This window comes from Lepidochelys kempii, chromosome 1, assembly GCF_965140285.1.
Source record: "Lepidochelys kempii isolate rLepKem1 chromosome 1, rLepKem1.hap1, whole genome shotgun sequence".
NCBI lineage: Eukaryota > Metazoa > Chordata > Testudines > Cheloniidae > Lepidochelys > Lepidochelys kempii.
The window spans coordinates 216,793,435-216,906,686 of record NC_136380.1 but is presented as its reverse complement, the minus strand read 5'-3'; the positions used below and the strand labels follow the sequence as shown (position 1 = coordinate 216,906,686).

The following is a 113,252-nucleotide window of genomic DNA, read 5'->3' as shown; positions in this document are numbered from 1 at the left end:
TTGCAGAAAGCAAGCAGGCTCCTGTAGGAGACCCTGAGGTGGCAGCGGGGAAAGTTCTCCAGGTCGGTCAGTCTGGGAGTGACCTGCCAAGGCAGAGAAGGGGCCAGGCTCCAGGAAAAGCCTTGGGACTCAGCGCTCCGGTAAGAACCGAGACAGACCTTGTTTAAGGAGAGTGTGAAGCCCAGGAGGGCGCAGGAGACTGTCTCTGCCTGTGTTGTACTTGGACTCCCAGTGCGGAAAAGCCCAGAGAGTCAGTGTTCCCATGAGAATGAGCAGAACTGTCAGCTGAGCACGGGAGGCGTGGAAGCTCTTTAGTTTACGTTAACTTGAGACTATCTCCCCAGGTGCTGTTGATTTTGGATATTGAGTACTCTGAATGGGGCTGAAGATGGAGAATAATCCAGCCAGAGGGCTGAGCAACATGAAGCCTTGGGAGAGGCAGAAAACCCAGGTGAGGAGAAACTAAGGCAGAGGTACCGTCAGAGCCATCTCAAGCAATGACAAGGTGCTCAGGAAGCAGTGAACATGGTACAGGGACAGTGGGAACAAGCAAACCTAAATAGTAGAGCTTGGAGAGAAGTTGTTTTCCTGGCCTGCAGTTTTTCAAAATATGAAATTTTTATCCCATCCCAAACTGCGACTGTGGACAGGTGCTGCCCCAGGGCACTCCCACATGGTCTGGGGTGGCCCTTCGGTCTGGGGTGGCCCTTCAGTTTCCAGCTGGGATTCCCAAAAATAATGCACTCGCAGGAAAAAGTCTTTGAGCAATAGTTCTCCTCTCTTGGGGTCTAATTTATTCAACCTAGTTAGGCTCCTCAAAGTGAGTCCGTGGATTCAGGGTTTCCACAGTCTGCCTTCTGCATCTGTAGGGTTCAGTTCCTGGCCTCCCTGGCCAGCAAGTTCACACCCTATAGATCAGGGTTTCACAGCGCTCCATCTAGGGGCTCTGTGCTAGCTGAGTTCTTCCTCTTTCTGAGCTCCCAGCAGTTCCTCCTTGGCCGAGCTTGAGGCTTCCTTTTGATTCACCTGTCCAGTCATCTGACCACGCCCTTAATCCTTCCCAGGTGGGTCTAATAACCCCAAACACGTGTCTGGGGCAGCTGGGAAAGAAAGGAGCCTTGCCCTGCCCATTCTACAAGCCTTGTCCCGGACCCTAAGGAATAATAACCTGGGTTTCACCTATACCTTTGGCCTCCCAGACACTAACTATTCCTGGGTCCATCTTCCTCTGACTCAATGTCTGTCTGGTTACTTTAGACACCTGAGAAGGTGTAACTGGCTTCTCACACTTCCTCTTCTGGCCTTAAAGAGCCAATACTCCAGTACGTATCTCCCCTCCCAGAACTATTCCATACCTAAAGTAGGCTCCATCATGATCATCTTTTGATCAAATTCTCCATCCAAGCGGCCATTTCTTTGGCTGCATCAGAAGGTCTAGTAAATCTTTGTCAGTTACCTTGGTCTTGCATGGATGGCAAGTGCAGGGTACATCTGTCTGTTCCAGTGCATACAGCTGTTCACTGACCACCCAACTGCAGAGTTTTCCAGGGCCTGCTCTGGCTGCAGGACGTGGGACCCTGGCGAACAGTGCAGCCCCAGAGCTGAAGTTTGTACGTGTAGAGCGGATGCTACAGTGGGCTGTGTGCTGGTACCGGAGGTGGATCGTGAACTCAATGGCCACCAGGTCTATCAGCTGCTCCAACGTAACTGGTCCTGTTCCTTATTCCTCTGGTCATGCTTGAGGAATTGGGGCCAGCATTCTCTCCTCCCACTGTGCATCCCATTCCTCCTTCACCTTCTAGTACCCCAGGGATCATCAGTCTCCCAGTGCACAGTGATAAACATTTCCTCTCTGACCCTCTCCCTTTTCCCCTGCTGTCCCAAAGAACCTGAGGGGGAGGGTTGGTCCAGCTGAGGTGGAAGTGCCGGCCAAGAAATGAATGAGCATATGATTTTTCTGTCCATGGAGGGGGCAGAAATCCCTCATTTTATGTTTTGCATCAAGCCAATGGCATAGGTTGGTCCTTTTATCACCTTGGTATTCTCTGATTCCACCTTTATTCACTGGCCTGCTGAGAAGCCCCCGCTAACCATGTTCCCAACCCCCAGACCCACTATGGTAGGAATTGCAGATTAAATTCATCCAAAAAAAGAAAATGGTCAATGATGCAACCCCATGCTCTAGGTGTCTCTAAACCTGTGAATGCCAAAAGTTGACACTAGACGACAGGGGATGGATCACTCGATAAATTGCTGTGTTGTGTGTCATTCCCTTTGAAGAATCTGGCATTGGCCACTGTTGGAAGACAGGATACTGGGCTAGATGGACCACTGGTCTGACTGCGTATGGCCGTTCTTTTGTTCTCTGTCTCCGAGTCTAGCAAACAACCTTAATGACAACCTAACCAGCTGAGTATGTGGTAACGAGAAGACTCCAACTCAGCTATTTGTTTGCAGTCTCTGGCTGAAGGGCCTTCGGGTGTGAGGGTTGAGTATCAATTAAAATATTTATAAAATAGGGAAGATGTGTCCTGACCAGTGGAACTGGAGTTGGAGGGCCCGTGTTCCCTGGGGAGACTGTTACTGACATGACACCAGGGGAATAAGGAACACGGGGAATAAGGCTGGAAGCAACCCAGCCACATGGACAGAGCAGTGCACAGGGTTTAATGAAGTGTCATTTGTTCAATGTGACCAGCATTCAGCTTCACACTCTGCGAATGAAACAATGTGGGAATCCTATGAGGGCCTGGTACCAGTATTGGTTTTAACATGATTTCAGACTGGGGAAGCCTTGCAGGCTGTTCATCTGCTCAAGGTCCCAGAGCGGAAGAGGGGGCTACGTTTCCAGGCCAGTGAAGGGATTCCATCTGTCTATGGCAAGGAGATATTTTGGCTTCGGCTGCATGAACAGAGTATCAATGAATAGGGAGGTTTAGTAAGCGAGAGGGGCAGCTGTTGCAATTTTGCCTTGCCTGGGAACCTGACCAGCCAGACATGGGGGAAAATTAGGGCAACCGTTACCAGGATGCTGGACTAGGATGCAGAGGCTTCCTAACAACAGAGCAGATTCTCCCTCCTTCTCTCTTCCCATGCAGCCAGGACATTATGACACAAATGCACAGAACCAGAAGTTTAAGCACTGAGGTCCAAAAAGGGCTATATCACTTAATTTGACCCTGGGCTTCATAATTCCTGTGTCTGGGGTGATGCTTTCATGCCAGTAAAGGTATAAATCTATAGAACTACATTGGAGTGACTGTGTTACCAGGGAGAGCATGCTCGGTCTGTACCCCTTTAACAGGGAAGAACTGCAAGGGAAGTTAGACAGAGTCACTAGTTGTATGTTGTCAAGGTTCCTTCCCCACTCTGAACTCTAGGGTACAGATGTGGGGACCTGCATGAAAACCTCCTAAGTTTACTTTTACCAGCTTAGGTTAAAACTTCCCCAAGGTACAAATTAATTTTACCCTTTGCCCTTGGATTTCCACTGCTACCACCAAACTTTATCTGGGTTTACTGGGAAACGCAGTTTGGACACATCTTTCCCCCAAAAATCCTCCCAACCCTTGCACCCCATTTCCTGGGGAAGGTTTGGTAAAAATCCTCACCAATTTGCATAGGTGACCACAGACCCAAACCCTTGGCTCTTAGAACAATGAAAAAGCATTCAGTTTTCTTACAAGAAGACTTTTAATAGAAGTAAAGGAATCACCTCTGTAAAATCAGGATGGTAGATACCTTACAGGGTATTTAGATTCAAAACATAGAGAATCCCTCTAGACAAAACCTTAAGTTACAAAAAAGACACACAGGCAGGAATAGTCATTCTATTCAGCACAGTTCTTTTCTCAGCCATTTAAAGAAATCATAATCTAAGACATACCTAGCTAGATTACTTACTAAAAGTTCTAAGACTCCATTCCTGTTCTGTCCCCAGCAAAAGCATCATAGAGACAGACACAGACCCTTTGTTTTTCTCCCTCCTCCCAGCTTTTGAAAGTACCTTGTCTCCTTATTGGTCATTTTGGTCAGGTGCCAGCGAGGTTACCTTTAGCTTCTTAACCCATTACAGGTGAGAGGATTTTTCCTCTGGCCAGGAGGGATTTTAAAGGTGTTTACCCTTCCCTTTATATTTATGACATATGTTTACATTTTTTTCCTCCACTTGGAATCCATCTTGGGTCAGACCTGGGGAAGAAGGGGAGGAAACGTCTGCCAGGGTAATTTTGTGGCTTCCACCTTCAGCCAAAGCTAATCCCATCCTGTTGCTTTCAATATCCCACAAAACAATACTTTTATTGCTCACCACTCTACAACCAAAATGCTGAACAAGACACAAGTGCTCAGGTTTCAGATGTACGTGGTGTTCGATTAGGTTTGTGCACCCTGGTTTAGTAGTAAGGACGTCCATGTAACAGTTAACCAATTCTCTGGCCTTCTCCTAGTGGGCCAGGAGCAGGATTTTTTCTGATGGGTATCTCTGTGCACTACTCAGTCTCTGACCCCTGGGCAAATTTTGCCTCCAAAGTCAGGACATGGGCAAGACACACCTCCTGGGCGCTTCAGGGCTTCATGATAGATCTGTGACACTGGTCACTTGCCCACCAATCTAACCCCATAGTCCACTCCCTGACTTGTTGGAGGATCTCAAAAGGCTCTTCCTTCATTGCCAGCTGTTTGCATTCAGTAGAGAGTAGCAGCAGGAGAACCATTTACGCCAGCTGGTAGACCCAGAGGCAGGTGTTTCTATTGTATTTTTGTCCCTGGGAGTGCTGTGCCACTCTCAGCTTCTCCTTAGCAAAGCCCCCTACCAAATCCAGTCTCTCTCTCAAGTTGAGGACACACTGGATTACAGTCTGGCTCAGTGGTGTAGTTAGGAGTGGAAATTTGGGTGGGCCCTGACGTACGGGTGGATGGGCAATGACAGACTGTGCGAGCCCAGCTTCTCTCCTGACATCACCCTCTCTGCCTAGCTCTGGTGCCCCCAGACACAGGGCTTCACCTGCCGAGCTGTGCGCACGCATGGGGTGGCTCAGAAAATGGCAAGGTAGAGCAGCCGGAAAGGAGCTTTCTGAAGGGCGGGTGCATAGCTCCGTCCTGGATTTCAAGAGTCCGAGTGATGCTGTGGCAGCATTGCACCCCTGCTCAGATTTGGGTGGGCTTGGATGCCAAGTGGGTGGGCTGCAGCCCGCCCGTGTCTATGCCCCTGTTCTGGCTAGAAGTGTCTTGTTCCTGCCAAGGCTGCTGTAAAAGACCCAGTACCCTCGAGGGTTGTCTTATGTACAGCAATTCCAAAGGCGAAAAGCTGGCGGAAGATTGTGGGTTTGTGAGCAACAAATACAGGGGCATTTTGTCACAATTTGGGATTCTCAAGTTACACATTTTTGCAACATCTCCAACATGAATGGATGGTTAAGCTGCTCTATCAGGCCATCTGTCTGTGTGTAGCAGAGGTTTTAAGCAACTGAAATTTCAGGAAAACTCAGACCTTGTGTGTTAACTGGGATGTGAAGGCTTTGCCTTGACCTGTCAGGAGCATTGCTGGAAATCCTATTCTAGCAAATACTTGCATTAATTGGGTAGCTATTGTCTGTGACGTTGCTGAGCACAGAGCTACTGCTCCAGGGTACCAATTGCCGTAATCAGCAATCACCAGAATAAACCAACAGTGGCTTGAGTTGGGTCCAGTGACCCCATGCGGTCTACCCCAATTCTGTGAAAAGGTCTGCTCACCAATGGAAGAGGACTGAGGAGGCCCCGTGGGCTGGCTGGGGGTCACCACTTGGCATTCTGGAAAGGAAGCACAATGATCTTTGATGTCACCATAAACCCCTTGCAAAAACAACTGGGCCTGTATCTTTTTTGGGGTCTTCTCCGCTCCCACATGACCAGACTACAGTACATCTTGGGACAGTTTTAACACCTGGTTCTGATAAAATTTAGGGATCAGGAGTTGTGTTTGGTCAGCCCCATTTTTTTTCTCCCACATCACCCTCACAAAGAGATCCACTTTGAGTTCAAAATGGGAGTACTGGACATAATTGTCAGGATCAACCAGCACCGCATTTGCCCTAGTCAGCCAGCCATGTAGCCGGCTGAAGACTAGATCCTCCCTTTGATTTTGGATGTAGTTGAACCCCTCCTCCAAGACGAGTGGGTTGTCCCTAGGAGGAGGCTGTTCCTGTGGCTTCTCCATAGGGAGCTCCAAACTATACTGCACCGCAACCCTATGGGTTTGTCACTATTCCCAGCAGGACTTTGGTTTGGAACTGGACAGCTCGGGGCTGGAAAAGGGGAACATTTCTTTTAGCTTAATTGCACCTTGAGTCCTCAGGTTGAGTGCCAACCCTGCCTTCCCAGCCACCCTCACACGACTGGTTACAGGTCTCCAGCCCTGCACCAATACTGTCAGGTAGGCTAGGTGTTGGGCCGTGACCACCAATATTTTGCTCTCCTGCCCCTAGGATAGGGCCAAATGTCCCCATGAATACATCTTACATGCACAGATCTAGAGATCTGTAGAGCTATTAACTGCTCTTGGAGGAACATCTGCCCCAATCTGTGTCAGACAAGCCCAGCACCTCATTCCCTTCCCTGTAACAGGGACTACATAAGCCTTCAGCCCAAGCAGTTCGCCACACATTTCTGAGGAACAGAAATAGCCACAGACACACTGTCTATAAGGGCAATCTTAGTGCCCAGGGCCATCTTGACCCAAAATGGAACAATCTAGGGACCCCCCCACCCCCATCTTCTCAGCCGGGTCTCCTTCAGTGGTCGGCCCTCATTTGTTACAGCTGGCCCATTGTAAGGGCTTGGCCTGTGTTTCAGTCCCGAGGGATACCACAGGCGCACACTCTGACCCAATGTAGCCCTTCACAAGGGGTTTTCTGAGGTCTGAGGCACCTTCCCCATTGGACCTGAACCATGGATGTTCGATTGCCCCTGTTTCCCCAGAGACTCATTCTCTATGTCAGACTCAGGAAGTTCTCTGCGAAGCATACTGCCTACTTAGTGGCGACAAACGCACTCCTGGGGCTCTGCTGGGAGAACTCAGCAAAACTGTTCTAATGTCACTATTTCCATTGGTGAACAAGTCTCTGATTTCAGCCAGAGAGAACATAAATCCCAAAGTTGTTGCTCTATTACCCTCCGCTGGGAGGCCAGATCCAATGGTTCATGCCAGAATGGCTGACGATAGCATCTTCACCAAGCCCTAGGCAGACTAGTATGGTAGCTTGAGTGTTCTATAGGCCTTTGCTGCCTCTATCCCTGGTGTACGACATGCTGGCTTGGCCTTTCCCGACATGTAGAGTTTAATCATTGTGGCCATTCCTCCCGGGGACACTGGTATTCCCCAGCCACCCACTGAAGAGTCTCCAGCAAAGCCTCAAGGACGTCTTCTAGCCCCATTTTGAAGAGGACTCCTCCCTCCCACACAGGTAACCACAGCCCCGCACCCACCTGGGGGCTCCAGTTCTCCAGGGTTAATAGGCAAAGCATAAACGGCTGCTGCTCCCTGCTTCTTTTGCTGGCACGGTTGTTGTAGCTGAAGCTGCTGGGTCACAATCTGCTGCCGCTGCTGCTGTTCTAGCTATTGGTGTTCACCCATCCATTTCAATGGGGCTTGAGGATCCATGGGTCTCCTGGGCTGTGGTGGAGAATGCAGGCAACGCCTACGAGTCAGGTGGGCCTGTCCTCCAACTTGGACAAAACAACCAGCCTCACCCAACTCTTCTTTAGCCTCCTCTTCTACACAAAAACAAGACACGTGGAAAAGTCACAGAAGTGATAGTCCTGACCTGGGCTGATACTGCAGGATCCTCTAACTTCCTCCCACCCCGCTCTCAGGGAGCCACAGGGACAGCCTGTCCTGTTGTAGCCTTCTCCTGCTGCTGCTGCTAATACCTGTTTGTCTTTCTTCCCCCCCAGAGCTGGGTCCTCTCTTACATCTTCCAGCTGGGAACCAGAGCCACTCACTAGCTGCTGCTTAACTGGATCAGCTGGTTCCCAACACCTGCTGCTGAGCTTCTCCTTAGGTCAGGCCTTGCTGCTCCCTGCTCTGCAGACACAAGGGGCAGCTCCTCCTGCTACACAGAGCTTTTGGAGCTGTTGGCTAAAGAAACTTGAGGGCTGTAAACAAAAAAACCTGCTCCTTTCATTCTTCATCCCTTCTGTGTTCAGAGTAGCAGGACTTTGTACATTCCTTGAAAACACCTAAGATAGCACCAAAGAAAATACCAGACTCCATCAAATTCTACTTCCAGCTGGAATCCCTAGGGACCTGAATTTGATTAGATTCTTTCGTTGAAAAGGGACAACAGCCCCAGTCAGGATTTGGGTTCCATTGTATATTGAAGCCTGTATAAATATGTAATGAAAGTCCCTGTCCTGCAGACTCTTGCAATGTAAAGAAATGTCTGAGTGACAGAGAGCACTCCCCCCACCCCAAGACCCAAATTACAGGGGATTCACAGGTCTGTTTATAATGGTATGGTTTGTATAAGTGCACATGTGTGATTTTCAACTGCTTTTATCTCTTATAATGATATTTATGTAAGAGCTGGAGCTAATAGCAGAATTTACAGTCAGGAAAGGAAAAAGTGACATTGTCTGAGTGGAAATGAATGGTGGGAGAGAAACCACTTTCTTCCTAACCCAGGCCTGCTGGACGGAGCATAGGAGTCTCCTATAGATGAGTTACTATGGACTGTGGTTTCTGCAGTTACGTCTGGCTTTTGAAAGGATTAATCTGTCTCTCCAATGAGAGAAGGTTGGTACATTTTTTTTTCAATCATACACCTGAGACAAATCTCTCTGGATCGTTGTGTGTGTCCGTGTGTGCTTTCCCATGTACACCAAAGAGTCTGTTTCAAAAGTTTCCATTGTTATTCAGAAATGTTTTAACTTTTGCAATAGCCAAGCATGTCTGGGGAGAGCAGATCAAATATTTTTCAAGCGAATAATAAGAACAAAATTCCTGTTTTGAAGAAAGCAAATTTGGAGGAATTTTCCTTTTTATGACAAAATTTCAAATACGAAATTTTGGTGTCATTTTCTAATTTTTATTTTCAAATATTACATTTGTTTTAAATTTCACACTTTTTTTGGTCTCTCTCTCTCTTTCTTTTGATTAGTGACTGAATTTTGTGCTGTGCTTCCAGCTGGTGTTCCATGCTTGGTGAATGTGCCCACACATCATGGGAGAGCGTGTGATTGGCTCAGCTGACCCCCATGTCACACAGTGTGAACTGTTGCTCTGTGATGAGGACTGGGGCTAGGCTGACACACAGTACATGACTGACCATCTGCTTGTGGGATTCCCTATAGTGCTGGTGAGCTGCACCCGCCTGCCCCACCGCAATCTTTGGGCATAGGGAAAAGATTGGGGCTGGTGATTGTCTCTCTGACCATTGCAATTTGCAGCTGCTTGGCTGGGCTTTCCATTCCAGGGGTCCTGCGTAGTCTTTCTACATTGGGAAGGTGACCATCTACCTGCAGGGCTGCTGGGCTGCACCCTGCTCCCCATCTTCTCCTCATTATCCTTCCCTTCCCCCTCTTTCTTCTCTCCCACCCTCATCCCCACCTCCAATCCTTTCACAATCCACAGGGTTTGTGACGGTGACATTGCTTTGGGTTTGGGGGGGTTTGTGTCTGTGTGTCCGGAGGCCAGAGACAGTCCACGCTTCCCTTCCATGCCACTGACACACTGGAAAATACACACAACGGGCCCCTGCTGACCTGAGATTTCAATGTTCCATTAGATTCATACTGAAAATATCTAAACTTTTCCTTTCTACAGTTTTTAATTCAAAACTGTCTGAGTTTTATGGGACATGTCAACATTTCTTTTTGTGTTGAAATAAAAATGCTTTTGAAATTTCCCATTTCAGGAGGCAGGGAAACTGAGGCATATAAAGGCAATGTGAAGACCACACAGGGAAGGGATAACAGAGCCTGGAGTAGAAAGCAGGTCTCCTGACTACCAGCCTGGTGCTTTGTCCACTGCATCATATCTCGTGGTGATAGAGTTTAAGAGCTGCTCACCAGGCGGACAGACTTGCCAGTCTTGCCATAAACAGCCAGTTGTTAATTAACTCCATGGTAAGTGCTGTCTGGGTGATGGCACCAGCGAGAGCTGTGAGGAACACGCTCACTGCCTGATTTTCAACAATAGCAGCCTGAGTTAGGTTTCCAAGTCCACCCTGAGGTACTTGCCTGCAGTCGTGTAGTTGGGAGTAAACGGGACTAAACAGAGTTTATCCACGTGTCCTTTGGGGAATATGGACTTCAGTTTGGGAGTTACCACTGTGATGGGTTAGACCCCCCTTCTGGGATGCCACCTGATGTATTGGGATTTCATTGAGCCTCCCCTGCTCAATCAGCCTGGGCTCCTTCTCCCTGCTTTGCTGAATGAGGCTCTCTGGCCTATTGCAGCACACACACACACAGGTTGGGCCATGCCCTGCTGCAGACACAGACTGAAGTCAGGTCTGTGCGAGAGGACTCCCCCAGCACTCACACGCACACCCCTTTTTGGGAGATAAACCAAAAATAATATTGTCTTGTGCGGTACAGAAAAATCTGCACAGCGCAAGTGCATAAAAATCCGCCGTCTTCCTCAATGTGAAGAGAGATGTGCACACTTCTTGCCCCCCCCCGCCAGTTAGAAATTACATAAACTGGGTTTTACTATAAACAAAAAATGAGTTTATTGACTACCAAAGGAGGATTTTAAGTGAATATAAGAGATAGCAGACAGAACAAAGCAGATTACTGAGCAAATAAAACAAAGTACGCCAGCTAAGCTCAATATACTTAAGAGACAGATTACAAAATGTAATTTCTTACCCTAAATGTTATTTTCGGCAGATTGCAAAGTTTCTGTGGTTTAGAGTTCCAGTTATATTTCTTTTCAGACTGGACCCCTGTCTCAGTCTGGACTCCCCACTTGCCTTCCCTTCAGGTGACTTTAGCAGTCTTTCTTCTTGGGCAGACAGGCCATGGAGAGGAGGAGTCCCATTTGCCTTCCTCCCCTCACTTAAATAGGATTTACATGAGGGGGGAATCCTTTGTTTCCCAAACTTGACCCCCTTCCCTTCCATTAGAAAGATACAAGAAGTCCCAGGTAATGTTTATTATCCGGTGACAAGACCACCTGACTCTGTAGTATCACAGCGTCTAGAAGTCAGTGGCAGTATGGAGCATCGGAAGGAAGGCCAAGCCTTTTTGCAGCCCATTGTCCTCACTAATGGACCGTCCACTTTGTCTGGCTTTTCCATTGTTGTACCTGAAGTGTTAGCAGTGGGCATCACTCAAAGTAAAAAAGTTGAAATACAGATGCATAGTCAATATTCCTAACTGTAGATATAGAAATGATACAGGCATAGAAATTGGATAATCGCATTCAGTAAATTATAACCTTTCCAATGAAATCTTACAAGACCCACCTTGCATAAAGTACATCTCAGTTATGTCCTATTCATATCATAAGCATATTTTCATAAAGAATATAGAGTGAAACATCACAGCCCCCCTTCTTTTTTAACACTATATCACTGCCTGCCTGATTCCCACAAGGGTTCAGCATTTGCAAGACTTCCTTATAATGATTTTCTCTCTCCAGCTGCACTTGGAGAATCCCTCTCCTTCTGTGCATGTGACCAACACCACAGATCCAGGCTGGGCTCAGGAAGTTCACAGTGTTAGTCCAGTGTCACAGATGTGCTGATGCCAACAGCTGGTTAGTGCCATAGTGAATGCAGGGTCTCAGCTCCCTGCAGGAGAGATGGATGATGTGGCAGACAGGTAGAGCCTCCTTTCAGCAGCGTGAGCCATTAGCATCTCAACACCTGCCTGATCCCAGTGATCTGAATCAATCTCATTGCTGCTCTGCGGCCTTCCAGCCCAGCCTGCTGAATTCACAGAGGACACTAAGGGGAAGGTGAATAACAGAACAACCTTAATTTCCTGCTACCTTCAGCTTTATATTTCTTCAGTATGGCCCCCTAGTGGCCTGTCTAAAAAGTGTCTCCAGAGAATAGGAGGGAACAATAGTAAAACATTTATTCAACCATTCACTAAACATCAGCACAGAATATAAAAAAAAAAAACAGCCCAGTAAAGGCTGGACAGACTATCTGACCTCTCAGCCTCATGCCAGGAGATTGTCTTTGCCAGGTAAAACACTTGTCTGGCTACTAAATCCCTGAGTTCCTCAGGTTCCCAAGATCTGACCTAGCCTTTCAGAAAGGAGGGAGTCTGTTAGATCTAGGCGGCTTTCTTCTCACACCCAGGTTCTGGAGGAGATGGTGGCTGGTCTATATGAGCAGGGGGATCATTACTCAAAGGTTCAGCCTGCAGGTCGGGATCTGAATGCTCCAAAGATTTACCTGCTGAAACAACCAAGTGTCAAATGATACTCCAGAACTCAAATGCAGTAAGATCGAGGGGTGTTCAGCTGTGCCTGTACTATTCCTTCTTCTGGGGAGCCTTTCAACGAGACATGATCCCCTGTATTCAGCTCCCTCAGGGGGTGGATTCTGTGATGTCTGACAAAGTTTCTCTTCTGACGGCTTTAGGTTGTTTTTCCTCCCTTGGTAGCACTGGAAACTCAGGCCAATGTGGGTCTAAAAGTGAAGTGATGGTTGGGATGATGGACCTCAACTCAGCAACTCATAAGGGCTACATCCATTTGTCAAGGTGCTGGCCTGTATGGGAACAGGGCCAGATAAGGCCTGTGGGTTTTGTAAAAAGCTGTTTCACCATTTTTACTGAAAGTTCTGCTTCCCCATGGTTTTGTAAAGACTGGGATGTCACATGGGTGAAACTGCAGGGATGTGCAAACTTAACAGTTTGATACAAACTGAGGATCCTTATCAGAGAGGACTTGCTGTGGGATTCCATTGCAGCCAAACATGGATTTCATCCTGATCCCACTGTCTGTGATGTAGTGGTCAGCAGCTTGGCTAGTTCAATAAATCTTGAAAAGCAACCAATGACTAGAAGAGAGGTTCCATTAGCCAGCTGGAGAAGATCTTTCCGCCATGGTGTATCTGGGGCAGGGAAGGTAACGATGGTTGTGGTTGGTTGGTTCTCATGTGAATGCAGATCTCAGAGTTTTCATCTCTCTCTGGTACTTGTTCCTCTGGCAAGGCCACTGAACTGATTGTTGAGCTGTTTCTGTGCATTTGGGGCTGGCTTGGTGCCCCCTGTGCAGTTTTTCTGAGGATGACTATTCTGGACCCCTTCAAAAACAGCCTGGGGTCTAGGCTAAGATCACCAGAAACCACCCAGTGCAGCTTCCTCGAGAAGTCCGATGTTGCCCTTTTGTCCAGACCTCTTTGCAGTGGGTCATAACTTCGCAATTCATCTGCCTTTGGTTTTTCTTTCACTTTGGAGAGTACGTCTACACCGTAATCGCAGGGTGTGATCACAGCTTGAGCTGACACACTGGCTCTAGCTTTAATCTAGCGAGCTCAGGTATCAGAGCAGTGAAGCCACAGCACCATGCACTTCATCAGCTCTGCACAAGCCCATCCAGAACCCTGTGCTAGCCTGGGACTCGCCTGTGTTGAAGCTTCTGCTGATGTAGCTTCACTGCTCTGGTACCCGAGCTAGGTAGATTAGAGCAGGGGTTCCCCCACTTTTTCCTAAGACTACCCAGTAACAGCATTTTACTTTTCTTGTGACCCACTGTGACCTATCTGCACCCTCCACCCTAGCACCACAACACTGAATCCTGGCCCAGTGCAAAGGGGCAGCCATAGGGTTGGAGAGTGAGCCAGCACCTCACGCACCCACCAGCAGCAGCTGCTGTTCCATGGGGCTGGGCTCAGCTCCCTGCTCTGGGTGTTGTGAGCTGGCACATGGGGTTGCTTGACCTGTCAGGTTTGGCTCATCCTCCCCTCCATAATTATGGAGGAGCAGCAGGGCCAGACCCTGAGTGGTGCTGCAACCCCATGTGCCATGTTGAAACATATGGAGTGGGGAGCTGGTTTTGACTTGTCCTCCAGGCAGCATGGACATTTCCCCAGGAGGTTCATATGCATATATATACTTCACTGACATTGGGTTATGGCTTGAACATTTCCTGGGTCTGCTCTGACCTCTATCCCTCAATGATTTGACCTGTTTTCTGAGACCTAACCCTTATTGATTAATTTTAGGCCTAACTTCTCTAATCCCTTTACTACTGCAAAGAGACATTGGCCATGTTGGCTCTGCATTGACCTGTGTATGGGAATATCATTCGTTTGGCGGAGGACCTCTTTACCTCTTATGACAGGTTTCAGAGTAACAGCCGTGTTAGTCTGTATTCACAAAAAGAAAAGGAGTACTTGTGGCACCTTAGAGACTAACCAATTTATTTGAGCATAAGCTTTCGTGAGCTACAGCTCACTTCATCAGATGCATACTGTGGAAAGTGTAGAAGATCTTTTTATATACACACAAAGCATGACGTTTTCCCTTTGAAGTGCTCAGAGGCAGAAGATTTGCTGAGCAGTACCTCATTGAAACAAAAGCCTCCAAAACCTTCTAGGTGTGATGAAAGCCGTCAATATGCAGATTCCCTCTTTGATCTTCTGGACCAGTCCAGATGCCTGATTTCTCCACAGAGACAAAGCAATTGGATTTCCAGTGGCTCGAAACCTCTCACCCAGCTGAGAAACCATATCTCAGCTTTTAGCTGTTCTGTCTGCTGCAGGTAGAGAACACTGTCCCTAGCAGGCAGTTGCTGGATGAGAGAAGGTAGAAACAGGCCTCAGAGGCCTATAGGAACCCCTGGGAACACACCGTGGTGTGCAGCTGCTCTAGTAGGACAACCCCTATGGACATCAACTTCAATAGTTGAAACATCAGGAATCAGGTCCCAGAATCATGAGACTGGCTTAAAAATCATGCACTGTTTTAAAGCAATATAGAATCATAGAATCATAGAATCATAGAATCATAGAATATCAGGGTTGGAAGGGACCCCAGAAGGTCATCTAGTCCAACCCCCTGCTCAAAGCAGGACCAATTCCCAGTTAAATCATCCCAGCCAGGGCTTTGTCAAGCCTGACCTTAAAAACCTCTAAGGAAGGAGATTCTACCACCTCCCTAGGTAACGCATTCCAGTGTTTCACCACCCTCTTAGTGAAAAAGTTTTTCCTAATATCCAATCTAAACCTCCCCCACTGCAACTTGAGACCATTACTCCTCGTTCTGTCATCTGCTACCATTGAGAACAGTCTAGAGCCATCCTCTTTGGAACCCCCTTTCAGGTAGTTGAAAGCAGCTATCAAATCCCCCCTCATTCTTCTCTTCTGCAGGCTAAACAATCCCAGCTCCCTCAGCCTCTCCTCATAACTCATGTGTTCCAGTCCCCTAATCATTTTTGTTGTGTCATACCCATATGTTTGGGTTCTTGTCTTTTGCCTGCTGTGTCAGAGCCTTTAGGGGGCCCTCTGTTTTCAGGCTTTTCTCCACAACCATGCTCCCACCTCCCACAGCCAGCAGAGACATGGTGAAGTGAAGCATGTGCCATGATGCTGGAATCACCCGCTGACATAGCCTGTCTTCAGGACAGTCATTAATGATGGCTATAGACCTTAGAGACTATAGACAGTCATCTTGGGAAAATGGGAAGACCTTACCTCCTATGAAGGAGAGCATGTCCAAAAATGTCAAATTTGTGTGTGTGTTTTAATTTCTCATAAACACTTTTTTTTTCCAATGGAAATCTAAACCCAAAACGATAACATAGAGGAACTTTTTGGTTTTTGAAAACCCCAGAGTGAAAAGGGGTGGGTTGTGCTGACTTGTTGTTTGGTGTCTGTCCCTTTTCTTTTCTTAGACTCAGGTCTACAGAGTGTCAGTCCTACTGAACCTCAGGCCATGCTGTCTTCAAGGTTTTGGAGATGTACCCTACCTGTCCCGGACATGGTCCCTGCCAGCTTATGTGACACTGGCTTTGCTGACCTTGCTGCTGGGAGAGAGAGAAAATTTGTCTATCAAATTCCATTCAGTTACACAGTCTTCAGTCTGGCCCAAGAGTCCTTGGACCAGGGTCCACTGACCCAAGAGAAGTTTTAACGAGAAAAAAAAAAAGAAAATTTTCACAAACACTTTGACTTCCCCAAATTTACATTTTGTGATAAAATTTCATAATCTTTTGGGGTTAAATCAGTAAAAGAATACAGGAAATCAGTGTGTTCCCAAAACTATGTTATGTAAAGTTTGTAATTTAAAAGGTAGAGAAGTGAGCTGAAAAGGAAGATGTAGACTTTGCCATTCCTTTTGACACAGTTCACTGTTCCTGGACAATGAGAGCTGTGGAAAGTGGCACGGGCCACAGGGACACACTGTCCACCACTTCCTGTAGCTCCCATTGGCCAAGATCAGCAAACCACAGTCACTGGGAGCTGTGGGTAGCCATGCCAGCGGATGGTCAATGTAAACAAACTGTCTCACGGCCTGCTAGTGGATTACCCTGATGGGCCGCGGACCTCCTGCGAGATACAGGTTGCCCACCACTGACATAGATCCACAGATTTTAAGGCAAGTTGGAATGACTAAATAATCCGGTCTAACCCCTATACACATATCACTGGCCACCAAAGTCTCCCCTGTGTCAGCAGAGTCTGAATGAGCTCTCCCTTGATATCTAGTGGTGAGCTGTGGAAAAAGACTTCAGAAACTGATCTTGTTTGCATGGACACACCCACCCTACCTAGGTGCTCAGCATGATGGGATTACTTGCCCAAATGATCACTTGTGGCTGGTATTCGATCCCAAGTTTCCTTGTTATTGGGGCAGGAGCAATAAAGCCTTCTTCTTCTTGTTGTGCCAACTGAGGGCAGCAGAACTGTCCCTGGCATACCCTGATGGAGGGACTCACCCTCAACAAACGGCACTCGCTAGGCAGGGGACATAGGTTCCAAAGGCCAATGGGTTGAGAGAGGGATTTGGATTTGCTCTGTTATCTGCCTAGGGTCTAATAAAAGAGCTACTTTAGAGTCTGTTGAGAGTCTTGTTTCATGCTGTAGAGCTGAAATCAGTTATATCTGGGTCTAAATATTAGACCTGCTTTGGGACAGTGTCTCTCTTGCAAGAGACTGTGCACTAGCAGTGAGGCTCCCCCACTAACAGCTGAAATTATTGAGAGCTGTGTCAAGTGTGGGGGTCTTGAAGACATCTTGGTGAGTGGGAAGCTGCCAGAGAAGTGTGGCGGGTGGAGAGGGCCGGAGCAGAGCCCCACAGAGGTGCGACAATTGGCTGTTGGGGCAATGAGCAAGTACCTGAGCAGTGGAGTCTGTAAGGTGCTTCCTTACCCTGCCCCCTCCACGCAGGGTGGGAGGTAAACTCAGCATCTGTGAGTGGGGTACAGAGAAGGGACTGGCACGTTAAAGAGACTTTTGGGTTGCTGGACTTAAGACCCTGAAGGGAAAAGGACACTGCCCAACTTACTTGCTCTTGTCTTTTGCTCATGGTTTGTGTTTATGAACCTCGTTGTGGTGTTTTCCGAAATTAATGCTGAGTTACTTCCTTCCTTTTATTAAAAGTTTTTGCTACACTCAGACTCTGTGCTTGCAAAAGGGGAAGTATTACCTCTGAAAGGCGCCCAGGGGGTGGTGTGTAATTGTCCCAAGTCTCTGGGTGGGGCTTGAGTTTTCTGTTGTATTGTTGAAAAGGAACCCCAGATAATGAACCCGGCCCTTGTTGCTGCTGGCTCCACCTGGCAGAAGGGTGACACCTGCACAGAGCCCACCAACCTGAATTAGACCAAAGCGTAACAGTCCTGAGGAGAATAAACTATTGTGTGCCACATGCAGAGATTAGGAGGAACTGAGGGGCACCAATACCCGAGGCCCCTGCATTGGCAGGGAATTGATTTGGTGAGATATACCCAGATCCTGCCCTCAGGGAACTGATGGACAGGATCCTCTGGGAGGCTAATATGAGGGGAAAAGGAGTGCAGGAGAGCTGGCTGTATTTTAAAGAAGCCTTATTGAGGGCGCAGGAACAAACCATCCCTATGTGCAGAAAGAATAGCAAGTATGGCAGGCAACCAGGTTGGCTTAACAGAGAAATCTTTGGTAATCTTAAACTCAAAAAGGAAGGTTACAAGAAGTGGAAACTTGGACAGAAGACTAGGGAGGAGTATAAAAATATTGCTCGAGCCTGCAGGGGTGTAATCAGGAAGGCCAAAGCACAATTGGAGTTGCAGCTAGCAAGGGATGTAAAGGGTAACAAGAAGGGTTTCTACAGGTATGTTAACAAAAAGAAGAAGGTCATGGAAAGTGTGGGAAACTTACTGAATGGGGGAGGTAACTTAGTGACAGATGATATGGAAAAAGCTGATGTACTCAATGCTTTTTTTGCTTTGGTCTTCACAGACAAGGTCAGCTCCCAGATTGCTGCCCTGGGCAGCACAGTATGGGGAGGAGGTGAGCAGCTCTCAGTGTTGAAAGAACAGGTTCAGGACTCTTTAGAAAAGGTGAACGTGCACAATTCCATGGGGCTGTATGCAATGCACTTGAGAGTGTTGAGGGAGTTGGCTGATGCGCTTGCAGAGCCATTGGCCATTATCTTTAAAAACTCGTGGTGATCAGGGGAGATCCGGGACGATTGGAAAAAGGCAAATATAGTGCCCATCTTTAAAAAAAGGAAGAAGGAGAATCCGGGGAACTACAGACAGGTCAGCTTCACCTCAGTCCCTGGAAAAATCATGGAGCAGGTCCTCAAGGAATCCATTCTGAAGCACATAGAGGAGAGAAGGTAATCAGGAACAGTCAACATGGATTCACCAAGGGCAAGTCATGCCTGACCAACCTGATTGCCTTCTATGATGAGATAACTGGCTCTGTGGATATGGGGAAAGCGGTGGATGTGAAATACCTTGACTTTAGCAAAGCTTTTGATACGGTCTCCCACAGTATTCTTGCCAGCAAGTTAAAGAAGTATGGATTGGATGAATGGACTATAAGGTGGATAGAAAGCTGGCCAGATTGTCAGGCTCAATGGGTAGTGGTCAACTTCTCAATGTCTAGTTGGCAGCCGATATCAAGTGGAGTGCTACAGGGGTTGGTCCTGGGGCCGGTTTTGTTCAACATCTTTATTAATGATCTGGATGATGGGATTAATTGCATGCTCAGCAAGTTCGCAGATGAGACTAAACTGGGGAGAGAGGTAGATATGCTGTAGGGTAGAGATAGGGTCCAGAGTGACCAAGGTTGAGGTTCAACAAGGACAAGTGCAGAGACCTGCACTTAGGACGGAAGAATCCCACGCACAGCTACAGGCTGGGGACCAACTGTCTAAGAGGCAGTTCTGCAGAAAAGGACCTGGGGATTACAGTGGACGAGAAGCTGGATATGAGTCAGCAGCATGCCCTTGTTGACAAGAAAGGGTAATGGCATATTGGGCTGCATGAGTAGGAGCGTTGCCATCAGATCAAGGGAAGTGATTCTTCCCCTCTATTCGGCACTGATGAGAGCACATCTGGAGTACTTTGTCCAGTTTGGGGCCTGACAGTAAGGATGTGGACAAATTGGAGAGAGTCCAGTGGAGGGCAATGAACATTATTAGGGGGCTGGGGCGGATCTTAAACATAAAAAAGAAGCTTACAAGAAGTGGAAGGTTGGACATATGACCAGGGAAGAGTATAAAAATATTGCTCGGGCATGTAGGAATGTTATCAGGAGGGCCAAATCGCACCTGGAGCTGCAGCTAGCCAGAGATGTCAAGAGTAACAAGAAGGGTTTCTTCAGGTATGTTGGCAACAAGAAGAAAGCCAAGGAATGTGTGGGCCCCTTACTGAATGAGGGAGGCAACCTAGTGACAGAGGATGTGGAAAAAGCTAATGTACTCAATGCTTTTTTTGCCTCTGTTTTCACTAACAAGGTCAGCTCCCAGACTGCTGCGCTGGGCATCACAAAATGGGGAAGAGATGGCCAGCCCTCTGTGGAGATAGAGGTGGTTAGGGACTATTTAGAAAAGCTGGACGTGCACAAGTCCATGGGGCCGGACGAGTTGCATCCGAGAGTGCTGAAGGAATTGGCGGCTGTGATTGCAGAGCCATTGGCCATTATCTTTGAAAACTCGTGGCGAACCGGGGAAGTCCCGGATGACTGGAAAAAGGCTAATGTAGTGCCAATCTTTAAAAAAGGGAAGAAGGAGGATCCTGGGAACTACAGACCAGTCAGCCTCACCTCAGTCCCTGGAAAAATCATGGAGCAGGTCCTCAAAGAATCAATCCTGAAGCACTTGCATGAGAGGAAAGTGATCAGGAACAGCCAGCATGGATTCACCAAGGGAAGGTCATGCCTGACTAATCTAATCGCCTTTTATGATGAGATTACTGGTTCTGTGGATGAAGGGAAAGCAGTGGATGTATTGTTTCTTGACTTTAGCAAAGCTTTTGACACGGTCTCCCACAGTATTCTTGTCAGCAAGTTAAGGAAGTATGGGCTGGATGAATGCACTACAAGGTGGGTAGAAAGCTGGCTAGATTGTCGGGCTCAACAGGTAGTGATCAATAGCTCCATATCTAGTTCGCAGCCGGTATCAAGTGGAGTACCCCAAGGGTCGGTCCTGGGGCCGGTTTTGTTCAATATCTTCATAAATGATCTGGAGGATGGTGTGGATTGCACTCTCATCAAATTTGCGGATGATACTAAACTGGAAGGAGTGGTAGATACGCTGGAGGGGAGGGATAGGATACAGAAAGACCTAGACAAATTGGAGGATTGGGCCAAAAGAAATCTGATGAGGTTCAATAAGGATAAGTGCAGGGTCCTGCACTTAGGACGGAAGAACCCAATGCACAGCTACAGACTAGGGACCAAATGGCTAGGCAGCAGTTCTGTGGAAAAGGACCTAGGGGTGACAGTGGACGAGAAGCTGGATATGAGTCAGCAGTGTGCCCTTGTTGCCAAGAAGGCCAATGGCATTTTGGGATGTATAAGTAGGGGCATAGCGAGCAGATCGAGGGACGTGATCGTTCCCCTCTATTCGACATTGGTGAGGCCTCATCTGGAGTACTGTGTCCAGTTTTGGGCCCCACACTTCAAGAAGGATGTGGATAAATTGGAGAGAGTCCAGCGAAGGGCAACAAAAATGATTAGGGGTCTAGAACACATGACTTATGAGGAGAGGCTGAGGGAGCTGGGATTGTTTAGCCTGCAGAAGAGAAGAATGAGGGGGGATTTGATAGCTGCTTTCAACTACCTGAAAGGGGGTTCCAAAGAGGATGGCTCTAGACTGTTCTCAATGGTAGCAGATGACAGAACGAGGAGTAATGGTCTCAAGTTGCAGTGGGGGAGGTTTAGATTGGATATTAGGAAAAACTTTTTCACTAAGAGGGTGGTGAAACACTGGAATGCGTTACCTAGGGAGGTGGTAGAATCTCCTTCCTTAGAGGTTTTTAAGGTCAGGCTTGACAAAGCCCTGGCTGGGATGATTTAACTGGGAATTGGTCCTGCTTTGAGCAGGGGGTTGGACTAGATGACCTTCTGGGGTCCCTTCCAACCCTGATATTCTATGATTCTATGATTCTATGGGGCACATGACTTATGAGGAGAGGCTGAGGGAACTGGGCTTATTTAGTCTGCAGAAGAGAAGAGTGAGGGGGGATTCGATAGCAGCCTTCAACTACCTGAAGGGGGGTTCCATAGAGGATGGAGCTAGGCTGTTCTGACTGGTGGCAGATGACAGAACAAGGAATAATGGTCTCAAGTTGCAGTGGGGGAGGTCTAGGTTGGATATTAGGAAACACTTTTTCACTAGGAGGGTGGTGAATGGGTTACCTAGGGAGGTGGTGGTATCTCCATCCTTAGAGATTTTTAAGGGCCGGCTTGACAAAGCCCTTGCTGGGATGATTTAGTTGGGGTTGGTCCTGCTTTGAGCAGGGGATTGGACTAGATGACCTCCTGAGTTCTCTTCAAACCCTAATCTTCTATGATTCTATGATTTTAAGCACATAAGATAAATAATTTTCTTTACCACTTCAGAGTATTTCCTCAGCCCCAACCCCATGTGGGATGGAGAATCCATCCACCTGTAATTTGTTCTGATGTTAATCAGCCTATTAAAAACTTGTGCTTTGATTCAGATTTCAACGTCTCTGGCATTAAATTCCAGCCATTGGTTCTTGTTTTGCCTTTTTGTGCTAGATTAAAGAGTCCTTTAGTACTCAGTACTTTCTCTCTGTGAGGGTATTTATGCACCATAATGAAGTCACCTCTTGATCTTCTTTTTGATACACTGACCAGGTTGAGCTGTTCTGTCTCTCTATAAGACATTTTTTCAGCTCCTGAATAATATTTGTAGCCCTTCTCTGTTTTTCACCATCCTTCTTCAATTTGCACCATCCTTTTTACAATGTGTACACCAGAACTCGATGCAATAGTCCAATATCAGTCTGACCAATGCTGTACAGGGGTAAAATCACCTCCCTATTGCTAGTCACCATTCTCCTGTGTATATATATATAGTGACAGGGTCGGGCCAGATGGCGATAGGAGAGTAATTTTTTTTTTTAAGCAAAGATGTTTTTTTTTTATTTCTATAACACACTTACAGAGTAAAAACAACAGCATATGCAATGTGTAACACAGCAACCAATCACGATTGTTTTCTCATTAGCTTCAGGGGAGGGAAGTGTTCAAGCTTGCCTGGGCCCAGAGTGGGGGGCTTCATCGACTCTCGTGGTCTTCCACCCCCTCGAGTTACCTGGCACCATGCCCGAGTGTCACCAACAATTCCCTCCTCTAAAAGCACCCAACAAGAGGGGCAGGCTGTGGGGTGGACAATCCGGGGGGGGGCACGTTCACCCACATGTGAAAGGACCCCTCTAAGGTGGTGGTGTCCGCAGCAGCAATGGCTGGGGCTGGTGTCCCTTACTCTCTCCCCCAGTCAAAGGGTCAGACAAAGGGACCCGGACAGGGACACCAAGCAGAGAACCTCGGACAGTGCCCACCGCTCCTCAAAAGCATCAAAGGAGTCGGTGGACACCCCCCAGAGGAACTCCGCCCGGATACGTGAATGGACCGAGGATCGGAAAACAGCCCCCAGTCACAGGAAACTCCATTGGCCAATGTCCTCTCTCTGGTTTTATAAATGGCCATTTTAGCCAGGGCCAGGAGGAGGTTAACTAGGAGATCCCACGACTTTGTGAGGCCACGAATGGGGAGTGCATAAATAAAAAGGTGAGGGGAAAAATGCAACCAAAAACGTAATAGGAGATTTGTGAGGAGCTGGAACAGGGGCTGCAGCCTGGTGCACTCCAAATATACATGCGCTAGGGTTTCCCTCACACCACAAAAGGGTGGTGTGTCTGGGATGGGGGTGAACTGCTCCAAGTACGTGCCCATGCTCACAGCTCCATGAAGGAGCCGCCAACTGATGTCCCCAACGGGCCTCGGAACCAAGGTTGAATATAGGCTGGCCCACTGGGGCTGCTCACCCTCCAAAGGTGGCAGAAGGTCTCGCCACTTTGTATCGGGGCGGGACACTAGGGTGAGGGCATGAAGGGTGTGGAGCACGAGTGTTTATAGATGTTTCCTTGGGCCGTTTGGAAGTGTACCAGATGCAGTTTATGCAGCTGACTCGCAGTGAAGGGATGAGGGGGTCGATTGGGTCTGCCAGGCAGGGGTCCAATTAAAAGGTCCGGAGGGCCTGGGGTAGAGGGTGGGAGGGGTGTGCCCTCGAGCAGCGGGCGGCAAAGCGGCCTTCGCCTCCTGAAGTACGCGACGGGGGGTGTGAGGTCTGGAGAGCCCCATGCGCCGAGCGAGCGTCAGGGGATCCAGCCAGTCTCCCTGGTCGTAGTCCAGGAGGTTTCCGACTCTCATGACTTCTGTCAGGATCAAGCTCTGGCGCACCGAGCAGGACTCCGTCACCTGCACACGGAGCTGGGGGTTGTGTAGCAGGGGCTCCGCAAGGAGATCTACCCCCTCGGTGACTGCCACGGACCTGGTCATTAAAAACAGTTTCCAAGTCTGGAGGAGGACCTGGTAGAAGACCGGCAGCCTGCAGAGGTCTCGCGGAAGACCTCCCGGACGGAGATGAAAGAGCTGCCAGTCATATCAGAGCCCTCGGATGCGGCGCGGGATGGCGTGCACCAGTGTGCTCCATGCCGAACTGCCTGCACCATAGAGGAGCCTCTGTAGGGCCTGGAGGCGGAAGACACGGACCTGAGTGTGTAGACACTTCAGGCCCTGTTCTCCTTCCTTCAGGGGTAGATGAAGAACCCCTACAGGGGCCCAGTGCATTCCTGACCAAAAGAACCCCAGAATCGATGTCCGGAGGTTGGTCAGGAAACCTGGGGCCGGGACCAGGGTGTTGAGCCGGTACCAGAGCATGAACAGGATTAGTTGATTAAGCACCAGTGCTCTCCCTCGGAGGGAGAGACATCGGAGTAGTCCCGTCCATTTCTGGAGCCACTCTCTCACCCCGCCCTCTAAATTTTCCCAGTTTTCCAGCAGAGAGTGATGCATGGCAGAAAGGTAAACGCCGAGGTAGAGCAGGGGACCCGCGCTCCACCCGATGGTCTGAAGAGCAGGTGGGAGGGAGCTCGCCTGCTGCCAGTCTCCTACCACCAAGCCAGAGCTCTTGACCCAGTTCACCCAGGTGGGAAGGCTGCCGAATAGATGGCCTGGCAAGCCTCCAACCGCGCCAAGTCGCTGGGGTCCTGGATCACGAGGAGCACATCATCAGCATAAGCCAACAGGACCAGCCGCAGCTCCGTCTCCCACAGCACCAACCCTGTCAACCTCCTGCGGAGGAGACAGAGAAAGGGCTCGATCACCAGAGCGTATAGCTGGCCTGAGAGGGGGCACCTCTGCTGTACTCCTCTCCCGAAGCTGACCGGTTCGGTCAGGGTCCAGTTGAGCTTAACCAGACACTCTGCGGAAGTGTACAGCACCCGGAGAAAACCCACAAACTGGGGTCCGAAGCCAAATGCCTGCAGAGTGCTCAGGAGGCACCCGTGGCCCACCCTATTGAAAGCCTTCTCCTGATCTAGGGGCAGGAGGGTGAACAACAGACCGTGTCTACTCCCGAGTTCCAGAAGGTCCCGAACCAGAAATAGGTTATCAAAGATACTGCGGTCCGGGACGGTGTAGGTCTGGTCTGGGTGGATCACGTCTGCCAGCACATACCCTAGCCTCAGCGAGATTGCTTTTGCTACAATTTTGTAGTCAGTGCTGAGGAGCGAGACGGGACGCCAATTTCGTAAATCGCGGAGGTCCCCCTTCTTCAGCAATAAGGCGAGCAGAGCTCTCCTGCACGAAAGAGGGAGGACCCCGCTCTGCAGAGACTCGGCACAGACAGTGACTAGGTCTGGGCCGAGGACGTCCCAAAACAGACGGTAGAACTCCACGGTCAGCCCGTCCATGCCTGGAGACATATTAGTGGGCATACGACGGAGGGCTTCCGAGAACTCGGCCAGAGTGAGAGGAAACTCTAGCCGGTCTTGGTCGCTCGCGCTGACCATAGGGAGCTACTCCCAAAGCACTCTGCAAGTGCTAGGGTCAGTCGGATCCAGGGAGAAAAGACTTGTGTAGAAGGCTCGGGCCCTCCCGCACATCTCTGCCGGTTCCGTGAGGGGGGTGCCGTTTTCTGCCAGGAGGCAGGTGACGTGTTTCTTGGCCCCCCTCATTTTCTCCAGGGCATAGAAGAAGTGGGAGCCGCGGTTCATCTCCCGAAGGAGGTGGATGCGGGACCGAACGAAGGCACCTCGGGCCCGGTGGTCCTCGAGGGCCCGGAGCTCCTCCCGCTTCTCCCGGCACGCTCCGCAGAGGGACGGGTCCTCGGGGTTGGCGGCCAGGCGCCTCTCCATCTCTAAGACCTCCCGTTCCAACTGCTCTATCGTCGCATTTCTCCGCCACTCCAGCCGCCAACTGGCTGGTGCCCCGGGTGTAGTCGTGGCAGAAAAGCCGGGCGCGCACCTTCCTCAGGTCCCACCATCGCAACGCCGAGGGAAAGGCATGCCGCTGCCCTCGCCAGGCCAGCCAGAAATCCCGGAAGGACGTCACGAAGCCCTTGTCCTCCGACAGGCTGTTGTTAAAATGCCAATAGGCCGGCCCCGGCCTCTTTGCACAGAGGGAGTCTGTCACAGTGGCTAGGTGATGGTCAGAAAATGGGGCCAGCTGAATGCTGGAGGAGTGGGCTCGTAAGAGATGGAAGCGTGATAAATAAATGTGGTCCAACCAGGAGTGGCACGACCGATGGGCCTCCACCCGAACAAAGGTGAACGTGGAAGTGTCATCCGTTTGGTGGTCACGCCAGATGTCCACTAGGGAGTGATGTTCGACTATCTCCCGGAGGGTGTCCGCAGTGGCCGGGCTCTGCTTGGTTCCCAAGGAGTCTTGCTCCTCGAGGGTGGTATTAAAATCCCCTCCCAGGACCAGGCACTCGTGAGACTCTAAGGTGCCGAGGAAGGCAGATGCCTGCTGATAGAATTGCAGCCTCTCCAGGCCCGATGTCGGGGCATAGACATTAACGAGGTTAACCACAAGCCCCTCTATACGGACCCAGAGATGCAGCAGGAGACCCGACATGGCCTCGGCGACCCCGAGCACCTCAGGCCGTAGGTCGGGGGAGAACAGGGTCACCACTCCAGCCTGCCGAATCGTGGAATCGCTAAAGTAGACCCTGTCCCCCCACTCCAGCTGCCAACTGTCTTCGGCGGTCGGATCCATATGGGTCTTCTGCAGGAAAACCACAGAGTACCCCCCCTCCTGAAGGAAGGAGAGCACCTGGGACCTGCGGAGAGCCATCCTATAAACCCAGGTGTTCAACATTGAGATGGTGAGAGGTGTCATGGGGAGGGCCAGGGGGGATCCTCACTGGCAGGAAAGCTCGCATCCCCCAGCTGGCCGCACAACAGTCCTTGACCCGTCCCGTAGGTGAGTAATTGGTCATGGAGGACGCGGACCCGCCAGTAGGCCGCGGCATCCTGCTTCCCCATCCCTTTACCTTCTCCCATGAGGGCCCTTGTGGCCCGGAGGATTTGAAAAAAGTCCCCCCATCGCTGGAGAGCAAGCTGTACCTTGTTGCGAGAGCCACGGACATCCTCTAAAATCTTCTGCAGTTCTCCTCGCAGCTCATGGGGGGGTAGGGTTACGGTTTCCCAGTTGTTCCCCGGAGGGGCCCTTGGTGCAGCCCTGTGGTCCACTAAAATGGACAAGCAGCGTGCGGACCCCCGACGGGCTGCCTGATGGGCTGGAGCTTCTAGGCCCGCCTCAAGCTCTGGGGCGATAGGGGGCGGTGGAGGGAAGATAGCAGCTCCTAATGGGTCGGGGCAGGAGAACACAAAGGCCGCTCCCTGGGGGTCATCAGTTGGGAAAGGGAAGGAGACAGCCCCGGTGGCAGCAATAACATTGCAGGAGGTAGACTGGATAGGGGTGGGGCAGGGGCAGAGGCAGAGGTGAGGTTCTGGGTTTCGGGAGGCAAGCAGCTGGATGGTGGTGCCTCCCAATCAGACTCGAGCGTTAAGGGGGTGGGGAGGGAGCTCTCAGTGATACCGGGAGCGAGCTCTATGGTGAATTTAGCGGCCACAGCATCAGGAGGTGGATTATATTCTGTTGGGCCCCTGCCCGGGAAGGAAATCGATTGCTCCGCACCAATGGGAGGTACCCCTGGCAACTCGTGTCCCGGCCGCATGGCGCCGGCTGTCACCTGAGCAGGCTCGGTGGTCGTCAGCGGGGTGCCATCAGTGGCCGGGTCGATGGAGGAGTCCAGGGGCTCCTCTGAGATGGGAGCAGAAGCAACAGTTAGGGGGAGGGAGCATGGGGAAAAGAGGGGTGGAGTGAGGTCGCCCAAATCGAGGTTTGCTGGCAAAAGGTCGTCCTCCCCCTGGGCGACTGAGGTCAGATCTAGGGCCTCGGTCTCCTCAACCATGGAAGAGAGGACACTTTCCATCGCCCCGGGTTCTCCTCGCCGGCACCTGCCATGACAGTTGCCTCGGAGTTCACAGGGGCTTTGGGTAGTGTCAGGACAGAAGGGCCATGGAGGGGAGACACTACCCTCCAGTGCTGCCACGTCTTTCCTGGCTGACACCAGTGGATGGGACGCACTCGTGGGCAAAGCAGAAGGTTCGGCATTGGTGCCCCCCTTCCTGGTCTTCTGGGGGGCCTCTGCCTCAGGTAGATGAGGCGGAGCTCGAGCCTTCCGCTTGCCTCGCTTCCCCTGGACTAGGGCCCAGCCCTCCATGGCATCATCTGGGGGCTGGTTAGCAGGGGTCATGTCAGGGGGTAAAGGTGATGGCTCAGGGACTTTGGTGGGGGGCAACGGTGGGGCGGCATAAGGGAGGGAGGATTCTCCCTGGGGCAGGCTCTCTCCCATGCCTGGTGGTATCTCTGCCACACCCTCCTCCATAGGCCCCGCTAGATTGTCAGCAGCGAGGGCGGGGCTCTCCTGCTCGTCTGGGCGTTGTAGGGGAGGTGCCGCTTTGGCCTGAGCGGGAGTAACGGTGGTCCTAAAAGGAGGGGGGGCGGGTTCGGGTACTGGGTGGCCAGGGGCATCGGCAATGATGGGGCCGATGTCCTGCCGGGTCTCGGGGATCCCAGGTGCCCCTCCTTGCCGGGCTAAGGGGCAGTCCCTCAGGACATGCCCTGACGCCCAGCAGAGGTAGCACCAGGCATCCCCTGTGGAAAAGTACACCCGGTAATGGGTCGCCTGGTGGGGGACTAGGAAGGACCCTTTGAGCGCCACTCCATCGTACACCGCCGATGGCAATAAAAGTTGCACTTGCCGGCGGAAGGAAAAAATGTGACGGAGGGTGGGGTCCTTGCAGCCCAACGGGACAAGGCTGATAACAGAAACAGGTTTCCCCAGGATGGAAAGAGCAGGTAGCAGGGCAGCATTGGGGAAAAAAGGAGGGACAGAGGTCAGGACCAGGCAGACGCCCAGGTCCTCTAGCGGCTCTAGGGGGACAAACACCCCCCCCCACCGCCAGGCCCCTCTCCACTGCTTCCTGGGTGGCAGCCTCCGATGCTAAGAAGAAGATAACCTTTCCATACATTTTGGAGGCCACCACAATGGCTGAGGGCCCCACCACCCTCGCCAACGCCCACACGTAGGTCTTCACATGGGGCGAGGCGGGCATCGGACACTGTGCTTCCTTGTCATGGTGGGAAAGGGGCCCCGGCCGCTATTGATGGTAATGGAGGCGGTGGGCAGGAGAGATGACGAGGCAGCAGGCGGGGGGGCTGCCGCTGCCCAGGCATACATCCTGGGGGCTGAGGGAGGGACATCCGCAGAGCTGGTGGAGGGGGCAGCGGGGGAGGATGCCATGGTCAGCGGCGGGGCTGCAGCAGTGGGGGTGGTCCCTTCCATGGAGGGCCCGGTGGTTTTAGCGGGGCCCTTCCCCTTCTTCTTGCCCTGGCCTTTCCCGCCGGCTGGAGGGGCTTCCCTAGAGTCTGGGGAGGCGATGGGCATGGCAGAGGTGGAGGTCACCCTGGTGCCCTCCCTTGCTGATGCCCCAGCGGTGGCGGTGGCAGGTGGTTTACAGAAGTTGGGGTCAGATAGAAAGGGACAAGCTGTGGGGTGGACAATTCGTGGGGGGGCACATAAACCGCCATATGCTTGTCCAGAGAGTCCTGTTTGGTTGGCTGGTGCTTCTGGTCCACACAGTGGAATCAGAGTGAGCAGCTGAGTCCAGAGGCAGATATTAGATAGCCAGCAAAGATGGCGGAGCAGGGAGGCAATGAAGAAGGTCGTGGTGTGGAGGTTGGGAGGACACAGATATACTGGGGGGCAGCTCCGTGCCACACCCCCCGTGTCCCTACAAACACAACTAAGACACAGTCAAGGCCTCCCCCAACACAAGAGCACAGTTTGAAATTTACTCAGTCTTAGGCCCCCTCCACGGCAATTTGTAGATTCCCTGGGCGGTGTTCCTCTGTTGGACGACTTTTTCTCTGTCTATTCCGGGTTTTCTTTTTTTCAGCAACAGCATTCCAGAAATGCCAAAGTAAGTGATAAGAGTCCTCTTGACCAAAGACAGGTCTGCAGACAAACAGCAAGCACCTGGATCTGGGGGCTGGTCCTTCCACTCTCCCCCTCTGGGGAGCGGGCCGGCAGGCCACCCCTCACTCAGCTGGGGCGGGGGTTCAGTTGGAGCGGCAGCAGTGTCCGAGAGTGGGCAGGTGGGGTGGGGTCTAACAGCTGGCCGGCAGCCAGCCAGCACTCTAGCAACAGCAGGAAAGAAAAAAAAACAACAAAAAGAAAAGAAAGGGAGGAGAAGGGAGGAGAACGTCTGGCCCGGTCAGGGGGGAAGCCGAGAGCAGGGGCCAAAAGCAAGGAAAGCCCAGTCCAGAGGGCAGCAGCAGGAGAGCAGGTTAAGTAGGTCCCTTTTCCCTGGGTAAGGGAACAGGGAAGGTTTTTTTGTTTTTTTTTTTAAACAGAAAATAATTTTATTGTGTAACACTTACAAAGAGTTACCAAGGAAAACAGAACAAACTATGCAACAAAACAATGCAAACAGAAGGTATAACACAGCAGCTTTCAGAAGGGAGAAGTGTTCAGGCTAGCCTGGGCCCAGAGCGGGGGGCCTTACTCAACACTCGTGGTCTTCCACCCTCCTGAGTTACCTGGTGGCATAGAGTGAGGGGGCTTCCTCGACACTCGTGGTAATGAGGAGACAGAGGAAAGGCTCAGTCGCCAGAGCGTACAACTGGCCCAAGAGGGGGCACCCCTGCCGCACTCCTCGCCCAAAGCTGACCGGTTCAGTCAGGGTCCAGTTGAGCCTAACCAAACACTCCGCGGAGGCATACAGCACCCGGAGAAAACTCACAAACTGAGGTCTGAATCCAAACGCCTGCAGAGTGCTCAGGAGGTACCCATGGTCTACTCTATCGAATGCCTTCTCCTGATCAAGAGACAGGAGGGTGAACAACAGACCATCTCTCCGCCCGAGTTCCAAAAGGTCTCGGACTAGAAAGAGGTTGTCAAAAATGCTGCGACCTGGAACAGTATAGGTCTGGTCTGGGTGGACCACGTCCGCCATCACGGACCCTAGCCACAGCGAGATTGCTTTCACTACGATTTTGTAATCCGTGCTAAGGAGTGAGACGGGACGCCAGTTTCGTAGATCGCGGAGGTCCCCCTTCTTCGGCAGCAAAGCGAGCACCGCTCGCCTGCATGACAGAGGGAGGACCCCGCTCTGCAAGGACTCAGCCCAGACGGTGACTAGGTCTGGGCCGAGAATGTCCCAGAACGCGCGGTAAAACTCCACGGTCAGCCCGTCCATGCCCGGAGATTTATTGGTGGGCATGCGACGGAGGGCTTCCGAGAACTCGGCCAGGGTGAGAGGCAGCTCTAGTCGGTCTTGGTCGCCCACGCTGACCGTGGGGAGTTCCTCCCAGAGCACCTCGCAAGCGTCAGGATCGGTCGGGTCCGGGGAGAAAAGGCTTGTGTAGAAGTCACGGGCCCTCTCACACATCTCCTCCGGACCCGTGAGGGGGGTGCCGTCTTCCGCAAGAAGGCAGGTGACGTGCTTCTTGGCCCCCCTCGTTTTCTCCAGGGCATAGAAGAAGCGGGAGCCGCGGTCCATCTCCCGAAGGAGGCGGATGCGGGATCGAACGAAGGCACCTCGGGCCCGGTGGTCCTCAAGGGCCCGGAGCTCCTCCCGCTTCTCCCGGCACGCTCCGCAGAGGGACGGGTCCTCGGGATCGGCGGCCAGGCGCCTCTCCATCTCTAAGACCTCCCGTTCCAGCTGCTCTATTGCCGCATTTCGCCGTCGGCTGGTGCCCCGAGTGTAGTCACGGCAGAAGAGCTTGGCGCGCACCTTCCCAAGATCCCACCATCGCCGCACCAAGGGAAAGGCACGCCACTGCTCTCGCCAGGCCAGCCAAAACTCCCGGAAGGACATCACAAAGCTCTCGTCTTCCAACAGGCTGTTATTAAAGTGCCAATAGGCCGGCCCCGGTCTCTCTGCACGGAGGGAAACCGTTACAGCGACTAAATGATGATCGGAGAATGGGGCCGGCCGAATGGCGGAGGAGTGGGCCTGTGAAAGATGGAAACGGGATAAGTAAATACGGTCCAACCGAGAGTGGTGTGACCGATGGGCCTCCACCCGGACAAAGGTGAACGTGGAGGTGTCATCTGGGTGATGGTCGCGCCAGACGTCCACTAGGGAGTGATGGTCGACTATCCCTTGGAGAATATTCGCAGCGGCCGGACTCGGTTCGGCCCCTGAGCGGTCCCGTTCCTCGAGGGTGGTGTTAAAGTCCCCTCCCAGGACCAGGCACTCATGCGAATCCAGGGTGCCGAGAAAGTCGGACACCTGCTGATAAAATTGTGGCCGCCTGGAGCTCAGTTGCGGGGCATAGATGTTAACAAGATTAACCACGAGCCACTCCATACGGACTCGAAGGTGCAGCACGTGGCCCGGCACGGCCTCGTTGACCCCTAGCACCTCAGGCCGTAGGTTGGGGGAGAATAGGGTTGCCACTCCAGCCTGCCAGGTCGCAAAGTGGCTAAAATATACCCCGTCCCCCGACTCCAGCCGCCACCTGTCCTCGGCGGCCGGGTCTGTATGGGTCTCCTGCAGGAAAACTACAGAGTACCTCCCCTCCCGAAGGTAAGAGAGCACCTGGGACCTGCGGAGAGCCATCCTACAGCCCCTGGTATTCAGGGTCGCAATAATAAGAGGCATCATACGGAGGGCTGGGGGGGTGGGGGTCTCGTATTGGCGGGGGGGTTCAGGGCCCCCGGCGGGTTGCGCAGCAACCCATGACCCATCCCGTGGGTGAGTAGATCGCTTCGGAAGCTGCGGGCTCGCTCGTAGGCCGCAGCACCGCGCTTTCCTTGCCCCCTGCCCTCCTTTATAAGGGCCTTTGTGGCCTGGAGGAGTTGATCAAAGTCCCCCCATAGCCGAAGAGCCAGCTGTGCCCTATCGCGGGCGCCACGGGAGTGCTCTAGGAACTTCCGTAGCGCATGCCGCAGCTCATGGGGGGGTGGGGTTACAATTCCCGAGGTATTCCCTGATGGGCCTCTTAATACAGCCTCGTGGTCCGCTAAGGCAGGTAGACAGGGTGCGGACCACCGACGGGGCGTCTGACAGGCTGGGGTTATTAAATTCATTTCACGCCTTGGGGTGGGTGGAGGGGGATGGCAGGGGAAAAATTGCCACTCCTAACGGGTCGCGACTAGAAAGTGCAAAGACTGCTCCCTGGGGGGAGTCTGCAAAAGGCGGAAAGGAAATAACCCCAGGGGCAGCATTAACATTGCAGGAGGAGGGACCTTGGGCAGGGGCAGGTGTGGGGACAGGGGCAGGGGTAAGGTTCTGGGGTGCAGGAGGCGAGCAGCTAAAGGAAAGTGCCTCCTGAGCAGAGTCAAGGGTTAAGGGGGAAGGGGAAGGGCTCCCAATAATGCCAGGTGCTGGCTCCATGGTGGTTTTAGCAGTCACGGCATCAGGTGGTGGACCGCCTTCTGCAGGGTGCTCACCTGGGAAGGCAAATAGGGGGAGGGAGCATGGGGAAAGGGAGGCTGGGGTAAGGCTGCCCAGCTCGAGGCCAGCCGGCAGCAAATCATCCCCTCCCTGGGTGACCGGGGTCAAATCTAGGGCCTCAATCTCCGCATACACGGAGGAGAGGCCAACTCCTGCCACCCCGGGGGCCTCTCCTCTAGGGCCCGCCTCAACGGCCGCCTCAGGGTCCGCGGGGGGTTCGGGTAGCGTCCAGGCAGAAGGGGTGTCCTCAGAAGTCTCGGAGGGGAGGGTCTCCCGTGGAGGGGGGGTTCTGCCCTCCAATGCCAGTCCGTCTTCCCCCCCCGACACCGGCGGATGGATCTCGCTCGCGGCCGTGGCGGGAGGCTCGATAGCAGTGCCTCCTTTCCTGGTCTTCCGGGGGGCTTCCGCGTCGGGTGGATGCAGCGGAGCTCGAGCCTTCCGCTTGCCTCGCTTCCCCTGGACTAGGGTCTAACCCTCCATAGCATCATCTGGGGGCTGGTTAGCAGGGGTCGTGTCGGGGGGCGGAGGCGATGGTTTAGGGGTTCGGGGAGGTAGCGGTGGGGCAACATGAGGGGCGGGGGCTTCTCCTTGGGGAGGGCCCTCTCTTATACCCGATAATATCCTTGCCACACCCTCCTCCATGGGCTCTATTGGGGTGGTACTAGCAAGGGTGGAAACCCCTTGCTCGCCCGGGCATTGTAGGGAAGGTATCTCTTGGGCCCGGACGGGAGCAGCGATGGGTCGAGTAGGAGGAGGGTTGGTTTCAGGTACTGGGCAGCCAGGGGCATTGGCAGCGACGGGGCCAATGTCCTGCCGGGTCTCGGGGGTTTCGGGTGCCCCTCCCCCCCGAGCCAAAGGGCAGTCTCTGCGGACGTGCCCCGCTGAGCGGCAGAGGTAGCACCGGGCCTCTCCGGTAGAATAAAAGACCCGATAGCGGGCTCCCTCGTAGGGGACTAGAAAGGACCCCTCAAGCGCCTCTCCGTCACGCGCCCCTGCCGGTGGTAGAAGCTGCACTTGCCGGCGGAACGAAAAAGTGTGACGGAGGGTGGGGTCCTTGCAGCCCAACGGGAGAGGGCTGATAACAGAAACAAGTTTCCCCAGGGTGGAAAGAGCGGGTAACAGGGCAGCATTGGGTAAGAAGGGAGGAACGGAGGTAAGGACGAGGCGAACGCCCAGGTCTTCTAACGGTTCTAGGGGGACAAACACCCCCCCTACCGTCAGGCCCCTCTCCACCGCCTCCTGGGCGGCATCCTCCGAGGCTAAGAAGAAAACGACCTTCCCATACATCTTGGAGGCCGCCACAATAGCCGTGGGTCCTACCACCTTCGCCAACGCCTGCACGTATGTCTCCACGTGGGGCGAGGTGGGCACCAGGAGGCAACGGACGCCGTGCTTCCTGGTCAAGGCGGGGAAAGGGCCTCGGCCGCTGGTGATGGTGGCGGAGGCAGGGGGGGGCGAGATGACGAGGTGGCAGGCAGCGGGGAGCCCGCTGCCGCCCGGGCATACGTCCTGGGGGCCGGGGGAGGGACAATCGCAGAGCTGGTGGAGGGAAACGCAGGGAGGGGTGCCACGGTTGATGACGAGGCCGCAGCGGTGGGGGCAGCTCCCGCCATGGAGGGCTCAGTGGTTTTAGCGGGGCCCTTTCCCTTCCACCCGCCCTGGCCCTTCTTGCGAACCGGGGGGGGTTTCCTAGTATCTGGGGGGGTGGTGGGTGCAGCAGCAGCAGCAATCACCCTGGTGCCTCCTGCTACCGGTGCCCCAGCAGGGGGGGTGGCAAGTACCTTAACAATAGTAGTAGCGGGGGGACCTTGGGGGTTGGGCAGGGGTGGTGGTGGGGAAGGGACAACTAATTTTATTAAAGCAGTCTCGCCCCTCTCGTTCCCCGCCATTGTGAGCAGGGAGAGACAGGGAGACACCGGAAGGAGGAGGGGGGAGGGGAGAAGGCAGAATAGCCCCTCCCTCCGCTGGCTGCGGACGGGAAGGGAAAAAATGCCGAGGGAGGGGGGCTGGGAGGAAGGGGGGAACAAAATCGGGGTCCAGTAAAAGGGGCAAGTTGTAGGATAAGCAGTCCGGGGGGGGGTGCAGACCCACACACGTTTGTCCAAAGAGTCTCGGTTGGTCGGTTGTTAGGTCCGGTCCGGAAGGCAAAGTTCAAAGCAAACAGCTGGATCCGAAGGGAGATGGCAGATTGCCAGCAGGGACAGACTGCGGGGGGGCCGTGACAGTTGTAATAACGATGGGGGGGTAGGGGCACCGATGGATCGGGGGTGGGGGTCTCCACGCCACACCCCCTGTGCCGCCACAAACGCAAATAATCACAGTCAAACTCCCCCCCACGAGAGTATAATTCAAAAAGTTACTCAATCTCACGGCCTCCGTCACGATGATTTATATTATTTCTTCTGTAAATCTCCGTCTCCGGCTGTGTTGGCTGTGTTCCAAGTCCTCCGGTATGTTAAGAATGTTGTAAGATCCGAGCTGCTGACACAACGGCTGGGTCTGGGGGTTTCCACTCCCCCCTCCGGACAGCAAAATCGGCAATCTTCCCCCCCCTCCTCCGGGGGCTCAGCTGAGGCAAATAGCTGCGCCCGAAAGCAGGCGTGGGGGGGGGATGGCCGGCGAAGGACGTAAACGGAAAAAAAACACAAAAAATGAAAAGAAAAAACAAAAAAGTGTCTGGCCCGGTCGGGGGGGGGACTAAGGCAGGTGCAAAAAGTAAGAAAAATCCGGGCCAGGGGGCTTTAGGAAAGAATAGAAAGCAGATAGCTGAGGAGCGAGCAAAAGACGTTCCGTTTCCTAACAGGGAAGGTTCCAGAACAATCAGGAACCTTCTGGAGACAATTAAGACAGGCTGATTAGAACACCTGCAGCCAATCAAGAAGCTGCTAGAATCAAGTAAGGCAGGCTAATCAAGGCATTTGGGTTTTGAAAAGGAGCTCACTTCAGTTTGTGGTGTGGTGTGAGGAGCTGGGAACAAGAGGCACTAGGAGCTGAGAGGGAGAATGCGGACTGTTGGAGAAGTGAGGTGCACAAGCATTATCAGACACCAGGAAGAAGGTCCTATGGTGAGGATAAAGAAGGTGCTGGGAGGAGGCCATGGGGAAGTAGCCCAGGGAGTTGTAGCTGTCTCACAGCTGTTCCAGGGGGCACTCTCGACAGCTGCATTCCACAGGGCCCTGGGCTGGAACCTGGAGTAGAGGGCGGGCCCGGGTTCCCCCCAAATCCTCCCAACTCCCGGTCAGACACAGGAGGAGTCAACCTGGACTGTGGGTTCAGAAAAACGGCCAAGCTGAGGGCTGCTGTGAAGCTCGAAGGCGAGCAAATCGGTCAATAAGCGCAAGGCCCACCAAGATAGAGCAGGAACTTTGTCACTATATATATCTATATCTATCTGTGATTGGTTCCCACCCCACACAAGGCCTTGAGGGGTTAAAGTGGCTAGGCAGGACAATTAACTTCCCAGGCTGTGCCTGAAGAATAGGACTGCCAACTTTCTACTCGTACAAAACCGAACACTCTTGCCCTGTCCCCCGCTTCCCCTTTTCTGAGGCCCTGCCTCCCACTCACTCCATCCTGTCGTTCCCCCCCACATTGTCGTTCACTTTCCCCACCTTCACTCACTCACTCACTTCTCATTTACACCAGGCTGGCTCAGGGAGCTGGGGTGTGGGTTCCAGCGTGGGGACAGAAATGAGGACTTCAGAGTGCGGGAGGGGGCTCCAGGCTGAGTCAGTGGGTTGGGATGCAAGAGGGGGTGAGGGATCCAGCTGGGGGTGCAGGATCTGGTGCCGGGCCAGGGATGAGGGATTTGCGGTGTAGGAGGGTGCTCTGGTCTGTGACCAAAGGATTCAGAGAGCAGGAGGGGGATCAGGGCTGGGGCAGGGGTGTGGGGGGGCAGAGTGAGGGCTCTGGCTGTGGGTGCGGGCTCTGGGGTGGGGCTGGTGATGAGGGGTTTGGGGTGCAGGAGTGTGCTCTTGGTTGGGACTGAGGGCTTCGGAGGGCGGGAGGGGGACCAGGGCTGGGTCAGGGGGTTGGGGCATGGGAGGGGGTCAGGGGTGCAGGCTCTGAGCCGCACCTACCTGAAGCAGCTCCCAGAAACAGCGACATGTCCCTCCTCTGGCTCCTGTGCCTAGGAGCAGCCAGGGAGCACTGCCCCCGCAGCTCCTGTTGGCCACAGTTCCCAGCCAATGTTGAGCTGCGGGGGTGGCGCTTGGGTGGGGGCAGTGTGCAGAGCCCCCTAGCTGCTCCTACGCGTAGGAGCCAGAAAGGGGGAATCCAGATAGGTAGGAAGAAGCCCAGGGAAACTGCAGCACGGAGTAGGACCATACAGCCCTTGGATGCTTGTTAGAGGGTCGCATGGCTGGAAGCCAGTGTAGAGGCAGGCCCAGGTTCCTTATCAGCCACTGGGAAGTGGCCCAGGGTGCTGGGGATGCCAGCTGGACAGCTCGTCCACAAGGACTTTGAATTCCCTGGAAGGGGAGAACCTTCGTGGCTCAGCCCTCTGGCCAGGTCACTAAAAGGAAGCTGCAGCTCTAAGAGTGAGAGGGGCCATAGGGTGAAAGAGACGATGGGTAGAGACACCAACAGAGAAGGGTAGTGCCTGGCAAGAGCTAATCCCCAGAGCTACCAGGAGGAGGCACCACATGCAGTGAGTTGACCCCGTGAAAATATCCAAAGATAGCGTTGGTCCTTTTGGCCACAGCATGGCACTGGGATTTCATGCTGAGTTGTTTGTCCGCTATGTCACCTAAATCCTCTTCCGAGTCACAGGAATATGACCTTGCGTTTTATTAAAGCTCAGTGTTTGAATGGACCAAGCTAACCAAGTGATCCAGATCACAATATCTCCATAACATCCCCCACTTATAAAGGGAATCGCCTACTCAGTCACCTTCACCTGTTGCTTTCCCTGTTCTCTTTCCTTTTCTCCAGGATCTGCAGGTGTCATTTTGGGGGGAGTTCTCCTCCTCTCTTTGCCCTGGAACAGGGTAGCACAGCCCCTGAGATTTCCCTCCTCAGTCTCCATGGGTCAGTGACATGTCTCAGTAATGTCTTCTTCATTTTTCTCTTTTTGAAAGTAAATTGCTGTATTTCTGTGTCTTCATATGACCCCCTGACCCTGTTGAATGCAGATGATTGGAAACTCCTTTTCTCATCATTTCTATTTCCATTCTATCCTTCTACAGATGAAGTGACCAAACTGCACGCAGGATTGGTGGTGAAGGAAAGAAAGATATTTCTGTGAAATAGCGATGTACTCTGCAAGCATTCTGGTATTGATTCCACTGTGGGTTCATCCAGAGAACACTTCTGGCTTCTCCACTAGTCAGTACTCGGCTCAGCATTGACTTTAAACTATATTCGTAGATTGTCATGGAAATAAATATCCCACTGTGTGAAAATGATCGGTTTTACTGGGGTTTCGAGTAACAACTCAGTGACTTGTTACTTGTTTTAGCCTTATTGCTTCAGTGGAAACCCAGATTCTTATTAACTCTCCTCTTGTCATTATTTTCTATTCAATTTATTTATTTTCCTAGCAGAAATATTCATCCTCTCTATTTATTGCTAATGGGGAATTCTTTTTACCATTTCCTTCAGTTCAGGTGTGAATTACCCAGAAAGAATTTCCCATTTATCTCCTTGGATTCAGGGAAAGTTTCAGATCTGAATTAGGTTTAGTAACAACCATGTTGCTCATCTCAGAATGATCTCTTGCTGGTGTCTCACTGTTAACCACATGCCTGACGGAACATTCAGTGTCAACCCACCTCCCATCAAACAGCTGGCCATACCCAGAGGTGGCCCACTCTTGTCTCCTGGTTTGTTGTATCTCAGCCTCTCCCTGTGATGAACCCTGGAAACTGCACAATTCATCTGGAAAGAAACACTTCCACAACAGGGAAGACTTTCAGAAAGGATTTAATATGCAAAAAGGCACAAATTCAAGATGAAGAAATTACAGGCATAAAAAAGCAGGAAACGTCCACCCCTTGAAACAATGGAAAATTATACAAAGAAAGTTTATGAATCTTTTCCCTCTCACACTTGTATTTCTTGCAACTTCACACAAATCTTACAGAAACACCTGCTTTGTCTGTCAGACTGGAAGGGACTGTCTCTGGACCATCATAACAGAGGGAGCATTTCTAAGAGAAAGAGGCGAAGCATTTACATGAGCACAAGGTTATTTTCTCCAATCACATTGTTCTGATATTGATCCCCCAGAATCACAATGTCCCACATCATCATAACCTGTGTCTCCCAGAGGCAGGAACAAGGTTTCCTTCTCCATCCCAGATACACCTTCACTCCTTTGCGAGTGCAGACTCCCACCTGAAAGTACCAAAGGAGACACATGCAGTCAGTGGATCCACTCTATGGTGATGGGCAGCAGCAGAGCAAGGCGGCGTTTACAGCAGTGGTTCTCAAACTTATCTGATCAGCACCCTTCTTTGTGTCCATTGTAGTTGATGCCATCCACCCCCACCACACAAGTACATCTACCGATTTACAAAAATCAACGTGCAACTCTCACTAAATATGAAAAGCAGTCGGGCATTGAGTCACAAAGAGCCATGTAAGTACATAGCTCCCTGGCCGTCGAGCTCTGAAGGCAGGACTACCGCCAGCAGCAGCGGAGAAGTAAGAGTGGCAACACCATACGCTGCCATCCTTACTTCTGCGCTGCTGCTGGTGGCGGCGCTGCCTTCGAAGCTGGGCACCTGGAAAGTAGCCGCTGCTCTCTGCTCTGGCTTCTCATACTGCCCCAGAATATATTCTGTGCTCCACAGTCTGAGAACCTTTGCTCTATGGTGTGGGTTAGGATTTGTTCCCCCTTCAGTCTTCTGGCTTGGTCTAGAACAAGTTCTAATCCATCATCTCGATACATAGTCTAGAAATTAAAACCTTTGGTTTCCAGACCAGCTAACACTGCACAGTGCCAGCTATAGCTACCTGTACATTGGTGAAAAAAATCCCAAGCACTTACCAGCCAGGAGCACTTACTTAAGGACATCAGAACTGTCACTCTGCCCTAACAATGAAGATAAGCATCAAGTACTAAGCAATGCACATTTCATCACCACTGCACCTCCTCTGCTCATGGCACAACAGGGAGGGGAGTGGAAATTTAGGCCAAGGATAATGGGCTAAGCCCGACTTTTACAGGAAGTGTCATGGGCTCTTTAGCATTTGTGCAGCAGTAACATGACTTTGGTTTATAAGATTCTGCCCAAAAGATACACGTTCAGTAAATAGGTAGGAATCCAGTACATCAAGAGTAGGGCAGCCACACAAGGATTTGAACCTAGAGCTTGAGGGAATCCTAGCTATCTTGCTGGTTTGACCAGGAAGTACCACCCAGCACAGATCCTACTTTTCCTCTCTCTATTTCAGGCACTGAATCCTCTTCTTTGAGGGGAGGGAATGGAGAGATGAGAAAAGGAGAGTTTTTCTCACAGGTGTTGGGTTGGCCAGGGCTGTTCCCTTGCTGTGAACTCCACATTTCCAGCTACCCCACTCTGCAGAGACACTGGGAAGTGCAAACAGTTCTCCACTCACCTGTCTGTGCATCCCTGTCCCTGTCACTCGCCCCAGTGCCTTTGTCATCATTCTGCCCCAAGCCAGGGTCACCTTCAGGGACAGACACTTCTCTGGCATCATCGTAAACAGCCCCTGGGACATCTCCAGGCAGGGCAGGGTCATCTGACGTGAAGATGGGAAGTAATTAAGAGAATATTCACAGTAAAGACAGAAATAAACTACAAGCTGCAGATGCACCAGCCTCACTGGTCCCTGGGCAGTCCACCTTCAGGGCACTAAGAGAAGCCCTCCTCTGGAACCCTCAGACTGGGGGATTTCACATATCACATTGATTTGATATATTTCAGGAGCTAATTGTGAGGATCCTAGAGCTCCCAGATTACAAGCGTGGAGGGGGCGGGGAGCCAGCTAATAAGATTGGAACATGGGTCCTTGGGTGCAAAATCTCTGTGTCCCCCCCAGCACAGCATGTCTGACACAGATGTATATAAGCTGGGGCAGTGGCCTGAGCCAAGTATGACGTGGGCAGCTCCTGAGCAAACTGCTCCTTCAGTCCCTGCAATGGGCTTTTATTATGCCTTAGGACATCACATGCTTCCCTACACCTGGGCCTCTACACAGCTCTTGTCATGCACCTGGTCAGCGCCCCCAGCGTTACGCCAATACAGAATACTGGTGGGTGAACTTCCTGGTTTTCTTAACAAACCACTATTGTCCCTACTGGGAAATACAGTTAGTTTTTCATCAGGGTGACATTGCTTCCAGGAGGCGGATTCACTGCTCACCTCGGCCGTCTGGAGTCTGGGGGACGTCGTTCAAGGCAGGCTCCTCCACGTTATCGTAATCCAACTGAGACCCCCCTGGGGAAACTCTCCCTGGAACGGCAAACACCACACTCAGCCCATGACACCAGCAGCGTCTCTTCAGCGCAGGTGGCCCTTCTAACTAGAGCTGTGTATCATGGCACGTGTGAGGGGAAGTCACAGGGGCCCATGGGGAGAAGGGCACAAGTCAGAGAACTACAGTAAAACAGGAGTCCCAGAAATAACAAGGGGCCAATCCTGTCCCTGCAGAATCCAACAGCAGCTCTTTCACGTGTTTCCGTGGGAGCAGGATTTGGTCCTGTGCTAAGATAACAGGTTGGAACATGGGCACTGCCAGGCCAGAGCCGTCCTGTGTGAATCCAGCTGATCTCTGCAGACAGGTTTGAATTTTCCTGTTACACTGGGGAGGGGGAACCTCCCCTCTGCAGGAATTAAAGCTCCCGCTGGAAGGTTAATGGCCTGATCCTTTGTGAGCTCCTGCTCCTCACTAGACTCTCAGGCAGCCCAGGACTCAGCTTGGCAGCGCTCCAGCTTCTCAGCAGAACTGGCTCATCTGCTCAGTGTCTCCTCCCCCAGCCACAGGCTAAACTCCCACAGGGCCCAAATCATGGACTCCCTTGAGAGCAACTGGGGGAGAAATGCCGCCCCGTCTATGATTAGAGATGGGGCCAGGCCCAGAAGTTCAGGTCCAGGATTTTGCTTCAGCCTGTTACAGCGACAGGTGCCAGCCCCAAAACGGAGATCCAGAGCTGGGGTCAGAATCTGCAAATCCCTCTGCCCCCCAAAGTTCTGGTGGGTTCGGATCAGTGAGTTGGGCTAAGCCCATCTGTAATTATAACACAGGACAATCTTCCTCTCTCTCTCGGGGGCAAGAGATGAGCCCTGCTGGGCACTGACCCCTTCCACCCAAAGAGACTGACCCATCTCCTCCATCTCCTCACCTGGGGAGGTCACTGGGAGCCACTCCGAGGGGTGTGTGCTCAGGAGATGGTCACATGTTCCCATCCTGAGATTCTGACAGAAATCCTGTTCAATGGGATGAGACCCGACTGTGTACAATGGGAACCGTGTGTGTGTGTGGGGGGGGGGGGGGTTGGAAATGGCTGCAATTGCAGAAAGTGTGATAGAAATTCATTTCTCTGCCCAGATGTGGGTCTCTCGGCCCCTCCCCCGTTACCTTCTTCTGATCCAGGATCGTTTTCCCCCTCGCTGTCCCCGGTGTAATACTGCAGCTTCGTCACTGAGTCATCTGAATAGGAGACTGGAGAGACGAGAACCAGAAATTCATTACAGTGAGAACAGCAGAACTGCGGGACTGGGAACACATCTGGGGCCTGGAGCAGGATTTCCAGTCTCAGTCTATACCTTCTTCTACAGGACATGGTGACTCACAGCAACTCTGAGCGGTGAGAGGCTGACTCAGACTCCCCAAGAGAAATCTCCATGTTATTGTGATAAATGTGACTGAGGGGATGATACGATCTGACCTGAAGGATGCTGTGGTGAGTGAAAGGCCCGTCTCTGGCTGCTGGTCCAGGGAAGTTCCACAATTCTCCTGGCCTCCTCAGCCATAGAGGGGACTCCTCCTGCTTAAGGGTAAATACCCACCTCCCCCATGAATCAGTCGATCAGCTCTCCGTGGTGTTTCCAGATTAAACCAAGAAAGGCCCAGAGCAAAGTCTGTGATTCATAAATTTGTTAGTCTCTATGGTGCCACAAGTACCCCCTTTTTTTCTGTGATTCACTGTAACCATCTTGGCAGTGATGCTGGGAGATGCCCTGAGCATGTTCCCAGAGCCCCACCACAGCACAGCCCTTGGGCAGGATGTTCCCATCAGACATTGAGACAAAATGGCACAAAGGATAAAAGGGCCGGGACTCAAAGTCATGAGGCTTTCCTGAGCTGATCTCTCTGCTCCGGGGGCAGGAGGGAGCCGACCCAGCAGACCAGTGGCTGCGGTGGGAGGGGGGCACAGAACATCCACTGCTCCAAAGAAGTTTTCAAATGATAGTTTAGCCTGCCCCAGACAGTCGCTTTCCTGACCCCTCACTGGTTACACGCCAAGGCTGCAGGACGGGCAGATGGGAAATTAACTGCCCCTAGAATTGGGACACTCAGTGTATGGTGGGAAGGAAACCCATCTCCCTCAGTCTACATGAGTAACTGCTGGTCTCACCACAGACCCAGCTCCCACAGCTAGAGCTTGGCAAAAAAAAAACAGATGGTTTGGTTTTCTGACCGTTGGGGGAAAAAAGCAAAACATAAGATTGTTTTGAGTTGAGCCAAAAATGACTTTTTGGGGCAATTTTTGGGAAATGCAAAAGTAAAAAAAAAGTTTAATGTTGAATGAAACCATTTGGTGTTCTTTTGGACATTCGTTAATTTTTTTTTCCCGATAATATTAAAGGAAATTTCTAATGGAAAAGTAATATCCAATTGAAAAAAACAAAATGTTTTCTTTTGAAAGTGTCGAAATGAAATGAATCGTTCTGTGTGTATTTGGAACAATTGGGTGAAATCGACAAGAATTTGTGAAATGTTTGGGTGTCTCTGAATCTCCATTTTTCACCAAAACATTTCGCAATGGAGACTTGTGCCCAGCTCCAATGACAAGCTCACAGGGCGGAAGCTGCAGCGATTTAACTCTGGGTCAGGGCCTCAGATGGACAGGGCATTAGATAGCTGCTCCCTGTTAAGAGTGAGACCCACAGACCTGAGCGACTGAACATCTCCTGCTTTTTTCTCATCAGGTTATAATCAATCTCCTCGTACACGGCTTCAGAGAAGGGATCCAAGGGTCTTCTGGAGCCTGAAAACAAAGGGCAGGGTTTGCACAGGGTCATTGAAACCAGAGATGGGAAACACTATGGGATCATCCAGCCCCTCCCCGTGGGCCCAGTGCGAGCCTGAACCCTACCACACATTCCCACTGCTGGAATTTAAATGAGCCAGGTGACAGTATTTCTTTCCACAACAGCACTTTGATGATGGTTCCCAGGGCTAATTCGCTGTCAGGAAGCTTCCTCACATTCATCTTAAATGGTTTTTTAATCTCATCTCATTATTTCTGGCTATTCCCCTTTGGAGCAGCTTAAATAATTCTTCCCCCACCCAGGTGTTTATCTGCAAAATGGTGAGAACATCTTTTTTTTCATTGAGTTTAAGGCCAGACGGGACCATTAGAACATCTAGTCTGACCTCCTGTATAATACAGGCCACTGCATTTCACCCAGATAGCAATAGGTTTGAGCCCAAAGATGCACTTCGAGTAAAGCATTTCAATCCTCAGGAGAATAAGCTATTGTGTGCCACAGGCAGAAAGCAGGAGTGAGTAAGGTACCACCAATGCCCAAGGGCCCCGTAGTGGCAGGGAACTGATTACTTGAGAGATGCCTTGATAATCGTGGCTGGCGATTCATGCTCCATGGTTCAGAGGAAGAGGAAAATCCCCCAAGGTCCCTTTTTACCAATCTGACCTTGGGGGAAATTCCTTCCTGACCCCAAATCTGACAATTGGTTTGACCCTGAACATGTGGAAAGACACACCAGCCAGATATCTTCGAAAGAGGTTTCTCTGTATCACCTCAGAGGACTGGTCCAGCCCATCCAGTGTCACAGCTCCCTCTGGCGACTCGTGGCGAACCGGGGAAGTCCCGGATGACTGGAAAAAGGCTAATGTAGTGCCAATCTTTAAAAAAGGGAAGAAGGAGGATCCTGGGAACTACAGGCCAGTCAGCCTCACCTCAGTCCCTGGAAAAATCATGGAGCAGGTCCTCAAAGAATCAATCCTGAAGCACTTGCATGAGAGGAAAGTGATCAGGAACAGCCAGCATGGATTCACCAAGGGAAAGTCATGCCTGACGAATCTAATCGCCTTTTATGATGAGATTACTGGTTCTGTGGATGAAGGGAAAGCAGTGGATGTATTGTTTCTAGACTTTAGCAAAGCTTTTGACACGGTCTCCCACAGTATTCTTGTCAGCAAGTTAAGGAAGTATGGGCTGGATGAATGCACTATAAGGTGGGTAGAAAGCTGGCTAGATTGTCGGGGTCAACAGGTAGTGATCAATGGCTCCATGTCTAGTTGGCAGCCGGTATCAAGTGGAGTGCCCCAAGGGTCGGTCCTGGGGCCGGTTTTGTTCAATATCTTCATAAATGATCTGGAGGATGGTGTGGATTGCACTCTCAGCAAATTTGCGGATGATACTAAACTGGGAGGAGTGGTAGATACGCTGGAGGGGAGGGATAGGATACAGAAGGACCTAGACAAATTGGAGGATTGGGCCAAAAGAAATCTGATGAGGTTCAATAAGGATAAGTGCAGGGTCCTGCACTTAGGACGGAAGAACCCAATGCACAGCTACAGACTAGGGACCGAATGGCTAGGCAGCTGTTCTGCGGAAAAGGACCTGGGGTGACAGTGGACGAGAAGCTGGATATGAGTCAGCAGTGTGCCCTTGTTGCCAAGAAGGCCAATGGCATTTTGGGATGTATAAGTAGGGGCATAGCGAGCAGATCGAGGGACGTGATCGTTCCCCTCTATTCAACATTGGTGAGGCCTCATCTGGAGTACTGTGTCCAGTTTTGGGTCCCACACTTCAAGAAGGATGTGGATAAATTGGAGAGAGTCCAGCGAAGGGCAACAAAAATGATTAGGGGACTGGAACACATGAGTTATGAGGAGAGGCTGAGGGAGCTGGGATTGTTTAGCCTGCAGAAGAGAAGAATGAGGGGGGATTTGATAGCTGCTTTCAACTACCTGAAAGGGGGTTCCAAAGAGGATGGCTCTAGACTGTTCTCAATGGTAGCAGATGACAGAACGAGGAGTAATGGTCTCAAGTTGCAGTGGGGGAGGTTTAGATTGGATATTAGGAAAAACTTTTTCACTAAGAGGGTGGTGAAACACTGGAATGCGTTACCTAGGGAGGTGGTAGAATCTCCTTCCTTAGAGGTTTTTAAGGTCAGGCTTGACAAAGCCCTGGCTGGGATGATTTAACTGGGAATTGGTCCTGCTTTGAGCAGGGGGTTGGACTAGATGACCTTCTGGGGTCCCTTCCAAACCCTGATATTCTATGATTCTATGATTCTGTAACTAAAGTCTGATGCTTCAGAGGAGGGCAAGAAACAAAACGAAGCAAAACAAAACACAAAGATGGGGTCTTCCCAGAATTCCTTCCTGACCCCTGCAGGAGACTGGCTGAAGCCCTGAAGCATGAGATCTGATTATAGTCATTGTCTTACTGCAAAGTTGTGACTGTTACATGTATGTTGATGGCAATCCCATCTTCTATCTTCTTGCCAAGGAGCTGGTCGCTAATGTTTGTATAAAGTGTGTTATAGATGTAAAATCCCCGACAAGTACCAGCCTTGAGTACAAGACAATAAAATGCTCCTTTCCCACACTTCTCCTTCCTAAGATTGTCTTTTCTACTGGATCACTCTTTTCACAACTATTTACCACAGCTCTATTTTTATACACCTTTTTTCCTTGATAATATTTCCAGTTTCTCTCGGTCCCTTTTCCATGATGTCTCTCCTCATGATATTCAGATCCCCTCCCTGTGGCAGATACTGCAGCTCCAGGCAGTATCTTTGGGAATCACTAGATTAAAGCTATGAATGGTTTATGTTCTACTGCAAGTGGGACGGTTATCACAGCTCCTCCAGGAAGAAAAAACACTGAGTGAGTGTGTGTGTGTGTGGGTGGGTGGGTGATTAAGGTGAATCACTGAGATTGTAAACAACTCCAGAAAGGTAAAAACCTTCAGGGTGGTTTATACAGACTGGTTCAAACTGGGTTACCAGAGACCAAGAGACAAAGGAGGACTTCTGATATGAAAGGCTGAGTTTAAAAAGACCCAGGGCTTTCATTTTGATTCTGCAAATGGGCAGGACCTTCTGTCCATAGGGATCTCAACACTGAATCGTTGGAGGGATGTTGGTCTACCAGGCTGCCCATGAGGAAGATGGATGAATTCTGGTATGTTCAGCAAGTGTGGAGGAATTTTTATTGTTTTTAATATTTTCTCTGTCATACTTTTATCCTCGGAATAAGGTGTAATCTGCCGAGAGAGAGCTGGGTGGTAACTTGTAACTGCTGGCAATGCCCTGCTCATAGCCCTTGGGGAGAAAACATAGCATGGGGGCTGGCCTGTAGGCAGACTGGTTTGCTGGGGGTATCACAGTGGAAGGCAGGGGACTGTGCAGTCTTAAAAACCCCTGGCCGCAAGGAGATGGGACAGGGGTTTCCCACCCAGAGACAGGTGAGGGCTGGAGGCCTGAGTAGGCATTCCTGGAGTGGATCACCGGAGGGTGGGGGCAGGTGGGGATACAGATGCCGTTTCTCTGAAACTGTAAAGGTCCCTAGCCAGTATCATCTCCAGATTTCATGGCTGGGCTGTTCCACTGCCGGACAGTTAATGAAATAGTAAAAGAGAGAGGCGTTAACAGGCACCCTTGGCCAGCCCACCCAGCCTGGTATCGCCCCTCACCCTGACACCCTGCAGCCCCCCTGCTATTGCAGAAGCATTTCACACAGTGACACCAATCAGGACCCACCTCTGAGCTGTGCCCTGGCACTTCGCACCTGCGCCCCCAGGATGACTAAGACCAGGCAGAGCAGGGCCCCCAGGATAATGCAGATGACCACGGGCACCGTGACTCTCCCACTGTCGGTCGGAGGGCGACGCGGGGGAGCTGGATGGAAATGAACAAGCGACAGGGAGAGATGAGTCTGTGAGAGTCGTGGGAGCCCACAAACCTGTAGCAAGGGGGAGGTGACGTGTTTGTTCCCGGGGGGATCCTCACCTCTGAGAGTCCCTGGTTGTCTCCAGCTGTCACCTCCACAAACTCCCTCACAGCAGCACAGGGCCTGTTTGTTAGTGATTTAGGGCCCAAGTCCCTTGTGCTCTGTGCAGCAATGAGGACTCTCATAACAAACCAACACAGTGCGGCCTGTGATGGATACAGGGGCTATGTGGGCTGGTGCCTGAGCCAGTCTGACCTCACAAAGGTTCCACCCCTCAACATCCAGGATGCTCCAGCACACAGGAGATGGGAGGGCCTGGTCTGGGACCAAAGGGGATGGGTGGGCTAAACCATCCTTTTCCCTGAATATTACAGCATGTAGCAGAAACATCTCCTGTCACTCACCTGAGCAATTCACGGCAGCATCTTCCTTATGACCACAGTTGCTCTCACCCCAGGGCTTGGCAGGACAGTCCCAGAGAGATGACTCTGTCCCTCTGCAATTCAATGTCTCCACCCAGATGGGACCAGTCCCCTCACCGAATGCAGCCTCGCCCAGGGCAGATAGAGCAGATCCACAGCCCAGTTGTTTACACACAACGTTAGCATCCGCCATGTCCCAGAAGTCATCACAAACTGTTCCCCAGAAGCCACGGTACCAAACCTCCACTCTCCCCGAGCACCTGTCCTCTCCTCCCACGATGCGTAATTTCTCCTGGTCTAGAAATGCAGAAACCTCACATGTTACTGGGACAACTTAGGGACCAAGAGGGAGACAGTGAGAAGCAGAGATACCTGTGCAGCTTGGAGAGTTCGGGCATTCGGCAAACAGGGTCTGAGTTGGTTTTGGTTTTTTTCCTATGGAGAGAAAAAGCTGAGGTGAATGCACTGGGTTGTGTCTGTGATGTGGGAGTAGAATTTATCTGTATTTTAAACCCCTAATTTCAGCACTGTGGGAACTGAAATGTGAACTCTGGGTCATTTAATACTTAATTAATTTGCTATTCAGCTGTTACTCAGACACACAGGCCGACATGCACCCAGACTTGTGGGGGATTCCAGTTCTGACCCAAATTGCACAGCCTGGGCCCACCTCTGAGTGTTCATCCCAAAAGGATTAATAACCACAGAGCTGCCTCATGATGGTCTCTAGGGAGAGGCTTTTCTTGGCTCTCAGACTACCTTATCGCAGTGTCTAACACCGGTCTCTTTTAAGATTAATTGATTAACTTCCATGTTTGTTGTTAATCAGACAAATGATTGTTCCTATAAAACATCATGAAAATATGTTTGTATCTTGTGTTGAGAATTTAAATCTGCCTACACTGAGATGTGAACAACAACAAAAGTTCTATCCTAACCTTTCAATTAATTAAACACATCGTGTACATGTGGGTTTGCACACGCACATGCAGGTAGTTTCAGAATTACCAGTACAAGAAATATGGGTCTCTTCTGCTCGGTTATCACATGACTTTGGATCCCAGGGCTCTGACGGGCACTGCCAGAGGGAGCTGTGCTGCTCACTGCATGCAACGTGGTCCAGCCACGTGGGACCAGAACCTGGTCCATATTCAAAGTCTCTTGCAATCTGCCCTCCGTCCCCACAGTTCAGCTGTTTGCAGACAATTGCTGGGGTGACTCCAGACATCTGATTGGAGCAAACACTGCCCCACGTCCCATTGTAGAAAACCTCCAGCCGCCCTGCACAGTCACTGTCGCTCACCAGCCTCAGATCTGTGAACTCTAGAAGAAAATGCAAAAAAAGGGAATTTAAATCATTTGATTCTGAAATGAACTGGGGTTTGAAGAGTGAAATCCCAGCGATTGCTAACGATCCTGTGCATCATTCTGCAGGAGCAACGGCTAGAGAACCACTCCAAGAGTAAGAGACTCTTTTAGACACCACGGGCCCCTTCGAAATACAGTGGGCATCTCTGGAAGGCCACCATTTACCAGCGGCTACATACCAATTGTAATAGATAAAGGCTGGGAAGGATTGTGACATTGGCAGGCCAGATGCCAGCTCTTGCCCAGGCTGCAGGCCTTGGCTGAAAACTTACAATCTCGTAGCTGGAGACCAGGAAGGGTCACATGTGTGTTAGTTTTGCTGAAAACAGGTATTAGTCTTGAAAGAATGTATTGAGTGTTTAGACTTTATGAAATGCTGGTTAGTTGCTGCAGGCATTAATCTCACTTGTAATGTCTGTGGTCCATGCAACAAGAACATATGTAAGTTTTGCTTTATAACTGAAAATGTTTGCTCTGAACTTGTGAACTCAGGCACGGGAATGATCCCCGCCGCCCATCCCCTGCATGTAGTACATGCAGAAGGTCTTATCCCATTGATTTGAAGGCTGGAAGAGGGAAATAAAAATAATAGATGGGAAGATTTTTCATCTTTTTGGCTGTTTGAATTTGACAGGGCTAAAGAATCCAAACTGAAGTCCGAGACCCCAAGGGGTTACCCTTGGATCAGCGCTGAAGGACATTTGGACTTGACAGATCACTACAACTCTGTCACTCCGAGGATATAAATGGTAACTCATTTGTGTGTAGACGATTGCTTGCTTTAACCGTGTAAACAGCCATTTTATTTCTTTTTCCTAATGAATAAACCTGTATATAGTTTATTACAGGATTGGCTACAGGCATTGTCTTTGGTGTAAGATTCAGGGTACCAAGTGATCTGAGTAAGTGGCTGGTCTCTTGGGATTGGAAGAAACCTGAATGTGATGTGATTTTTGGTGTAAGTGACAACTTATCCCTAAGTCCAGTTTGTTTGGGTGACAATAGACTGGAGAGTCTAAGGGGACGGTCTGTGACTCCATGGCAAGATAGATACAGTGATCCAGGACTAAGTTCCCTCTGAGCTGCGTGGCCATATGGACGCACAGAAGGCTATCAAAGGCCACGTAGGCAAGGAGCCACAGGGGCCTAGAGTGGAGAAGCACCTCTTCCTCAGCCCTGGAGCTGCCGCAGTGGGGAGACGTGCCTCTCCCCTGGCCCCAGGCTGCTGCAGCAAGAGAGGCCTTGGGGGAGTCCTCTCTTCCCGCTGCAGCCCCTTGGGCAGCCAGAACTACAAACCCCTCATCCCTGGCCCCACCCCAGAGCTCGCACCCCCAGTCAGAGCCCTCACCCTGTGCACAGCCACCCTCTGCCCCAGCCCTGAGTTGCCTCCCACACTCTGAACCCCTCAGCCCCAACCCCACCACACATCAACTCTAGACTGGTGCACAGAACAAAATTCATTCCGCACATGGATGTAAAAATTAGAGGGAACATTGTTTCAGGAGTTCACATCTGTTACAGGCTTGGTGAAATCTACTTATAGAACACATCAGCAGTTTGGGGTATTGCCTTGTTTCTCACCATCTGCCCTGAGGTGGGCACTCAGTGCCGTGAGCCTCTCCAGACAGTGTGACAGGGATCATGAGATCAAATAGTCTGACCTTCTGTAAAACAGCTGCATAGAGCCTAATAACTTGAGTTTGACGTAAGCATAGCTTCCAGAAAGGCATCCAGTCTAGACAGGAAGACTTCAAGAGATGCAGAATGCACCATTTCTCCGGTAGTTTGTTCCAATGGTTAATCACCCTCCCTGTTAAAAACCTGGGCCTTATTTCTGATCTGAATTTGTCTGGTTTCAGCTTCTAGCCATCGACTCTTGTTCTGCCTTTCTGCATTAGATTAAAGAGCCCTTTAGGAAGTGGTATGTTCTCCTTGTGAAGGGACTTATGCCCTATAAGCAAGTTACCTCTTGGTCGTTTTGATAAACTAAACAGATTCAGCATCTGAAATCTCTCACCGTAAGGCTTTTATTCATCAGATCACTTTTGTGGCTCTTCTCTGCTCCAATTTTTGTGGACATAAGAACTGGACACAGTATTCCAGTATCTGTCTCACCAGCACCATGTACAACAGTAAAATTTAGTCCCTACTCCTACTCACTACTCCCCTGTTTATACATCCAAGGTTCGCCTGAGCCCGTTTTGCCACACATGGCACTGGGAGCTCATGTTCAGTTATTTCTCCACTAGGACCCTACATCCTTTTCAGTCACTGCTTTCCATGATACAATCACCTTCAGATACCTGAGATGCAGCCTTCTAGCATTAGGGAAATCTTTCAATATCTCCAACACCTCTGGGTGGGAGCTGAGGACTTTCTTATGGTGACCTTGGTAGGTAGTTACACAAGGGAAAGGGAGGCAGAGACAGTCAGGGAGAGTGTCATTCTCAGCAATCTCCTTAAACATCTGCCCCCTCCATTTAATCCCCTGGTAACCAGGCTCACGTGAGCATTCCCAGAACAGACCTGAGCAGAGAACTCCCGCGTCCTCTTTGTGTCTGCAGTTGTGCTGGCCCCAGCCCCCGGAAGGACACGCCCAGAGATCGGATTCGTTCCCAGAGCAGTTCACATCGTCCAGCCAGATCTGCCCGGATCCTTGCCCATAATGAGCAGAGACAGTTGCATTGATGGCATGTCCACATCCCAGTTGTTTGCAGACGACATCAGAATCTGACAGATCCCAGGAATCATCACAGACTGTCCCCCAGCTGCCATTGTAATAAATCTCCACTCTCCCGGCACAGCGACCTGTCCCATTCACCAGTCTGATCTGCCGGCTCCCTGCAGGGATAGATCACAACTGTTAATATATATTTTCCTACTGAACAGAAAATGTTTGTGAGATTTGGAAATGAATCACCTGAGCAAAAGACACCGACGTCCTCAGCAATTCCTGCCTGGGCTGTCTCAGACGTGGAGATGTCACAGAGAGTCAGACGAGTCTCATTTCCTGCACACTGGACCCTTCTCAGCCCCACAGGGCCCGTTCCATTCTCAGACTTCAGGGGGGTAAAAACTTTCTCAGCGACTCCACACTGGAGCTCCCTGCACACCACGCTGGCATCATTCATGTCCCACTGGTCATCCAGCACTCTGCCCCACACACCACGGAGGGAAATCTCCACTCTCCCATCACACCGGCTCTCTCCATTCAGAAGTCTGAGTGATTCAGAGTGACCTGGGCTCAGGAGAGATGGGAAATTCACTGAATAACACTCTCTCTTACACATTAGAAATAATGCACATGAAATTGTGGACTATTTCTCAATAAGAAGGTATAAGCCAGTGATCAGAGTGTGTCACAGTGGGAAAGAGAACCACCTCTGTCAGAAGACACTTATTCCTGTGAATCTACAAGTGGAAGGTGCTGTAAGGATTGTAAAACTCTGAGCTTGACACAAGGGCTTGCCAACGGACTCTCTAAATGTGTGAGCGAGGGAATTCCTGCAGATTACTGATTGGGAAAATAGTCTCTGTGTGTGGTGGTGGAATGGCTGCTGAGGTTTATAGTCACTTTATCCAGGCTTAAATGCCTGGAAGCCAGTGAATGGTGTCTGCACAAGCACTTAGCAGGTGGGTCGTGAATGATTTAGGCAAGTTTGCCTTGAGGGAGTTTGGCCAATGGAAGGGCAGGGTTCATGGAGGTCAGGAACAGGTTATTATTGGTAAATTCCCTTAGTTCCCTCTGATCTTTACTCAGTAGGTGGCAACTTTCTTGGTTCACCTGGGTCCAGTGTTAGATAGTTCCTGGCACTGGTGGTTCTGACTGGAGCTGTCCCCTGAACTATGGTGTCATCTCTGAGTCTAACGTGAGATTCCAGCTGATCAATTCATAGCACAAGAAGCAGGTTGTGTGCGGGGTGGGGAAGGGGACATGCTTTGTTGGTGAATATTCTGACTCCCTTGGGATGTGAATCTCAGTCTTTGAGTGTATCTCAGAACCAGAGACTCTGATTACAAGGTGGTAAGTTAGGAATTACTCCCAGAGTTCAGAGCCAGGTGCAGCCAGGAGAGACTGACAATGTTAAAAGACAACAGCAGAGTCAGTGCAGGGCACACCCACTGGCTGTGTCGGGTACAGTATGTACTAGTATGGCAATCTGACGGGTGCAGTGTGTGCGCACTGGATCCAACCAGCTCAAGGATCTCAGTAGCCAAATAACATTTCAAGGGTAAGAGTGAAATCCTGGCCCCACTGACGGCAATGGTAAAAACTCCATTGACTTCAGCGGAGCCAGGACTTCGCCCTAAGACTGGACCAGGAGACTGCCTGCATGCAGCTAGTGTAGTGCAGGGGTGTAGCCATGCGTGGGCTGTGGCCCACCCAGTGATCATCCAGGCCCACCCAAATCAGGGCCGGAGCTCCCGAATCCACAGGCTGGGACTCCCACCCCCAGCTCGGTGTCCATCAGTCTGGCTGCATCTTTCTCCTGTTGGCGCCGTGCGCTGCTTCCCTAGTCTCTGACCCAAGCACTAGCCCCGCGTGGGGTGTGCCTCGTGAGGGCAGGTCTGCGTGGGGCTAGTGCTGGGGTCAGAGACCGGGGCAGCAGCTCCCGGCACCGGCAGGAAAGGGATGTGGCTGGGCTGACGGACAATGAGCCAAGGTCAGGAAGGGTGAGTAGAGCTCGAGCCCTAGTGGGACCCCACTTTGCCCAAAAGGCACGCCTAGGTGACCAGATGTCCCGATTTTATCGGGACAGTCCTGATATTTGGGGCTTTTTCTCATATAGGTGCCTATTACTTCCCACCACCTGTCCAATTTTTCACAATTCCTATCTGGTTACCCTAGGCACGCCCCGCAGCCTGTGTGCCCCAGGCAGCCTCAGCTTTGGGTGCCTGCTGAGTGGTAAGGGCCGGCTGGAAGGGGTGGAGGGAGGAGAGCCCCCATTCCTCCTGTCCCCTTCCCAGGGCACCGGATTCCTCCTGCACCCCAACCTCTGCTCCTCCCGTCACTGCCCACCCCCGAAAGGTGGGGCCCACCCAAGTTTCCTGTCCTAGGTATGCCACTAGTGTAGTGTGAGGGCAGAGAGTAGATCTGGGGCTTCCCGGGGAGGCTCATGGGTATAACTGGGTACCACAGCCCCTCAGGAAGGCCAGATGGGATCATGGCAGATGGAGGTCCTATGGAAGGGACCAGGTGTTTTTCCTTAGATGGAATTCTCCTTCCAGCAATTGTAGGGAGAAATCAGCATCTTCATGTGCTGAGGAGTTCCCTCCGAGAACCAGGGTCTGGGCTGGGTAGCTAGTTAGGAGAGTCCGGGCAGGGCTGCAGGGAATTCAGGTTGGAATGCCCGTAGCAGCCTCTGTGAGAAGCAGAACTGCCAGGTGAATTGCCCCCAAGGTACAAAGTTATCAGTTGTAAAGAGGAGAGTAGATGTCTGTTGAGAGTTCTGGGCAGGGCCACATCGGCTTAGTCATGGTGTGTAACGGCACCAGTGACCCTGGCCTCTGTGGAAGCCAATCCTGGAAGCTACGTGTCCATTATTAGGAAGAAGGTTGAAATCCAGGGCTTCTGCAGTAGGTTTCTCTCTAAGGACCCCAGTTCCAGCCAGGCAAGAAGCCCTATGGAGACTCTGTTCATGGATCTGAAAATGGGGCAGAGAGGGGAGCTGAAACTTCATTAAGCAGGAAGGGTCCCTGTGGTGAGGGGAGAAGCAGATGATCACAATGGCCTTTTTGGGTCTTAAAACTCTGTGGATCTATAGACCCATAAGACGGGCTCCATTTAGGCACAAGGGAACCAGATTGGCTGGCCATTAAAATGAATTTTCCAGTGAATTATTTTCCTGCAGGGCCCTGGCCACTTTGAGTGCCCAGGATGGATAAATCAGGGTTGTGCAGCATTAGGCTGTTGCTTGTATGACCCCTGCCTCATTCACTTTAGAAACTGGAAGACCTGTGGAGAACGAGCAGGGGAGCGCAGGAAGAACTAGGATGCTCTTGTTAAGAGCAGTGACCGTCATTCAGTAGAGCTCAGTTCTGTTCCTGCCTCTGCTACAGACTTCACAGGTGATACTGAGCAGGTGTCTGAAGCCAGTTTTTATGGGGTCTGATTTGCAGAAGTATTGAGTATTCACAACTGCCGCTAGGCTCAAGACAAGATGTGGCTGCTCTGCTCTTCTGCAGTCAGGCAGCGAGGTCGGGTGGAATGAGCACAGGGCTGCAAGTCAAAACACTGAGTTTTATCCTGTCTCCGCTGCTGACTCACTCAGTGGCCTTTGGCAAGTCACTTTGCTTTTCTCTCTCCATTTCACCATTTGTAAAATGGAGCTGTGACATTGCACTCTGTATGCTTTTGTGAAAGTATGCTGATGAGTGTGAATATAATGTAACTGAAATATGCTTCATGCAAAAGGTCTTTTGTAAGGTATCATTACAAAGCTTATAATCTACTGAGTGTGGTCATCCTATTTGTATAAATGTATCACTTGTGTATCTGAAACTAGAAATTTGAAATATAACTCTGAGGTCCTATTGTAGTTATGTACAGTGTGGGCCATTCATGGTGGTTTGGGATCTTAATGGCTCCCATTAACCAGGACAATCCACTGTAGATGGCTCTGTTTTACTTCTAAATCTTCCTGTATGCTGGCAAGTGGGTAATGAAGTCTTACAGTGACATGTGATCATGGCACCTAAACTCAAATCCACCTTTAACCTGGTGCTTTTCCATTGAAAAGGAGGGGTGGGAACCCAGAGAGGAACAAAGGATTCCCGCCTTATGCAAATAAGATATATAAGTGAGTGGAACAGAACAAAGGGGGCTGCCATCATGAGAAATCCCCTCCCTACCACCTGAGCTGGAACAAGGGCTGTACCAGGGAAAGGATTGTGCCCAGACTAGGTAGGCATCCAGTCTGTGAAAGAAACTTATTGAAACATCTCTGAGGGTGAGATTTTATCTGTATTCGGCTTAGATTTGCATGTTTTATTGTATTTTACTTGGTAATTCACTTTGTTCTGTCTGATACTACTTGGAACCACTTAAATCCTACTTTCTGCATTTAATAAAATCACATTTTACTTATTAATTAACCCAGAGTATGTATTAATACCGGGGGGGGCGGTAAACAGCTGTGTATATCTCTCTCCGAGTGTTATGGGGGTGGACAATTTATGAGCTTACCCTGTATAAGCTTTATACAAGGTCAAATGGATTTATTTGGGGTTTGGACCCCATTGGGAGTTGGACATCTGAGTGTTAAAGACAAGAACACTTCCTAAATTGCTTTCAGTTAAGTCTGCAGCTTTGGGGCATGTGTTTCAGACCCTGGGTCTGTGCTGGAGCAGACTGGCATGTCTGGCTCAGCAAGACAGGGTGCTGGAGTCCTAAGCTGGCAGGGAAAGCAGGGGCAGAAGTAGTCTTGGCACATCAGGTGGCAGCCCCCAAGGGGTTTCTGTGATCCAACCTGTCACGGGAGCTAATAATAATACTTACCCACCTACTTCCCTGGAGTTTGGTGAGGCTTTATTAATGTCTGGAGAGTACTTTGAACACATAAAGCGTTGCAGAAATGGTGAGTACTCTGGAGAATCAGGCCCTGAGGGTCTCAGGTTGCTGCCCAATCACCCCAAATAAGTAGCAGGTTGGGAATTTTGGCTTTAATCGTTGTAAGTACAATTTTCAAAGGCAGCTAAATGATGTAGGAGCCTAAGTGCCATTTTCTGAAGTGACTTAGGCAGCAAGGGGGGGAAGTCTGTATGGTTCTTGGACTCCTATGTTACTAGAAAAAATAGGATTTAAGTCTCTAAGTCACTTAGGCCTTTTGAAAATATTATTCTTGGGCCTCTAAGTGCCTAAGTCACTTTTGAAATGGATCTCATAAGAGTCTGCTCTCTCCTGGGGTGTTATGAAGACAAATTCATTAATGTTTGTGGTGCATTCTCACACTACTGTAATGAGCACAATAGAAAAGCCAATGAAGAAATGAATAATTCTGTATTCAGTGCAGTGTTTGTACGGTCTGTAGAGTGAATAAGGCCCTGGGTCACAGCTTGAATGATGAGGATAAAAAGAAATATTTTACAGCTCCTCCATCCCCTGAGCACCATCCTCCCTGTGCAATGAAGGAGGCAGGAGCTGGGGGTAGGTGAGAATAATAGAATATGTGCATGCAATTGGACTCTATCATAATATATATGCAGAAGGGAGGGTGGGGGACTGAATTAACATTACATAGATAACCTTAATTCTGGTATTTTCTAATTCTTGTGCCTTTGGCTTTGACTAAATGAACTAAATAATGCTGTTTATTTTTTTTATTTATTTTTATAAAAGCTAAGTATTAGAGTGGGTCAACAACCCAAAATTTTTCCTGTGATGTTTTTTGAGTGCAGTATTTCAATTTTTAAACAGATCTGAGATACTGGGATGTGGAAATGGAATGAAAATTTTTGTTTAGACTCTAAGTAAAATATTGATTCATTTCAACTTTTGGTAAATGAAACATTCCATTTTCCTTTCCAGTTTTTGATGTACAGGTTTGCCACTTCCACCCCCTTTCTATTTTGTCACACAATCAGACTATAAGAAACCTGAGGAGGTCATGTAGTCCAATCCCCTGCTCATCTTTTCTTCCACTGTAAAAAGTTAGAAAAAGGTAAAAATGTGTAAGAAAGTAAGAAAGCAGGGGAAAAAATCTTTGGAGTTTTTTCAATTGGAAAAGTGTGAAAAAAGTAAAAAAAAACCTCAGTGAGTGAAAGCACTACTTTCTCTGTGGTGGGCTACCAAAAATACCCCCAGGAACTCACATGAGAAAAGGGAAATGCTGATTTTCAGCAGTTTATAATTCAGCCAAACCTGGAAGGAATCTCCCTGCAGGAGGAGAAGGCACCTCCCTGGCCCCAGCACTGACCCCTTCCCAAATTGCAAAGGCTCCAGCCATCCAGGAAGGTGCGAGAGCTTCTCAAGAAGGTGCCGAGAATATTTTATCATAGAAAGTGTGAAGCAAGCTCCATATTGGGAGTCACCACCAGCTCCCCCTCTAATTACTATTGGAGAAGGCTGGGGACGGTGAATCGGTGACATTGATGTAACCCGAAGGGCAAAGTGCTGCCCCTGCTCCGCTGCCCCGCGTCAGGACAGAGTTGCTGATGTTTTTACTGGAGAATCCAGGGCTTTCCCCACTCACAACTGTTCTTTTCTGATGATATTATTGACTTAAATGTTATCTTTAATACATTTACTGTTATTTTCTGTGCTTTAGGATCTAGCTCCCCCTCCCCTTGCTGTGTCCTGAGGTTCCCCTGCTCTGGGGCAGCACCACACACTGAGGGGCAGGTGTCCTTAAGCCAGCATCTCTCTTGCACTTACCTGAGCAAATCACACCGGCATCATTGTCGTGTGAGCCCGGAGAGGCCCCCAGGGCAGTAACAGGGCAATGGCCCAAATGGGTTTCAGTCCCTTTGCAGTGAAATGTGTCTGTCCAGACAGAGCCAGTTCCCTTCCCAAAAGACCCTCCTCCTGGGGCTGATTCAGCGAATCCGCAGTCGAGCTGACGACAGAGAACGTTGGCGTCTGGCAAATCCCAGCGTGAGTCACAGAGGGTTCCCCAGGCACCAAGAACCTGGATCTCCACCCTCCCTGAGCACGCTGTGCTGCCGTTCACCAGCCGGAACCCTGTGTGCCCAGGGGAGAAGGGGTTTAGAGAGGGAGCATTTAAGATATTTTATAGCAAATAGTAAAAGAAAGGAAAGTCAGGGGCACTTGATCCCTTTCTCATTATCTTGGCTTGTCTGGGGTTTTGATCCAATCCTATCAAACCCAGATCCCTACACAGTTAGATCAGTACATTGCTTCACTATAATCTAGAATACACAGAATTGGGATTTTAAAGACATTGTGTTGAATTCTTACGTGAGCATATGACACCAGCATCATTTGTGTGTGAGCATGTCTGATTCGCTTGTGATATCCTGGGACAGGAGAACAGGAGAGACTCATTCCCCACACACCGAAATTCTTCAGTTAAGATCAACCCTTGTCCTTCTCCAAAGTGACCTCCTCCTGGGGTAGATACAGCTATTCCACACTGTAGTTCATTACAGATAACGTTGGCAACTTGGAGGTCAAAGTGTGCATCACAGACTGTGGTCCATGTGTTTCCATGTTTTATCTCCACACGTCCTGAGCAGGCACCGTCTCCTCCAACCAGCTGGGGCTTAATGTGTCCTAGAAAGTCAATGAAGGCTGAAAATTATAAAGGGGGCTTTGGGAGTTGGAGTGCTCCACTGGTATAAAACATTACCTATAAGCTCATTCTCGGTCAGTGGCAAAGTGAAGGCAGCAATACAAATAAAAAGGCAATATATTTTAAAAAATGGAAATAGTGGGAATTAGAGCAAATCAATATACATTAGAAGTTATTATATGAAGAAAACTGATAAGGGAAGCTAAAGACATCAGGATAAAATCCGTGACTGGGAGAACTATGACAAATAACGAGTTTTTAAAGTATATTAGGAACAAACAAACAAACAAATCCTAACAATGCTATAAGCCCATGAGAAATGGAGACGGTAAAATTGTTAATAATGAGGCAGAAAAGGCAGAGGTGTTCAATACACATTTCTGGTTTTGGACAGCAGCAGGATGTCTATTCATATCTCTGAAGACAATGAATCTCTCTCCAATCTATTGGTACCTAAGGAGCATGTTAAATGGCATTTATCAGGGATTAACATTTTTTTCATATCAGCAGGTCTGAAAAGCTGATAAAACCACAGAATAATAGAAATGTAGGGTTGGAAGGAACCTTAAGAGGTGATCTAGTCCATCTCCTCACACCAAGGGAGGTATAAGTATACCTAGGCCACCCGGACAGACGTTTGTCTAACTTGTTGTGCAAAGTCACCAATGATGGGGATTACACAACCTCCCTAAATACCCTGTTCCAGTCCTTAATTATCCCTATAGTTAGAAAGGTTTTTTTTTTTAATATCTAATTTGAATCTCATTTGCTGAAATCTAAAATGATTGTCTAGTCCTACCCTTGGTGGATCTGGACAGCAATTGAGAAACAATCTTTCAGTTATTTCAAGGCTGTTATCAGGTCACCTCTCAGTCTTCTCTTCTGTAAACTTAAAATGTCCAATTCTTTCAACATTTCCTCACAGATCATGTTTTCTAAACCTCTTACTCTGTTTGTTGCTCTCCTCTGGACATTCTCCAATTTGTCCTTATCTTTCTTAAACAGTGACGAGCAAAACTGGACACAGTACTCCAGCTGAGGCCACATCAGTGCTAAGTAGAGTGGGAAAATTACCTCCTGTGTCTTACATATGACATGCTCGTTAATACAATTCAGAATGACATTTCCCTTTTTCACAACAGCATCACCCATTTCAGTCTGTGATCCACTTTTACCCCGAGACCATTTTCTGCAGAACTGTTGCCTACTCAGTTATTCCATATTTTCCCTTCCTAAGTCTAATGCTTTGCACTTGTCTTTCATGAAATTCAATTTACTGATTTCAGACCAATTCTCCATTATATCTAGATCATTTTAATTTTAGATTTAGTTGGGGATTGCTCCTGCTTTGAGCAGGAGGTTGGACTAGATGACCTCCTTAGGTCCCTTCCAACCCTGATATTCTATGAATCTATGATTCTGTGATTTTGAATTTTAACCCTGCCTTCCAAAGGGCTTGTGACCCCCCTTTCAGCTTCATGTCATCCACAAATTGTGTCAGTGTATTCTCTCCTCCATCATCCAAGTCATTTATGAAAATATTGAATAGTACCAGATGCAGGACAGTGTTATTTTTTATTTATCTATAGGAACACAGCAACCACAGGGAAAAGAAGAAAGCAACTGACGGCCTACAGGCCTATACCTTACCTAAAGCTCACCTTTTCCCTCAAAACCTGGGCTGACTCAGCTTATCCCAGGAACCCCTGCCTCTGGGGATTGTGTTTCAGTCTCCTTCCCGGCAGACCCTGCCTCATCCCCTCTGTTCCTCAGGGCTCCCCTGTTAACAATTCCCAGGCTCTCTGTTTAAGATTTCCCACCTCAGGGGCCCATCCCAAGGAAGGGGGCTTGTGCTTAGCTTGGGCAGATGCAAAAGCTCAAAAGCTCTGACACCTGTATTGTCAGTTAAGTACCAGTAACTGGGTTCTATGAAACCATTGTCTGCCGTCCTGGGACATGTGGCGAGCTCAGACGGGGATTGCCCTTTGAACCCCAGAAGGAAATGTGAAAATAGCACTAAAAGGAACTGACATACACGTAATATTCACAGAAGTACAGATATAGCCCATGTTCTTTGCAGGGGTCATAGTAGAGAAAGAACTGAACGTGAGCTCCAAGTGTGATGCTGCTGCAAAAACAGCAAAGGTGATCCTTGGATGTATAAAGAGGGGAGCAATGAGTGCAGCTGGCTGAAATGCAGGATTTCCAGTGTACAGGAAATGTCACTATTTTAAAATTTCCTGCGAATTGGAAATCCGGCTAAAAGTTTGTTTTGGAAACTCCAGCCCATGGTGTATCCAAAATGAAATTTGCTCCCAGGAACCCCAACAGATGCAGAGTTTCACCACTGTTAACATCAGAACAAGCATGTCAATTTCTCAGAGCCACTGTTGGGGCTCGGGGGCAGCCTCATCATGTGGCCTGCCCTGGACTGGGGACCCCTGAGCTTCCAGACTCCTTGGCCAGCTGGCAGCCTAAATAGGCAAATAGCCCAGTCCAGGACATTCTGCAAGGCAGGGCTGCCACAGACCCTGGGACACCGGAACCCATCCCAGGACTTTCAGGATCCCTGATGCAGACCCTGGAGCCGAGCCTTGGTTAGAGCTGGGGCTCCCAGGGCTTGCAGGTTCCTATCCCATGGCAGAGAGCCTGAAAGCACTGGCAGGGCTGCCCTAGAGCCCACACCATAGAAAGACTAGGATCTCCAATTCTGGAGCAATCTGTATGGTGGGGCTGCCCCAGAGCTGCAGATCATAGAAGACTGGAATACCCAGGCCCAGGACAATCTGCACGGCAGGACTAACAGGAGCCATCAGGGAACCTGGCAGGGAACTATGGACATTTCCACCAGACAATGCTTGTGGCTTTGAGAAAGTTCATTGTACCCCAATTCACTTTCATGAGAAATGTTGAGTTCAACAAACTGGCATTTTCCAATGAAACTCTAGTTTACCAGATAATTTCCAACCAGCTCTAGTAGGGAGGTAATTTTGCTCTGTGTACAGCACCGGGGAGACAGCTACTGCATCTGCTTTTAGTGCCCACATTGTAAGAAGGATGTTAAAAAATTGGATTGGGTGCAGAGAAGATCCACAATAATGATTCCAGGGCTTCAAAATGTGCCTGCAGTGAGAGATTTAAGGAGGTCAATCTGTTTAGCTTATCAAAAAGATGACCGAGACGTGTCTTGATTTCAGTGTATAGATACTTTCACATGGACAAAACACTGCATAGTAACGGTCTTCTCAATCTAGTGGGGAAAGGCATAACAAGAACCAATGGATGGAAGTTAAAGACTTCCAGACACATTCCTATTAGATGCAAGGCATACATGTTTCAAGTACTACTGATGAAACATTGGAACAAACTACCAAAAGAAGCAGAACATTCTCCACCTCCTGAAGTATTCAGAACAAAATTGGGTGCCTTTCTGGAAGATATGCTTCAGCCAAACACAAGTTCAGATGAAGTACAGGAGTAATTGGTTTAAATTCTATAGTTTTTGTTACCCAGGAGGTCAGACGAGATCTAATGCTCCCTTCTGGCCTTAAAATTTATACAGCTATGAATCAGAAAGAAAGTTAAAGTTTACAGAGCGAAGCACTCAAACATTCAGAATGCCAGACTTGCACTTGCCTGTGAAACCTTCATTAGCCCCTTTTGTGACTGTGCGTGCGGGTCCATTGTCCAGAGCATGAACCTGGCAAAGGCATGGTTGGTGTTGCAAAACCACAAACACTCATGAGAAGTGCTCGCCACTGGCACGTGCATAAACACCTTCCAGAAGGGTGGGACTAGAACCCCTGACACAGGGTTATGGTGTAAACACACTCCCCAAGGATGATGAAAGGAAAAAATTACTCCCGCCTAAAGATAAGGTCAGGGTGACAGGGTGATGGAAAGAGACATTTTGGTCAAACCAACATGGACAAGGTCAAGGGTGGTTACTAGCCACGTCAGAGGGGCAATGTGTAACTTGATTTTATCACAGTACAAAAGAGAGGTCACGGGGGGGGTCTTTTTCTGGCCTGGGTGCAGGGGGTGAGTGGGGAGTGCAAAGCCTCGCCACTCACTGAGCCAAGCCCATGGTAAGGGGCCTACATGTGCCAGTGTAACTGTAGACATTGATCCGGGGAGCTAGTACTGTCCTTCGTCAGCAATAAACCTGAACGAGCATTCGCCACTGAACCGAGTCTGTGGTCTTCTTGGGCAGTTTGGTCGAGGCCTGCTGCGTCAGCTATCTGCGCAGAGCTGAAAACACACACAGAGAGAAAACACGCACAGCCAACAACTGACAACACTGGGGAGGTAGGGAAGTGTTATTATCTCCATTTTACACATGGAGAACCAAAGCCCAGAGACACTCTATGGCCAAAATTATCAAAAGTGTCCAGTGATTTTGGGTGCCCAACCTGAGATACCCATGTCCTGGCTTTTGAGAGGACTTAGGCTTGTGCAGCACGGCTCCCACTGCCTTCAGTTTAGAGCTGTGGGTGCTCAGCACTTCTTCAGCTCAGATGTGCATGGTCTCAAGGGGGCCACCCATAAAATGAGGTACAGACAATTAATGACCACCTGTGAAACATTTGGTTTAAGTGACTTGCCAAGCATCACATAGGAACTCTGTGGCAGAGGCAGGGATAGACTCTAATTCTCCAGGGCACCATTCAGCTGCCTTAACAAGAGACCCTCCTTTCTCCTTCTGCAATCCCCTGCCTCACACACAGCACACTTCACAGTGTCTGCAACAAATGAGGCAGGGGTCCTGTAGACAACAGCCTCCTTCACTCCACAACCCTGAGTCAGAGCACCGTCAGTTCTGTGTGCTGAATGAAGCAGGGGTCCTGTGGAGAAAATAGCAAGTTATCCTGTCATGAAAGACTGAATCTTAACGCATACGTAAAGATGGGCCAAAATAGAGCTGCAAAGACAACTTTAATTCTGCTATTTCCTTATTCTTTATCGCTGAACTTTGCAAACTGAATGTTCCTTAAAAGTAATGGAACGTTTTAAGGTTTTAAAAAAGCAAACTGAAAAAATGGAAGATCAGTGCCACTGTGTCGATGCAGCGCCGCCGATTGGGCACGTCTGGTGAAGACGGGTGACGTCGAGGGGAGAGCGCCCTCCAGTCGCGTAGCTGGGGGGGGGGCGGGGCAGCGGCCACTCTCCCACCGAGCAGAAGTGGAGCCTTTTTAATTTTTTGGAGCCTTTTCAATTTTTACGCACCCGGCGGTGCTCCAGGGCTTCAGTGGTGGGTTCGGCGGTGGGTCCTTCACTCGCTCGGCTCTTCGGCGGCATTTCGGTGGCGGGGGGTCCTTCAGTGCCACCGAGGACCGGAGCGGGTGAAGGACCCGCCGCTGAAGCGCCACCGAAGACCCGGAGCGCCGCCGGGTAAGTACAAGCGGGTGGGGCCTTTTTATCTGTCCGCTCCCCCTGTTCTCTCCACCGGGCTACGCCTCTGGCGCCCTCCTGTCCGTACAATGAGCCCACCTCATCAAGAGGCAGAAGTTCTGCTGGTGGGAGAGCGTCTTCCGCTGACATAGTGAGATATGGACAACGCTTTAAGTCGATGTCAGTTACATTGCTCTGGGGGGGAGCGGGGGGCAGGGGTTCACACCCCTGAGTGACGTATCTTACATCAACTTAAGCAGCAGTGTAGACAAGGCCTTAGTGCACAGCCACACCATCCACATGGGCACCTGGTGCCTGGCAGGACACTGCAGGGTAGATTTACACTCCAGCTTGCCACAAACTCAATGTTCATGTCGATCTGCTCTCAGTCTCCCCACCCCACCCTGTCTGCTTATTCCAGTCTCCTCGCCCAGTTAGTCTTAGACTCCCCACACACCCTGGTTCCTGATCTGATCTGTTTTTCCTCACCCACCACCGGTTCCTTCCCACTGGTTCCCAGTCCCAGACTCCTCATCCAGTGTGGCATTCTATACTTTGGGGTGGGGGTGCTGTAATCCCCATAATCCTCATTTTCATATAATTGTGATCTTACATATAAAGCATGCCTTCTAAGCTATCAGAGGAAAGATTAGGATCTGCTGAAAGTCATTTCTCTATTCATATGTGTAGATCATTAATGCTTATGAAGTTATGAGAATTGTGTGGTATGGTTGTCACTAAAACATGCTGTAAATTGGGGGATCAGCCAGATATGAGCTCCCCAGAGGCAACAGCAAGGAAAGTAACCAACGCCTGGGCAGGATATCAAACAACCAATCAACTGCCATTGTCCAGGAAGGGAGTTACAATGAATGACTCACCTGCATGAGGCCACACCAGGGGAATTGCTCAATCTTCCTTGGAGAGATTCAGTAATGCTCACCTCACTCTGAAAAGGAGTGGGGAGGCAGGGGCAAAACCATGGGGGCAGAAAGGACATGATAAAAAGAAGAGACATTTGCCATGGTCTTCCTCTCTCTTCCACCTACATCTACAGACACCACCACACCAAGCCACTGAAGCGCTGATCAAAGGGGAGAGCCAGGCTGAAGAGTAACCAGGAAGCCTGCGGTGAGAAACATCTAAGTTTGTAAGGGCACTGAAAGTGTTAAGATCAGCTTAGAATGGGTTTTGTTTTTATTTCTTTTGACCAAATCTGACTTGTTATCTGTTATGTATTGACATAAACTGTGACTGTATAAATCATTGTTGCAACCACTGTGATACATTTGCAGCAAATATTGTACAAAGGTTGTCGTGTGAGGTGTCTATGGAAAGGTTCTGATCTGCTGGTTATGATTATGCTATCTGTATGCATGTATCAATTTTGTAGTTGAAATTATGAATATTGGCTATGTACTTGTTTCTCAATGTGTTTGATTCTAAGTAGCATTAAGAAAAGGAGTACTTGTGGCACCTTAGAGACTAACAAATTTATTTGAGCATAAGCTTTCATGAGCTACAGCTCACTTCATCGGATGCATTGTTAGTCTCTAAGGTGCCACAAGTACTCCTTTTCTTTTTGTGAATACAGACTAACACGGCTGCTACTCTGAAACCTGTCATTAAGTAGCATTAGTGAAGCATTTGGTCAGCTTCTTGAGAAAGGAATTTGCAGACTGAGTGCTCAATCGAGAAACACTTAACTAACAATGGACCTTGGGAGACTCCAATCCACATATGAGAAGTCTTCCTGAGATGTTCAAGGTGGCATGTGAGGAATGGCTGCTGCCTGCAAACTGAGTCATGCATGGACATGTGACTTACCCAGGTGGCTACAAACTCCATCTTGTTGCTGTGATTTTGCACAGGAGAACAAAGGGAAAGAATATAAAAGGCCCTGGAAACCCCTCCATTTTGTCTTCAATCCTGCTTTTTTACTTCTGGAGGAACTTTGCTACAAACTGAAGCTCCGAACAAAGGACTGAATGACCCATCCAAGCTGTGGATGTACTCCAGAGACTTGATTTAAACCTGCACTTTATTCCATCACTGCTACAAGCCTGAAAAAATAACTTTGCCATTACTGTATGTAATTGATTCCATTTAACCAGTTTTAGCGCTCATCTACAATTCTTTCTTTTTATGAATAAATCTTTAGATTTTAGCTTCTAAAAGATTAGCAACAGCTGCTTTTGTAATGAGCCAGCCAGTCCCAGTCCCTATTCAAGCCCAAATTAATGGTGTTAAAAGCCAGTAGGAGAACACTTCAATCTTCCTGGACATTCTATAACAGATGTAAAAGTAGCTATACTTGAACAAAAAAACTTCAGAAACAGACGTCAAAGAGAAACACCAGAATTACAATTCATTTGCAAATTTAACACCATTAATTTGGGCTTGAATAGGGACTGGGAGTGGCTTGCTCATTACAAAAACTGCTTTGCTGCTCCTGGAATTGACACATCCTCATCTATTATTGGGAGTGGACTGCATCCACCCTGATCAAGTTGGCCATGTCAACACTGGTTCTCTACTTGTGAGGTAACTCCCTTCCCTTCGGGTGTCATTATATAATGCCTGCATCTGTAATTTTCACTCTATGCATCTGAAGAAGTGGTGTTTTACCCACAAAAGGTTATGCCCAAATAAATCTGTTAGTCTTTAAGGTGCCACCAAACTCCTTGTTGGTTTTGTCCTGAATTGATACTCTCAGCTGTGTCCTGCCAGAGGCAACATTGTTACATTATGTTTTGTCTTATAATCACTTAAAATCTATCTTTATAGTTAATAAATTTATTTGTTTATTCTACCTGAAGCAGTGTGTTTGGTTTTAAGTGTGTCAGGGACTCCCCTTGGGATAACAAGCCTGGTCCATATCAATTTCTTTGTTAAATTGATGAACTCAGATAAGCTTGCAGTGTCCAGCGGGCATAACTGGGCACTGCAAGATGGAGGTTCCTCAGGTTGTGTCTGGGGATAGTGGCTAGTGTGATTTGGTTGTACAATCCAAGGAGCAGCTTACATGCCAGAGGCTGTGAGTGAGCAACCCAGGAGTGGGGGTTCTCACAGCAGAGCAGGGTAAGGCTGGCTCCCAGAGTCAAGGATTGGGTGACCTAGCAGATCACTGGTCTGGATAACACCAGAGGGGAATGTCACACCCAGTCAGTCCCAGTCTCCCCAGCTCCCAATCTCCTTGCTGAGCAAGTCACAGTCTCTCCCCACCCACTCCCTGTCCTAATCGCCCTTCCTAGCCAGTCCTAGTCTCTTTTCCCCTCCTCCCAGTCCCAGTCTCCTTGCCCAGCCAGTCCCCATCTCCCACTTTCTTTTCCAGTCCCACTTTCTCTCCATCCACCAGCCTCAAGGCTCAGAATATTCCCCCTGCATCCTTATCCTTATCTACTTTCCCCCTCACCCTGGTCTGCATTCAGTTCAGCTAGCTTCCTCCCCATACTGCCTGAGCCCAATAGGTGGAAACAGTCTCCGTCATCTTAGGTCTAGTGCCTGGTGCCACTCTGGTGCACAGCGGCCAAGAGTATGATTTCAGCATAATTTAATTGGTTACACATCTTGCCATGGCTGCAACACCTCTTCGGGGACCGTCACCTTGTTGTGGTGAAGGGGCTTGTGTGCTCCAAAGATCCTCAGAGCTATGCTGTTGGGAGCTTCATGTTTCTTCAAATGTGGTATAATGAGAAGCTTTTGGAAGCCTTGAAAAATACCAACATTGTTACCATCTTTAAAAAAGGAATAAGTTGGAGTGTGGAAATTATCATGGCATTGCCTTGCTATCTACAGCAGGGAAAATTCTCACCCATATCCTCTTAAACTGATTACTTCCCCTTGTTGAGGAAATATTGCTGGAATCTCAGTGCAGTTTCAAGCCATCCCGCAGAACAACTGACATAATCTTTGTTGCCCACCAAACCCAGGAAAAGTCTTGGGAGCAAAATTATGACCTGCACATGGCCTTCATTGATTTGACAAAGGCCTTCAACTCTGTCAATCACAAAGCCCTGTGGAAGGTGCTGGCCAGATTTGGCTGCCCTCCAAAATGTATTAAGGGCTTAAGGCTTCTTCATGATGAGAGGACTGCCACCATTCTCTGTAATGGCCTGGAGATGGATCCGTTCGTCATCAAAACTGGGGTTAAGCAAGGATGTGTTATTGCCACAACCCTGTTCTCCATGTATTTAGCAGTCATTTTGATCCTTTTTAAAGACCGCCTTCCCACTGGAGTTGACATTCAATACAGAATGGATGGGCGGCTTATTAATATTTGACATTTCCGTTCCAAGTCTAAACTGCTCAAGGCATCCATTACTGACCTGTAGTATGCGGATGACTGTGTTGTCGTCACGCACACTCGGAATGACCTTCAGTCCACACTGGATTTTTTGCACAAGCTTACTGAAGCCTATGACTCTCACTCAATATCAAGAGTTGAGGACTTCTGTTACCTCGGTAGCCAACTTTCTCAAAATGCAAAAATTGACAGTGAGATCCAGCACAGGATCTATTGCGCAACTGCTTCCTTTGGGAAACTGCTCTGGCACGTTTTCACAGACCGTGACTTACGGAAGGACACCAAAATCCAGGTCTAGGAGACAATTGTTATTTCTACACTCCTTTATAGATGTGAAACCTCTATTAACAGCACCTCAAGAGTCTGGAGATGCATCATGAAAGATGCCTCTGGAAGATGCTTTGCATCAAGAGGAAAGATCGCTGGACTAACACCAGCAATCTCATTGAACCTAATGTCACCAGCATTGAAGCAATGATCCTCACTCATCAACTCTGCCGGGCTGGACATTGTGTGCGGATGCCAGACTCTCACCTCCCAAAGCAAAGCCTCTACTCTCAGCTCACCCATGGTCGGAGATCCCGTGGTAATCAGAGGAAACCCTACAAAGACACACTGAAAGCGTATCTCAAGAAAACTCATGTGGACATCAGAAGGTGGGAGGACCAAGCAACCAACAAATCTCAATGCCGCTTCATCCTCCATCAAGCAGTGGCCGGCTTCGAGGAGAAGTGCCTTGCCCTCAAAGTTGAAAAGAGAGAGAGAAGAAAGGAAAGAAAAAGAAATTTCTCCCAGCAGGCAGCTGACCCCTCAGGCAACGTCTATACCTACTGCGGGCAGATCTATGGTTCCAGGATCGGATTCCTCAGTGATCTCAGGACCCATATGTAAATCTGTGGTAGAGATCATCCTTGAATGGAGGGATCACTGATGATGACAATGCTGCTGCTGCAACTGATGAGGCTTGGGCCTACAGACAACAGCCTCTTTCACTCTGAATCCCTGATTCACTCCTTGGGCACCATCTGAGGCAGGGGACCTTGGCAGAGGAGAATGATTTTGGCAAAGTTTGGTATGAATCCAACCAGAAATTAAAAGTGATAGCTGGACGAGATGGGGTTGAGAGAGTCAAAGCGGCTGAGGTAATATCTTTTATTGGACCCACTCCTGTTGGTGAAAGAGACAATCTTTTGAGCTTACACACAGCTCTACTCTGTCAGATCAAAAGTTTGTCTCTTTCCAGCAGAAATAGGTCCAATAAAAGATATTACCTCACCCACCTTGTCTCTCTAATATCCTGGGACTAACACGGCTACAACAACACTGCATATAAGAAGACGACTGCCACCTTTTGGAAAGTTTTTGAGTATTCAGTCAGGAGAGCAGCTCTGAAAAATTGCTTGGTGCAGAAACATCACAGCTCTCATATGTGTTTGTTCTCAGTGATATCTAGTGCACAGGGCAGTTTGTAGAGGGCTGACTGGTTATTTCTGGAATAATCCTTAATCGGCCCAATCCTGAGTCTTTTATTCTGTTTCTACTCAGTCTGGACAAAGCAAACTCACATTACAGTCAATAGCTGACAGCCTGAGTAAGGAACCCGGGGTTTGGCCTATGAGCTGGCCCTGCGCCTCTATCCAGGGAAGACAGGGATTAGTGACAAGAATGGCCATAACTATAAGGGCCATGGAAAAACTCCTCCTCCTCTCCAACCTTCAGCACAGGCATGTGGAACTACTCTGCCAGCACGGCAGGGGTTAAAGGGAGCCTTTGGGCCTGACTAGCCCCACCCCGCTGTACCTGCAGCCAATGCCAGGCCTTGGGGGATGTAGAAAAGGAGAGAACCTGGCTCAGTTGAGGGCTGACTGGTGAAGAGGCAGGAGCTATCTGCCTCCCTTCTTGAGGGGAAGGTCACCAGCCTGCCAGCTGGGGCAGTCACCAGGGAGTAAGCACTGGCTCCCTGGCCAAGGGGGACTGAGGAGGAGACCAAGGAGCCTCTGTCAACTGAAGTAACTTGGTCCCTGAAGCCCAGAGATATTGTGGGGTTCAGTCTCACAAAACTTGTGGCTGCCCCACCTGAAGGAGCCTGGGACCACAGCATGGTGCCACTCAAAATCCACAAGACGGCGCTATGGTATGCAAGCCACCCAGCAAACGGGACTAGGGGGCCATGCAGTGGTAGAAAGTAGCCCAGGGCAGTGGATTTAGACTCTTTGCGGGGAGGCCTCCCCTATTTAGGGGTTGATGCATGCAGGACCCTGGCCTGGGACCTGGTAGAGAGGGAGGGCCTGGGTTTCCCTACCTCACTGCCTAAAAGACTGAGGAAATAGACCTTGAAAACCAGGGGCTGGAGTTCAGGGGCACCAACCACTAGGCAGTCTGGCCCTTCAAACGCCCTGTAACAAACTTGAACTTGATTCCCACTGCAAACGTGCAGCTCCAGCTGAGATGCAGCGGCAGTTTTACAGAAAGGTGCACAGACGGGACTTTTGCTCTGATACCCCTTTGTTTGTGTGCAGCTCCCTCCTTCTGGTGAGGTTCAGAGGAGAGGGACTCCCTGCTGGGCACTTGCTCGGTGGGCAGCACAAGGCATTGAGTAGTTGTTAGTACCAGGTTAGGGGGTTTACATTGCTGAAGGTCGATCTGTTTTCTGCAGAGTTTCCAAGTCCTCACAATGAAGCTCATTTTTGTAACGTTCCTGCCCAACCCAGCTTTTTATTGTTTAAAGATACAAGGAAGTGGCAGGTGTAAGCAGGGTCTGATTGAGTTCTTCCCTGACAGCTGCTGGGAGGGGGAGAGAGTTACATGAACACACCCCCTCTGCCCAGAGATCCAGCAGATAGAGCAGGGTGTAAATCACTGGGGTGTAAATTTACCCCGCACTAGCCTGCTGCACCCTGAGTGTCCGTGTGGACCCTGCTGCTGTGCATGAACAGTTCCCCAGTGCTGGGAACCAGGAGCAGATCGAAGCACACGAGGGAACTGTTAGTGCACGGCAGCACGATCCCCATGGACACTCGGTGCCTGGCAGGCCAGAGCAGGGGAGATTTACTCCCCAGCTTGCCACACACTAAATGTTCATGTCAATCTGCTCTCGGTCTCCTCCACCCCACCCTGGCTGCTTATTCCAGTCTCATCGCCCAGTTAGTCTTAGACTCTCCCCACACTCTGGCTCCTTTTCTGGTCTGTCTCTCCTTACCCACCCCCAGTTCCTCCACACTGGCTCCCAGTCCCAGCCTCCTTCTCCAGTCAGTCCCAGTCTCCCCCAGCTCCCAATCTCCTTGCTAAGTATGTCACAGTCTCTGTCCCCCGACTCTTGTTCTATTTACCCTGCCTAGCCCGTAATAGTCTCCTCCCCCTCCCTCCTCCCAGTCCCAGTCCCCTTGCCCAGCCAGTTCCCATCTCCCCCTTTCTCTCCCAGTCCCAGTTTCTCGCTTCCCACCAGTATCCAGTCTCAGAATGTCCGTCTGTCCCCCCCGGCCACCCGACAGGCTCCTTGTCCCAATCTACCCTCCTCCTCTCATCCTGGTCTGATTCTTGTCCCTTCTACATTCAGTTCAGGTGGTTTCCCTTCTGCACTGCCTGGGCCCAGTAGGGGAAGACAGTCTCCCTGGGACAGAGTGCCGGGAGCGAACAGATGAGCCTGCACTCTGATTGTGATGCTGGCAGATCAGGTGCCAGCTCATGCCAAAGCCCCAGGTCTCACTGAAAGCTTACAAATGCACAGCCTGGCCCATTCACGTGTGCATTAGTATTGATCAAAGTGATTATTAAATGTGTAAATGTATAAGAGTGTTTAATCTTCAAGAAAACTAACCATGTTATTTGCATGGTTCTCACTTATCTGTATCACGTTATAATGCAATAGCAAACATTTCCACTGTGTATAGCCCGGTAACGAAATAACTAATCAAACGAGAAAGAAGCCTTGTGGAATGCAAATGAAGAACTTTCACAGAAAAGTGCTAATTTCAAAGCAAGTGGTCATTGTGTGTGATGATCGGAGGCAAACACTCTAAATGCATTCCTCACTCTCCATCACCAAAGGAAGAGTTCATGTGCGTAGTGACCCTGCCAGCTTGTTTTCTGTGAGATGAAGCTATAAGGCTGGATTCAGGGAAAGATCCTTCATCTCCGGACTGTCTGGATTCTAACAGGGTGGAATAAGTAAACAAAAAGATGGAGATCCCCCGAGTTATTCTGGGTAGCTCTGAGAGAGTTTTGGGAAACTGGCAGATGACTACATCTCTGCTACCATTTTGAATTATAGACCACAGCCACTGGGAGCTGCGGGTGGCCGTGCAAATGTAAACAAACTGTCTTGAGGCCCAACAACAGATTACTCTGATGGGCCATGTGCAGCCTGCAGGCCGCAGGTTGAACACCACTGGTCTAAGGGCACTGTCTGTGACTCCATGGTAAGACTGTTATTGTAATCCAGGCATAGGTGCTGGCTTTCAATTGTCCCAGGGGGTGCTCAACTCCCGCTCCACCCTCAGTCCCGCCCCTATTCCATCCCTTCCCCAATTCCCCAGTGCACTCACAATCCACAGAGGGTTAATATTAAACACTTACCTTTAGCTCCCATTGCCAGGGGGAGCTGCTAAAACTTTTGAAATTCTAAAGGAAAATATTCTACTCTTCCTTGTGCCTTTTGAATAGGAATTTATTACTCCTACTAACTGTTAAAAAGAGAAAAGTTAAAAATAAAACGTATAATGGACCCATAATTGTAACGTTAACTATGGAGTCACAGGAAATTCCTCCATAATACAATATTCTTGTGCTGTGTAAGGCTGAGACATGCTTTTGGCTGAGCCCTCTATGGTACACCAGATCTACAGGGTATCAGAGAGCGGGGACGATCAACCCATTGCCTGGTCAACCTATGAGGGTGGGAAGGGGCTCCATAAACACCCTGCGCCCTGCGCATCTCCCAAGCTACTCTGGCTGGGTACGGGGGTCTGGATTTTAGTCTAAGGGTAAAAATTTTAGAAGTGCCTCAGTGACCTAGGAGCCTACGTGTCATTTTCAAAAGTGACTCAGGGCCAGATTTTAAAAGACACTCAGGCACCTAGGAGTGCAGACAGGCATCTACTGGGACTTTCCAAATCTCCTGGGAGTTCGGCACCAGGCACATTTGAAAATCCCACTGAGCACCTATCTGCATTTATAGATACCTAAATATCTTTTAAAACCTGGCCCTTGGGCACTTAGGATCCATAGTCTCACTGAAAGTCAAAGCAAATTGGGCACTGAACTCCCATCAGCCCAGTGTAAATTCATATACAATTTTTTGGCAATCCCAATGTAAATTCATACACAATTTTTTTAACAGAAGTTAATGGTTATAAAGAACCAGACACATTATTTGCCAACAGGCAAATTCACTAATTCAATGATTTTCATTAAATGTTTCTATGACCATGACTAAGTTTCCCAAATATTTTCCCCCAAAAGGGGCAACTGGCAGCACCAGGCACAGGGCCCTATGGGGCAGACAGCACCAGCATCACTACTGCCCTGATGAACGACGGCATCAACAAGAAACCTTCCACCCTGCAGAGCAGGCTAACTCCTGGCCGGATCAGAGATTCCTCCCACATAAGCCTCCACCCCTGGCCACAGGTCCCAAAGCTGGGCTGAGACCCTCCATGACACTGACCCACATTCAGAAAATGAACTGGAAAATGGGAGCCATTGCAAGGGAAAGGAAAGGCCTGGCACCGGAACAACTGGAGATGAGAAAATGAAAACACTTCACAGTCACAGAGGGGGGTCCGCAGTGGCCAGTGCCCTGCAAACACTGACCCTCCTCCCCAGTCAGAAACAACCCCACACTTGTTACATTTTACAACCCCTTTGCCCCTTCTCACAACCCCCTTCCCATTACTTAGTGTTTCATCTTACACTGTCCTTTCACCATCCCATCATTAAGCACACAGACTGCTTCCATCTCCCACCTCACGGCTGCAATCCCCATGGCAAGAAGATGCCTGTGCTCCACCACTGACACACCCTGCAGAACACAGCGCTGAAATGATGCATACTGGATCCCTCCAGGTACATTGGCATCTCTTCCCTTTGATCACATGGGTGTCTCAGAACCAGATCTCATATCACAATCACAGCTCTTCCAAGTGGCTCTAACTCATCGCCTCCACCATTCAGTACAGCTACACCTAACACAGGGACTGCAGCTGGAGCACTTGAAAACAATTCCCAATGGCAATGGCTAGTCCAGCTCCAGGGGGCAGAGTTAAGGCTGCCTTGGCATTCACCTTAACTCTGGATTACCTGGTTTTCAGGGGTTTGAGTTTTGCCCAACCCAAGGGAATGGGATACCTTGGGCAACCTGAACTCTGTGTGAATGAAGTCTTTGTCAGTGAATTTTAACTTAATTCCACAGTCTCTGACATGCGAAGCTGTCTGTCCACAGGCAGTAAGGAGAGTCTGGCCTTCATTGCAATGAATGAACAACGACCTCCTGTCTCGGGCGGGACTCGTAGAGCTCCAGTGAGGATAAGTAGGTCACCAGTGTGAAAAATGTTTAACTCTAGCAGTGACTGCAGGGCTATGTGCACACGGAGGGCTCAGGTCTCCATACCGCTATCTGTAGGCAGCTGCACTCATGTAAAGGTGGAGTAAAGTGGTCCTTACACATCACTACTAGTGAGTTACACCGACCCACCACCTCTGAAGTGGTTGTCGCCTGTGTGAAAAGGTTTAACTCAACCAGTCTAGCTGCAGGTAATGAGACAAGAGTCACGCTCCAAAAGAGAATGAGGCTGAACAAAGGAGGGAGTGGTTAGCACAACTCTACACTATGCTTAGTCTCCAGTGCAAGCCTGGGTAAATTTGATGCAAGTGGCTGGAGTACGTGCAAAGCTGGTGTACCGGTGTCCTACTCGATAACCATTTTTAACAAGGCCATGCTCTGTGCTGACCTCGCCGCTGTTCTCCCCTGGGGAGACAAGTCTGTTTTTATGCTCTCCCCCCCCCCCCGTGTACTGCGTGTGTATATAGGATTGCTGCCTGGCGTGTAGACTATGGGGAGGGCCCTACCAAAATCACCATCCATTTTGGTCAATTTCACTGTCATAGGATTTTAGAAATCATAAATTTCATGATTTTGGCTATTTAAATCTGAAATTTCAGGCTGTTGTAATTGTCGGGGTCCTGGCCCAGAAAGGAATTGTCGGGAGGGTCCCAAGGACAATGTAGGGGGCGGTTGCGATGCTGCTACACTTATTTCTGTGCTGCTGCTGCTGCTGGTGGCACTGCTTTCGGAGCTGGGCAGCTGGAGAGCGGCGGCTGGTGGCCAGGATCCCAGCTCTGAAGGCAGAGCTACCGCCAGCAGCAGCGCAGAAGTAAGGGTGGCCTGATGTGGTGTTGCCACCCTTATTTCTGCACTGCTGCTGGCGGGGCGCTGCCTTCAGAGCTGGGTGCCTGGGAAACAGCTGCTGCTCTCCGACCGCCCAGCTCTGAAGGCAGTGCACAAGTAAGGGTGGCAATTCCACAGTCCCCCTAAAATAACCTTGTGACCCCCCCACCCCACAACTCCCTTTTGGGTCAGGACCCCCAGTTTGAGAAATGTCGGTCCCCTGTGAAATCTGTATAGTATAGGGTAAAAGCACACAAAAGACCAGATTTCACGGGGGGAGACCAGATTTCATGGCCGTGAATTTGGTAGGATCCTAACTATGGGAACTGTATTGTATTTGCCTTGGTGCGATATGGATAATTGGCCAGGCAGGTTCTATGTGGGTGCAGAATGTGAAAGCCGTGGGGAAGACAGGAGAAATGAGAGAGAGGGAAAATGGCAAAGCAACTGAGAAGATTACTGACTGATAAAGTGGGGCCTTTCAACATCCAACTAGTGCTTTTCCGGATGGGGAAGGGTCATTGTGCAGGCTCGTACATGTGAGCATTGCCCTAAGACAGACACTGGGCAACTTTACAGTGGCTGTGTCTGGGCAGCAGAACTCTCAACTGCGGTGATGAAGTGGGAATTCTGTGTAATATTTTATGAATGCTTGGCAGGGCAGTGACTTACCTGGCTAAGGATTGCTACCCAATCAGTGCAATAAGATTACAAAGCTCTTCCGGGGGAGAGCTGAAGACATGTGTCACTTAACTGTCTAGGGTGGGATGAATGAGTTATTACAGGACTGGCTGGAGCTCACCTATATTAATGGAGGATCCTGAAAGACAATGGGAACCTCAGGGATTGAACAACTGACAACTAACCCTGGGAAACTTCAGCAGGCAGAACATGTGAACTCGGCAGGGGTCAGCAGGAGAAGGACAATGGACGGAGCAGTGATAGGAGTCTAGGACAAGAGCTGGCCTTTGGAGAGACACGAGAGCTCACCTGGGACTGAGAGACAAAGAGACAGAGAAAAAGTGGAAACCAAGACGGGTCCAAGCAGCATGGCTCATGGGAGCCCTGACTTGGCCAGTATGGACCACATCGTAATTTTGCTTCTTCTCTGTGCTAACTGAAGAACTTCCCGAAGGCGTGTTCCAGTTGACCAGTAAATCCTGCTGTGGTTTGAAAAGGCTGCCGGGTGTCACTGCAGATACTTGTTGAGGTGCATTGGTCCCTGATGAGTATAAACGTCTCTAAGCTGGGGTCTATCTCAGTTGAACCCACTGGGCAGAGCATATGGGGTGAAACAGGAGTGTTGGAGTCCAGAGGCTCTGTCTCGGAGGCGTTGAGGCTACGTGATCTACCTTTAAGGAAGTGTGGGACCCTTGCGGGGTCTGGCAAACTGAAGGGGTTCTTCCCCAGGATTGTTTAAAAGCTGGGGCATAGCACAGATCTTGTAGATCTGTGACACCTGCCAAGGCCCAGATGTGGTGCCTGTGACGTTGCACTCTACACGCTTTATGAATGTGAATAGGATGTAACTGGAATATGTTTGATGCAAAAGGTCTCTTGTAAGGTATCATTACAAAGCTTATAATCTACTGAATATATTCATCCTATTTCTATGAATGTTTCATTCTTGTATCTGAAACTAGAAATCTGAAGTATAACTCTGAGGTCCTACTGTAATTATGTAAAGTGTGGGCCATTAATGGTGGTGTAAAATCTTGATGACTCCCATTGACTTGGACAATTGACTGTAAATGGCTCTGTTTACCTGCAAGCTTGCCTGTGTACGCGTAGGCCAGCCCATTGGTAATGAAAAATGAGGTCTTACAGTGAGATGTGACCATGTCACCTGATACTGGAATCCATCTCAAACCTGGTGCTTTTCCATTTAGAAGGAGGGGTGTGGATCCAGAGAGACAAAGGATTCCCACCTTGTGCCAAAGCTATAAAAGGGGGTGGAGCAGGACAAGGGTGGTCCCAGTCATGAGAAAGCCCCTGCTTTTCACCGAAGATGCCTGCTGGAACTAATAAGGATTGTACCGGGGAAAGGATTGGGCCCAGACTAGGAAAGAGTCTAGTCTGTGAAAGAAACCTATTGGAACATCTCTGGGGGTGAGAGATGTTCCAATACCTCTAATCAGTTTCCTAATGTATTAGGCTTAGACTTGCATGGTTTGTTTTGTTTCGCTTGGTAACTTACTTTGTTCTGTCTGTTATTACTTGGAACCACTTAAATCCTACTGTTTATACTAAATAAAATCACTTTTGTTTATTGATAAACCCAGAGTAAGTGATTAATACCAAGGGGAACAAACAGCTGTGCATATCTCTATTTCAGTGTGATAGAGGGTAAACAATTTATGGGTTTACCCTGAATAAGCTTTATACAGAGTAAAATGGATTTATTTGGGGTTTGGATTCCATTGGGAGCTGGGTGTCTGGGTGCTGGAGATAACCAACAACTGCCCAGCAGGTCACCTAAGGTCTGGAGCTTTGGGGGCATGGAGCAGACCTGGGTGTGTGTTGCAGCAGGCTAGCGTGTCTGGCTCAACAAGGCAGGGTTCTGGAGTCCCAAACTGGCAGGGAAAACAGGCTCAGAGGTAAATTCAGCACATCAGGTGACAGTCATAGAGGGTCTCTGTGACCGAACCCATCAAAGTGCCAATGTGCCAATAACTTGTGCCAATAACACAAGTTATTGTGCCAACAATAACAACAACAACAACAACTTGTGCCAATAACTTTTATTGGACCGGCTCCTGTTGGTGAAAGAGTCAAGCTTCTCAGCTTACAGACAGCTCTTCTCTGTCAGATCAAACATTTCTCTCTCTCCAACAGAAGTGGGTCCAATAAAAGATATTGCCTCACCCACCTTGTCTCTCTAATATCCTGGGACTAACCCAGGTACAACAACACTGCATATACGAGGATCACTGTCACTTTTTGGAAAAACAACAAGGAGTCCGGTGGCACCTTAAAGACTAACAGATTTAAGGTGCCACCAGCCTCCTCATTGCTTTTGTGGATACAAACTAACGCGGCTACCCCTCTGATACTTGACCCTTTTTGGAAAGTTTTCTAGTATTCTGCCAGGACAGCACCTCTCAAAAATTGCTTGGTGCAGAAACGTCACAGCTCCTGTATGGGTTTTTTCTCAGTGATATCCAGTGCACAGGGCTAGTTTGTAGACAGATGACTGGTTATTTCTGGAATAATTCTGAATGGGCCCAATCCTGAGTCCTTTATTCTGTTTCTACTCAGTCTGTACAAAGCAAACTCACATTACAGTCACTGGCTGATTGCCCGAGTAAAGAACCCTGGGTTTTGCCCCATGTCCTTGCCCTGCACCTCTACCCAGGGAAAATGGGGCTTAGTGACAGGAATGGACATAACTATGCGGGGCATGGAAAGACTCCTCCTCCTCTCCAGCCTTCAGCTCAGGGATGGGGAACAACCCTCACTTTATCCCCACTGCAAAGGTGCAGTTCCAGCGGAGACGCAGCAGCCGTTTTACAGAAAGGTGCACAGACGGGACGTCTGCTCTGATACCCCTTGGTTCGTGTGCAGCTCCCTCCTCCTGCTGAGGTTCAGAGGTGAGGGACGCCCTGCTGGGCACTTGCTGCGTGGGCAGCACCAGACATTGAGCCGTTGTTAGGACCAGGTTAGGGGGGTTACATCTGCAAGAGCCCACTGTATTTTACGTCTGCAGAGTTTCAAAGTCCTGGCAATGAAGTGCCTTTTTACTAAGTTCTTTTCTCCGATCTTTTTTATTTATTTTTAAAGACTAGGAAAGTGCATAAAACCCTCCCACCCCCGCTACTGCCCCTCCCCCCATGTTAAGAGATTTTCAAGGTTTGTCATTGAAACACTCAAAATCCAAGAAAGGGCCAAGATTAAACACAACCCTTAGCTACCATCACCATGGGGAGCTGCTAAAACTTTTGGAACTATAGGAAAATATCCTCTCTTCCATGTGCTATATTCAGAGGAAGATATTATTCCGACCAAATGTTAAGAAAAGAGAGTTTAAAATAAAACTTATAAGGGGCCCGTAGTTGTAACGTTAACTATTAAGTCACAACAAATGTCTCCATAATATGATACTCTCTAGGCCAGATCTACAGGGTATCAGAGATTTTATAATTTTCTATTACTGGTTGGTCCAAAACATGAAAAGTAACAAAACAGGCTGGGGGTTTGGGGAGTGCTCTGAGCTAACTCTAATTCTGGTCAAGCCAGGAGGATCCTCCCATTTCCTGATCACCCTATGGGGGGGGGGTCAGAATCTTCATAAATGCCCCACCCTCTGTGCATCTCCCCATCTCCTTTGGCTGGGCGTCTGGGTCTGGATTTGAGTCTAAGGGTAACATTTTCAAAAGTGCCTCAGTGATTTAGGGGTTTATGTGCCATTTTCAAAAATGACTCAGGATCAGATTTCAAAGGGCATTCAGCTGCATGGAAATGCACAAAGGTGCCTAGTGGGATTTTCCAAAACTCCTGGGAGTTTGGCACCAGGCACATTTGAAAATCCCACTGGGCACCTATCTGCAGGTTTAGACACCTAAATATCTTTAACAATCTGGCCTGTAGGCACTTAGGATCAATTGTCTTATTCAAAGTAAATGCCAGTTGGGCACCAAACTCTTGTTGGACTCTTTGGAATCCCAATGGAAAATCATATAAAAGTTTTAAACAGACGTTAATGGTTATAGATAAACAGACACATTATTGGGAAACAGGCAAGTTTGCTAATTCAATGATTTTCTTTAAAATTTTCCCTGACGATGGCTACGTTTCCAGCTCTGAGCCAGATATTTTCCCTCCAAAATGGCAGCTGCCAACTGCAGCCACAGGCCCCTGTGGGGCAGACAGCCCCAGCACGGCTAGTGCCCTCATGAACAACTGCATCCTAAAGAAACCTTCAGCCCTGCAGAGCAGGAAGCTCCTGGCTGGGTCACAGACCTCTCCCAAATGAGCCCTGACCCACTGGCCACGGGTCCCTCCCTGTCACTGACTCATATTCAGAAAACAAACTGCAAAATGGGAGCCATTCAAAGGGAAAGGAAAGACGTGGCATTGAAACAACTGGAAATGACATAACAAAAATGCTTCACAGTCACACAGGGGGATCCTCAGTGGCCAGAGACATGAACAGTAATAATTACAGTTCAGTAATAAAAATAATGACAGGACTTGCTCCGGCTTTTGTACATTTCTCGTTAGGGTCACAGGCACACGACGCTCTCTGAGTTCAAGCCCTTTTGTCTCAGGGGATTTGCCTTTTAGGACTGAGCTGGCTGATTCTTACCTGAACAGGTCACTCCAGCATCTTCTCCATGACCACAGTCACTCTTATCCCATCCGTTGTTCCCGCAGTGCCAGAGAGCAGACTCGGTACCACGACAGGCAACTTCATCCAGCCAAATTTTTCCAGATCCTGGTCCAAATGGAGCCAAGCCAGGGGCACTGACAGCAACTCCACATCCCAACTGCTTACAGACAACTCCAGCATCTGCCATGTCCCAGCTATCATCACACACCGTCCCCCACTGATCCTGGTGTTTAACCTCCACTCTCCCGGCACAGGGGCTGCCTCCATCCGCCAGCCTCAGCTCGTCGGCACCTTCAAAGAGAGACACAGAGCAGGTCAGAGTGAGCAGGGAGCCCCCTCCCCAGCGTTATCACAGCAGAGGCCACACCCGGCAGCAGGGGATCCACGCCCAGAGCCAGGAGAATGGGACATGCCCAGAGCTGCCTCATGGCTCCACCTGATCCCATCTCAGGGCCTCACACTCAGAGCTGTCACTGCTGCAGCTCTCACCATTTTATCCCCACTCTGGTGATTTGGGGCGTTTTTACCCATCCTATGATAATACGTTGAAGGTGCCAACTCACTGAGTTTCCCTTATTCCAAATGGCACCATCTCCTGTCATTGTCACTGGGGCTGAAGCCAGCAAGATGCCGCTATGACGGGTTGGATCACAGAACCTCCCTGGGAGCTGCCACCTGATGTGCCCAGACTACTTCTGCCCATGCTTTCCCTGCCAGTTTGGGACTCCAGCACCCTGTCTTGCTGAGCCAGACACACCAGTCTGCTCCAACACAGATCCAGGGTCTGAACCACATGCCCCAAACTGCAAACTTAACTAAGAGCAGCTTACAGAAGTGTTCCTGTCCTTGACACTCAGATGCCCAACTCCCAATGGGGTCCAAACCCTAAATAAATCCATTTTACCCTGTATAAAGCTAATAAAGGGTAAACTCATAAATTATTCACCCTCTATAACACTGAAAGAGATATGTACAGCTGTCCCCCCCCGGCAAGTATTAATACATAATCTGGGTTAATTAATAAGTAAAAAGTGATTTTATTAAATACAGAAAGTAGCATTTAAGTGGTTCTAAGTAGTAACAGACAGAACAAAGTGAATTAACAAGCAAAATAAAATAAAACATGCAAATCTAAGCCTACTACCGTAATAAAACTGAATACAGATAAAAACCTCACCAGTTCCAGTACACTGTCTTTTACAGATTAGTCTCCTTCTAGTCTGGGTCCAGCAATCACTTACACCCCCTGTAGTTACTGTACTTTGTTCCAGTTTCTTTCAGGTATCTTTGGAGGTGGAGAGGCTCTCTCTTTAGCCAGCTGAAGACAAAATGGAGTTTTGGAGTCACCTGGGCAAGTCACATGTCCCTGCATGACTGAGTTCCTTACCAACCAAGACACATTCCTGGGAAAGCCCAGATGTGGATTGGCGTTTCCAAGTTCATTGTTGGCTTAAGGGCTTCTTTATTGGGCACTTACTGAGAATAGACCAACTGCTTCACTAAAACCTACTCAGAATCAAACAAGTATACAGCCAATATTCATAACTTCAAATACAAAAATGATACATGCATACAAATAGGATGAAGAGATTCAGTAGATCATAACCTTTACAGAGATATGTTACATGGCATATGTAGCATAAAACACATTCTAGTGATGTCATATATACATTTATAAGTATATTTCCATAAAGTCTTATGGGGGGCACCGTCACAGCCGCCATCTCCCTACAGTATGACAGCATACAGGATACAGAGGGACTTAGACAAATTGGAGGATTGGGCCAAAAGAAATCTGATGAGGTTCAACAAGGACAAGTGCAGAGTCCTGCACTTAGCACAGAAGAATCCAATGCACCGCTACAGACTAGGGACCGAATTGCTCGGTAGCAGTTCCGCAGAAAAGGCCCTAGGGATTACAGTGGATGAGAAGCTGGATATGAGTCAGCAGTGTGCCCTTGTTGCCAAGATGGCCAATGGCATTTTGGGATGTATACGTAGGGGCATTGCCAGCAGATCGAGGGATGTGATTGTTTCCCTCTATTCAACACTGGTGAGGCCTCATCTGGAGCACTGTGTCCAGTTTTGGGCCCCACACTACAAGAAGGATGTAGAAAAATTGGAAAGAGTCCAGCGGAGGGCAACAAAAATGATTAGGGGACTGGAACACATAACTTATGAGGAGAGGCTGAGGGAACTGGGATTGTTTAGACTACGGAAGAGAAGAATGAGGGGGGATTTGATAGCTGCTTTCAACTACCTGAAAGGGGGTTCCAAAGAGGATGGCTCTAGACTGTTCTTATTGGTAGCTGATGACAGAACAAGGAGTAATGGTCTCAAGTTGCAGTGGGGGAGGTTTAGGTCGGATATTAGGAAAAACTTTTTCACTAGGAGGGTGGTGAAACACTGGAATGCGTTACCTAGGGAGATGGTGGAATCTCCTTCCTTAGAAGTTTTTAAGGTCAGGCTTGACAAAGCCCTGTCTGGGATGACTTAGTTGGGGATTGGTCCTGCTTTGAGCAGGGGGTTGGACTAGATGACCTCCTGAGGTCTCTTCCAACCCTGATATTGTATGATTCTATGAGGGAATGAGGCCGCCCTGAGTAAAGCTGGCTGCCACTTCTCACTTAAAGCCCACTGGGATCATGGCTGTCTCTGTGTGGCTGAGGGGGTTGGAGAGGACCCAGGGACCGTGGTGGGCAGCAGAGACCCTGTGAAAGGAGGATGGGGAGAGTGAGGGGAGCAGGGCATTGGGGAGACAGGAGGCAGATTCAAGGGTTGCAAGGGAATGGGGTAAAGACAATAAGTCAGCCGGAGGGAGCGGTGGGGAGGGGGTTCTGGAGGAAGGGGAGGAAAGAGGGTGGGGAAGGGAGAGTGTCTGGAGCAGGGGGGCAGAAGGGACAGAAGGGAGGAAGGTCTGGAAAGGGGCATAGGAAGGGGCAGGAGCGAGGAGGTGGGACTGGACTGGGGGGCAGGAAGGAGGTTGGAAAGCAGGGGCAGGAGGGAGAAGTGGGGAGGGGATGGGTGTCTGCATTGGGAGTTAACAGGGAGGCAGGAAAGAGAGAGTCAGAAGGGAGGGGAGGGGACAGGGATCTGAAATTGGGGCAGGATGGAGGAGTAGAGATGGAGCACAGGGTGGTCTGGAGTGGGGAGCAGGGAGCATGGGGCTGGAGTGGGTTATTGAGCAGGGGGAAGGAGGGAGGGGAGGAGAAGGGGGTTTAGAAAAGGGAGTCTGCATGGCGAGAGGAAGGGGTCTGGAGTGGGGGACAGGAGTGAGAAGTGAGGAGGGGATGAGGAATCAGGGGCAGAGAGGAGAAAGGGGGCAAAAGGAGGCATTGGGGAGAAGAGGGGGTTTTATAAGGGGGGAAAGAGGAGGGAGGGGTGGGGAAGGGTGAACTTCTGGGGGAAGGAGGGAGGGGGTTTGAAGCAGGGCTGCAAGAGGGTGAGGAGGGGAGGGGTGTGGAGTAGAGGATGGGAGGGAGCTTGGAGCAGGGGCACATGAGGGAGGATTGGGGAGGATGGAGGAGTGGGGATGGAGTGGGGAGTCTGGTGCCAGTGGACAGGAGGTAGGGGAGGGGTTGTGAGGAAGGGGGACAGGAGGTAGTATTGGGGAGGGGAACGGAGTCTGGAATAGGCAGGGGATGGGGTTAGGAGTGGGAGGGGGCAGGAGCAAAGGGGACACAGGCAGGAGAGGGGAGGGGTCTCTAGAATGGGGGCAGTGCTTCCCGGTCTCAGGTGGAGAAGTTGCAGGGGCAGTGTGGGGTGGAGGAAGTCAGGGAAGTGTTGCTGTTTGCAAAAGGCTAAACCAAACCTGTCCTGTTACAATGACATAATTTATGTGAAGGGTTAATGTCAGATCAGAGTGAAGGTCTCCAGTACCTCTGTCTGTAACTCACCCCTGAACAGTAACAGAAGTTGTGTGTGTGAGCGTGAACTACGCTGCATGAATTAGCTCAGTAGCTGTCAAGCTATTTCCCAGCCAGCCCTTCGTCTGTCAGAGGAACTGAACCAGGAGGCAGAGCGAAGGCAGTGCTGGGCAATGGAGGGCAGTTCCCTGTCTCAGGGGTGAGGGGAGGGTAAGCGCAGTCTCCAGCTGAGCAGCCAGGGAGAGTCGTGCAGTTCGGGTGCACTAAAGGGTGACTTTTCAGCCTGCGATTCTCACCCCAACGCTGGCAGAGGAGTGGGGGGGGGGGGGTTTCCAACGTCCAAAGACAGATGGAAAAATGAGACTGGATTTTTTTTTAACCTCACAACTTTTGTTCTGTGGAGCTTGGCATTACAGCCTGGTGCTCCCTGCCAGAGCTTCCTCTCCCCACCTGCCCCACACATTTCCCTCTTCCACTGGTCTCTTCCCACCCACCTCCCCTGGGCTCTTCCTCCTCCTCTTCTCCCCTTTCTACCTGGCCTCTCTGCCCTGCATGTACAGGCTGCTCCTTCCCCAGATGAGCAGCAGACTGCCCCCACTCCCTGCAAGCTGCTTTCCTCCCAGTTGCTCTGAGTTCCACCCCATGCCCCCAGTTGTCTCTACAGCTGTTTGCATTTCTAGGGGTTGTGGAGAGGCAAAGCTGGCAGCTGGAAGAGAGGCAGTTAACAAGGAATGAGAGGAGGAGCCACTGCCTGCCACACAATTCTGGGATATTGGCTGGGAGAACTGGCCCCCCAGGACAGGGTGTGAAGAGCTAGGACTGTCCCTGAGACTGGGAGCAAGTCCAGGCATCATTACAATGCCCAGGAGTTACAGCTACATGCAGAGTTCCACCGTGAGCCCTGGAACAGGCTGGTTGCAGCAGTGGATGGCTGAGCTGGGGACACCATGTTTAAGGAGCCTCCATGGAGCTGAGAGAACAGTGCAGTTCACACCAGTATGTGGCCAGACCATGCTGCTCCTTCAATGCCAAGCAAATAGAAAATGCTCACTTTACTGCAATCCACAGGGCTGTTTATTCAGGTACAGCTCACTTCCGTGCAGTCCCACAGGGAACCCATGGGGCCTGGTCTGCACTAAGAAAAATAGGGACTTTTTTTCAATGAAGTTAACTCCATGATGTTCACTTGTGGCAGGACCCAAGGCTGCAGCACTGCTCTAGCTAAGTGCACACACAGTTCTGTTTACCTGCACCCAGTAGAAACTAAGAACAGCCGGCAGTTTCCTTGCTCAGAAATCCCCCAGCCTGCCCCTCCAGTGAGCTCCAACTGGCTTTGTTTCCTTTCTGCTTCCAAAATCCCAGTCACAACTCCTTCTACTGGCTTCTCCCCGCAACAGACACAGTCTGACGCCAGTATCCTAGCCCCTGCTTTGGCAACAGTGGAAACCCCTGGCTTAGCTCTGCCCTGCCCATGTGGCCAGTGCCTTTGGCAGTTGCCCCCACTGTCTGCAGCTGTTTTTACTACAAAAAGGATCTTGATTGCGCCATCTGTTGAGCCTAAAAGAGAGTTCTCGTCCTGCCATTGGCTTTCATTCATTGTCTTAGGATCAAAGATTCCCCGATGGCAGCCATCAGCACCTTTCTGGATAACAATCACATTTACATACTGCACCTACCATATACTGGCTACACCTCTGTAGCCCAACTTGGAATAATGACCCCACCCAGCACTCTGAATATTGGGGAAGTTCAGATCTGGGTCTGGGAGTGAAACCTGCCACTTTGGCCCACCCCTGATATTTTCTCATTTGTTTGCCTGGACACCACATCATTTTACAAATTTGTTTTCCCGCACAATGTAAAGAGGTCAATGATTGTGAAACACAATCTTCTGGCAAAGACTGACCTGGCCTCTGCTCAGGGAGGAGGATTCGGGCACTGAGGGAAAGGGAAAGCTACATGGTGCTATCTCCTATGTTGTACACCCCCCCCCCACACACACATACCACTGTGTCTGTGTTCATGTGAAGAAAACTCAAGTTTCCCATAGAAAATAAAAAATATCAAAGGGATGATACACATTTCCTCAGCAATCCAACAAAAATGCATTGAGCTGAACATGTGCTTGGCATCACTATATGACACTATCCCACAATCGTGCAGTAATTTATCCCGCACGTGGTAGTAACTGTCCATCCCCTGCAATGTCAGTCTGATCAGCAGAAGTCACCACAGAATTCCATGCTTTCCGGTCATACACAGCTGTGTCATGGGCTCTAATCCCAGCACATTATATAGGAACTTCTTGGGAATCTGAAATATAAACGCCAAGTAACCTGCTAGAGGGTTGGTTTTGTCAGGATTTTCTGGGTACCAGCCCCCTACTCACCGCAGTTACTGAGCTGTCTGTGAAATATACATCAGGGCAGGTTTTTCTCAAAGACAATAATTGAGACTGACCTTGCTGATTACAAGGTCAGGGTCAGTTTCTCAGGCTGGCACAGCAGCACATCGGGTTCCCATGAACCAGCTACTGCTGAGCAGTTCACTGCCCTGCCAGACACATGGATCATTCTTGTGCTGCTAACACCAGCCCAGCAGGTTCCAATCACTGCATTATTTGAATCATATCTGGGTCCCACATTCAATTTGAATCCTATTGCTGATCAGTTTTGGATTCTTTGGGCCAGATTCACTCCCTAAGACGCACCAGCACATGCTGATGTACCTCATGATCTGCTCCCCCCTCCCCCATTGCTGTTAAGTCTTCCTGGAGCTGGGACACAGCTTGGCAAAGAGCCTGCAGCCCCCTCTGTGCTGGAGGAATGAGAGCAGCCCTGAAACTGGGCAGGGGCGGCCTTAAGGGAATGAAACCAACGTGGCCGTGAGAGGCCCTGATGCGGCACCTCTGCCATGCCGCTTGTGCTGGTCGGGCTTCTCTCGACTCCAGCTAGGATTCAAAGCTTCTCTGCTCCAGCAGAAATCCTGGGGGAGGGAGGCAGGGCTCCTGCAGGATAAATCTTCCTGCTGGCAGAGCTCCCGATACCCCCCTGGGAACAGGGCATTGCACACTGAACCCCAACACATGCACACCCCCCTTCTCTGGGAGGAATCAGCTCTGGGTTTATTTGAATAAATCCTGCTCACTTCAAAATTGCAAAACTTCTTCTGGCTTCAGTGAGCGTATGGGGGAGTGAGGAGACAGGACTTGGCCCTTGGAGCTGTTGGATTCTGGACAAAGACTGTTGGCACCTGGACAACATTGATAACACACTCAAATCCCATTAGCATGAAGTGACCATTTCAACAGGAACTCAGCTAGCCAGATACCTACAGAAACTCCTTCCCACCCCTTTCTCATTATGTGATGCACAGCCTGGGTCCTTCCCACCCCCAACCCCCAAACGAGTGTCTTTTGCAGTGTGCCCAGAAGGTCAACAAATTTCAGCTATTTTGGCCCAAACAGGATAACAAGTTTCAGAGTCCTGGAGGCCTCACAGAGAACACCCTGCCAGCCACCCCTCTCCTTTATAAAAAGGGGGAACCAGCTCAGGTGTCCCTGCTAACCATAGCTGTGTCCGTATGGAGAGAGGTGATCTCTCAGGGAGGCTGGTCCCAGATCATTCAGGACTTTATAAATCATCACCAACACCTTAACCTCCACCCAGAGATGGGCAGCCAGTGCAGATCCTGCAGCACGGCTGTAACATACTCCCAGCATGATGCCCTGCTCAATGAGTTGCTGCCATTTTCATCAGCTTCGTTCTCTGAATGGTTTTAAGGTGCAGCCCCACATTAGGCTCATTTGAATAGTCCAATCTCAAGGTAACAAAAGCCTCGATAACAGTGGCAAGATCCAATCCCGAAAGGAAAAGTCACAAGCTCCTAGATGGGCACCAATGGTAAAAACCTGACTGTAAAAGTTACCACCCTCATTCCAGTTAACCCAGCTCCCCTGGTGAAGCACAGAGGAGACTTACCTGCTGTGTCCTGAAATGAGAGGAGAAGAAGCCACAGCACCGGAGTGGAGAGATGTCCCTTCATTGCCAGCCCGACCTGCTGTCCCCCCACTCACTGCACTGGCTGCACCTAAGCACCTGCCAGGGCTCCACTGTGTCTGACAAGTGACAACAAAGCAGTGGAAGGGAAATATATAGATTCAGAGGCTGGCATCAGCTGTGCAAAGGAACCAATAGCAAACCCATCTGCCTTTTTAGTTATTATCAGTGGTTTTATCTGTGACTTTATGCAGCTAAAACATCCAATAAAACTCGAAAGCAACAAACATCACCATATATGAGTGATGAGCCCCCTCCTGATGTCAGGTTTATCACAGCCTCAGATCATCGGGTAACCCCCAATCTCCGGAGCCGGAAGGAAAAGTTCTGCACAAACTGTAGCCGTGCTGTTTCTCGCCCTGATAGATTCTATATCATATTAAACATGAACTAGGAGACATTCGAGGCAGGCTATTTTATAAACTAGGAAAGAAATCTCTTGTGCCAAAGGTGATCATTACAAGACCAATTCCCAGTACAGGACATGCCCAATTTCAGATAAGGACAACTCACTAGAACCAGGTTGTGTCGCTCAAATCAGCTTTATAGGAGAAGAATTACTCAGCAGCATCTGAAATATTGACAGTTCTTCTACTAATAGGCCTTGGGGCAGGGGGGAAAGTCGGCCGGTACAACATACCAGTAAAAAGTGGCTGCCGGTAGAGGCCCGTACACAGACGACGTTAAAGTGCTGCCACAGCAGCGCTTTAACATCATTGCCCCCACACCCAGGCTGCCAAAGGGGGGCACAAAAGGGGCAGCTGCCCCGGGGCCAGCAATTTACAATTTAAATCACTGACGGAGCCCCAGGCAGCACAGGCCAGGGAGCGCGGATGGGCTGGCTGGGGGAGGATGACCCCCAGCCCCACCCCTTCTGCCCATGGCCCCGCCCTTTCCAGGGGCCCAGAGTCAGGCCCCTGTACCGGTAAGGGCTTTATGTTACTTGCACCCTGGCCTTGGGGTTTCCTGTCTAGACCATGATTCGTAGTGGTAGAGGCAGAGCATAGGGCTTCCTGAGTAGGCCATGACCCTCTCTTGCAGTAGCAGGAGGTCCTGCACACACCATGCCCATTGGTGTTATCAGCAGCAGGATAGATAGTAGGATAGCATCAGTGCTATCAGCAGCACTTCGAAACAAGTGTACTTGATTCATGGGACACAGACAATTCAAGGAACAGGCACAAGGGAAGGGAAGAGCACAGAATAACGACTGGCTGGCACCGCACCTACCTCCTGCTCTTCCTCAAGAGAACTGCTATAAATACTTGGATTAAGGGAAACATCTTTAACTTTTTACCTTTGCATTTTCTCCCATGCTGCCCTATCTGTATGGAGAAAACTCCCTCAGAAATTCTGTGGAACCAACACCTGATCCTCCTTCGAATCCCTCCTTGAGACTCCGCTCTGTTGTGATTCCAGAAAAACACTTGACAGTGAGTGACTCGCTTGGCAGATGAGGAGGTGTGGCTGTGCCTTTTCCCCATCCTTCCCTCTCCTTATTTTTTCTAAACTCCCTGCCCCAATCATGCCATTCCTCCTCACTCTGCCCTCCAACTATTTAAACAAACAGTAATGACAAAACAGGAAATATCAGCAAAGTAGTAGAAGGGTCCTACTGTCAATCAAACATTAGTCCAGCCCCTTAACCCCTTAAGCCCTGCTCACCTGTCACCGAAAGTCCCACCCATGGGGTATTACTTCTGGGGTCAAGCTGGACACATGAACAGAAGCCAGGTGTCTCATGTGACCCCTCTAAGAACTCCTCCCACTGCCCTCTACCAATCAGGATGGGTTTTGCCCTGGTAGGACTGCACCAAGAGGTGATTTGACCAATCGGGGGGAGTTCCAGAGAGGGTTGACCCATCTAGAAGTGGGTCGTGTGACCCCTCTAACATCTTCTCCCACCGCCCTCTACCAATCAGGATGGGTTTCAGCTGCTGGGGGGAACCACCCTCGAGAGGATATTTGACCTATCGGGGGAACTCTGGGGCAGGGTGACCCATCTGGAAGTGGTTTGTGTGACACCTCTAGAAACTCCCCCCGCCACCCTCTACCAATTGGGATGGGTTTTGTCCACAGAGGACTGCCCTGAGAACAGATTTGATCAAAATAGAGCAGGTTCTGGGGCAGAATGAACTGCCCAGAAGAGGGTCATGTGACCTCTCTAAGACCGCCTCCCACCACCCTCTGCCAATCAGAGTGCAGCACCACCGCCCCATAAGTCCCAGCACTGGGCAGAAGAGGCCATCTCTTACTAAGAACACGTGTTGTAGAAATCGTGGAAATGCTGAGAGGAAACATGGACTCCTTCACCACCCCCATGAAAACTTTGGACTTTGTTTTAGCCCCGACGGCCTTTGACCATCCACAGAGAAAGTGCTACATCAACGAGAATTCCGAGAAGGAGGAGGGAACAGTCAAGGGGAGCCCTTTGGTCCAGCCATTGATGGATATGCCGGAACCTGACCCCGAAACCCAGCTGCTCATGAGACACCCCGATAAGTGTGCTGGCCTCTCGTCGTCCACCCCCCGGAGGAGGAAGGCAAATGCAGCTCGGGGGAGTCACCGGCAGACAAGGTGAACGGAAAAGATGTCACTCAGGTAAATGAACAATTTAGAAGTAACATTAGAGGATGTGTGTGTGTGGGCGTGGGTGTGTGTGTGTGTGTGTAATGGGGTTAGGAACTGGGCTTGTGTAAATCTAAAAACAAGCAGTGGGAACTTACACTTGTTTCTTTTCTGAAAATCTCTCAACAGCTAGAGGATGCCTTTCTCAAGTCCCTGGAGGCCCTGGACAGCATTGCATCAAACAGCAAAGACGAACCAGGCCCGCCTTGTTTTTGTTCAATACCGACACAAATTGTTGAAGAGGACTCGGAGGATGACGGCTATGAGGAGTTTAAGAGGAGGCTTGGCATGGAACTAACTGAGCCAATGCCACGTCATGAGCGTAAAAAGACATACTTTTATTGTACACATTGCAGTTTATGCTGTCCTTAATCACTGTCTTAGGGAAAGATTTTCAAAGATTGTGAGAGCTGTGTCATAGATGCACGAGGCCAGCGGCACCATGACTGTGTAGCCTGGACTTCAATGGATATCAACTGCAAGCTCCGGGGCTTGTGTGCTGAGCTGTGTTTGGAAAGCTTCTTAAACACTGTTATTGCCATAGGTGATGCTATGCAATGTCTGTGCTGAACTCAAGAATATTTAGTGCAAGGGGTGACCTTGATAAATTCTGTGCAATTCAGTGGAGACCCTGAAGCGTTTAAAGAAAATGACCAAACTGGAAGATGCCTGCTTATAGCGTTATATTGACCATCTGGTCTGCACAAAAAGTTACAGAACCCTGCTTAAGAAATCTAAAAGGATTAAGTTAGAGAATGGTGAGGGGACAAACATGCCATATAAAACTTGGTCGCTGTAAATAAAAAAAAAAATCTATTGAAAAGGGCTTTGTGACTATCTGTGTTTCTGTTAGAAGGTCTCTGTGGCCCTTGAGTGAGCTAATAGTTTTAATGGAGCATCTTGGTTTGTTTTCAAAGAGTTGTATGTCTTTTAAATAACAAAAATAGTTTGTGAGAACCTAGCTCTTGTGTCTTTGTGTAAAAGAGACCCATTTACAGCAAAAAGCTGAAATGTATGTTGTAGAATCTTGTGGGGGGGGGACACCCTAAAAGTGCGTTTACTGTTGTAGGTGCAGCAGTGATCTGTATGCTCTCTATGACTATGCTATGTATAACCTGTTTGCTCAAAAGGTCTGTTACACTCCCCCTGTCCCCTTTGTCTCCTCTCCCTCTTCGAATACCTGTGAAGTGGCTTTCCCCCTCCCCGTCCCTCCTGGAATGCTTGTGGGACGAATGGGCTGGGTGAACAGCTGGAAGTTCAGAAGAGCTCCCAGGTAGACAAGGTGTCTGGGACTCTAATTAGGCAGTGCTCACACACCCAATGCAGGGACACTACATGGACACTGCCTGAGGCAGAGTGTGACCAACCAGACTTGACCAAGTCATGTCTAGTCGCAGGCCATGAGGAGCAGGTCCTTAAAAGGGGAAGGGGCCATGTGCTCAGGAGTGCACTGATTAGCTTGGACCTCCCATGAAAGCCCTTCACCCAGACTGCCTGGCCAGTGGTTCCCCGTGTTGCGTTCCATCGTGCCTCAGGAAGACTTACTTTCATCGCACTGTCCATCGCTGCGCTGTGGAACACTTACCTTGAAGGATCCTGACATCTCCAGTGCCGTGCCTGTCCTGGGAGCATGAGTATGCGGGTGTAAGTGTGACACCCCACCCCCCATCCCTTCTTTTGAGCTTAGCTATAAGTATAATAAACATGCTGCTTTCTGCTAAACTCTGGTGGGTCATTAGTTCTCCCTAAGCTTACTAGCTGGCTCAATTTTGGGTAATATTTACAATTTAAAAAAAAACAGGGATGGTTCAGACATGTGTTTGAGTACAAAAGAGCTGACCCACCCTGTTGAACTGAACGGTTTTAACCACTCGCCTGCTGAATAGACAGGGTGACTGAGATTACCCACCCATGTTGCCAACAGAGTTAATCATATTAGTGATCAGTAATTAAATTTGATGGGTGTACACCCACAGTAAGGGAGGGGGGTGGGTGAGGATGGTGAGCTATGATTAATATGAAATGAAATAAAACCTCAGTGTTAGGATATAGATATTCAGGCCTGTCTGTAAAGGCCTATACTCTAAGAATTTAGGTGTATTCTTATCACTTGGCTAGTGATAGAGGTATAAAAGAAAGAATCAAAATCACTGTCTGCTGGTGTAAGGGCCTTCTCTTACTGTGACAGTCTGAGGCCCTGTTCTTAGGCTAAGGCCTTTGGCTAAGCAGCAGAGGCAGCCATAAGCTGGGAAGCAAACGGTCACATCCTCACATTCCAAACTAGTCACATTGAAATAAGGTGCTATTGGGCTGTTAGGCACTATCAGGACAGGATTGTATTCCTATCACCTCCAGAGAAAGGGAAGTGCCTAGAAAATGTAAAAGGAAACTTAGTTTGATAGCATCCTGTCTGGCAAGAACTCACTTATCAATAGCTGGGATGTGAAATCCTCACTTCTGTATTGTTTTGTCATTATAGTTCCCACTTTGCTGTTGTTTGTCTGTATAATCTCTGTCTGGTTCTGTGATTGTTCCTGTCTGCTGTATAATTAATTTTGCTGGGTGTAAACTAATTGAGGTGGTGGGATATAATTGGTTACATAATCATGTTACAATATGTTAGGATTGGTTAGTTAAATTTCAGGAAAATGATTGGTTAAGGTATAGCTAAGCAGAACTCAAGTTTTACTATATAATCTGTAGTCAATGAGGAAGTGACTGGGGTGTGGGTGGGTGTGTGAGATGGGAACAGGGAATGGGGGTAAGAAAATTGGAATCATGTTTTGCTAAAGGGGGAGATGGGAACAGGGAATGGGAGTAAGGAAGTTGGAATCATGTTTGGCTAAGGGCAGGAATGGGAACAGGGACACAGGTGTAAGGCTTTGTGGTGTCAGAGCTGGGAAGGAGGATACTAAGGAAGGAAACTGGAATCATGCTTGCTGGAAGTTCACCCCAATAAACATTGAATTGTTTGCACCTTTGGACTTCGGGTATTTTTGCTCTCTATTCATGCGAGAAGGACCAGGGAAGTAAGTGGGTGAAGGAATAAGCCCCCTAACATCTTGGTGCCGGTGACTCGGATGCATCGCATTGGATAGGTGAGTGGCAGCCTGTAAGTCCCCCTCCCCAACAGTCCGCGCAGCTGCTTGGAGGGGGTATCGCGAACTCTCGTGATGGTAGTTGCGGGTTCTGGCAAGCCAGGGTAAAGGATTTTTTGGATAAATGGATAAGGGAGGACCAGGGCCCATACCAGGTACAGGGGTCAACCTGGGATAAGATTAAAAAGGAAATGGAGGAAGTGTTAGGGGACCCAGAGGTATGGGGGGCGGCTGAGGAGCCCACCCTCCTTGGTATATGGGTAGGGGAAGAAGGTCCCTGCCCATCGGGACTGAATGCCTCCCAGGGAAAAGAGGCACTTCAGTCTGCTTGAGAGGTCTGAAGTAAGGGCAGCATTATGGGAAGCTGCCAGAAATCTTTCAAGTTTGGTGCTGCTTCAGCAAGGGCTGCTGAAGGGTTGTAAATTAGTTAGGGGTAGTGAAAGATGATTTGGCACAAAAGGGTTTAAGGTCAAAAGCAGAGTTAACAGACCACCTTTAGAGACTGGATCTGAGACTTGGTCCTGGGGGAGTGGAGGAAAAAAAAATAAAATAAAAGTTTCAAAGTGCAACCTGCCTTTCCACACTCTTTTGTTTTTCTGAAGTTTTAATGGAGGGTACTTTGGATACTTATGTGAGATGTCAAGAAGGAAGTTTTGTTTAATGATAAAACCCAGTTATATAAATGTAACTGTATGTGCAACTCTGTGCAGTCACATTGGATGGAAGCTTGGTAATTAAATTATCCAAGGGGGTCAGGTAGAGTGGCTACTATCACCACTATGCTTCTGTCCACAGAAGCCTTTATAGCTATTCTGAGGGAAAATGGGCCCTTTTCCCACAGAAATGGTCTATAAGGGACTGCTGCAGGCAGCAGGCGGAGAGAGAATCTGAGCAAAATTATTTGACTATTGGGTAATGTAATCAAAATCACTAAAGGATGGAAGAGGTTTCTTTTGGAACTTAACTTGGCTGCCCCTAGTTGTGTCTAGTTGTACAAGATGGAAGTGTAATCGGGGTACAGTTATGTAAAAAGAGTAATTACAGTGCAAGGGATGTTAGGCAAAACAGAATTTTGTGTGTATGTGTGCACAGGTAAAAGAAAAGGAAAAGGGGAGGAATGATGGGAACACTGAGCCTTGGGATGGCTCTGGGGGATCAGATTGTTGCTTTGGTGGGTTCTGCATGAAAACTTTGTAGGCATGGGGGAGGCAGTTATACCTTGTGTAAAATTAATTTGGCTAATATGATGTTATGGAGGTTAAACTATATGGAAGGAATTTGCATTTTCCCAGGACATGTGCAGTGTATATTGGAAAAGGAGTAAAAGAAATGCAAATAAAACATGGTACTTCATTAAAATCCTAATAGGGCTCCAAAAGGAGCCACAATAGGTTGTGCTTTCTTTTTCAGATCGCTGTGTTTTGGAGCAGGAGATGAAAGTGGAAAGTAATCAGAACTCTGGTGGAAGTAAAATGCTTCCCTTTTAAGACAGTGTCTGAGCTGCTATCAGCTTTGGATCCAAAAGCAAGCTAGTAAGCCTCTGTGTGTAAATGCAAATTACCTAGCTGATGGGCACAAAGGAGCTGCAAATAATGAATACATCCGGTCAGCAAACAAGCTACTAGAAGACTCAGATTATGGCCCTTCAGGAAAGGGAGGTGAAAAAAAAAAACAAGTTAAGCCTGAAAATAAGGGGGACAGGTTAACCTTAAGGGGGGGTGTGTGTGTGTGTGTACAGTGCTAAAATCTGAAGCTGTGTCTCAGCTATTACCTGAGAATAAACTTAAAGCTTGGTACAGCAGAGAAACTATTGCAAACTTGGTCTGTTGTACAAGAGGGGAAACTGAGGTACACCATCTCATGAATTTCATAAATGACCAGTGAGTGAGGTAATTCACTAGCCTGACTATAGAACAAAATAAGGACAGTCTGGAGGTAATTCTTCTGTTTTTCCTGCAAGTAGCAAGGACATTTGTAAAAGAAAGTGGTATTATTATTAAGCAATAATCTGTCCCCACCATGGGGAAGGAAATTGTTTCTTTTGTTTTTCAGACACTCTACAAGCAAGCTGGCGCCAGCGGGAAAAATAACTCAGAATACCATGGATCTATGTTTTGTGTTGTTTGTCTGTAGTGTTTGTCTTGTTGCTAGCATTGTTGTGTTTTAATGAACAGAAAACCTCATGATGTGGGTGGGGGATGGCTTCCAAAGGCTGGCCTTGGGGGGGAAGATGTGTATGGGAATGCAAATTCTCAACTAGGAGGCCAGCACCTGTGTAATAGCTACCGTGATACCTGGAAATGGAATGGCAACTAAGGTGGCCCCCACAAGCCCTATGGAAATAATGAGAAGGGGAGGAGCTCACTGGAAATCAATGGGGGTGTGTGTAAAATAGTGTAAATTAATAGAAGATGTTTGGATGTGCCCCTCTCCTATGACTATAGAGGAGCGGGATCAATGGCCTATGCAAGGGGTGGACAATTGGGTGTACTGTGTATAAGGTGTTTTGCTGGGAATGTACATATTACTGGGGACACAATTACACCAGCCCATAACCAAACTACACCCATCTACATGCTGCTATATGGACTTTGGTGCACAAATGGATCTGTGAATCTTATTGCTGTGAATAAGCCAGGGCTTACTGCCTGATTCCATACCAAGTGGTCAAGCTGGTTTGGACAATATCCCATTTCTCTGTGAACATTCAATGGACTTGTGATATGGACAAAAGCATACAAAACTTGAAGGAGCAGCTTGTTGCAACTGCCAGCAACTGGACACAAGATCGTGACCCCATCGAAGGAGGAGAGGCAGTATTTTGGGGGTGTCTCGGATGTTGGACCATACTGCAGTGGTCAGGACTCAGTTGCTGTGGATTTTGTATTGTTAACTGTACTTGTGTTACGTTGCATAGGGAGATAACCTATTAGGAATGTAATAAGCCCTCCAAACCCTGCAGTGTACTAGACAACCCGGACCCAACCTTCTCAGGCCCACTCTAATGGGAAGTCTGGAACACTAATTGGAATAGGTGTGGTATGCCCGTATGAGAGAAGGTGCAGGGCACAATACTACACAAGGGGCAGTGGGACAAATGGAATATCGACACCTTCCACCTTGATGCCTGGCCCTATCAGGAAATGTGTCGCCATATGTCCTATGCTTTTCCAGGGATACCTGGGCAGGAGGATCCCAAAAGAAAAAGAAAAAAAAGGGGTGGAGTGTTAGGATATAGATATTCAGGCCTGTCTGCAAAGGCCTGTACTCTAAGAATTTAGGTGTATTCTTATCACTTGGCTAGTGATAGAGGTATAAAAGAAAGAATCAAAATCACTGTCTGCTGGTGTAAGGGCCTGCTCTTACTGTGACAGTTTGTGGCCCTGTGCTTAGGCTCAGGCCTTTGGCTAAGCAGCAGAGGCAGCCATAAACTGGGAAGCGAATGGTCACATCCTCACATTCCAAACTAGTCACATTGAAATAAGGTGCTATTGGGCTGTTAGGCACTATCAGGACAGGATTGTATTCCTATCACCTCCAGAGAAAGGGAAGTGCCTAGAAAATGTAAAAGGAAACTTAGTTTGATAGCATCCTGTCTGGCAAGAACTCACTTATCAATAGCTGGGATGTGAAATCCTCACTTCTGTATTGTTTTGTCATTATAGTTCCCACTTTGCTGTTGTTTGTCTGTATAATCTCTGTCTGATTCTGTGATTGTTCCTGTCTGCTGTATAATTAATTTTGCTGGGTGTAAACTAATTGAGGTGGTGGGATATAATTGGTTACATAATCATGTTACAATATGTTAGGATTGGTTAGTTAAATTTCAGGAAAATGATTGGTTAAGGTATAGCTAAGCAGAACTCAAGTTTTACTATATAATCTGTAGTCAATGAGGAAGTGACTGGGGGGGTGGGCATGGGCATGTGGGTGTGTGAGATGGGAACAGGGAATGGGGGTAAGAAAATTGGAATCATGTTTTGCTAAAGGGGGAGATGGGAACAGGGAATGGGGATAAGAAAATTGGAATCATGTTTTGCTAAAGGGGGAAATGGGAACAGGGAATGGGAGTAAGGAAGTTGGAATCATGTTTGGCTAAGGGTAGGAATGGGAACAGGGACACAGGTGTAAGGCTCTGTGGTGTCAGAGCTGGGAAGGAGGATACTAAGGAAGGAAACTGGAATCACGCTTGCTGAAAGTTCACCCCAATAAACATCGAATTGTTTGCACCTTTGGACTTCGGGTATTGTTGCTCTCTGTTCATGCGAGAAGGACCAGGGAAGTAAGTGGGTGAAGGAATAAGCCCCCTAACACTCCCTTGAGATAATTTTGCCACTCTTTGAAGGCCAATTTAATTGTGAGTAGTTCCTTATATATCATAATTCTACTCAGCAGGGATGAGTTTTCAGGAGAAGTAGGCAAACGGACTCAATACTTGCTGTGCACCATGGCTCTGAGAGACTATGGCCCCAATGGCTACATTAGAGGCATCGGCTTCTACTATGAATACCTTCTGGGGTCCATCTGGACCCCTTCTCCGAGGCTATACTTCTGTAGTCTTTCCAGGATGGAACGAACATGGTAACAATGCTGCTCAGGTTTATGTGAAAACACAAAGTTGTCATTGAGATAGATGACTACCTACTGCTCTAAGACGTCTCTAAATATGTCATTCAGGGAGTACTGAAAGGTCACAGGAATGTTGGTCAGCCCAAATGGCATTACTAAATATTCAAAGTGCCCATAACGGGATCAAAAGGCAGTCTTCCATTCGTCTCCTGACCTGATGCAAACTAGTTTACACGTGCCACAGAGGTCCAGTCTGGTGAAAATTCAGGCATGCTGCATACTATCTGCACACTGCACACTCCGAGATTAAGGGCAGGAGATACAGGTTTCAGACTGTCACCCAGTTTAGGGCCTGATAGACTATGCAAAGATGTCACTTTCAGTCCTTTTTCTTAACACAAAGGACTGGCCCCTTGTCAAGGTTCCTTCCCCACTCTGAACTCTTGGGTACAGATGTGGGGACCTGCATGAAAGACCCCCTAAGCTTATTCTTACCAGCTTAGGTTAAAAACTTCCTCAAGGTATAAACTTTGCCTTGTCCTTGAACCCTATGCTGCCACCAGCAAGCGTGTTAAACAAAAAACAGGGAAAGAGCCCACTTGGAGATGTCTTCCCCCGAAAATATCCCCCCAAGACCTACACCCCCTTTCCTGGGGAAGGCTTGATAAAAACCCTCACCAATTTGCATAGGTGAACACAGACCCAAACCCTTGGATCTTAAGAACAATGAAAAAGCAATCAGGTTCTTAAAAGAAGAATTTTAATTGAAGAAAAAGTAAAAGAATCACCTCTGTAAAATCAGGATGGTAACTACCTTACAGGGTAATTAGATTCAAAACATAGAGAATCCCTCTAGGCAAAACCTAAAGTTACAAAAAGACACAAAAACAGGAATATACATTCCATTCAGCTCAACCTATTTTACCAGCCATTTAACAAAAGGAAATCTAACACATTTCTAGCTAGATTACTTACTAACTTAACAGAAGTTCTGAGGAGTTACAAAGAGCATTCCTGATCTGTTCCCGGCAAAAGCATCACACAGACAGACAGACCCTTTGTTCCCACCCCCCTCCAGCTTTGAAAGTATCTTGTCTCCTCATTGGTCATTTTGGTCAGGTGCCAGCGAGTTTATCTTAGCTTCTTAACCCTTTACAGGTGAAAGGGTTTTGCCTCTGGCCAGGAGGGATTTTATAGTTCTGTATACAGAAAGGTGGTTACCCTTTCCTTGATATTTATGACACCCCCCTTCTCGGGAGGTGGAGCATCAGATGAAGCCCTTGGCCAGGTTCTCCTGGATTTACATATGAAGGGCTGCTAATTCTGGCTCAGACATTGCATAGATCTGTCCATAAGGGACATTTGCTGTGGGCTGCAGGTCTGTGAGGCAGTCATAGTCCCAGCGCAGAGGTAGCATGTCTGTATTCTTCTTTTAAAAATGTCTCCATAATCCCAATACTTTTCAGGGATATGGGGACTGAGGCTTGGAAGTGACCACTTCAGTCTAGCCACCATAAACTGGAGTTCTCACACAGATGCTTCAAATTGTCTGCAGGAGACCCAGACCAGAAGGTTGGGGCTAGGAGCATGCAGTCAGACCCTTTGACCGTATTCAGAGAGGAAACTGATCCTCTTTTCTCACCAGGAGATGCAAGGCTTATGCTGCTCCAGTCAGGTGATGCAGAGAATTAGGGGGAAGTGTGGAGAATAGATCACATTGAACTGTAGCACTTCCCAATGGCCCTGCATTATGGTCTCGAGCAGTACTGTTTCTCTATCACTGGCTCTGAGGACAGGAGGGACTCGTATATTGTTTCTACGAGAAATGCTGTAAGCTTTAAACAGAGATGGATTTGTAGCACTTGAGCAACTTGAGCATCTATGAAGTTATCATTAGCCTCGGAATTGATCAGAGCGCACTGGGATGCAATCAGCATGGCATGTAACTATTTGTACTTGGAAGTGGGGGGAGGACTTGCATGTCCTGGATCAAGTTTCTCTTGAGGGCCGGAGGGTAGTTCCAGAGCACAGTGACCTGGTGGTCCCACTGAGTCCAGGGACAAAAAGGGTGACAGCTTGAAAGTGCTGATTGACCCAATCCGCTCAGACTTACTCTGTTAATACGTGTGTGTGTGTGTGTGTTCATCTGGTTCTGGGGCTGGAGGAACCCAGCCCTGGGGAACCTAGGTCCTGCGAGATGGCTCCATTGGGAGGGGACATGCAGAAGGGAAAGGTAGAGCTCCATATAAAAACACAAGTGACACAAACAGTACATTAATAGAATTATAGAAACACCTCCCCCCCCCCCCAGAAGAGTAACCCTAACAAATGAGCATACCCCAAAGTAACAGGCAAATCTGGTAACATAGTAAATAGGATGAAATAGTGTTAAGCTGCTCGACCAGAGTGTCTGTTTGCGGGCAACAGAGGTTTTAACTGAGTACATTTTCAGGAGACCACAAAACTGAGGTATTAACTGGGACATGAACGTTGTGCCCCGGTCTGTCAGGAGAACTCTTAGAAACCCGCCTCTTGCAAACACATCCATTAATTGAGTAGCGATTGTGTCTGGGACACTGCCGAGCACAGGGCTATGGCTCGGGTTACCAAGTGGCATAATGAACAGTCACCAACATAAACTGACATCAGATTGAACTTGGTTCCAGGGACCACAAGAGGTCGACCCCAATGTTGGCAAAAGGGCTGCTCAGCAATAGAAGAGGACTGAGGGACCCTGTGGGCTGGCTGTGGGACCACCAGTTGGCATTCTGGACAGGATGAACAATAATTTTTCAGGTTGCAATAATCCAAGGGCCAAAGGAACTGGGCCAGAATCCTCCCCTAGGTCTTTTCCACTCCCAAGTGACAGGACCACGGTACATCTTGGGCCAGTTTTAACACTTAGTTCCAATACAACTTAAGGACCAGGAGTTGGATTTGGCAGGCCCTGGTTTTTTTGTCCCAGATCTCTCTCTCTCACACACACACACACACACACACACCCTCCCAAGAGATCCCCTTTTAGTTCAAAATGGGGGTGCTGGGAATCCTGGTCAGCAGTAACCAACAATCCATGTGCCCAAGTCAACCAGGCATACGGAAGACTCAAGACTGGCTCCTCCCTCTGACTCTGGATGAAGTTGGGCCCCTCCTCTCAGGCCAGGGGGTTGTCCTGAGAAGGAGGCTGTGCCTGTGGCTGCTCTTCAGGGAGCTCCAAACTACACTGCACCCTGACCCTTCAGGCCTGACACTGCTCCCAACAGCACTTTGGTTTGGAACCGAACAGCTCAGGGTCAGAAAATGGGAAAATTTCTTTAAGCTTAACTTGGGATGCCAAGAGGAGGTTAAGTGCCAACCCTGCCTTCCCAGCTACCCTCACAAGACTGGTTACAGGTCCCCACAGGTCCCCTGTCCCAGCCCAATACCATCAGGTAGGCTAGGAGTCAGGCCATCGCCACTGACATTTCAACCTGCTGCTCCAGACCATTAACCTGACTTTAGCCACACGGTAGAACCAAACATCCCGATGAATACACTCTATATAGACCAATTCAGCCCCTTTAGAGATCTGTGCGCGTTTGATTGCCAAGTGAGCTGTAGCTCACGAAAGCTTGTGCTTAAATAAATTTGTTGGTCTCTAAGGTGCTATAAGTACTCCTAAGCTTTTCCCAGAGGCTCACGCTCCAGTTCAGTCTCCAGAAAGTTCTCTACGAGGCAGACTGCCTCCTCCAGGCAAGTCACCCGGTGGCAGCCAACCCACAACTTGGGCCACCCCAGGATAGTTTGGAAAAACTGTTCTAACATCACCATTTCCACTGGCAAATAAGTCTCTGATTTCAGCCAAGAAGAGAACACAAATCCTAGAATCGTTGGGCTGCAGCCCTCGGTGGGAATCTAGAGCCAATGGGTTCATGTTTGAATGGACGATGATAGCCCTCTCCACTAAGTCTTAGGCAGCCTAGTAGGGTTCCTGCAGTGTCCCATTGTCCATTGCCATCTCAACCCCCAGGTCATGACACACTGCTTGGGCCTCTCCTGTTGAGTAAGGAGCAATCTTAGTGGCCCACTCCTCCAGGGCTAATAGTATGCCCTGGCCAGCTGCTCAAAAGTCCCTAGGAAGGCCTCAAGAACATCTTCTCTCCCCATTCTGGTGAGGGCTTCTCCCTCCCACACAGGAAACCACAGCCCCGCACTCACCTGTGGGCTCCAGTTTTCAGATGAGGCATAAACCACTGCTGCTCCCTGCTGCTTTTGCTGGCACTGTTGTTGTTGTAACTGAAGCTTCTGGTGTAACTGCTGCTGTTGGGTCACAATCTGCTGCAGCTGCTGATGTTGTAGCTACAGTTGCTCCCCCCTCCATTGTAAAGAGGATTCAAGAGCCATGGTTTCCTGGGTAGTAGCAGACACAGCCTGCATCCTCCACCCTTCCGCTGGGCCTGTCCACCAGCATGGGGGCAAAACAACCAGCCCCACCCGACTCTGCTTTAGTCACCTCTGTTGTTCCTCTGCCACACAAAGACAAGGCATATGGAAAAGTAACACAAGTGATAGTCCTGACCTGGGCTGATACTTCAGGGTCCTCTAGCCCCAATAGCTCAGGGGTCACAGCCCTCCCTTTGCCTCAGGGGGCTACAGGACCCTGCACTATTGCAGCCTCCTCCTCCTCCTACTGCTCAGGGAAGTGTTTGTCTTCTGTTCCCCCCAGGCCTGGGTCCTCTCTTACATCTTCCAGCTGGGAACTGGAGCCACTCATTAGCTGCTGCTTAGCTGGATCAGCTGGTTCCCTACACTTGCCTGCTGAGCTTCTCCTTAGGCCAGAGCCTCCTGCTCCCTGGCTGGACAGGCCCTTCATAGAGCAGACCCCTGTGCTAAGGAGAGCATTTGGGTTTGTTAGCTAAAGAAGTTGAGGGCTAGTAAACTAAAAAACGGCTCCTTCTGTTCTTAGTCCCTCCTGTGTTCAGATTTTGTACATTCCTTGGAAACAACCAAGATTGCACCAAAGAAAATACCAGACACCAACAATTTCTGCTTCCAGCTGGAACAGCCCCAGAGCCCCAAACTCTGAGGAGCTGCTTGGGTTGAAAAGGGGCAACAGCCCCAGTCAGGATTAGGGCCCCATTGTACATTGAGGGCTGTACAAATACATAATAAAAGAGAGTCCCTGGCCTGCAAACTCTGTGAGGAACACGCTCAGTGTCTGGTTTTCAAAACCAGCAGCTTGAATTAGGCGTCCAATTTGATCCTTCGGCACTGGCCTGCAGTCGTGTAGTTGGGATGCAGTGACCATGAGTTGGTTGAGTTCAGGATCCTGACGCAGGGAAGAAAGGTAAGCAGCAGGATACGGATCCTGGACTTCAGGAAAGCAGACTTCGACTCCCTCAGGGAACGGATGGCCAGGATCCCCTGGGGGACTAACTTGAAGGGGAAAGGAGTCCAGGAGAGCTGGCTGCGTTTCAAGGAATCCCTGTTGAGGTTACAGGGACAAACCATCCCAATGAGTCGAAAGAAAGTAAATATGGCAGGCGACCAGCTTGGCTTAATGGTGAAATCCTAGCGGATCTTAAACATAAAAAAGAAGCTTACAAGAAGTGGAAGGTTGGACATATGACCAGGGAAGAGTATAAAAATATTGCTCGGGCATGTAGGAATGATATCAGGAGGGCCAAATCGCACCTGGAGCTGCAGCTAGCAAGAGATGTCAAGAGTAACAAGAAGGGTTTCTTCAGGTATGTTGGCAACAAGAAGAAAGCCAAGGAAAGTGTGGGCCCCTTACTGAATGAGGGAGGCAACCTAGTGACAGAGGATGTGGAAAAAGCTAAGGTACTCAATGCTTTTTTTGCCTCTGTTTTCACTAACAAGGTCAGCTCCTACTGCTGTGCTGGGCACCACAAAATGGGGAAGAGATGGCCAGCCCTCTGTGGAGATAGAGGTGGTTAGGGACTATTTAGAAAAGCTGGACGTGCACAAGTCCATGGGGCCGGACGAGTTGCATCCGAGAGTGCTGAAGGAATTGGCAGCTGTGATTGCAGAGCCATTGGCCATTATCTTTGAAAACTCGTGGCGAACGGGGGAAGTCCCGGATGACTGGAAAAAGGCTAATGTAGTGCCAATCTTTAAAAAAGGGAAGAAGGAGGATCCTGGGAACTACAGGCCAGTCAGCCTCACCTCAGTCCCTGGAAAAATCATGGAGCAGGTCTTCAAAGAATCAATCCTGAAGCACTTTCATGAGAGGAAAGTGATCAGGAACAGCCAGCATGGATTCACCAAGGGAAGGTCATGCCTGACTAATCTAATCACCTTTTATGATGAGATTACTGGTTCTGTGGATGAAGGGAAAGCAGTGGATGTATTGTTTCTTGACTTTAGCAAAGCTTTTGACACAGTCTCCCACAGTATTCTTGTCAGCAAGTTAAGGAAGTATGGGCTGGATGAATGCACTATAAGGTGGGTAGAAAGCTGGCTAGATTGTCGGGCCTAACGGATAGTGATCAATGGCTCCATGTCTAGTTGGCAGCCGGTATCAAGTGGAGTGCCCCAAGGGTCAGTCCTGGGGCCGGTTTTGTTCAATATCTTCATAACTGATCTGGAGGATGGTGTGGATTGCACTCTCAGCAAATTTGCGGATGATACTAAACTGGGAGGAGTGGTAGATACGCTGGAGGGGAGGGATAGGATACAGAAGGACCTAGACAAATTGGAAGATTGGGCCAAAAGAAATCTGATGAGGTTCAATAAGGATAAGTGCAGGGTCCTGCACTTAGGATGGAAGAATCCAATGCACCGCTACAGACGAGGGACCGAATGGCTAGGCAGCAGTTCTGCAGAAAAGGACCTAGGGGTGACAGTGGAGGAGAAGCTGGATATGAGTCAGCAGTGTGCCCTTGTTGCCAAGAAGGCCAATGGCATTTTGGGATGTATAAGTAGGGGCATAGCGAGCAGATCGAGGAACGTGATCGTTCCCCTCTATTCCACATTGGTGAGGCCTCATCTGGAGTACTGTGTCCAGTTTTGGGCCCCACACTACAAGAAGGATGTGGATAAATTGGAGAGAGTCCAGTGAAGGGCAACAAAAATGATTAGGGGTCTGGAACACATGACTTATGAGGAGAGGCTGAGGGAGCTGGGATGGTTTAGCCTGCAGAAGAGAAGAATGAGGGGGGATTTGATAGCTGCTTTCAACTACCTGAAAGGGGGTTCCAAAGAGGATGGCTCTAGACTGTTCTCAATGGTAGCAGATGACAGAACGAGGAGTAATGGTCTCAAGTTGCAGTGGGGGAGGTTTAGATTGGATATTAGGAAAAACTTTTTCACTCAGAGGGTGGTGAAACACTGGAATGCGTTACCTAGGGAGGTGGTAGAATCTCCTTCCTTAGAGGTTTTTAAGGTCAGGCTTGACAAAGCCCTGGCTGGGATGATTTAACTGGGAATTGGTCCTGCTTTGAACAGGGGGTTGGACTAGATGACCTTCTGGGGTCCCTTCCAACCCTGATATTCTATGATTCTATGATTGGGAGTAAATGAGAGTAAACAGAGTTTATCCAGGTGTCCTTTGGGGAATATGGAGTTTAGTTTGGGAGTTCACCCACCTCCTTTTTTTACCACTACATCACTGCCTGCCTGATTCCCACGAGTGCTCAGCATTGAAAAGCCTTTTTTATCAGGATTTTCTCTCTTCGGCTGTATTTGGAGAACCCCTCCCCTCCTGTGCATGTGACCGACAGCACAGATCCAGGCTGGGCTGAGGAAGATAACAGTGTTAGTCCAGTGTCACAGATGTGCTGATGCCAACAGCTGGTTCGTGCCCTTGTGAATGCAGGGTCTCAGCTCCCTGCAGGAGAGATGGCTGATGTGGCAGACAGCTCGAGCTTCCTCCATGAGTTTCAGCAGCGTGAGCCATTAGCATCTCAACACCTGCCTGATCCCAGTGACCTGAATCAATCTCATTGCTGCTGTGCAGCCTTCCAACCCAGCCGGCTGAATTCACAGAGTCTGCTAAAGGGCAGGTAAATAACAGAATAACCTTAATTTCCTCCTTGCCTGCAGCTGTGTACTTCTTCTGTAAGGCCCCCTAGTGGCCTCTCGAAAAAGTGTCCTGAGACAAAATCCTCCTCTGTGAGGAGGGAATGAAAAGAAAACATTCATCGATCCAGCCATGCACTAAACATCAACACAGACTATTAAAAACATCCCAGAGAAGGCTGGGAAGACTGCCTGATACTTCAGCCTCATGCTAGGGGACTGTTCTGCCCAAGTAAAGCACTTGATTACTAAATCCCTGAGTTCCTCAGGTATCCAAGGTCTCACCTAATCTTTCAGGAAGGAGGGAGGCTCTTAGATCTAGCTGGCTGTCTCCTTTTAGTCAGATTCAGAGGAGATGGTGGATGGTCTATTTGAGCAGGGGGCTCATTACTCGCAGGTTCAGCCCGGAAGTACGGATCTGAGTGCTCCGTGAGATTTACCTGCTGAAAAGCCTGGTGTGAAATGATACTCCAGAAGTCGAACAGGGTCAGATCGAGGGGTGTTCAGCTGTGCCTGTACTATTCCTCCTTCTGCAGAGCCTTTCAGCCACACCCGATCTCCTGCATTCAGCTCCCTCAGGGGATTGAGTCTGTGACTCCTGACGAAGTTTCTCTTCTGATGGCTTTTAGGTTGTTCTTCCTTTTTTAGGAGCATTAGAAATTCAGTCCAACTAAGATCTAATAGTGAAGGGATGGTTGGGATGATGGAACTCAACTCAGCTCCTCATTGGGCCTGAATTCTTTTGCCAGAGGTGCTGGCAAGCAGGGGAACAAGGCCAGATATTGTAAGAATTTGTTCCACTGTTTTCACAGAGAGTTGTGCTTCCCCATGGTTTTATGAAAACTGGGAACTGATGTAATGAGTGAAACTGCAGGGATTTGTAAATTTAACAGTGTCCAATAGTAACTGAGGATCATTATCAGAGCAGACTTACAGTGGGATTCCATTGCAGTCAAACATGGATTTCCTCCTGACCCCACTGTCTGTGATGTAGTGGTCAGCACCTTGGTTATTTCAATAAATCTTGACAAGCAGTCAGTGAATGGAAGGGAGGTTCGATTAGCCAGCTGGAGAAGATCTTTCCACCATGGTGTGTCTGGGAGAGGGAAGGAAACGATGGTTCTGGTTGGTTGGTTCTCATGTGAATGCAGGTCTCAGAGTTCTCACCTCTCTCTCGGGTACTTGTTGCTCAGTGAGGGCCACTGTTGAGCTGTTTCTGCACATTTTGGTCTGGCTTGGTGGCCCCCGTGCAGTTTATGCAGAATGTCCTTTTTCACCCCCATGTGGGGATGACTAGTCTGGACCCCTTCAACAACAGACTGGGGTCAAGGCTAAGATCATCTGAAATCACCCAGTTCAGCTTCATAGAGATGTCTGATGTTGCTCTTATGTCCAGCCTTCTTTGCAGACTTTTCTGAGGGCTTGTCTACATTACCCGCTGGATCGATGGGCAGCAATCAACCCAGCAGGGGTCGATGTAGTCTAGACACAATAAGTTGACGGCCGAGCGCTCTCCCGTCGACAGACACCTATCTCCCTGACTGGTCATTTGTATTGTGTATTGCACTCCTCACAATGGAAGCCTATTTGTCTTCTGAGCCAGAGGAAGTGGAAAGTCTGCAAAATCTACAAGAGAGAAATTCTACAGGGAGGAACAAAAGAGCGGGGGGTGTCCTGTTTATGAATCAAGACAAAGGATGGGACGGTATATTTTTAGGGGGGCAAAGGAACACACAGGATCCTTCACTTTGGAGGCAAGCTGCCAGCGTACTTGACTCATGAAAGGAAGGTCACAGCCAATGTGGCTGTAAAACGCTGCAAGTGTTTTGGGTAAGGATTATTCTACAAGACATGAGAGTATCTTGTTAATTAAATCTGGGCTGCAGAAGGCATGTTACAATTTTGTTTTATACATAATTCCTTTCCAATACTTCTGCTTGCTACTGCTTGAATCTCAGTCTTTGTTAAATAATCTTATACTTGATTTAACTAGAAGCATATCTAAGTGCTGTATGATGAGTGGAGCAGTGATCGGAGGTGTAACTGCTAAGCTGGGTTCCACAGCTTCTTTTGAAGCAATGACTCCATGAATATTGTGAGTGTCTAGGGGACCAGGAGCTGGACTGGAGGAGGATTTACAGTAAAACACAGGGTGCCCTGGCATGGGGCTCCCCAATGACAGGGGGCCCCAGGGGGCAGGTGTGGGGGCAGAAGCTTGGTCCTGCTGACTCCTGCTGCAGACTCTGCACGCACCGGTAGCCAAGCTCCCCCCTTCCCCGCCTCTTTCCCACCTCCTCCCCTCAGCGTGCTGTGGTCCCGCCCCTCCGTCTCCCTCCCAGCGCTTCCCCCGCTGCCAAGCAGCTGTTTGCCAGCACTCAGGTCACTCCGGGAGGGAGCGGGAGGAGAGGGGCCACAGCACCCTTGTGGGAGGAGGCGGAGAAGATGTCGGGGTGGGACCTTGGGGCAGGGGCTGGAATCAGGGCAGGGTGGAGCAAAGGCGGGGCACCTGCAGTCGCCCTACACATACCTCCCCAAACCTCTGTCGTGAGCTGCTCAGGGCAGGGGGCTGGAGTGGGGTGGGTCAGGGGACTGAGAGCACCCCCACGACCTCACCCCCAAAACCCCAGCCCCTTGCCCTGACTCCTGCACCCCCCTCACACACTCCCAGCCCCCTGCCCTCCTTGACTCCTGTAACCCCCCCACATACCCAGCCCCCCCACTCCTCATGCCCTGACTCCTGCACTCCTCCATCCCCACCCCCACCCTGAGCACCAAACGGGAGCTCCTCCCCCTCCCCCACATTCCCACCTGCACCCCTCGCACCAAATGGGAGCTGCCCCAGGTAAGCGCTCCACACTTAACCTCCTGCCCCAACTCTGAACCCCCTCCTGCATCCTAAATCCCTCCCAGACCCTGTACCCCCTCACACACTCCCAGCCATGACTCCTGCACCCCTTCACACACACCCAGCCCCCTGCCCTGCCTGACTCCTGCAACCCCTCACACACCTGCCCCCTACAGCCCCAGCCCCCTGCCCACCCTGACTCCTGCACCCTCCCCACATCCCCACCTGCACCCCTTGCACCAAACAACAGCTGTCCCAGGTAAGTGCTCTAAACCCCAACCCCCTGCCCTAGCCCTGAGCCTCCTCCTGCACCCTAACTCCTGGCCAGACCCTGCACCCCAACCTCTGGCCTGCTCCTGCACCCTAACTTCCTCCCAGACCCTGCACCTCCAGCCCTGAGCCCCCTCCCACACCCTAAGTCCTGGTCAGACCCCGCACCTCAATGTTTTTTTACATTTTTTTTTATAAAGCGCTCTTATCCAAAGCGCTTTACAATAGTTAGCTAATGGTACAAACAATATTTAGAAAGATCATTAAGTGGTCCGTTGAGACCCTCTGCAATTTTCAAGTGGCCTGTGGAAAAGTAAGTTAGACTACAAAAACAATCAAGATACCTCACTTTATTTTCATTTACTTCCTATTACTTATAGGAGGAGGAGGAAGAAAAAAGGGGACGGGAGGGAGATAAGAGAGAATGTCCTTTTTCTTGTCTGGATCCCAAGGAGGGGCCCGCAAAATGAAGCTGAGCACAGGGCCGGGGGGCCCCACTAACTCTAAATCTGCCAATGAGCTGGACACTGCAGGGAGACGCTTGGAGGGCTCGAGGCTTAGTGTACACCTACCTCTAAGCTGTGTGGTAACAGCAGGGCCTGTGAGGCACAGAGGGGAGGACTTGTGTTGCCCAGGGCCAGTGGAGGTGGGATCTGAGCCATGGCAGGCACAGATAAGTCTTCCTCCTGCTTGACTAGAGATTGGACTGGAGAGGCACCCCAGACACTCGGCCTGAACAGCCCTGACTCTCGACTGGACCTTTTCTATTTCCATTGTAGCCGTGTACAGATGAAGTGACCAAGCTGAATGCAGGATTTGTGGTGAAGGAAAGACAGACACCTCTGTGAAATAGTGATGCACTCTGCAAGCATTCTGGTATTTACTT

General features: G+C 49.5%; 1 protein-coding gene across 1 annotated transcript; it reads right to left on the bottom strand.

Annotated features, from left to right (window-relative positions):
- Positions 1 to 39,485: 39,485 nt before the first annotated feature.
- On the bottom strand, positions 39,486 to 90,923 carry LOC140898846 (antigen WC1.1). The gene is made up of 15 exons (XM_073313361.2): positions 90,860 to 90,923; positions 82,990 to 83,304; positions 60,265 to 60,584; positions 59,727 to 60,036; positions 53,274 to 53,591; positions 52,880 to 53,194; positions 49,994 to 50,308; positions 49,358 to 49,420; positions 48,968 to 49,282; positions 48,374 to 48,511; positions 44,529 to 44,624; positions 42,992 to 43,075; positions 41,776 to 41,865; positions 41,009 to 41,152; positions 39,486 to 39,781 (listed from the first exon to the last, which is right to left on the bottom strand). The coding sequence occupies exons 1-15, from the start codon at positions 90,921 to 90,923 to the stop codon at positions 39,633 to 39,635; spliced, it is 3,036 nt and encodes a 1,011-aa protein (XP_073169462.2). The 3' UTR covers positions 39,486 to 39,632.
- Positions 90,924 to 113,252: the final 22,329 nt, after the last annotated feature.

Excerpts from the sequence above, each read along its gene's own strand:
- LOC140898846 (XM_073313361.2), bottom strand. The coding sequence starts at position 90,923 with ATGAAGGGACATCTCTCCACTCCGGTGCTGTGGCTTCTTCTCCTCTCA. Across the intron at positions 83,305-90,859 it reads CTCATTTCAGGACACAGCAG|GTGCCGACGAGCTGAGGCTG; the intron begins GTAAGTCTCCTC and ends CTCTCTTTGAAG. Across the intron at positions 41,866-42,991 it reads CGATCCTGGATCAGAAGAAG|GGAGAGTTTCCCCAGGGGGG; the intron begins GTAACGGGGGAG and ends TTGCCGTTCCAG.